The following is a 142,263-nucleotide window of genomic DNA, read 5'->3' on the forward strand; positions in this document are numbered from 1 at the left end:
TGAAGTAACTGCCAGATACCTATCAGACACACATTTAGGAAGAGAAATGTTCATCCTATAATTCATGTGTACAATTGCAAATGTACTAATAGATTTTAACCATAATAGTATTGTTCTTGATGTATTAGATTGAAGAAAAGGCTGTCCTGGAAGATATTCCAGATACCACTTTGTAGTGAGTTACATATCTTTGTTAAGTAGGATTTTTGGGGGGAGAGGGTCGGGTTAGACTGGTTTTTATTATGGGGTACACATAATTTTAAAGATTGGCTTACTTGGAATGTGTTACCACTTAGTATTTTGGCATTATACACAGACTAACTTAACATAACAGTCAAACATTAGAATGAAAATTGGTACTTAGTCAAACTGATAATTTGGAAACATTCAGATATTTGATATTATATGGGTCAGCTCCATGTAATTGAATATAAAACTTGGCTCAGGTATTTTGAAGTGCCAAATATACAATTACTGACTTAGTTTAGAGTAGTTATGAGTCAACATTATCCCCAAGATTTCATTTGACACCTTTTCCAGTTTGTGGACAAGAAAGTAAATCTATTACCAGCGGGGGAGTTATTCTCAAGGTAGTCATGCATGAGGTCACAGGGACAAATACCCTATCCCGAGCAGGGGGAAAAGTGATTATTCGGAAAACCACTCCAGATAGGAAGCTCAGTTACTTCCGTATTAAAGAAAATATGATCTGTAGAGCAAACTCTCAGTACCTATTTATCCATGGTCACTTATTCCATCTAAATTAGTAGTGGTTCATGACTTTGTGTGAATATGTAAGAAAGACCTATTCTGCTAATTTTATTTTTATAAATCATTGCGCCTTAAAGAAAAAAAAAAGATGCCACCGATATTCTCTGTATGTTCAGGAGGAAAGGATATTTGCCTAACAGTCTTGTCTCCTTATGGTATGTTCAGAATAAATTCTGATTTATCTTGAGTTTATTGGTGCTTCATTAATCCAGAAAAAAATTATATATATATATATATATATATATATATATATATGGATATATATATAAAAATCTCAAAAGCTGCTTGGTGATATGGGATGATAAAATATCTGTTGGGTGATGGTTATTTCACATATTTATGATAATGTGTATGTTTTATGTATGTGTATGTTTTATTGCCAAGTAACAGCTATAGGATACATTATAATTTTGTTTTTTTCTGATACTTGCCAAGGTTTGTTGAGTGCTTACTGCGTGCCAGGCCACGTGCTCACATCCTAAGCGAGTTGTCTCATCTCCTCCTCACACGTGGACCCTGGGCTGTGGGGGTCACTCAGCCCGGAGGTGAACAGCTGCGGGCCGACCACCAGCGAGTGAGTCCTGGTTCTCCCACTTGGTGTTCCACCTTGGACGAGTTCTTTAAAGTTTCTGTTTCTACCTGATGTTTCTGTTTAAATGCTCTCCCCTGTAAATTACTGATGATCGTCGCATTTATCTCGAAGGGTGGCTGGTGACTCAGTGAGTTATCAGAGCCCTGGTCGTAGCCCATGGAAGGTGGCCACTGCTCAGTGAATCTTGTCCTTCAACTTCTCTTGCTCCCAGTTTTACAGATGAGGAAACGGAGACTCTGGGAGTGTGAATAAAATGCCCCGAAGTCCCACTAATGCTTCTAGCAGAAAAACGTGTGCCCGTTCTTTTCTGCTTAACAAAGATGTACTGCAGTATTTCCTACTACCTCGGTGCCTTTACAAGTAGATGGTCATAACTGTAATCATAGTCACTTAAAGAGGTTTTGTTTAAAATCTAAATCAAACACAGAAATTACAAAATGAAAGATTCTCCGTCTTTGATGAGAAGATGTCATGGTGTCCAAACGGACTCCGTGGTGGGCTTGAGGGCTGAGGGATACCTGTCCCTTGTGTTGGTAGCACGGGGTCCTCACGTTGGCAAAGGGGGATGTGAACTGGGAGAGTCGAAGGTCTTTCCTTGCAGTGGCACAGAGTACAGTAATATTCGAGATGGTCTTTCTGAGGGTTGCTTCCCGTGGGAAACCCCACATTATCAGATGGCCTGTGCCTTATCACTCCACGTATGTGTAACCTTCAGCACACGACGTCCCCTGTTGGAGCCCTCCTTTAGGAATAACGTAAGGGAACTGCTTATTTGCCTCGTAGAGCCTAGAGTCAAAGGAGATAATAGCTGTAAAATCCATTTTTAAATAAAGTTGGACATAAATGTGAGAGATTATCATAATTCTTCCTAAATCGTTTCAGCTCTACTTCCTGTCTATGTCGTGTGGATAAGTAATCGTCCGTTATTCTCACCGCATTCTGGAATTCGGACGCACGATTGTTAGCAGTGTTCATTACTGAGTGTGTTCCCCGTGGTTCCGCGTCCTGTCCTCGCGTCCTGAGTTACGGTGGGTCTGGGTCCCAGGTCCGCTGAGTGATTCCTGGACGGTGCACCACGTCTCACTCGTTCCTGAGCGCCTTCTGTCTGTCCTGTCTCATGCCCCGTCTTGTGGACGGACGGAAAGATGGCAGAGGGGATATGTTCCTCCCCTCGACACCCCGTGCCACTGTTTTGTCACTGGCACGAATGGGACGTGCAGGGACCACCCTGGGAGATGATTTCTTGTTTGTCTAACGGAAAAGGGGATGAAGAAAGAACCTAGCGTAGAGGGACGAGCGCGGTAGGTGAAGGAGAATCTGGTCACCGGGCGGCGGCGGCGAGGGCGCCGTGGCAGTGAGTCCGTCTGTGGGACACCTGGTGGGGCGGTGTTTGCCCCGGCTGCCTGGGTATTATTCTGAATGGTGGCAGCTGAAGGCTGACCTTTTAGTAGGAGGTGAAGCAGAGGCACGGGCAGCACCGCTCTTGTCCCTTCTGAGGATGTCCGGGCTGCGATGCCGTCACTGTCCACGGCTGCTCCTGTGCTGTCCCTGCAGGAGCCTGGAATGCTACGCGGGCTGGCCGCCTGGGACCCTGGGGCAGGTCGCTGTGGGAGCCCAGTGGCGGTGGCGGGGAGGCCTGGGCTCTGGGCGCGGACCGACTGGGCGGCCCTGCCCCCGCCCTCCCCGCAGCGCTGACGTGATGCCGGGCTGGGTGGGCGAGAGCTGCTCCCGACGCAGGGGAGGCTCTTTCTTTGCAGGAGGCGACGCCCCTGATCCCAGACCGAGTACACACACTGGCCGCTGACTCCCGTGTGCCTGGCGGCCACACCACCATGTCGGTCACACCACCGACACCACGGATGCTCACGCACCCTGTGGGTCTTAAAATCAGGGCTTTCTGCAGTCCAGGAGTTGGGAATAGGCTTGTAGAATTCATTTTCCCTCTTACTCTTTGTGAAGGACATTCGGGGAGGAGTGAGAGCGTGGATTCCAGTGCCAGGCCACTGGGGTTCGAGTCCCTCCCCTGCCCCCTGCCAGCTGAGGGGACTTGGTTTAGTCCCCAACTGCTGATTCCTTAATTACAAAACACAGATGATAATAATTGTCTGTGAGGAAGAACCGAAATGACACGCGGATCTACCTGAGTCCGTGCCTGCCACGTGGTAGGTGCCCGGTGCCCGGGTTACCAGTGCTTGCGCTCTGGCGACCTGTGCCCCGATGAAGGCAGTGACCCCTGTTCTCAGAAATCCTAGTATTGGGGAGGACACTGGCTCAGGTTCTGCTACACTCGTGCCTTTTGCTGTAAACCCCTCGGATACTTCGTACGATGTCGACAAGCACGTGCTGCTCACGCTCGAACTAACGCTGTTTCTATTGTAGGTTTGTGATCTGTTGCTCTAGGTTGGCAGGTGACAAACACAAGCTTGACACTGTGAAATAGAGTGTATTTAAAACATCAGGCCCAAACCGTATCCCTCTGTTCTCGTGTGCTAATATCCTTATTTTATGTTGTCTCTCTATGTCCTCTCCTCTGTTTTTAGAAGTTGAGATAAAAAAGGGATTTTAGATCAGAAATAAATAGGCTACAGAGCAGCCTCCGTGTGTCTCTGTCTCCAGTAATTCCTGGCTCTGGTTGTCCTCAGCGGGCTCTTATTCCCGCGCCCACTCTGCTTTCTGGTTCTCTGAACTTCCCTAGCGTGTCGCTCTGTCCCCGGATCTGTTTTGTCACTGACGTGAGCTCTGTGAGAGCGGCAACAGGCCTAAACTGCACTTGGCGCGGAAGCAGAGCAGGGCACAGAAACGCTAGTCTGAGAGTCAGGAGACCTGCAGGTGTGGGCAGCCAGGTCCCAAATCTGTGACAATGGGTCACTTCCACGAATCGAGTCCATCTCCCGCAGACTTTCCACCTTCCCATGTGTCGTGCCCCCCTGTCCAGGAGGCCTCCCAGCCCACTGCATCTGATGCATGGCCACCTTCCACTGCTCTCCTCAGGCCAGGCTGCCTGCTGGTTTCTCCCTCCTGCCCCCAGTAGCTTCCTCTCTCTCAACCTTTCGCCCCATCACGGCCCCTTAACCCCCAAATTCCCGGCCAGGACACCGCTTCCCAGTTCCCCTCTGACGATGTGGGAGTCACACCCCGCCTCCACACCTGCTCTTTCCCATGTGACCATAGTCCCGTGTCCCCCACATGCAAGCTGTGCTATAAGGGTAGAATGCATACCAGACTGTTTTTTGGTTACTTTAAAAAATGTAGTTCATTAGTATTTTTGTTGATTACATATTGTAATAACATTGGATATATTGTGTTCAATAAAATATATTAAAATTTCACCTTTTTCTAACGTGGCTACTGGAAAATGAAAGCTTACATAGTTGTGTGGCATTATATTTCTATTGGACTTTTCTATCCTGAGACTCAACCACAATTCCCAGCTCATATCTGGCACTCAGCAGGATGTGTTTATTCAACAGATAGACATCTGAGGCTAGACATTGTATGATTAATTGCAGTATCGGATTCAATGATTAAAAGCTGAAGAGTCTCTAAAGCCATTATGTTTTGACTTTACACCCTGAAGCCAACAAATTCCTTTTAAAAGTCAATGGTATATGCAGTAAATATTTAATAAGTGATATGGAAGGTATGATTTGGAAGGATCCTCTAGAAATTATTGGTGTTCAGGACAGCAAAGTACAACCAAGAAACAAAGTCGGAAGAAATACGACCGTACCGAGTCATGTGATTTTGGATTGGGCTTGCAGTGGACTCTATGTCATACTATTCTTTGTTGTTTTTGTATCCTTAAATTTTAACAAATTAGAAAATGTTAAATTGAAGCACATACGTTATTGTTTAAGCAATATTATCTGAAGGTGATTCCATATTGTATCATGATCTCTAGTTAAATAAGTCACCACTTTCCCTTGATCATGTGTCCAAGTATGAATGCAATCAGTAAACTCTGACAATCTGCAAACAATTGGAAATTCCTCTGGTGTATCTAAATGGATGTAATCAGTTAATGGTACCTGGTACTACGATACCAAATAATTAATGGAAATATTTGAGGTAGCATCTACTTGTAATAAAGACCTAAAATTTGTTACTTCTGTCTGCTCCTTTTACTCTTCCCAAAGGAAGTTATTTGAGATGAATTGTGTTGAAAAAACAGAGTGTTTATAGTGGCCTCAGAAGACACATTAAAAATGGGGACAGCAAAAGAATGAGGGTTTTAACAAGGCAGCAGCCAATAACTCTGAGAAGTGCATAGGAAATCAGATGATTCCCCTTGTTTTGCTAAAAGAATGCTCTTTTTATCTAGTAAATGATTTTGGCATTGCAGATTAAGACTGGTAGTTACAGGGCGCCTGGGTGGCTCAGTCGTTAAGCAGCTGCCTTCGGCTCAGGTCATGATCCCAGAGTCCTGGGATCAAGGCCCACGTTGGGATCCCTGGTCGAAGGGAAGCCTGCTTCTCCCTCTCCTCCCTCTTGCTTGTGTTCCCTCTCTCTGTGTCTCTCTCTGTGAAATAAATAAATAAAATCTTAAAAAAAAAAAAAAGACTGGTAGTTACATATTAGATCAATTTATAATAGCTCAGTGCCGGGGGCGCCTGGGTGGCTCAGTGGGTTAAGCCTCTGCCTTCAGCTCAGGTCATGATCTCAGGGTCCTGGGATGGAGCCCCACATCGGGCTCTCTGCTCAGCAGGGAGCCTGCTTCCCCCTCTCTATCTGCCTGCCTCTCTGCTACTTGTGATCTCTGTCTGTCAAATAAATAAAATCTTAGAAAAAAAAAAAAAACTCAGTGCCGTGATACAGTTGGGAAACTTGAAGAGTTGGAGGAAAAGAAGTAGAGGGGCATCACGCACAGCCAGTTCACTTTCCAGATGCAGAAACAATCATCAAAAGGAAATACGGTGACTTAAGATCTTACAGGTAGAGGGAGTAAGCGGTAGAGACAGAACCTGGTCTTCTTGGTGCTCACCAGTTTGAACCCTAATCACCACGGATCAATGTGACTTTATTATCAGCAATATAATAAGAGAAGATACATGATGCATAAGTGTGCTTTCATATATATGAAATATACATGTGTGTACATACATATCCAGCGGTACAGAAAATACTTCCCATTGAGGATAAGGATTTTTCAGAGTGATGCATTACCTGTCTTCACATTTTTTTAAAAAGGATTTTATTTATTTATTTTGACAGAGATCACAAGTAGGCAGAGAGGCAGGCAGAGACAGAGAGAGGAGGAAGCAGGCTCCCTGCTGAGCAGAGAGGCCAATTCGGGGCTTGATCCCAGGACCCTGAGATCATGACCTGAGCTGAAGGCAGAGGCTTTAACCCACCAGCCACCCAGGTGCCCCCTGTCTTCACATTTTTAATGTTGAACCCAGGGTCTAGGTGACCTCTGAAGAGAGTCCCCCCTGGTTTGTAGTGGGTGACCTGCTTAAGGGAACAGTGAAGTCTTCAACCAACCTCCACCCTGAAGCCTCCATCAGTTTGGAGACAGTGACTCTGACATAAATGACTTGCCCTGTGTTCCTTAATTTCCACACCTGCGCAATTACCCTCTCTCTAAACAACTTGTAGAAATCTTTACTTAGTACAACGTATTACATTTATATGCATATTCGTGCCATGTTCATCTGCCTCTGCTGGACCACGACAGCGATGGGTCTTTATGTGGCAATATTTGATGGATAATGTACATAATGTAAGGTTTTACAGTTGACAAATTCCCAAAGTCTCTGCCATAGCTATAATTCAAATAAAAACTTCATCATAGCAGAAGACCATCCTATGTTGTTTACGAACTCAGTGTGCAAAGCGCTTCACATGTTCTACTTTCTCTTGATAACCTCGTGGGGTAGGGAAGGATCCCCAAATGTCCTTCAGTGAATACGGATTTCATTTTTTAAAAATATCCCAAGCAGAGCTGAGTCCTTAGAGATGCCTGACATTGGCTCTTCTGCCCCAGAGAGGATGGAGCGTGTCTGGTGGGGCCACAGCTGGAAGGATGCCTCCCCTGCCTTGGGAGGCGTGGGAGAGGCGTGGGACTCTGAAGAGTAGGAGACGCCACCACCGAAACCATCAGCCACAAACCTTGGATGTGGCCAACATGCATCAGCTGAGGCCCGGTTAATGGACGAGATCAAACACACCTCAGGCTTTCAGGCCTGTCTCGACAGGCCACATGGGGCAGTGTGCGGTTGCCGTGAGACAAGTGTAGGAACAGGGACCGAGCTGGGGGCCCAGCGGCATCTCTTTGGGTCCAAGTCTTCGCCACAACTTTCTGCCACCCCCTGGTGGCCACGTCCGGCAGCAGAGTGCTTCGGGCAGAGGACAGACCCCTGGGGAACCTCACACGTCCTGCCACGCCCGAGGACCATGGGAGCCACAGGAAATGTTGCCGGCATCTTCTCTCCCCGGCTCCCCGCCTCAACGCCCTCATTTCAGCCTCTTCCAGTGGCGCGGGTGCCATAGACCCGCCGCACACCGGGCAGCCCGTGCCCCCCGCAGGCAAATGGCAAACCCGCAGCCAGGGCTCAGCTCCCGGCCCGCGTCCCCTCTTGGGGCTGCCCTGTCTTCGAGGCCACCCGAGGCCCAGGGGCACAGTCCAGCTGCACACTCCGCCCCCGGGCGCGCCGTTCCCGGCGCCCTAACTGGCTGGGACGGAGGGTGAACCTGCAAGAACGCCTCCGGCTCGGTGCCTCGGTCCGACGCGCCTTCAGTGCCCCACTGAGGAGGCAGCCGTCTCCCGAGGCCAGCCTGGCTCCCAGTCCCGACGAAGCTTCTGGACGTGCCTGTTCCCTCGCCGCCACCGCGCCACCCCAGCACCCCGCCGCACCTCCGAGACAGGCTGGCCCTGCGGGAGGCAGGAGCCCCGCATCCTGGAGCTGGACAGCGACGTTCAGACAAGGAGGCCGAGGCCTCAGTGGAGCCGAGCCGGGCCGGGGGTCCCTTCCTCCAAGGGGACTGGGACCAGGGTACCCTCACAGTGGCAGGGGCGGCATGATGAGCGTGCTGCTGCCCCAGCACGTTGCCCACCATGGGCGAGGCCCAGAGACGCAGCATGCCATAGGTCAGGCCGGCAGGAGGGGCACGTGGCCCTGAGAGCAGAGCCCAAGCCCTTTCCGCCACACACGTGCCTCTGCCTCCCGCCCCTTCACTCTCATTGTCCCCCCAGGAGCAAGAGAACCCTATCTGGCTCTGAGCCGCCAAGAGGCAGGACTGTTCTGGGAGGCGGTCCACAGAGGGCACTGGTGGGTCTAGGCCAGGGGTCTCGGAGGCCACAGCTACAGCTCCCCTCCCCACCTCCCCTCTCCACCTCCACACCTCTGGGCTGTCCTCCTCCAGGATGTCCCCCGGTTGGTTTCCCCCAAGTCTTACATGGATATTTGTGTTAAACCTGAGGAGAGAGCACAGGGACATCATCATGTCATGCTTAACCCTTTACATTCGAAGCTTTCGACTTTGCCTATGTCTTCCCTGAAGGACAACCTCAGCCAGACTCTTGTCAACCTGAAGGTCAGTGTCTGGCGTCTTCCTGAATAATAGGAGGAACAACACCCATGACCCTCAGCAGATCTGAACCCACCTAAAAGGATGGTGATGCTTCCAGCAATGCTCTTGGAAGAATGCATGGTTGGGATGTCGCATGGGGCCAACTGGGACAGCCCAGCTGCTGAGGCTGACAGTTAATCTTGCTTGTCATGATCCAGAGTAGCAACGTCCTCCCATTTCCACGGCCACCATCTCCGCACACAGCGCACGGCCCGGCAGGCGACACGCAGCCAGATGAGCTCATGACTGAGACTAGGTAAGTGTCAAACCGCATCTAACGGCTTCTGATTTCCAGGAAGAATCAGGCTTCGCAGAGCACGTGGACCTTGAGCTGGACCTGAGTAGTCCCACCAGCAGCGGACGGCCATCATGTCTTCAGTGCCCACCGCCTGGCAGGTGCTGGCTGTGTTTACTTCATGCGCACAGATTTATAAAGCAGGCATGATGGTTCTCGCTGTGTCGCCAAGAGGACCAGGCCTGGAACCAGCCAAAGACACCCCCGCCGCCACTGAACCAGCCGCCACAGACCTGCCGTCCGTGATTACACGTGTGCTTCTCTGCAAAGTCGTAGGAGGCAGAGAGCAGAGCAGGAAGGCAGTTTCAGTCCCGAGCATATGGGAGGAAAGTTGGGGGGTCTCCAGGTGGAGGGAGCCTGCCCGTGACAGCGACAGCAGGCAGGGCTGTGGGCAGAGAGCTGCTGGGAGAATGGGGCAGAGGAACTAGAAGGAAATGACCCCGCATTCGTTCAGTCATACCTGGCCTACACCGGCCCCGGAAAAGCTTGATGTGCGCTCTCCTGCTCATTCCCCACCAGACCCCAAGGGGACAGGCGTGCATCGAGCCTTCCCTGCACAGTTTAGTAACGCAGAAATGTCACTGCAAAGTCCCCGCAGGGGCCGGCCCCCCTCTGTTGGCCCGACCCCACAACCAGGACTTTCCCCCCATTCCCCAGGGCCTCTGATGGGACCTCAGGAAGCACCAGCCCCTGGACGTGAGGAGAGGCCGATCTGCTCCCTTGGCTCAGCTTGTAAGGCACCCGGCAAGGGGTCCGTTCCCGCATCTGTGCAAAATAAGTAGCTCGGGTAGCCTGCAAGCTCTCCGGCAACTGGAAAAGCGCACGCATGGGCTTGGTGACCTGTGTTAGCGCCCACACAGCTGGTGTAGAAACCCAGGCTCGCCGCCTCCTTTCTGCAGAGCGGACCTGCTGGGCAGGACCGAGCTCGGCCCCAAAGAACAGTGGATACTTCCTGGTGCCTGTTCATCCTGCTTTCTACGTGTTCTTCCTGTTTACGACGTGTCTGCCTTCGGGGGAGCTGTGGCGGGGACAAGCATGACCGCATTGTCCCAGCTCAACCAGAAACTCAGAGAGGAGAGGTTGTGCAGCTCACATGCTCCTCCAGGGCTTGTCGGCTCTCCGCTGCTGCGGCTTCTTCAGGCGGGTGCCTGCGCCCGGGGGCTTGCATGTGTGACGAAGAAAGCAAGTGTGGAGCAGTCAGCTCTGCCTTTATTTGCTGCAGGTGACACCAGGGGCAAAGGGTGACTTGGGGTGGACAGTGAGTCCCTCGGTATCTACGCCAGTTGGGGCCTCTGTCCGCTTGGGCGGTCTTATTCTGTGTGCTCGGTCAAGGTGAAACCCAGGGGATGAACAGCAGGTGGGACACGAGGCAGGCTTTTCTCTGGGCAGGAGCTCTTTGCAGAGGAGCTCCTGACTGCCTCCTCCTGTGGTACTCCGACCTCCCCAGCCTAATTCATAGATCCTCCTGCTCTCAAAATGTCTGTTAATGTGTAGCCTCTGTAAATACACCGTTGACAAGGTAGCCCATTTTTTAGAGCCGTAGCAGAGTCCAGTGGAAGTGAAAAGATGTTAAGATTGAGTGAATCAGTACATGTCAGCCCTCCCTCCATCAACGTGCCGGGTGCTTGTGCTTGGTTCTGGGCTCATGGGGATTGTTATGGGCTGAACTGTGTCCTCCCAAATTCATAGATTGAACTCTTAACCCCAGGACCTCAGAACATGACTATATTTGGTGATAGGGTCTTAAAAGAGGTGACGGAAGTAAAATGAGGTCATCAGGGTTGGGCTTTAATCCTGTCTGACTGATGTCCTTGTAAGAACTGGAAGGAAGCCCAGGGATGCATGTGCACGGGGGCTGGGTGGGGGACGGGCTGCAGGGGGACACACAGCAAGGACACAGCAAACAGGTGGCATCTACATGTCAAGGAGAGTGGCCTCCGGAGATCCAACATCTTGACCTCAGACCTCCAGCCTCCAGCACTAGGAGCAAACAAACTCCTGCCATTGAAGCCGCCCGTATGTGGTATTTTGTTAGGGCAGACTGACGGATCAATGAGAAGCATCCCCGGGCTCAGAGGACTCACTGTCCGGCAGGTGGGACTCGCGCCTAAATGTCTGTGTGCCAGCAACGTGCTTTCCCCGTGACTGCCCCCGTCATCTCTGAACGCTGGTGGAGCCCCTGCGGGACTGTCCTGCCTCTCTCCGCCTCTCGCCCACCCTTCTCCCTTCACACCTGTATTTAATTCCCATTTCAGGACACCGCAGCAGGCAGAGCACATGCACACTGACGCTGTCCCAGACGGAGGTGACTTGAGATGGCCATAAGGCTTCTAGACCTCCCTGCCATCCTGAACTCGCTGAGACCTACATCCCCCACAATGCTGACATTCTAAAAACAACTCAACACTTCTCCCTCCATCCAGAGATCTCTGAAGATCCGTTAGAGCAGAACGGTCGCTCTGGAGAGTCTACAGGGACTCAATTCTCAGTGCTGTTCACTGAGGGACTCCCATCTGAGTGCCTTAAATGCTTCGTGGAGGAGAGATATATTGGATGGATTGGCTTATTGTTTTGCTCTTTGAACAATTAAGAATAACTGCGACTACCTAAACCCTTGTGTAGTATCCCCTTTCCCTCGGTCTGTCATGTATTTCATTCTTAACAAACTCCTACACATGTCTCAAAACCCATCTCAGGGGTTTGTTTTCCCCAAGCTGAGCTGACTGGCCCCTCCTTAACAGGATCAGTCTTTGTTAAACAAACTCACGACCAGGGTGCCGTGGACTGAATGGGTCCCCCTCAAATTAATGTTCAAGTCCCAATTCCTGATGTGATTGTATTTGGAGGTGGGACCCCTTGGAAGGTAATTAGGTTTGACGCTGTCCTGACTGCAGGGCTCAAGTGATGGGATCAGCACCCTGATAAGAAAAGAAGAGGAAGAGACCAGAGCTGGCTTTCCCCCCCATGTGAGGACACACAGCCGGATGACACAGTGTATGAACCAGGACACAGGCCTTCTCCAGACATGGGACCTGCGGGCACCTTGACCTCGAACCCCAACCTCCAGAGCTGGAGAAACACCCGTGGGCTGCTCAGGCCTCTGGGCCATAGCATTTTCTTATAATGGCTGCAGACTGAGACGCAGGCTGCTTGCTCTGCGCTGAGGGGGGCCCCGTGGAGGGGGGCCGGGTTTTGGCTCTGCCGGCAGCACAGGGCAGAGCTCGGCACCCAGCAGGAAGAACCCAGCTGCCAGGATGCCCGGGGCCCGCCGCCCCACAGGCCGGAAGCAACCTGGGAACTTATGCTGTTTAAACTTCGGGTGCTACTGTGTCAGCCTGTCTTACTTCAGAGGCAGGCGAGAACAAGCTGGTGATATTTTTGGGGTGAGGAAAGGCCTCCTTTATTTGACAAGAAGACCATTACCAAAGGGGACCAAAATAAAGTGCAGGGAAGCTGAAGGCTGTTTCTTTCTTCCTCTCCCCAGGCCTTCCTGTTTTTCCGGAGCCTGCAGACCCCCTGCAGGAAGGAGGCAGTCAGGAGCTCCTCTGCAAACAGCTCCTGCCCAGAGAAACGCCTGCCTGGTGTCCCACCTGCTCTTCACCCCCTGGGTTTTGCCTGGACCGAGCACACAGAATAAGACCGTCCAAGTGGACAGATGACCCAACCGACGCAGATATGGAGGTACTCACTGTCCACCCCAAGTTACTCTTTGCCCCTGGGGTGGGGGACATGTGGGAGTCCCAGCCTCTGGGCCAGCTCGCTTCAGCTTCTCCTGCCTCCGCGGCGCTGGCCCCGGTGGAAAGTCACAGCAGAGTGCCCGGGGGCCTGGGTGCGCGGGGCTCATGAGGACGGTGGCAGGCGTCTGCCCCGGGAGGGTCTAGGCCACTGGCTCTGAAGGATTTACAACCAGCCTCGTAAACACAGCGCCTGAGCGGGTCTGGTGGGGAAAAGGCCCTCCCGTGGACCCAGAGGCGTAAACAGCTCGGGGTTTCCTGCGGGGGGGGGGGGGGGGGGGGGGCGGGATGCAGAGCCCCAGAGGCTAGACCCGCAGAAAAATAAAAACCAGTACCACGACTTTTGATGTGGCCCTTGGACGGAAAGCAGCCTGTTCCCAGGGCACCCGCTGGGGGCGCCCCGTTTCTCCTGCACTTTGCGGGGTGGGGAGGAGGGGCGGTTAGGCCTGCTCCAATCTTCACAGACGCGTTCCTGCTTCTGAGACCCACTCGTCATTTTGGCTGCATCCTGTTTCCCAGACTGGCCTCCAGATTCAGGGCCTTTGCGTTTGGCGCTTTCCCGGGACCCTGTTCCTGCGGAGAACTGCTTCTAGACTTGACGTCCCTTCTCCTTCTGGTTTCTCCCCCGCAGCCTTCTCCAGGCGGGGGTCACGCTGGGTGGCATGTGAGAGGGGCCCCTTTCACTTTGGGCTTTCAGCCGCTGGGGGCAGAAGCCGAGCTGGGGGTAGTGAAGTAGGCGTTGATCCCCATCTGGTCACTGACTGTCCCGGGTGCATCCCACAGAGCCTGCGTCAGTAGGTCTGAGAGAATCCCAGAAACTCGCTGTCTCAGACGCCTGCCGGTGACCGCGACCCAGGGGGTGCGGAGAAGGGAGATGGCCCCCAACGGTGGACAGCAGCGGCCAAGGGGTGTTGGCTCGTGTTGTCCACCCCACACTTTCTGCCCAGCCTTCCATGGCCACTGTCTCACACCCCAGTGACCCGCACTGGCTCTTCCACTGACAGGAGGCACAGGGCTTTCCTCTTTCGGCGGGAGCCTGGTGGTGGTCAGTGTCCTCTGACATGTGGGGCACGGGCAGGCTTACACTCTGTGCAGAACACCCAGAAATAGATAGTTCTACTTTCTCTCTGGACGCCAGGGGAAGGATATTGGCTGGAAATCTAAAGCAAAGGGTCAGTTTCCAAGAGCTGCAAAGAGGGGACTCGCAGAGAGCCTGGCCTTGCAGGCCTGGGGTGGACGAGGGTCTCGGAGGCCAGAGGCTTGGCCTCCGCTGTCCAGTCACCCCTTTGTTTTCACAAAACAGTGGAGCATCTTGACCCCAAAAGCACATGGCGAGGTCTGAAGAAGGTCTTGGGAAGGAAAACGTTATGGAATGTTATGAAAACGTTATAAAGTGTTATGAAAATAGGGTTCAGGCCCATGCATAACCTGCCACAATTCAAAATGCTTAGGGTTCCTGCTATAACGTGCTTGTTTCCAACTTGAGTGAAGCTGGCGTGGACGGGAAGGTTATGAAGTGTAGAAAGTGTGGACTTTCTCTCCCATGTCCTGTGGGCACATGAATGTGGGCTTCCGGCCGCTACTGGTCGGCTCTGGGTACAAGTCTCTCTGAGTTCGGGTTCCCTCATCTGCAGCACAGGAAAGGGTAACCGTTCCTTCCCCACTGGATTGTTGGAGGAATCTGGTGAAGCTGGACATCACAGCCGACACGTAACAAGGGCTTGATGAGTATCTGCTATTATCACCTGAAGATGAGAACGCATTACAAGAAGTCCAAGGACATCAATGCAAATTTTTTAAAAGATTTATTTATTTATTTATTTGACAAACAGAGATCACAAGCAGGCAGAGAGGCAGGCAGAGAGAGAGGGGGAAGCAGGCTCCCTGCTGAGCAGAGAGCCGGATGTAGGGCTGGATCCCAGGACCCTGGGATCATGACCTGAGCCGAAGGCAGAGGCTTTAACCCACCGAACCACCCAGGCGCCCCATCATCAACCAAATTTTAAGCTAGTATGTTTTTCTAAAATGGGAAACTACCATCTTCAGGCTAAAAAGAAAAAAAAATTCCGTTTTGGCTTGGTTTTCCGTTAAAAAAAAAATGACCAAAAAACTTCCCAAACGTAAACAAGCAATTGAACTAAAGGAAACTTACAGTTGTGGGGAGTCATTACATCGCAAGGCCTCCCCTGGGACAGGCTGGAAGCCCATTGCTCCATCGCTCCCGACTGCCCAGTCATTCACGAGTACCCTTCCTGGGACGGGACAAAATGATGTAGGCTCATTTTCCACGTATGACGTCTGCCATGATGTGGGGATGGTTCCTACTGGCCGAGGACCAGTCTGAGGCTGCTGGCTAGGTGACTGCTTTCTTTCCATATGGAAAAACCACACCTAATGGGAGAGATCACCTCCCTGGAGTCCTCTGCCCGTCATGATGTCAGAAGCATTTCCTACTTCATTTCCCCGGAGTCTGACCACAGAAGCCGTGACCTTGTTGGAAACATGAAAGTCCATCTGGTATAAGTCGAATTTTTCCCCAACCACAGCCACGTGACTCAGTCGGAAACCACTGGGAACGTGATGTCTTTTGAGACCATCTGAGGATGAACAGGGATTAGCCTCCATGTGGGCAGCGTGCTGTCGTAACGGTCACACACAAACTGTGGGATCCGGATGCATTCTTCCTTTTGAGCGTCTATATATCAATCTGCAAATTGAGGTGATAGAGACTAACAGGGTTAGCCTGTGAAAAAGAAAATCCAGGAATGTGAAGCTTTGTGATATAGTGGGGGAGGGGAAGGGCTGTCATGCTGGTCGGGTTCAGATTCGCAAAAGGATTATGGGAACCATGAGAACAAACTTGCCACACCTTTGTGAATGTATGTCAAATGATCCTGCTTATCTGATAAGGTAGGTCAGCACCCTGGAACACTGTCAGCAGGAGTGCAAGAGGGGTTACCGTGTTTCCTAAAGACTTCTGGAAAAGTCTCTGAAGCTTTAGATGCCTGTTGCATTTTAAGAATGCTGATAGCAACAGGTTTTCCCCAACAAAGCTATTATGGACTATGCTGTGTGCATGGGAAGAAACACAGAAGACCTCCTGAGTAATAGAGCACAGACCGGGAAGAAGTCCAGCTGAGTCCCAATGGACTTGGTGGGAGTTTCCATCTGATACTGGTCCACCATATTGGATGGTGGCAAACCACCCCATTGAATCCCCTTTCTGGAGCCCTGTAAAGTGAGGGTGAACCCTGAGAAGCAGGTGCACGTGAATGAGGCTGTATTCTGGATTGTGGGGAACCCCTGCCCTACTTCTACCTACATCTGGCTGTGTTCCCTGGTCTACGAAACTTAGAGACCCTGCGTGTCCCGTAGCTGACCTTCCAAGGGCCCCTTCTGGATGGTGACATCAGCCTGTCTGTTCCTTGCAGCCTTTAAGACTCAGATCAATACATTCTTGTCCTAACTACTCCAAGTCCCAGCCAATACCAAACAGTTCTTATTTTAAAGCAATCAGATGTTGGGGAGGTCAATTAAAGAATAGAAATTCAATATCTTGCATAGAAAGGAAGTGGAGTTTTGAGGAATGGGAGAGCAGGATGGCAGGAAAGCCAGCATCTCACTTATTAGAATGAGGCTGGTATAACTACCAGGACACTTCTGGGCCACCAGTCCGTTTGTCTTGTGTTCTACCTTGTGGCTGGGCAAGTTGCAAAGCAGAAAGCTTCCAGCAGAGCAGGATTTTGAGGAATCTGACATCTGTGAGCATCAAAGGCCATAGGATAACTGCTTATAAAGACTTTTGGTGAAAAACCCATAGAGGAGTCAGAAAAAGTCTCACTTTTGCAGTTTGAGAGTGCATTTGGAACTGTGTTCTAGTTGAGTTTGAAGGTGGAAACCAGTTGGATGTCAGCAATGGCTGAGAGGAGATAGTGACTGGAGATTGTTAAGAAGGTTTCTAATTACACTGAAGAATTCGCACACACGCGCGAGGGAGGGAGGAAGAGCGCACGAGAACAAGGAGGACTGGAGATTTCATCCACAAGCCTAGGACCACCAGAGCTTGCCAGCCAACCACCAGGAGCTGGGAAGAGGTGAGAAAAGGCTGCCTGAAGGGTTTCAGGGGTTTCAGACAGGGCATGGCCTTGCTGACAACTTGAGCTTGGATTTCCAGTCTCCAGACCTGGGAGATGATGCTCTGGCCACACACTTCGGTATGGCTGTCCTAGGAAACCCATGTAGGCTCAGTAAGGAGATTTAACTGATTTAATTGAGGATTCTGACTCCTTAGAGAATAAAATTAAGTGGAGAACTCGAGGTTCTCTTAGGTTCAATGAACAAGTGTTATGGGTAGTGAAATTGTTGGACCAGAGAAAGACCTACTGCCAAATGCAGTTAACCCCATTTTCAGGAGAAGTTTCTAAAAAGAGATAAGCACCTGCAAGTAGGCTGTGCAGACCAAAACCTATAAATTGACAGGATTTACACATACATCGTTTCCTAGATTATTGAAAACAGAGAAATTAGAAAATCATCGTCTCCTTTCAAAATATCAGTTGTTTGCTCTACAAATGTGTGGAATGCCTTTAGATAGTAAGTTTACTAAAGAATTCAAGATTACTTTGTTACAAATAGTATTTTGTTTATATAAATATTCTAGTTGCATATCTATGACATAAAGATGGATGAGTTCCATGAACATAGTATATGAATTACATGAATATCAGTAGTTCAGCTGATATTAGCATGGATTTGTCACAGACGTTATCTGATGAGTGTTCTGCCCGCCCTCATAGAAAAAGAAAAAACAGTTCATTCAACATGTTCACTCTAAATTTTCCTGTATCCATTAAGACCATCTCCCTAAGTGTTCATCTCAGGAAAAATTTAATTGCTCTGGTTCCAGTTATAATGGGAACAATCATCATAAAACTTCATCTGTAAGAGCATTTGATACAGACCGAAAAGAAATTACATGAGGACAGGCACTAGCACGCCGTGAACTTCAGCTTGCGTGTTGAATTGTTCCTAGAATATGGAAGGCTCTATCGCAGACTCTTCCCGTGAAAATAAAATCTTTGCCCTAGATCAGAATTTACCAACGTGCAGCAGGAAAATCCTCAGAGATGCTGCACCACGGATCACAGATGGGTTCTACACAGATACGTCGCTTCTACTTCACCCTCCAAAGCGAACTGCGGAGATCCAACCTTGTCTGTTCTTTTCTTATCTGTGTCTGCCCCGAGGGCAACGCTGAGATCAGAGATTGCAAAGCCAGTCCTCTGTTCATTTATCCCTGTCGTGTGCTGGTAACCACGATCCCTCGGAGGGGTCCCTGCGTGGACACACATACTCTGTCTGCTTTGGGGAGTTGATGGGGCTATGACTCTAGGGACCTGGTACCTGACATTCACCCACTTGTCCACTCACCTCTTCATTCATTCAACTGACATTTCCTAAAGGAGTTCTCTGCCGTGCCCGCTACTATGTTACCATCAGACTGTTTCTTTCTCTTCCTCAGAGCAGCACTGCACCCTGGAAAGCCTTGCTGGGCGCCTGCTGCAAGAGGGGGCTGTGCTTTGGGCATTCAGTGGCCTCTCCTGGGCCAGCCAGCTTCAGCAAACATGGCTTTTCCTCAACTTCTCTGCTCGCTGCCTTGAAGAATTCTGTCTGGACTGAGAGATATGGGACTTTTGTTGGGTCCCAAAGGTGCTTGACAAGGTCGTCTAATCTACGTGTTGGACGGGACTTAACGTGCTGCTTTCAGACTCTGCGTCCCCAGTGAGGGCAACAAAGACCACAGCTCTGCTCTGAAGCGGCCCAGGAGGAGGCAGAGCTGTTCCAGAAGAGAGGGTCCAGACTCACATCAGAGACGGGATTCTCTCTGAGCGGCAGTGGGAACCCTGCTCCAGGGCAGAGAACTTCCCAGAGAGAAGCTGATGGAAGCTGAGAGGGGGCGTGGTAAAGGGAGGAGAAGGGTGTATGCGTCCAGACCCTTGGCATCCTCCTAAGAGCTTGCTTCCCACAGTCTTACAAGGCGGGGGCAGGGGGACGCTTGCCTGGAAGCTGGGGTCTCCTGGTGTCTTGAGCACCACGGGACACTGCCATGCTGCTGCCATGAGCAAATGACCTGCCTGTGGATGCTGCTGTTTTGACACAGTGGAGGCACTATTTTAAGACGATGTAACCCAATGTGCACAGGATAGACTAGACATGATGCAACAGACCTTCTTAAATGGCTAGTTTATTCCGTGTTACCAAAACAAGGGGTAGAGTTTATCTCGCTCAGTTATTTAATAATTGCTACTGCTTTCCCCATTGTTTTATTTTATTTTACTCTAACCACTTTACTGAGATATCTTTGATGGTCTCATGGTAAGACGTCTCCTGTGATGTTCTGCATCGTGAAATGACCACCACAGTTAAACTAAATAACTTGGGTGTCATCTCTGCCCAGTAGCACGGGGCGCGTGAGTTGAGAAGACTGAACTGAAGATCTGTCTCCTTACTGACTTTCTGGTACACTGCCCAGTGCTGCTGACCATCACCGGCATGCTATGACTTCTCCAGAACTCTCTCCTCTCGCATCACTGAAACTTTGTGCCCTTTGACCAATGTCTCCCAATCCCAGCTCACCCTGTTTTTTCAATAAATGATATCAGAGAAGCTACAAGATGTTCAAGACCTGGTACAGTTACAAGGTTACTAAGTCTTGAGGCTGCAGAAGTCCTTCTGGTTTTAACACCGTGTAAGGGGAGGGAATAGGAAAATAACCTTCCAGTTTGTATCCCAACTTCTACCCTATCCAGCCATACATGTAAAAGCATTTATGTGTTTGAAAAATAAAATTAAAAAAAGCATTTGTTAGTAGGAAAGACCAGGAAAAACCACAGTTCTCAGTCAGGGTTGGACTGGAGCTGGCTAGCTTCCTCTGTGGAGAGCCACAAGACCCCGGGCACGTTTCTCCACAGTGCCTTGGTCGGTGACGCCATGTTGGAAGCTGGCAATCCGCCATGGGGGGTATTAATGCCACGCTAACAGGGAGAAGCTCCAAGTCAAGGCTCCCCACACCCGTGCCTGAGAGCCACCCGCACACCACCGGACCAGATTCGAATTCCTGCCCTGCTCCCTGCCAGCTACATAACTCTTCGTCCATCACTTAGCCATGGCCAGCCTGGACTTTCTCATCTGTATTTGTTGGCTGGGGCGGGCGTAACAAAATACCACGGACCGGGGCTTAAATCGCGGTTCTGGAGTCTGGAGGTGTGAAAGCAAGTTGTCTGCGTTGTTGGTTCCTTCTGAGGCCTGAGAGGAAGGATCTGTCGCAGGCCCCTCTGCTTGGCTCATAGAGGGCTGTCTCCTCTCCGTAGCTCTTCACAACGTCTTCCCGCTGTGGGTCAGTCTCTGTGCTCCAATCCCCCTTTTCATCAGGACAGCAGTGTTAGAGACTAAAGGTCTGTGTCCCTGCAAGTTTCATGTGTTGAAGCCCCAATGCCCGGTGTGACTGTATGTGAAGATGGGTCCTCTAGGAGAGTGATTAGAGTTCAGCGAGGTCAGAGGGGTGGGGCCCTGATCCAACAGGATGTGTGTCCTGATGACAAGGGACACCAGAAAGCCCACTTTCTCGGTGTGTGTTTCGCTGCGCACACATGCGTGCATGCACACAGAGGAAAGCCGTGTGAGCACACGGCGAGGAGACAGCCATCTGCAGACCAGGAAGACAGCCTGGTGAGAAACCAGCTGGGCCAGAACCTTCCTCTTAGGCTCGCAGCTCCCGCTGGGAGCTGGCACTGCGAGAAAGGCACTTCTGGCTTTTAGCACAGTAACTGCTGGTCAACGTCGAGCCGATCCTCTTCATAAAGCTTCTGGGGCCTCACCTTTGCTCCATTACCTGGAGGGAGGATGGGCACAGAGGATGGGAGGGTCGGCACAGCCCGGAGAAGGCTTGGCATCAGACAACCCAGGGTGTGGTGGGTGTCGGACCGGGCATAGGGCACTATGTTGGTTCTGCCCGTGATAGACGATGCGAGAACGTTGGCCTCCCCCAAAGACCAGCATACCCCTCCTTCTTTTCTTACTTTTTAAAATTATGGTAAAAAAATACCTAACCTAAATTTACCATTTTCACAGTTTTTAGTTCAGTGGCACTCGGCGCATTCTCATTGCTGGTCAGCCATCACCGTCGTCCACTGCCTGAACTTGTCCATTTTCTCAAACTGAAACTGTTCCCACTACCCACGAACGCTGCATTCCCCCTCTGCCAGCCCCTGGAGAGCTCTGCTCTGTTTTCTGTCCCTAAAATTAGGCTACGCCAAGGACCTCATGTAAGTGCAATCACACAGCACTTCTCCTGACCCCACGGGCATCTTTCACTGGGCATGGCGTCCTCGAGGCCCATCCATGCTGGGCCAGGTGTCGGGATCCCATTCCTTTCCAAGGCTCATTCACACTCTGCTGTAGGGCGACCCCACATCCTGTTTATCCTTCCAACCTGGACGCACGCGTGGGCTGTTTCTACCTCTTGGCTGTCGCTACCTTTTTGAGACCTCACACCCCTGGCCCATGCGCCCGGGGCATTTCCTCCTCATTAATCTTCACATCCGATCACTAGAGTTGTCCTGTGTAATCAATGTCTTTCCCCTAAAAATTGCTTCAGCTCATGGGACTGGAAAAAGACCAAAAAAAAAAAAAAAAAGGAAGGATAAGCCATGCCATTGGGAAGCAGAGTTTTCTGGTGGGGGCGGAAGGATGGGTGCAGGTGGGAGGTAAGGACCAGCTCTCTGGCAACACAGCCTCCCTGGGGTCCCTGTGACCTGTTCTATAGACCAAATACGAATGCTACGAGAGGGGAAAGTTTCCTCCAGCCTAGTAGTTTTCCACATTGGCACCGAGGCAGGCTGCAAGTGGGAGGAATTACTGACCGGCTTGGCTGAGGCCTCCTGGTTGTGTTTCAGGAAATGACCCTCGCTTTTTTCAAGAGGCAAAGAACCAAGCACCCCATGCCTGCTTGGCAGGTGGGAGGTGAGTGGGGCAGGCCGGGGGACTCCCCTCTCCCGCTGCTGTGATCTAGCTCGGGGTGTGGCCTTCAGGGTCATCATCTAATCCACCAGTGCTGGCGAGGTGGTCCGGGGGCTCTCCAGGGACCACCGTCCTGAGCACCTGCCCGGCCGTGGCGCTACGTAGAGCTCCCATGCAGAAGTGCCACGAACTCTCCTCCGCTTTCACATTTCACTGGCCAAGGCACGTCCACAGCCATGCCTTACCTCCGTGTGACGGGAAGGAGAGGAGAGTCAGGACCTTTGCACAAAGCCCTGATGACTATCCCAGTGAGAAGGGGTTCCGTTAAAACCACTTTGCGGGGGCGCCTGTGTGGCTCAGTGGGTTAAAGCCTCTGCCTTCGGCTCAGGTCATGATCCCAGGGTCCTGGGTCCTGGGATCCAGCCCTGCATGGGAAATCTCTGCTCAGTGGGTAGCCTGTTTCTCTCTCTGCCTGCCTCTCTGCCTACTTGTGATCTCCGTCTGTGAAATAAGTAAATAAAATCTTAAAAAAAAAAAAACCATTTTGCGTATAGACCTTTTTTTTTTCAGACGCAGATAATCAAATCTTTGTCTAAAATCTCAATTCTCCAATTTCCCCAATATTTAAACACCTAATACAAACTTTGTTGAAAATGCTGCCTAGTAACATGCTTCCCGGGGGGAGGAGCCACGGCGACAGCCTCAGCTCGTGGTGAGCAGGTGCCTACGCGGCCGCCACGTGGCTTCATCCCGGGCTGGGAGGATCCCTCAGAGGGTTTTCGAGAATCAGTAGAGCATGATAAGTAAAGCCGAGAGGAGGTGCAGGTCACTTTGGGCAGAAGACGTGTACGTGCACACCCTCGGTGTTGTGGAGGATGGCGAGTGTGTCCGGGAAAATGGGGTGACAGTCGGGGGGCCATGAGGAGCCGCTGGGGGTTGGCAAGGAGAAGGGCAGATGGTCAGACGGACCTAGGCTCTGTTTCTGATTCTGCCAACTGCCTCCTTGGGACATTGGATGAATCCCTTGGTTTTCCTAAACAGGTTTTGGTATCTACAAAATGAGGAGAGTATGACCAGTTTGAGGAATAAATTGGGACGGTGCGTGTCTGCCCTAAACTACAGCCACGATTATGACTGAATGTGACGGACAGTCATGGCCTGATCCTAGGTGGTTCCAGTCACCTGTGTACGTTAACACGGCCTCCCACCCCCGTCGCTGCCGCCAAAAACCCCCCATTGCTGAGAGAGAAGGTTTGGTTGTTCCGATCTCCTCTTCTCCTCCCCCAGGGTGCCTCATGGACCCTCCCCGTGAATTCAAGCCCAGAGCTGCCCCCATATCGATCTTGCGAGGTTTTTCCTTGCACGTTAGCCCCATGCACGAATAGGGCCCCTTGGTGGGGTTTGACTACTCCAGTGTTGCATTTCTGGGGCCAAGACGATTTGCCAGAACTCCCAAGACACTGAGCAAGAAGAGGGGCCCCACAAGGCTACCCCTAAGAGCTTGGGTGCACAGAGGCCAGGACGCCCGTGGAGGGGCTGAGAAGGGCCCAGAAATTCTGTGCACCTGCATGGACACCTGCTTGAGGTGCCGCCCGTGTTCACGTGGTTCCGAGGAAGCGTTTCCTGGCCGCTCCTGCCAACCGTCTCGGGCAGGCACCAGAACAGCCCTTCGTTGGGGTGTCCCCGTGGCTGCTCCTCCAGCGGTCGGCCCTCATCCCAGCTCCTGCATTCCAGCCGACACCCGGACTTCAGCCAGGGGGACGTTTTGGTTAGATTTTGTGAGAAGAGTTCTGGCCCCATTTGTGTGGTTCTCTGTCAAAGGGCCCAGGCCCCATGGATACTTTGAAATTGGGGGCCCGGTGGAAAACGAAGCCCTACATGCACGGAGCAAGACCAACTGACTGGAGAACCAGATACGCAAATCCATCGGGGGACGGAGGAAGCACATACGGAATTTTCTGGTTTGTGACAAAGTGGCCACCGGGCACAGCCGTGGAATTTGTATTTTGTGACAGGAATTCCAGCTGAGGGGACGGGGAGCGGAACCCAACCCAGACGGGGCAGCCTTTTCTTGACCTGTATGGGGGGCGTGGGAGCTGGTCGTGGCTGGAACCCCCCGCCAATGAGTGAAGTGCAGATAACCCACAGAAGGAAGAAAGTAGTGTTTATCACTCAAGTATTTCAGCCAAGTTTTTTTCTTTTGCTTTTCGGGTTTTTCCGTCATAAATATTTATTATGGATGTGATATGCCAAAACCATAGAAGGTGCTTCACTTACACGATCTCAAAATTGCCAACAACCTTACTGCTGGGCAGGTGTTAGAGGAGGCCCAGTTTGTGGATGAGGAGACTGAGGCCCAAGGTAGGTGCCCTGGCCATGGCCATCAGCAGGCCTGCTCGACTCAACAGCTGAGAACCTTTCTTCAAATTTGCCTGCTCCTCGCCACCCCCCACGCTCCATGGAGGTCTCTGCTGCCCACTGATGGTTTTGGTTTTTTAAAAAGATTTTATTTATTTATTTGTTGTTAGAGAGAGAGGGAGCACAGGCAGGGGGCAGTGGGAGAGAGAGGAGCAGGCTCCCCGCTGAGCAGGGAGCCCGATGTGGGGCTGGATCGCAGGACCCGGGGATCAAGACCTGAGCTGAAGTCAGACGCCATACTGACTGAGCCACCCAGGCGTCCCTCATCAATGTACTTTATTTTCTGCTCTGCTTTTACAAATACTGTGTAAACTTTCAAATACGAATGTATCTTTCCGTGAGATGGCAAAAGTAGAAGAAGGTATCTTGGAACTTTCGAAGTGTTCGAAGATGAGATGGCAAAGGACATCATTGCACATTTTCACACAAAGGCTTGTGGTTTCTGTGATTACGACGCTGAAAACATGTCCTAGAATTGTTTTTTTCTTCTTCTTCTTCTGCATGAAAGCTGACTTGGAGATAGGAGGGCAGGGAAAGGAAGAAAGGACTTCTCTGACCCGTGGTCCAGACAGAGGCTACCCAAGGTGTGTGCACCGGGCACTTGCGGTCCATCCAGACAAACTTCAGCCTCACCGAGAAAGAATTTGCTAAACACATCAGTGAAAAATGAATGACTGAAAACGTGCTGCTGAGGATTCTCCTATAAAAATCCTGACCCTAATCGTCAATTAGATGCTATTACATCCGTTATCTCTTCCAGGGCACAGCCCTAGAGAGCTCCTTTAACTCAAGCCTCTAGAAAGATGCTGGAAGAATTTGATGAGGATTGCTGAATCTGGCCTCCTGAAGGGGAACTGTATGCTGTTTAAAGGAAATCAGGAAAATATTCATGTGTAACAATCCCATAATTGGATATTAAATTATTCTAAGATGTATTTTGCTTCAACCCTTTACCCCACTGTTCAAGTACCACCAGGGCCATCTGTTTATATCACTGTCGTAATTCCTACAGAAATGGAACAAGATGGGAAAGACTCCCCATTTCAAGGGCAAAGCCTACAGAAGCAAAAGGAGACAATCTGTGCCATGCATCGCACTGTGGGAGAGAAGGGGTAACGGCATCACTTCCCGTGGACAGAGCATTGGGGTCAGAAGCACCAACCATGGGCAGCTTTTGGGGAGTGAGGGATTGTCTGTGTGCAGGACAGCGTCTCAGGTCAGTGCGCAAATTCAGCCCACGTAAGAGCAGTGGGAGCTGCTGGCAGAGGTCCAGCCGAGTTGTAACCAAGGGAGTGAGCACGTTGCCTCTGGGGGTCCGGGGATGGGGAAGCCGTGTGGGACTGGGAAGCTCTGAATGGGAAAGGGGGTCAGGGCTCTGATTCCGAGCCCACCTGAACTCCTGTGATTTGGGGCAGGAATGTCACCTCTGTTCATCTTGCAGCCTAAAAGGAGAGTGTTGGGTTGGTGGCCTCTGAGATTTCTTCTAGATCCAATATATTCTTGGTGTCAGCTGGAGGCCGCCCCTGTTTGGGAAGGAGCCAGAAGTGGGGGTGAGCTGGGGGTAGCGAGGCTCAGGGAGGGAGAGCAGTGGGGCCGAGGGAAATGTGTCGGGTGACGTATCCTACTGGTGGATACTCAGAGACGCTCGGGATCTTAGGGGAAGCATCTAGAGACAGACAAGTGGGTCACTCATGGAGAAAGGGAAGGACGAAGCAGGGAGGGCTGACGTGCCAGGCTGGGAGATGGGTCTTTGTATGGAGGAGGGACAGGAGAGCGAGGATGAGTGAAAATTCAAAGCCTCTATAGTGGGGAATTAAACAGGTTCTGCACACACGCTTTCCATCTTCCCAGAAAGGACCCTGCGGGGGTAAACCTCATGGGCAAGGTCTTAGGGACTGAGGGGACGTGAATCAAGCTTTTTTGAAAAAGCACGAAGATCCTTGCTTGGAATCAAGAGGCTGAATTTACAGTGAACTCGGTTTCCGGCTCTGCTGGTTTTCTCCAGGAGCCTGGAGGATGGTCACTATGGTGCGAGTATAGGGCTCATGTCGCCGTCACATGTCCTGCGTGTGTAACTCAGTCTGGCCTGCAGTGGCCCAGATGAGGCGGGGTGGGGGGGGCTGGGCAGCACAGGCTGCACCCCTAAGCTTGAGCCCCGGGGCTGGGCTGCCAGCACACGTGGCCCTTCAGTGAGTGGCGGGCAGCCTCTGTCCTCAGGCTCTGTGGGCTTTCCTCACTTCAGGCTCTTCATCAAAGACAGGAAGAGCTTAGGTCTCTTTACGACTTCACTGCAGAGTCACGGGCACTAAAAAATCACTTTAGGGACCCCTGGGTGGCTCAGTTGGTTAAGAATCTGCCTTCAGCTCAGGTCGTGGTCCTGGAGTCCCAGGATCGAGCTCCGCATCAGGCTCCCTGCTCAGCAGGGATTCTGCTTCTCCCTCTCCCTCTGCCTGCACCCACCCCCTCTCTCAAATAAATAAATAAAATCTTTTTTTTTTAAATCACTTTCTTCAATAAACTTGTATTGGTACCCAGGGTATTCTGGGCATGGCTGTAAGCCCTGGGGATGCAGGGGAGCAGGGCAGATGAGGTCCATGGCTGCCAGAAGTTTCTGGGGAGAGGGTGTCCCCTGATGGCCTTCTGTGGAAAACAGCTGGTGGAAAGCAGAACCTTTGTGGATGCTTCTTAAACCCAGTGCACTAAGTGCTCAACACGGGCTCTTGTGGGGCTGGAACATATTACAAAAGTTAGCTTAATCTCCAGCGGGCACGCTCCATCCCCTGGGGGCTCTGGCCAGTGTTTCTGCTCTACCTCGGTGAGGAAACTGCTTCTCTTTGATGGGAATCAGGTGCAATGGCTTTGACCCTGTCCTGCTTTCAGATCAACCTTCTGGATGAAGATATCACTGTTTGGGAGAAACCAGCAAGCCAAGGGGGAGTCAGCACCTTTTCTAGAAGACACTGCTAGACTGCTGCTCAACCCCCATATCTCTGGCCTCTTGTTGAGTCAGAGCCTTTTCAAATGTTCCAGAACTCTCTCTAGGCAGAGAGAAGGCACCTGTAGCCCTTGCCATTCTGGCCCCCAACAAGACAATGGGTTGAAAGCAGGAGACAGTGGAAAGTGGGTCACCTTCCTGGCCCAGGTTGTGATAGGGGCCTTGGGGACCGTCTGCAGTGCGGGTGCCCATGGGGAGCCTGCTTGGATCTCAAATGTGAAGTGTGTGTCCTTTGCTCCTCCCCCAGCTGGGCGTGAGGATGTGGAGCAGTCAGAGCCACGAGGACTTACCACGTTGCCCTCTGACCCTGCTGTGGCACCCCCGCCCCTGCACCGCTCTGATCTGGAGGGGGTACTCTCTGGATCTCTTTCCCTGGGGCCGGAGCTTCTCCTAGGGCTAGGGGACTTCCCTCGGTGTGTGACGCTGGAAACATCCCATGTCCCAGCGGAGAGGGAAGAAGGCCCTGCCGACACCTGGTGGTCCTTCCTGGCGGTCCTGCAGAGGCCACACCCATGGAATGCGTGGTCTGCACTCGGGACCCTCAGACCTCTGCGGAAGGACCAAGAGACCCTGATTCTGCGGCTGCTTGCTAAAGATAGATTGTTGCCTGCAACACTTTCCTGCGTATGTTCTGGGAGACTGGTTTGTATTCTGTGGGGATTTTCCTTGGTCCATCACCAAACACAGCTTGCCCAGGGTTAGAGTGAATCAACTGGTTACCAATTCCCCTAACAAGAGACCAGAGGAGGGGAGAGGTAAGAATCTGGAGGCAAAATCCCAAGGGAAAGACCCCAGGCTGAGTGAGAGGTCTGGCCCAGGCTCTGGTCCAGGGCTGGGCTTCACCTCCTTCCCTGGCCATGAGTCAAACACACCCTCCAGCCTTTCCAGACCTCCCCCAACAGGCAGTCTCCCCGCTGTCCTCCCTTCTTACCAGCACTCGTTGATATGGTCTCCACATCAATGAGCCAGATTTGTCATTTTGATTTGTTTTTATGTTTCTTGACATGTACAGCCCTGTTTCAAAGTGCCCTGCTCCCGAACCACTGGAGTGAATGTTTCCTAAAGTCAAGGACATTCTTATTTCCTTGTTTTGTTTTTTAGAGTGTTAATTTTTTTAGAACCATTAGAGGCTCATAGCAAAATTGAATGGAAAGTGTGGAGATTTCCAGCGGTCCCCAATCCCCCTTCCACAGCCTACCCCAATCTCCGCATCCTGAGCCACACGGCACCTTTGTTAGAATCATGAACGTCCGTGGACACGTCGTCATCACCCGGAGTCCGTGGTTTGCACCAGAGGTCACTCTTGTTGTTGGATGTTCTGTGGGTTTGCCCAGATGTACAATGATGTGTTTCCACCGTGATGATGCCATACGGGGCATTTTCACCACCTGAAAACCCCTCTGAGCTCTAGTCCTTCCTTCCTCCTCCCAGTCCTGGGCAGCCTCCGATCTCTGTATGGCTCCCACGGTTCTGCGTTTTCTGGAACGTCAGAGAGTTGGAGTCACACACCACAGGGCCTTCCCAGATTGGGTTCTTTCACTTAGTGACATGCATTTAAGGCTCCTCCCATCTTCCCGTGGCCCGACAGCTCATCTCTTTACGGCCGTGATTCTCTTCCACCGTCTGGGTGGACCACTGTTTACGTATCCATCACCTCCTGAAGGACCTTTCGGTTGTATCCAAGTTTGGGCAATTATGAATAAAACCCCTATAAATATCCAGGTGCAGATTTTTGTCTAGACATGAGTTTTCAACTCCTTTGGGTAAGTTCCAAGGAGCACAACTCCTGGATTGTACGGTTAGAACATGTTCAATCTGTAAGAAATTGCCAACTTGTCTCCGAAGCAGCTGCACACTCTGCATGCCCCCAGTGGTGGGTGACAGTCCCCATTGCTCCACAGCCTCTCCAGGACTTGGTGTCGTCGGTGCTCCCACAGTTGGGCCACTCTCATGGTGCGCCGCGGCATCTCCCTGTTTGCCTCTGCGCTTCCCCGAGGACATACAACATGGAGCCTCTTTCCTTGGGCTTATTTGCCATCCAGGCTTCTTTCCACCCTACACACAGACACAACGACGGTCACCCCGGGCCATCACGGACCTGAGCACTGGCTACCCTCTCAAGTCCTCTGCCCCTGAAACCAGAACGAGAGCTTCCTGAAGGCAGAGCTTGTGTGAATGGTCTGTCCCCCCAACACCTAGGTAGCAGCTTGCCCCCGAATATTCTGGGCCCCGTGTCTGCTTGTGTGATCCCGGAGAGACTGCTTCCCCAACCTGAGTCTCAAGCTCTTCATCTGGGAAATGGGAGAGGAAAAGGATCCACTTTAGAGAGCTTCCAGGGGTAAACGTGCTGATAGATACACGTAGCTCAGAGCCTGGCTCAGAGCTGAGTGCCTCAGAGCACTCAGAAAGACGAGCTAGTGGCAACAATGGTTATTCGCTTTTTGGAAGAACAACTAAGTTCTGTTGGTTCAAAGAGGAGCTGAACCGGGACGGGGCAGCTGCTATCATTCTCTGATACCAAGAAACTTGAGGCCAGCAAGCAGGTGACTTCTTGATTGTTTTCTTACAAATATTGTTTCTAAAATTAGCAACTTTGGGGTCATGGCTGGGTAGAAAAGGTTAAAACAAAGTAACCATACCACTGTGGCATCTCCGTAAATTCTAACTCCCTGGGGCACCTGGGTGGCTCAGTGGGTTAAGCCCCTGCCTTCGGCTCAGGTCATGATCCCAGGGTCCTGGGATCGAGCCTACATCGGGCTCTCTGTTCAGTGGGGAGCCTGCTTCCCCCTCTTTCTGCCTGCCTCTCTGCCTACTTGTGATCTCTGTCAAATAAATAAATAAAATCTTTAAAAAAAAATAGGTCTTGGGGCGCCTGGGTGGCTCAGTGGGTTAAGCCGCTGCCTTCGGCTCAGGTCATGATCCCAGGTCCTGGGTTCAAGCCCCACATCGGGCTTTCTGCTCAGCAGGGAGCCTGCTTCCTCCTCTCTCTCGGCCTGCCTCTCTGCCTACTTGTGATTTCTCTCTGTCAAATAAATAAATAAAATCTTTAAAAAAAAAAATAGGTCTTGGGGCACCTGGGTGGCTCAGTGGGTTAAGTCTCTGCCTTCAGCGCAGGTCATGACCCCAGGGTCCTGGGATCGAGTCCTGCATGGAGCTCCCCTGCTCAGTGGGGAGGCTGCTTCTCCCTCTCCCTCTTCCTATTGCTCCCCCTGCTACCGCTCTCTCTCTCTGACAGATAAGTAAATAAAATCTTTTTTTAAAAAAAAAGAATTAAATTTAGAGATTAAGAGAAATTAGCTAATTTGGGGACTTTACCCCAAGAGTCAAGCTCAAATGTGGGCAAAGGGGTCATCTGGTTAATGGAAGCCCAGTTCCTGTGTTACCACTCACTTTCTAGCCTCTGCTCAAGGCCAGTCCCCGCCTGGCCTCCTTCCTCACACCATTAACACGACAATTAATGCAGGGCTGGAACAGGCCCAGACGAAACACTTGTTTAGAACACTTCCTCTCACTTCCCCGGCACAAACATCTATTCTGGGTTTGGGCTATTTTCCAAGTTGGGTTACATGATGATAAACAAGTTGTTTTTTTTGTTTTGTTTTGTTTTGTTTTTTTTTTGGTAAGTGAAATTTTAACTGGGTGCTACACAAAACACAATTTTAAAAAAACGTTATTTGAAGAAACTATTGAGCGGAAAAGTTAGAGACATAAAGAATTGCAAGTGGTTATAAAAATGTTTTTCCACTAAGCTCTGTTTATTCCCTGGCATTTGAAAAGACCTGCTTGGACACGTTTCTGACCAGCAATATGCATTTCCCACAGATGTGGGGGGGTTGCTTTCTTATATAGACCATCAGTAATTATCTATCTTCTTTTAAGGATAAAAATGGAAAGTGAAAAGGTCAATAAATCAATTAGCTGGCTTGAGTCTGCTGAGAAATTCAGGACAACGTTCAGGGCTGAAATTTACAAAGTAAATCAACATAATATGAAGAAGTAAATTAACCCAGAATGTCACAATGAAAGGATAGTTCCCATGTAACCTCATAAATTTCCTGCTTGATGGATTTCAAGTCTCTGATTTCTAATAAAATTCTCATGAGAACACAGTATTGCTCCATAAAATCTCCTGAACTCTCCCCATGAGAAACGGCTGGTTTTTAAGGGCGCATGGGTTCATGGCTGTGGTTTATTTATTAAAAATTTCTCAGTAAATATAACTTGGTCCAGTGCACAGCACCCCGCGATTATGGGGAGGTTGTGCATCATTTCTGCTGTCCCCAAGTATGAAGAAAAACAAGAAAAATCACGTCAGGAACTCTCTACACCAGAAAAAAAAAAAAAAACAAAAAAAACAGAAAACAAAACAAAACAAAAAAAACTGTAACCTTTTTTTCTTTCCAGGAGAAAGTTTTAGGAGAGCTACTCCTTGACTTTACCTCGGGCTCAAAAAGACCCCATAGGAGTTTCACACTGGCCTTCAGAAAGTCTGAACACGCCTGCCAGGAGGTTGACAGTGAGACCCCAAGACAGAGTGAAGGCTTGGTGTCATCTCTGTCCCCACCGTGGGCTCGCCCTCCCGGGGAGGACAGGGCAGACAAAAGCTGCCACGTGGGTATTGTGAGTTTTGAGGGAACTTCAAACATCTCAGAGAAAAGTCGTGTAATTCCGTGCAGTCACAAAGATAATGAGTTCATGGCTTACTCACCTCTCTTCACAGGCCTGCCACCTGGAAAACTAATCTTCACTAAACGCCATGTTCTTAATCTGTCCCAAACACTTGGCTAAATGCCTTTTGGGTCTTACCCTACTTGATTCGACACACAGTCCTAATATGCAGGCTGCTCCTGTCACTCTTACTTTGGAGAGAGGGACACTTCCCGCAGAAAGGTGAAGCCATTCACCTCACAAGGAAGGGAGCGGGGATTCAAACCCAGGGAGGCGGACTGAATGTGGGTGCTCTGTCCACCGGACCAGACTTCCATGGAGATGCCTCCGAGGAGGGTGGTGGGAATCCTGAGGGCCTTTCAAGGTCATATCCTACTCACAGGTTCCAAGCCAACATTGGCAGAGCCCCCGTAATGAGTGAAGGAACCGATCCGTGAGGGGCCGTATCTGATCTTCAGAGCAAGGCTACGGGGGAGATGACCCATCACCCCCCGCCCCCCGTGTCTGTCTTCTGCTGGGCTCCCACACCCAAGAGCTGGGCCTCCGTTTCCAGCGCCGGCTGCTTACAGGGGCCTGAGTAGATGTTTTGATAAGAATTAAGTTTTGGTCTATCCCTGAGAAGAGAACGTACATAAGTTTTTTGGTTTTTGGTTTTTGGTTTTTGGAAATAGACTACTTTTTAGAGTGGTTTTAGATTCACAGCAAAGTTGAGGGAACACTACAGAGACTTCCCACATCCCTCCACCCTGACACACGCTCTGCCTCCCTCCCATCCACGTCCCCACCAGACGTGCAATGTTACAAATGATGAACCCACACCCCCTGCCCCATCCTTATTGGCCAGAGGTCATTGTCGACATTAGGGTCAGTCTTGATGTTGCTCATTCTATGGCTCTAGACAAATGTATAATGACATGTATCCGCCATATGGTATCACACAGGATAGTTTCACTGCCCTAAAAATTCCTCTCTGCTCTGCCCATTACTCCCTCCACACCCACCCTCTGGCAAGCACAGATCTGGGTGTCTCCATACTTTTGCCTTTCCTAGAATGTCATGTGGTTGGAATCACACAGTGTGTAGGCTTTTCAGACTGGCTTCTTTCACTTAGGGATATGCTCTTACGGTTCCTCCGTGGCTACTCATGGCTTCATGGGTCACTTATCTTCAGTACTAACTCATATTCCATTGTCTAAGATGAGGTGATTCTCAACTTATAGACATGAAAAGCGCTCTCTAGATCCATAGAAGTTAGACGGAACGTGGAATCCAGAAAACAGAATTGCTGGCACTTCCAGAATTCCAGAATCCACTGTCCCTAAAGGGACACAGAAAAGGGCTTGTTTTCTTCCTTAACAGCAATAGTAATTGTCCCCATAATAAAAACCAGCCCGATGGACCCTGTCATCCAAAATGCAGGCTAGATATTATGCACGTCGGGTCTCAAGATGAGCTTCATGGATAAGACGCTGGGTTGCTCACAAATGCTGACTTCAAACTGAAGGGCACTTGCTACTGAAATGGGAAGTTCCTCATGTTCCTTTAATGGGAAAGGATAACCGCATCTGAACACCTAATGGTCTCAGTAAAGCCTTGAGCACATGACTTCAACCAGGAGAGGTCATGAGCTTGCTGAGGAAAGACAGCAGGCACTGTGTGTGCCGAGCGCGCACACGCCCGTGGCGTCGTCCCCGTGGGGTCCGGGGTGTGACTGCGGCTCTCACAGGAGCTTACGTTACACCTCCAGGGATGCTGGCGGGAGCACCAGGGAGGACGCGGGCTCCGCGCGCCGCTACAGAGGCAACAGCGCCACCTGCTGAGCCCGCGCGACCCTGCGTGCGCGGGAGGGCGAGCGCGCCTGCGCAGGGGGCCCGGCGGCCAGCCGCAGGCCCGGGGGGCGGGGGCGGGGAGGGGGGAGGGCGGGATACTGCGCTCTGCCCAGGGCTGGGAATTCGGCCAGATTACAAGGGCATTAAGTCTCAAAGTAAAACATGAGTGGGAAGTGTGCTTAACTCATAATATCTGCCCCCTCAGCTCGCCCCCGCGGAAGGTCCCCATCAGCCACGGCCGCCGGGTCCTAGAGCTCGCCGTGCATTAACCTCTGCGCGGCGCAGGTTCCTACCCAGACCTCGTCGTTAGGGCGAGATTCGGCCAAGTAGTAAGTGAGAGAAGATGGCATCTGGCCTGTTATTTCCAACGCAAGTGGGAACTAAGCCAGGCTGAGCTTTGAGCAGACAGGTATTTAAAACAAATGACTCCAAATCTTATAACCAGTTCAAATGACTCCCGTTCTTACAGCCATACAAAATTCACCTGGGACCCTCGTCCGCCTGACCCCGCACTCAGATTAATCACGTTGCTTCCGACCGCTGGGGACAACTACCTACTGACCTCCCAGTTCTTAGGACGTTTGAGCACGGGAAGCGGGGCCGGAGGAGGCAGGTAAACCTTCTCGTTCACTTTACCGAGGCTGACGTTTAAAGCAAACGGATACATGAGGGACAGCTAGACTCGGTCCTCTTCCCGATACCCAGAACTTCCGGAGATTCCCAGCCTGTGTGCTGGTCCTTGCATCGGCGCCATTTCATCACCCTGGAGCCGACGAGGCCTGAGAAGGGTCTCGGCCCCAGCCTTTAACCATGGATGAGGTTTCTGGCTCTCAGGCCAAACAAGGTCACAAGACCAGAGCAAGATGTTCCCCAAATATGGCTATGGTTTTGGAGCAAATTCTGTGAAACTTTTTAGGGAAAACAAGCTTAACTCTTCATCAGGATCCCGTATGCATTTGTTTTTGGACAAGCCAAGATCCAGGACAGGGGATGGAGGCCCCTCGGGTTCCGTGGCCTCGGCAAACAGCGGACCCCTAGATGCACAGGATGCCTGTCAGACTGCAACTCTTTAGAGGGTGAGCATGAGGGATGGGAAGGGAGAGAAGGCTCCTGACACCGGGGCCAGACAGTTCACCCTGTGCCTTGGTGGGCATGAGTAAGAATCCTATAACCTCGCCAGGCCAGCATATAGTACCCCCTCCTGATAGGAGAGGACTCTGAGGCTTAGGAAGGGGGACTGGTTTAGGGACAGTGAGGGAATTAGCTAGAGAAAGAGTCCAGAGAGAGCCCAGGTCTAATCTCCCCCACGGTCTCCCCATCATGCTGCTTCCCTGAAGGCACGGAGAGCCCAAAGCTCACATTTGTGGTTGACTAAACCTCAGGTATAGGAAAAATTAAAAAAAAAAAAAAAAAAAAGAAGCACATCCTTGTTCTTTTATCAAACCTTCCATACTTTAAAGTAAATTAAAGACAAAGTGTTGCCTTTGAAGGCAGAATTATCTCATCTCAGTGATGCCCTTCATTGACCTTGGTTGGTTGCTGTTTGTGTTTTCTTAGTTTCAGTTTAAAGAACTAAGAACAAAGTCCATATTGTTTATTCCGTTCCCAGCCTCAGCTTCCCCCACTTTCCCTCCTCCCCCACCCCCAGGCTTGCCAATTTGCAAACAAATCAGAAAAATCCCCAATGGGCTGAAAACCTGTCCATGCTTTACTCCAGCTGGAAGGAATTGTGCTCCACCAAGATTCAGACCCCGTTTATAATGGAAACCCTGACGGGCAATGTTGTGATTATAGTCTGGCCATAATGAATGTATCTGTGTGGTCAAAGTCACGGATTTTTCCATGGTATTTTTCCATGGGAGATTTCCTCCCTGAGAGATGTTAACTTAGAATCTGGATTATAGCTTTGACTTTCGAGCAGGATCTCCCCTGGCATCCATAGAGCTTGAAGTCAGTGACTGTATTGACTTTGGTAGGCCTGATTGGCAAGGGGGATATTAGTCAAATTGATTTTTTGCAAGATTGACGAGGGTAGGGGATAGGGATCTGCTGGTTTAGAAATTTATGTCAGGAAACTTGTCCAGTTCCCCAGATTTTTAACCAGGGAGTATGTCCTCTCCTCTCTGAGCTGATGGTTACATTAAAGGACAGAAAGTGAATAGGGCTGACAGGTATTAGGGTGACCAGCCATCCCAACTGGCCTGGGACTATTTGGTGTCAGCCCTAAAACCTTGCATCCCAGAAAACCCTCCAGCCCCAGGAAAACCAGGATAGTTGGTCATCATAAATAGTATGGAAAATTGAATTAAGTTCAGAAGGGCAGAAAAGTAATAACCTTATTTTATAGAGAACAACCAGACTGAGGTTTAAAGTAAAATCCCTTCTTGATGCTTAAAATACCTAAGCATAATCAGCATTTAACTTGAGAACATATTCAGGAAACAGCTCAAAAAGAACGTACGAGTCTCACGGTTGGCGCAGCAGAATGTGATGTGAAAAACCGAACAAACCACGAATCTGGCTAACAATATCAGAGGTTAACCTCTCCTCTGGTCTTTTGGAAGCATAAGCAGAATGAGGCATCACACGGGGGTTTAGGTCCCCCTTAGGGGGCTGCTGCCAAAGGTCCCACCACCTCGAGGCTTTCCTCAGAATCTTGGCTGCTTAGCAAATCCCTCTTCTCTCTGCCAGAAGAAGAAAAGGATGCAGAAGAAGGAAGTCAGAAGCCCATCTTGGGATCAGGGGTTCCTTACCTGAGCCCCCACATAACGCCCTATCCAAGGGTCTCCCCTTCTGGATCTTCTCTCAGGTTCCTCTGGTTGCCTTTCCCAGGGCTTTGAGAGCCGTCCTTAGGAACTGGTATGCTGCCTGGGGTCAAGAGCAAGGAAGGAATACAGAATCAAAACGAAGGCCAGTATGGCCAACGCCAGAGCCAAAAACATTGGTCCAGGAACCCCAGGACAAGGCTGTAGAGCAATGAGAGAAGTGGATATCAGACCTCCTTTTTGATGTCTAAAAAGATCCATCAGGACATGAATATCGAATCTATCTCTGGAGTCATAAACGCCGAGGCTTAGGGGTATGTCTAGCATCTCTTTCTGGAGTCGTGAATTCAGAGTCTTGTTGGACGTGCACTAACTCGGCAACAAAGTCCAGTCCCGGCGGCTGGAGAAACTCAGCCCGAGGGGCTGGACTATTCCCCTCTCTCCACAGAAGGTGGGCTTGGCCACATGAGTGGTTGAGGTCACAGAGCGTGGGCAGGACTGGCAGGGTGGCCTGCTGCCGCCCGGTCCTCAGGGAATTCCTGGCCGGTGTGTCCACTGCTCCTCTCCCCGGGACGCGGAGCGCACGGCAATGACCGGCACCCGAGGCAGAGCCCCGGGAAGGCCCCGCAGACCCCAGAGGGACAAGGAAGTGCGCGCTGCTGGAGGCCGCAGGTGCGTGTGTTTCAGTTCCAAGCTCACTCAGAACCCCTGCTTTTAAAGAGGGAACTTGACCTTGTTTCATCCAATTGGATTCTGTCGTGCTGCTCCACACCTGTCCGATAGCAGCTGTGACAAGGTGTTCAAGCGTCCTCTTTGTGCCAGGCTCCCTGCTGCTATCATGAGCACGCAGGAGACCTCACAACTTCCGTTCTCACCTTTCTGCTCTTTCAACATCGAGGTAAAACTGACATGCACTAGTTTCAGGTGTCCCTTGCGCTGATTCGCTGTTTCTGCACATTACAGAAGGGTCGCATCTGTCACCCCCTAGTTAAAAGTTGTTTTTCTGCTTCTTAATAGAAGTACTGGCAATGAATTATGTCTTTGGGGCAGCGAAGGTCACAGAAAGTGTTTCACTGTCAGCTCAGAATCTAAGTAACTCAGTCAATAGAAACCAATTGCTTTACCCTCCTCTTGCTCGCAGGAGGGGTGCAGAAGACAAGGAAAAGCGGAAGCCTCTTCCCAATGGCCACAGCCTGGGGGCCAGTGGGTAGGGAGGCAAGTGCCGGAGGGCTTGTGCAAGGCGTCAGGGGGGATGGTGGTGCTCTGCTCCCCCTCCCACCACAGGGCTGCGAAAGCCCACTTCTGCAGACTGCGTTCAGTCCCCTGCCTCCGCGGACTGGCCAAGGCAAGCAGTGGTAGGAGGGGGGTCGTCCCCAACAGCACAGAGGGAATCTGCTTGCCCCGCCGCGAGAGCTTTCCAGGGTCTGATGGCCTCCTCCTGTGGCAGCGGGGGTCCTCTGCCATCCCGTTTCTAGAACTTCATCCCCCACATCCCACAACCTTGTCAACAGCCCGTTGGTCAGACTTCTGATTACTCCATGGAAGCGGAAGAGCATCGGTCTTGTTCTTACAAGATCAAAGTCCTCTGCCAAAAAGGCAGGGGGTCTGTAATGGTCTTACAAACACCCGTCTCCAAAGCGGCTTGCTCAGTGGGGTCAGGCGGGCTCAGTCGGTGGAGCGTGCCACCCTTGATCTCGGGGTCGTGGGTTGGAGCCTCACATTGGCTGTGTGATTACTTTAAAAAGTAAAATAATAAAAAACAAAACCAAAATGGCTATTCAGAAGCATTGCTTATGGAAGTACAATCCTTGGTCATCTAGGAAAAAGCTAGAAGTTCAATTCCACTTACTGCGTGTTGACTGACTGCTGGCCATGAGCTGCCCCTCGACTTACTTACTCCCCAGGGCAAAGAGCTGAAGGAGACAACTGGCCGCTAACAGCATACAGTCACTGTAGAAACATGGGAGTCGGCCCTAATATCCCTCGGGTTCTGGAGAGACCCGGGTTTCCTGCTTTTTAGAAACGGCAGTGAAGGTAGTGTTTGTCTGGTCGGTAGTGTTTAAGGGTACTGGTAGTCCCTTTCTTGCGTCCCCTGTGGCTTCACGGGATAAGAAGGAAGTGAAGTAGCCTTAAAGAAATCAAGAAAGCCATGTGGGCAGGTGTGACAGCAGACGTAAGATAAATACCCTTGGAGCCAAGACCATGGGAGCGACACGTATGTTTTGAGGCTCTGGGTGATGGCCACTTACGGGGGCGGTGATGGCCGCTGGATAGATCAGTAGAGAATGCTGAGCTTAGCAAGCAGCTGTTCGGCTCCTCCTAATATTCTAGGGAGGAAAGGAGTAGTTTCAGATGTCTGGGAGCTGGTCTGGTGCCCACCCTGAGCCCTTTCTCCCACCTCTCTCTAAGCCGCCTCCATGTGGTACAGCCCCCTGGCTGCGAGGGGTCATGAACCCAGCTGGTTCAAGTCCAGGTGGCCCCTGGTGCTCTTGACTTGAAGGGTTTTGGTCTTTCCCTCTAAAAATGTCTTACTTGTGTCCCACACATCCAGAGCACAAAGATGAAGACAGGTCATGCAGGGAAGTGGAACCCTCTGTCCAGTAACTCTTTCTTCAAGGGCTCAAGGGCGTTTGGTCCCTGGTGAGCCTTTGGCAGGGGAGGGGAAAGGCCAGACATCCTGGCCCTGAGAAGTGCCTTCTATTATCCGGGGCTGAGTCACCAATGCCACAACCCACACTTTCCGAATTAAGAGTGTCCCCTTGACCAAACCCTGCTCAGGCTCCCCTGAACTTTTCAACTAGGTCTATACTTGCACGTTTCTCTCTGCTTTGTCCAGTATTAGCAGGAATCCTGCTGAGTCAGTATTAGTGGAAACCTCCACGTTCAAGATCTCATCACCCTCTGTATCTGGTCAAGATCCCCAGCCCCACCGGCCCCAGGTGGAGTCTGACCCCCCGGCCTGCCTTCAGCAGGAAGGCTGTTAGGTTAGTTTAGCTGGAGTCTTTCCCTTGCCCCCCACGCCTCCTCTCAGTACATTTCCATCCACTGACCCGCGCTACTCCTCCCCCATCAGTCCCCACTCATCCATGCTCTATCCAGAATGGCGTCCAGGTGTAGACCTCTTAACCGCTACTGCAGTGGTCCTGCAGTTTTTACTGCTTTCCTGATGTCCAGCTCTGGTTCATCGCAGACACTCCTTCCACCAGCCAGCAGTCTGGGCGCTCCTACTTCTGGTGCCAGAAGTTTGGAGCCTCGGTCTGCTCTCTGCCCTTGCCGTCTATGGCCAGCAACAGGGACAATGACAGCTGACAGCTCCCTGCAAAGTCACACTGCAGTTCCTCTCTGGGACTTGACCATTGTTCCTAACCCAGAGGTGTCTGGCACAGGTAGAAAGGACCAGCCACAAACAGTACCCAGCCCTCTGGGTGGGCACTGCCTTCTGCTTCCGTGGCTTCTGACCACACTTCTCCAGCCAGCTCTGAAGGAATTGATGGAAACACCTGTCCACAAAGAACCCACATCAGGGGAAAACTGAGACCATAGGTAGCATCTCAGACGGAGTGGAGGAGGGAGCACAGCAGTGCCGTGTGATGTTGGGGTGGAGAGGAGCCACCTGACTCATCGCTGCTGGCAGCCAGGCCTGGGGAAGGAGGGCTGCATGTTTAGGATCTTCCCACAAGGTATCATAAAATGATGCAGGAAAAACACATTTTCCGGAGATTAATAACCCCTCAGTGTCAGCAGAAGTGAACGGTACCAAGAACGCAGAATAAAACAGAACTCTGGGTTTTACCTTTGCATCTCCTAGAAGCCAGAGTCACAAAAATAAAGTAAAATAAAATAAAAGAAGGATCATATCGTTCATAAAAGGAAGCAGGCGATTTTATGGAAGCCCCTCCCCTCCCCCACACCGTGATGGGAAGTGTGTCCTACGCATATGCGTTGTTTGCAGGGACACCTAGAAATAGTCCACTCCAGTTTCCCCAGGCTTCGGTTGTGCCAACTGAGGCCCAGACAGGGGGGTGCACTGGGGGTACAGGTGTCGGAAATGGGATTCTCCTGTCCCCAAACCCAGTGACCCACTTGCATGACCAGTCTGTGGTCGGATGGAGAAAGTCAGCAGTCCCGGTGGGCAGCCTCACACTTGGGAGTGGACGTGAGGCAAGGATTGTCTGCAGGCTGCAGACTCACCTTTGGCCATGAGATCCGTGTCCCAGCAGTGGCAGGAAGGTTCCGGCCCCGTGTGGGCTCCTGCTGCTCCCCATGCTCTGAGCTGCTCAGGGCTCTGCCAACGCAGCCCACGATGGGGCGGAAGCTTCTGGAAGGTCCCAGGCCTAGGATCGGGCTCATGTCAGCCATGGTAGCAGGGAAGGGCCACGTGGCCAGCCAAGGGGAGCGGGATGTCGGCAGAATTGCCTGCCTGCCCGGCCCCCCTCTACCATGGCACTGAAGTCCAATGTGTAGCCCTCTGGTCCTTCCCCTCCTCTCCACCCACCCGCATTCCTGCTCCACCCTGGAGAAAGAGCCCCGGCCCCTTCCTCCAGGTTGCGCTCCCTCTGTCCTATGGACTGCTTCTGGGCAGGAGCTGGGTCCCGACCATCGCTGGCAAAGGAGACGAAACTGGAGGTTTCCAACATGTCTGCTTCTGAGGTCAGGACACCCTGAAACTCAGAGCCTTTCTCTGAGGACGGGGGTCCTGGGGTAACAGTGGGAGCTCTGGCTAGGAAAACAGGGGTGTCCTTTACTGGGGTTAGGGCTGGTTCACCCCCGATGCCAGGAGATGAAAGTGGCCAGGACTGTCTTCTCCAAAGGCTGCGTCGATCTTAGACACATTTCCTGTGTTTTTAGGGCAAGTCACACCAACAGCCGTGATGGTGACTGAGGAAAGAATCATCTAGAGCAGTCCGGCTTTCTAGCCCAGCGTCGGGGGTCCCCACAGTGGGCTAGGGGCCTTCCCCTGGCAGGTGAACTCGTGACGTTCCCCCTGGCGAGTGCCTAGGCTCCCCAGCTTCTCCCCAGCTGGAGCCGAGGCCCGGGGAGGGGCTTCCGTGCCTGCGTTACCTCCCCTTGGGATGGCACACGACTCCCAGACAGACGTGGCCCTGCCACACCAGCCCTGCCGCCTGTCTGTGGAGCTGGGGGGCTGCAGGCTGTAGTAAATGACCAGCGAGATGCTGCTTGAGACAGAAGAAAAGGAAGAGCATGAGGTTATTATGTTCTTCGAAATTCTGCAACCACCTCTCCTCCCTCCCGCCCCGCCCCCTGGGGCCTGAAAACTCCAGACTCCAGATTCCTGAGTACAGGAATATAACTGGATCCCGAACGGGGCTGTCGCTGGAGTACCAGAGCTCGATATTTGCCCGGAATTAAGGGGGCTCCAGCAGCTGCAAATGGTTCAAAACTGAAAAACGTAGTAACAAAGTTTAATCCTACTGATACTATGACTTCTTTCTCTTGGGCAGCTCTAACTGAGCTCTCTGGGTGTGCGCGTGTTTGCATGTGTTTGCATGTGTTTGCGTGTGTTTGCGTGTGTCCTGCAGAAATGCTGATTTTGCTTTCAAATGACTGGATCAAATGCTCAGAACAGAGCCATCCACACGCCAGCCGATGGGCTCCAAAACTGGGGGTGGGGGGAGGCAAGGAATCACCTCAAAAACAAGACCCAAGTAAAGGTTAAACATATCCATCAAAAACCCCATATCAAGGAATTTCCATGAGCAGCAACAACACTTCCTTTGTGCATAAACATCTTAATCACATTGTTGTCAGTTTAATTTATTTTGATCAGAAGTGTTGACTACGGCAATAATTTCTTTAACAGAGCATTCCAGTAACCTCCCACGTTATTTCCAGTTTCCTGTTGTACTAGATCAAGTGCCTGGTTTCAAGGCGCTCGTTATAAACAGCAAGAAACCTGCAGTAGGCACGGGAGGGCGCACCCGAGGGGCTGGCAGCCTGCGGTGTGCGGGGGCTGGGGGGCGCCTGACGAATGACCCGTCAGATCCTCTCTATTTTCAGGGGACAAGGCGTGGGGGGTCACAAAGTGGGCCCAGTCCACAGAATTTAGAGTTTTTCTCTCTCCTTAAATTAACCGCATCTCATCAGCTCTCTGGTCCTGCTGAGTCAAGTTCTTAAGTTTGTTTCAAAGCCATTGCCTTTTTTCTGTCCTTATTGCCATTTTCATGGCAGTTCTGATCTTACTGCTTCCTGTCTGGGTCTTATGGTTTCCTCTGTCCTCATTCCCTGTCCACAGTCTGTCCTCCCCACCATCTGGTGACCTGTTCCCCCTGCAGATCAGACCTTGTCATCCCTCCCTAACACACCTGGGGAGTAACCCCCTCTCACCTGAGGGGCACCAAGACCCCACTTCTTGACAACACGGGCAAACCTGTTTACAAGGCGTCCCCAGTCTTCCTTTCCAGAGTCATCTTTCAACCTGCTGCTCCCACGGTGACTGTGCTGGCTAACAGGACGGGCCAACCTGCCTGGGCTAAGGGATGCCCGGGTGCCGGTAAAACATCATTTTGAGCTGTGTCTGTGAGGGTTTCCAGAAGAGGTTAGCAGTTGAATCAGTAGACTGAGTAAAGATCACGACCCTTCCCCCCTCACCAGGGCAGGTGGGCCTCTTCCAATCTGTGCAGGGTCCGAATAGAACAAAAACATGGAGAAAGGGCGAATTCTCTCTGTTATCGAGCTGAGAGATCCATCTTCTCCTGTCCTTGGACATCCGAGCTCCTAGTTCTCAGTCTTTTGGACGCCGACTGAATTACACCACATTTTCCTCATTCTCCAGCTTGCAGAAGGCACACCATGGCCTACCTCAGCCTCCAAAATTGTGTGCACCTGTTCCCATAATAAATTTCCTCTCACATATCTCTATATGTCCTATCGGCTCTGTTTCTCAGGAGAACCTTGACCGACACACCACCACCACCAAAAAAGGCTCTCTCCTTGACCAAACCTGACACAGACAGGCATCTCGAAGCCCTCTTCCTGACTCGGCCTCAAGCCCGGCCTGTAAAAACTTGGCACAAATGAGATTGTGGTCAGCTCTTCACTGTCACGATGGACTGAGTAAGTTCTCTTTCATCACCTTTCACTGCTCATCTCAGGCTGCCCACGCTGCTTTCCTGCGGGCAGCCTGACGCTCTGTTTTGCTTCTGCACCTTTGCCTGCCGTGCCCCCACCCTCTCACCCCCTTTTCTTCCTGCCGGGCTCCTCCCCCCGAGACCCACTCGAATGCCACCTTGTGTAAAGCCTTCTCTGACGCCCCTCTCTCTGCCTCTTGCGTTCCTGCGGGGTTTTTCCCATATAGAGCTCACATCCATGGCTCGGGGTCTTTGAGGCCACTTTGAGGTTCGACCTTCCCACACTCCGGCCTCTGAGTCTGTTTCCAGCACACGGAGGACGCGGTGTGTGCACGCTTAAGTGGGCGAGCCGGTAACAAACGGAAGAGGTCCAGCCTGGCTCTCCGGGGCATTTGACAGTCATCCAGAGGCCGGCTGCCTCCTCTGGAAGGGAAGGTGAGGCAAGGCGTTCTCAGTCAGGCTGGCCGTCAGCACCACCTGAGCCCCCTCAGACCTGTGGGCCCGAAACCCTGGCAAGGCACCTGGGAATCAACTTTCAAAAGCTCCCCAAGTGCCTCCAACAACCAGCCAGGCAGAGAAGTGGGGGCCTCGAAGCCCCGAGGCCCTCCCAGCTCAAAGGCTCGCAGCCCTACCACTGGGCGGTGTGGCTTGTTGGTTATGGCTGGACTCGTAGCATCAGACCAGCCAAATCTGAATGCTGCCTCTGTCTCACCAGATGCCTGACTTGTTGTGCCTCAGTTTCTGCATCTGTAAAATGGGTTTCATTCTGAGGAGTGCTGTGAGAAATAGGACAGTTAATGAGCTTAGAACAGTGTCTGGTGCATGATGATCCTGACCAAAATGTCCGCTATTACTACGAATTCTGTTAGTACTCCCAGGACCTGAAGACGAGAACAAGAGGTCATAGGAGGGTAGGAAAAAGTCCTAGCACAGAACCTACAAAAACACAAATGCTTCATACTTCTGTTAAGTGAATCAATGAAAGAGGAAGTCCAGAAGTTCCTGCTTTGACCTTGGGGCCACACTGTCTGCTTTTTAAGCAAAACCATTAACCATTAAAAACCAGAGCTACTCTAAACCCCCAGGCCCATCCTTCTTAGAAAGTGGAGAAGACCTTCTGGCTTTTGGAACAACAACTATAACTTTCTCTTTGCCAGCACAATATAATGTACCCCAAAGGAGTCACTTTCGTTCGGGGTCAAGGCTCATGTGTCTTCTAGAGAAGGTGTCCATTGGGAAGGGTGGAGGTCCATGAAAGGACAGAGGGACAGGCCTGACATTTACGGGGTGTTGGCAGGAAGCTTGGACCAGCCAGCCAGGGATCAGGGCCTGGTCTGGGCAACATCGCTGGCCGGTGATGGACAGCGTCACCAGCTGGTGACCCTGGACATGCAGGTCCCCTCTGTGAGTGGAGTCCAGGGCTCCATGAGCTGGCTGAGCCGAGCCTGAAGGCATCTGTGAATCACCTGGGGGAGGGCCGCTCGGCACCCCTGCTCTCCTCCAGGTTCCGCTCTCTCCCCTTCTCGCTTACCTGCTCTGACCTCGGGGGTCTCATGACTGAGCAAGCCGCTGGGAAGGACAAAGTTCTCGTTTTCCTTCCTCACCTCAGGGCCTCCTAGACTTCTGGGGAGAGGACAGTGACAGACGGCAAATGGAGACCCTTCCTTTTTGTCCCTCCAGCTCGTCAGCACACCGGCAGGGAGACACTGCTCTGCAAACGATCCCTCCTGTTTGTTCGCGCATGCGGAGCGGGCTCGAAGCTGCCGCACCATCTCTGGGGGGCCAGGCCCACGTCGCTGCTTCAGGCACTACAACACCCCACGTCCGACGGGAAGAGCTCTGGGAGGTCTGGAGCCAACGCTGACCTGCCTCTGCAACCCCAAAACTTCTTGGAACGGAAATTCATTGGTTCAACAAATGTGTTCTGCCAAACATCGAGCTGTCCTTGCTTTAGAGCCCAAGAAGAAGAGGCAACTCTCATCCTTATGGTCACAGAACGTGGAACTGTGTGCGTCTCTGAAACTGGGACAGGCACGGGGCTGAACAAGGAAAGGAAGGGGGGTTCCCTGAGGACATGAGTGGGGGCTGGAGGATGATGGAGAGGTGAGGCGGAGGTAGGCCTGCGAGGTGGTTCAGGCCCTGAATTTCACGTCAGAGGGCCTGGAGTTCGCCCTGGGAGAATGAGTTGGGCCGAGCTCTGCATGGTGTGTTTGGGGTACGGGATGGCTGCGTATGTGTGTACATGTGACAGACTGAATGCGTCCTTCCAAAATTCCTATGTCAAAGCTCTAGTCCCCAGTGTGATGGTTTTAGGAGGTGGGGCCTCTGGGAGGTAATTAGGATCAGAAGAAGTCATAGGTGGCCCCTGATCAATCAGTGCCCTCATAAGAAGAGGAAGAGTAGCCAGAACTCCCTTTCACTCTTCGATCCTCTGCTCACTTGCAGGGAAAGGCCACGTGAGCACACGGCAAGCTGATGGTCCGCAGGCCAGGAAGCTGGCCCTCACCAAGAGCCAAACCTACCGGCACCTTGGACTTGGACGTCAGCCTCCAGACCATGAGAAAGTAAATGTCTGTTGGAAGCCACCCAGCCTGTTGGGTTTGTTAGCTGTGTGTGTGCGTGTGTGTGAGTGTGTTTGTGTGCACGCCCACATATGTACATGTGCATGTGTTGTGTGTGCACATGTGCCCACGTGCTGGGGGAAGGAAGAGCGGAAGAAAGCGCACGTACCACTGCAAGCAGTGAGGGATGCAGGCCCGCGTGAGAAAGGGACAAAGGGGATGGCAAGGAAGGAGCAGACGCAGGAAATCTGGGGACGGTGGGACCTGGGGACTGGGGAGGGGAGCTGGGCTTCCAGCCTACATGAGGGACATACACGGTGCTCGGCCCTGGCAGAAACAAGCCAGAGTTCAGAAACAAACACGCCTGGGAGCTGGACGGCCAGGGAGGACATGCGCTCCTCAGAGGCCGGGCATGTGAGCACATGGACAGGGCAGAGAGAGGCCCAGGCTATTGCCGAGGCACTGAGATGCAGAAGCGAGGAGGCGACCTTGGTGGGCCCCGTCAGGCCCCAAATCGGGGGGACGCATGCGCAGCTGATAGGAGTCTGTGGGTTTGAGGCCAAAACCCCCGGCCTTGTTGCAGGAGGTAGGCCAGCATGGAGGGCAGCAGGACCTGGCTGGCGGTCATGGGCCCCGGGGACACACTAGCTCCTCCAGGCTGGGCGACCTTCCTAAGGTCGAGGAAAAGGAATCAGCACAAGAGAAAAGGAATTCAGACATGTTCCCGTGTCACTGTGTTTCCCATAAACCCACCCTAGAAACCTCTGCCCATGCTCCCGGCCTAGAAAGCTTTCTGGAAGGTGACCCTTTATCACCTGAAGAGTTGTGTAGCAAACGGGAAAATGAAGCCACTCTCCAGGCACACACCCTCGGGCACCACGGACTTTGGGTTTCACCCACAGGTTCTTGTGCACCCAGGTCCCCCCTGGGCATCCTCACGAGCAGGAACAAGGGTGATTACTACACCAGCTCGCAGCAGGGACAGCCGTGCCCACCAAGGCTATCTGGTACTGTGAACGTCTGTCTTGTCCAAGTTAAGAAAAGGAGGGGGTTCACCTTAATTTATCAGCTCCTGAATCAGAGCAAGATGTACCTTTAAAGTCACCTGAAAACCTCCCTCCCTCGGGGCCTCCCCAGGACTCTGGCTATGCCTGTGCCGATGCTGATGACACGCCTGGCTCTGATCTGTGGCCAGCAGGTCTATGGCCAGAGCAGGAGGGGGTCCTCTCTGAAACGGGTTTATTCATGGTTCCCAGGGGCCCAGGAAAGATACTGAAGGAAACGTGTTCCTTTTTCATGACTTGGAATCCTGGCGTGAACCGATTTCTTACTGAGTCTTTGAAGCTGTGATCTCTGACACAAAGATAATGTTGAGAAAAAACCCGACAACAACAACAGAGAAGGTCAGGACTGTGAATAGCAGGGGGTGTAGCTTTCCTCTCAGTCCCGAATCGTCTGTTCTCCTGACATGAAGATCCCTCTTCCTACCCTCCCTGAAGCCTTCACTAGTCCAATGAGCAATTTCACTGGGTTTTTACCACCTGCTGGAGACAGAAGGCAAGAAGGAAAGGAAAGATGTTCTCCAGAAGCCCAGGCTCAGCTGGGGAGAGAAACCATATGCCCATGAAAAGTTGAAGCAGAAAGAAAATTGTGTCAAATTGAGCTGTGGGTCGTGGTGGAAGGAGTCTGGGGCCTGACGACAGCGTGGTCAGGGAGGGCTCCCAGCAAGAAGGGGCACCCGCGCCTTGGACGGGCAGATGGGAGCAAGGCCGAAGGGAACACATGTAGGGCAGCGGGGCAGGAAGAGGCCACGGAAATGGTGGGTCCATGCTGGGGACAGTGAGGTAGGGTTGGAGAGCTGAGCCTCTTCTGGTCTAGCTGGGGCCTTGGGTCTCACTTCTAAGAAATAAAGAGCCAGGGGGAAAGCAATCTACCTGGTTTTGTGAACGGGGTGTCTGGGTCTCATGCCAGAGGGAGGAACTCAGCCAATGACATCACTGGAAACTGTTGGGGGCACCAGGGTCACAGCTGAGGTAAGACACAGGAGGGAGAGGACTGGTCAGGAACTCCTGTCAGTTTCTGTCCTTGGGGTTAATGCCTCATTCTGGGTCCCCATTGGCTCCCACCTGGATTTCTGGCTGCTTGCCTGGTCCCCCCGTCTCTCCCCACTGTGTCCCATCGCCTCTACTGTCCTCACTGCCATCTCCCTAAGGGCCTCATTTGACTGTGTATTTCTTTGCTTAATCCTCGTAAGAAATAGCACGGAAGACCACAGGGGAAGGGAGGGGGAACTCAAAGGGGGAGTCACAGAGCGAGACAAACCATGAGAGACTCTGGCCTCCAGGAAACAAACTGAAGGTTTCAGAGGGAGAGGGTGGGCCGATGGGGTAGCCGGGTGACAGGTTTTCAGGAGGGCACGTGGTATTATATGCAGCTAATGAATCACTGAACACGACATCAAAAACTAACAATGTACTATATGTTGGTGGCTAACTGAACATAAACCAAAACCAAACAAAAAACTCCGTAAAAGGTAAAAGGAGGGTAAAAGCCAAACTCCTCCGCCTGTTGCACACAAGTCCCCGGGTCACCCAGCCTCATCTGTCTCTGGCTGCACTGCTCCCATCTAGAAAATTCTCGGCCTGAGCGCACTGCTCACTGAGCAGAACACCATGGGGCCTTCTGCCTCTGCAGGGGAGCAGCTGTTTGCCGGGTGCCCCTGCCCCGCCGGGTTGGGCCTGCCGCCTCCCCAGCGTGGACCCTAGGGCTCCCGCGCCAGTGCCAGCGTTCCCAAACGTGAGCTTTGGAACTCATGCCCTGGACGTCTGTTTAAGTACACTTGCCCAGAATTTCTGGTTAAATAGATGCATTTGGAGAATCATGGGAAGGCTGCTGTGATGCCACGTGGGTCCGGGTGCATCTCGAGGTCTTGCATTTTTAAGAAGTTCCCGGTGGTGATGACCGCTGGCTGGTCCCCAAGCACCCAGGCTGTCCCCTAGCGCGGCCGACACCTTCTCTCTGTTCTTCTGAGCTGCCTGCTTGCGGCTGTGCCCCGGTCAGGCCCCAGAGCCCACATCTCCATCATGTGTGTCCAGGCCTTCCTGCCACACGCATCTGCACCTGTGAGCAAATGCACACCCAGCATATCCCACTGCGTGGACGCAGGTGTAAGCTTTCTAGTTGGTTCAGGAACAAACACTCTGAGCGGAGCCTTGGAAACACAGTCATTAACCTAACTTCGGAATGAAGTTTCCCGGCCAGCTCTGATCTGTCCCCACTAACAGCTTGAGTAAAAAGCCGTACGTACCCGCTTCATCGAGGACAGCCATCACGGCCCACAGCTTGAAGATGCCGCCAGCCGCCCTCCATCTTCACGCTTTTTGGTGATGTTGAATCTGAGATTGTGAATAGCTCAAGGTTTTGGCTATGGCTGTTCCTTTTTTTTAATCTTTTTTTTTTTAATTGCAGTAAAATACAGATAACCTAAAACTGGCCATCTTAACCATTTTAAGTGTACAGTTCAGTGGTATTGATGATTTATTTAATGAACATAATTTAAACTAACATTACAATTCAATAGATTATTAATAATTTGTAGTAATTCACAATAGTGTGCCTCGACCCCACCATCCAGCTCCAGAACTCTTCTTATATTGTAAAACTGACACTCTGCTCCCATTAAACATTAGCTCCCCACTTCCCCCCAGTTCCCCATCATGGTTCCACTTTCTGTCTCTGGGAGGCTGACTGCTCTAAGAACCCGGTGTAAGTGAATTATCCCCCCTTGTGGGACTGGCTGATTTTACTTAGCCTCAAGTCCTCAATATTCACCCGTGCTGTAGAATTTCCTTCTCCTTAAAGACTAAATAATATCCCGTTGTGGGTAGAGACCACAGTTCATCCGTTCATCACCTGTTGATTTGCCTTGCTGCACATGTAGCCGCAGTGGGCACCAGGGTACAAATGTCTTTTCCAGACCTTGCTCTGGATTCCTCAGGTACATACGCAGACGGGAAAATTGCTGGATCACATGGTAATTCTAAGTGTTGGAGGAACCTCCATGCTGTTTCCAGAGTGGCTGCCCTAGCTTGCATTCCCATCAACAGAGCAGAAGGGCTCCCCTTTCTCCACATCCTCGCCAGCACCTGTCGTTTCTTGTGTTGTTGATTTTAGCCCTTCTGACAGGTGCGAGGTGGTACCTCACTGTGGTTTTGATTTGCATTTCCTTGATGCTGAGTGACGTTGAGCACAGCAAAAGTGTTTTTACATACTTTGAAATATTAAATTTTTACTCGTCTATGCAGAGCCTGCCTTCCTTACATAGCCTTAAAGTTCACCTCGACTTTCTTTTTAAGAACTTTAAGTTTCCACCAAAGAAAAAATTTCTAAACCCGGACAGGTCCTAAGGTTGGGATGAGGCAGCCATATCTCCAACACTCCATGCTGAGGCTCCGAATGAATTTAGAGGCTGCGACGTTTTTTAAAAAAGGATGTGGGCAACATGTAGCATTATCGTGGAAATACAACAACCGAATGGAGAAAAGTGGCTGACTGTGTTTAAACAAGTGATCACTATGTCAGGGTTACCCGCATAGTTTCAGACTTCACATCAACAACTAAAGGCATTTGGAATAAAACATACATTTATGTTATAAGCGCTTGTATTCTCGTAAACTGCTTTGCCTCAAGAGGCTCGTGTATTGTCAGTTTCTCTGTTATTAGCAGATGCTTCTGCATTGGGTTCCAAAGTCACTTAAAACGCTCTGTTCCTAAGCATTAGGCAGGACTGTGCAAAATGCAATTGTTTTGGCTCCTCCTACAGGTGCTTTCGCAAAACTGCACTTCTCTGAAACTGCTTTGCAGACCCCATGAGAGACAGTCTTGCAGCGTTCGGGGTGGATTGGCGTAAGGGCAGCTCATTACCCAGTTTTCTCTGGGGGAACCCTACTGGCCCGTTGTGGGTGGAGGATCAGATCGGCTGCTTTCTATTTCAACTTTCAAGGCTTTCTTCTAAGGAAGTGGATTTCTGTTTGTGTGTTTGCTTTACTTCAAAAATTTCAGAAACACTGCAAACCACCTAGTTTCTTATGCCTGCTGGGCTGTTTATAAAACTTAGAGCCATATTTTATTTTTCCCTTCCTTGTCCTATGATCCTCTGCCTTGTTTCTCAAATTCCTCACATCAGAGAGGTCATATGATAATTGTCTTTCTCTGACTGACTTATTTTACTCAGCATAATAGTTCTATCCACGTCTAGTTCCATCCACATCGTTGCAAATGGCAGGATTTCATTTCTTTTGATGGCTGCATAGTATTCCATTGCAAGTATATACCACATCTTCTTTATCCATTCATCTGTTGATGGACATCTGCGCTCTTTCCATAGTTTGGCTATTGTGGACATTGCTGCTATAAACATTCGGGTGCACGTGCCCCTTCGGATCCCTACGTTTGTATCTTTGGGGTAAATATCCAGTAGTGCGATTGCTGGGTCATAGAGTAGCTCTATTTTCAACTTTTGGAGGATCCTCCATGCTGTTTTCCAGAGTGGCTGCACCAGCTTGCATTCCTACCAACAGTGTAGGAGGGGTCCCCTTTCTCCACATCCTCGCCAACATCTGTTGTCTCTCGTGTTGTTGATTTTAGCCATTCTGAGTGGTGTGAGGTCATTTCTCATTGTGGTTTTGATTTGTATTTTCCTGTTGATGAGTGATGTGAAGCATTTTTTCATGTGTCTGTTGGCCATTTGGATGTTGTCTTTGGAGAAATGTTTGTTCGTGTCTTCTGCCCATTTTTTTTTAAGATTTTATTTATTTATTTATTTATTTGACAGAGATCACAAGTAGGCAGAGAGGCAGGCAGAGAGAGAGGAGGAAGCAGGCCCCCTGCTGAGCAGAGAACCCAATGTGGGGCTCGATCCCAGAACCCTGGGATCATGACCCGAGCTGAAGGCAGGGGCTTTAACCCACTGAGCCACCCAGGTGCCCCTTCTGCCCATTTTTTGACTGTATTATTTGTTCTTTGGTTGTTGAATCGCTTCTCGGCCTTTTGGCTAAGATCAAGTGTTCTTTGGTTGTTGAGTTGGAGAAGTTCTTTATAGATCTTGGATACTGATCCTTTATCTGATTAGACATTTGCAAACATCTCCCATTCTGTATGTTGTCTTTTGGTGTTGTTAACTGTTTCTTCTGCTGTGCTTTGGGGGTGGGGTAACTGGGTGATGGGCATTAGGAGGGCACATGATGGGATGAGCCACTGGGTGTTAAATACAACTGACGAATCACTAATTCTACCTCTGAATCTAATAATACACTATATGAGAATTAATTGAATTAAAAAAAAAAACTCTTAGAGCCAAATTTGTGGCTCCCAGTGAACAAATGTACGTTTTCACTTTATCCTGTTTTCTAACCTATCGTTCCTCTTCCTGACCTTTCTCGTATCTTTTTTCCTTTTAAATTACGTGTTTTTCATAAATTCCCCTTACTTTTAAAATAAAAAGAGATACAGCTGACGAGTTGTTCTTCCTGAGACCTAGTTTTCATGACTCTCTTCCCTCATCCATCTCAGGGTTGATACATACCAGAAACTCAGAGCTCCATTTATGAAACTTTGAGGGAGCACGAAGAAGCAGAGAACATGGAGTCACAGGCGGACACCAGCAGCATGAATACAGACATGACATGGGCCTGACACAGCCCCATCCCTGCACACAACCCCAGAAGGCAGACTTATCAGGCAGTTATTCCGGAAGCTTCTCTCAAGTGACTGACATTCACTGAACTCACCTTTTGGGTTACCAGATGTTTGGCTAGCGGTCCTCAAGGTCATATACAGGGCCTCCCAGCCCTTAATAAGTGTCCTACTGGGTTGGTCTGAGGGAAGGGGCTGATCCCTACGATAGTAGATGGTGCCCAGGAAGGCCGTAAATCCTTGGTGAGTCTGAGCAAAAAACCATCTTTGCTCTCTTCCCACAAGTACAAGTTCCATCTTCTCAGAGGAACCACACTCCCTGAACACAAAAGCCCAGCTTTAAGCAAAGTTGTTGCGGTTGCAAATGTGCTCTGGGTGACTTCAGAGATGGAGGGGGCTCCAGTTCTGTGGGGTCCCGTGAATTTGGGGGAGGTTACTTGATGTCTTTATTAGAAACACCCTACCTCCTGTTTGAGTTCTGCACTGGGTGGAAAGGACTCCTTCCTTTCTGAAGCTGATTCTGCATGAGGAATCATTCCTTCTTCAGATTCGGCTAAGAAACCAGAAAACTTATGTCAGCTGCTCCAGACAAGGCCTTGGGGACAGGCTGAAGGCATAAACCTTGACCAAGCACAGCCAGCAGCACGCCCAAGATCTCAAACTTGCACCTTCTGAACACCCTTCCAGTCCTCGCATCTAGGGCTTAGCAAACACCTTAGCTGCAGGGTTCGCTGATATGATTCCCAAACTTCCCAAACCCACCACCCCTTTTTTAAAATTCCTGGCAACTATGGGATGATGAGGTGGCTAAGAGCTGAACTTGGCCACTTACATAAACTCACGGATAGGTCTCTCCTGACTCTCCCTGCTTCCAGCTGCTCCCAGGGATACCTGCAGAGGTGAACCCCAGGTAAGGCTTCTGGGCACCAGGCCCGCCCAGGCTGCTTTGTTTATGGAAAGAAACTGGGCTTGGCTCTCAGATAGCTTCGCCCTGAAATAAAGCCTTGATGCAAATGTCACCAGGCCAGCTCTGTGGCCTCATCTGTGGCTAAATCTACATCACCTTCTGCCACTAAGGTCGTAGGGGTTTAAATGCAACTGTCTTCAGTGAGGCACTTTCTATGGCTCCAAAGCCATGACTAACAAATTAAAACAAGAACAAGACAGAATTCAGCCGAAGATAAAAACAAAACAAAACGAAAGCTTTGGAAGGGTCACAGCTGCCTCTGGAAGAAGCTTCCTGATGATAGACATGCTCAGGGAAGTATAGGCTGGAAAAGGGGATGCCTGTCAGAGCAGGGGTTCAAAGTGGTGGCTGAGCTTTTTTCCAACCTTGAACTTTTATGTCCCAAGAGCAGAATACATGGGCTCCTACTGCATAGATGAAATCACCCTCCAGAGGTGAAAGGAGGCTGCTTGTTCCACACGCCCAGCTGGGGGGGTGGGTGTAGCATGAGCAACAAGCAATGACCTTGGTGCCCGTCTGCCTGGAACCACAGATAGCTCAGGCCCTGGACCCGGAAGCTAGGTAGGAGCACAGAAAGGGCCAGCCACCCCCAGAGGTGCTGTCCTCTGGTGAAGCAGTACACCGAGGAGCCGAGGCCTGCAGGATGAGAGAGGACAGACAAGCAGGTGCATGGAGGGCGGAAGGGGAGAGTTAGTGACCTGCCAACACCGCATCCCCAGCACGGGCAGGCTCCCTGTTGGACCCAGCCCAGACGCAGGCATAGCCAGCTGGCATTCTAGACAGGCCTGTGGAGGGATGAAGGTGCCAGGGCTTTCTGGGGACCCCGGACATCAGACACTGTGGTCACAGACAGGGGCTGTTGGATTGCATAGAACAGCATGTGTGAAAAATACCTGGCACTGGTACGTGCATTGAAACAGTGCTAATCCTCTCTTGGGATTTATTTTTTAATTTTTGCGGATGCTAGGGTAGAGTAACACAGAGGAAAGAGACAAATCTCCGTGAGGATCTGCCCTGGCAATCAGTGGCCATGGGGGGAGGGGTGCTGGCGTCCATCCAACACAGGTAGGTGCTGGAATCGTTTTATAGGATCATTGCTTGGGTTTCCCACTATTAAAGTTTAAAATGGATTTATGGGCACATAAAGCTGCCAGTTGTAGTGGGAATACAGCATTGCCCGGGGCCCACAAAGGAACCCTGCAGGTCTGGATCAAGGGACCAGGGAATGGCTGGCTCTGTTCGGAGTTCTAACCACCCCGGGCTTCCTGCTCCCCCAGCTTCCACCGGCCAAGCTAAACCAGGGTCTCCAGACAAAAAGTCTTTGGAGGAATCCGAGCAATGCCCGGGCCCAAGTTGGTTCCCTGGTGAGAGGGAAAGTGGGGACAACGTTTCCTGGAGCACCTGGGGTGGGTACTGACACGGGGTCCTGTGCTGAGGCCTGCTTGTCTGGGTGCTGGCCCAGGCACAGCCGGGCAGGCCGGATGCCACGGTGTGCGCACTGGTGCGCAGAGCTGAGCGCAGGCTGGGGCAGGTGGCCCGCCTTGGCAGGAGTGGCCAGGGCGATGGGTTGGGGGGCGGAGGGGTGAGCTGAGCTGAGGCTCAGCCTGGGGCTGCGGAGCACTCATGCGCGCTCTGCTCCACCTCCCGCGTGTGTCGTCCGCACCACCCCTTCCCCTGCCTGCCACTGGGTGCTGCGGAGGCTGCCGCTCCAGAACCCACTTCAGGAGCAGTGGGGGCGCGGAGTCCCCTGCTGGTTTACCCCACGGGACTAGCCAGCGCAGAGGCAGGGTAGCCAGCGCAGAGGCAGAGTCTTCTAGTCCCTAGGTGAGCAAGTACAAATCAGATCAGGCCTCTTGATGTGGGCAGAAGTTTCCTCCGCTGTTCCCCAACCTCACAAGGGGCCCGGAGAGATACTGCGTGGTGGCGTGCAGGCAGGTGGACGGGTCACCTCCTCTGGCTGGCTTGTGGTTTGCTTTGACCAAAAGAATGTGGGAGAGGTTAGGTTGTAGGAGTTCCAAGTGTAGGCCCCAGAGGTTCTGAAGCTCCTTCTCTCTTTGTCTGTCCCTGTGTCTGTGTCTCTGTCTTGTTCTGTCTCTGTTACCCTGAGCCCGTCCTCTGAGGAAGCCTGGGCCAGTCTGTGACCAAGACAGACTTGCCCTCTATTCCTCGAGAACCTTTGTCACTGTAATTTTTTTTCTCTGTCTCTTTGAGATGTATATAAATATATTTTTTTTGAAATTTTATTTTTTATTTTTTTATAAACATATAATATATTTTTATCCCCAGGGGTACAGGTCTGTGTATAAACATATTTTTTTAAAAAGATTTATTTATCTTGGAGAGAGAGAGAGAGAGAGCACAAGTGTGGGAGGGACAGAGACGGGGGAGACAAGAAGACTCCCCGCTGAGAGGGGGTTCCTCCCCCAACAGTGCTCCATTCCAGATCTGGAGATAGTGACCTGAGCTGAAACCGAGTCTGACACTTAACTGACTGAGCCAGCCGGGTGCCCCAGGTGTATGTAAATCTTTCTTAAAAAGCCCTTGCCAGTTTTGGGGCACCTCGGTGGCTCAGTCGGCTAAGTGTCTGCCTTCAGCTCAGGTCATGATCTCAGGGTCTGGGATCGAGTTCTGCATCAGACTCCCTGCTCAGCAGAACCTGCTTCTCCCTCTGCCTGCTGCTCCCTTTGCTTGTACTAGCGCCCGCTGTCTCTCTCAAATAAATAAAATCTTAAAAATAAAAGGCTTTGCCAGTTTTACAATCCAGGACTTTCCCAAGGATAACCATTGAGGGAGATAACATCCCCATGTCCCTGTCTCTGTGGGAAAGCAGGAGCCTAACTTCGGAGATCTCTTGGAGAACAAGCCCACCCCCCAGACATGAGCAAGGCCATCTGAGACCGCACAGTGCAGACCCAGGGCCATCCGAGGGGTATGGCCTGTCCCAGGAGAACTCAACCCAAACCTCAGGACCACAGAACGAGGAGCGAATAAAATCGTTGCTGGGAGCCCCCGCTGGCGTGGTGGGTGGTGTGGCCGTGGATACAGACGCACTTCTGCTGGGGCGTGATGGGGCTGCCTGGATGCGGGCTCACCTTGACTCCATTGACAAAACCCCTGGGAAAAGGAGCTCTTGTCTCTGAGCTCCAGATTCTTCCAAACCCGAGTTGGAGGCCAGGATTGAGACTCTGCAAAGCGTGCTTCTCCTTGCCAGTTAGTCACCTTCCTTAGCTTCTGCTGGCAAGACCCATGGAAAGACCTTGGGCAAGAAGGAAAGAGCCACTGTTCTGCTTGCCACCCACTCCTGCTCCACCCAGGAGCTGGGTGGTCCCCGCCTGCAGCCTCCCGCCCCTCCAGAATCAGCACATGGCACCAGAGGAGCCCCCAGAGCAGGCAGTCTCAGCTTGGGGGGTCCCCATAGTCTCTGAGAAGCCCAGAGTCCTCGTTCTGTTCTCCCAGGCGTTGGGTGGGAGCTGCTGTCCCTTTTTTGCTTTGACGTTTCTCCCACCTCATTTAACCAGTTCCCCGCATTAAATTCTCTTTATCAAGATACTTGTGTGGATTCTATAGATTCTGTGGTCAAACTGGAGGGGCACCAAGACTGCTCCTAGGTTGGATGTGGCACTGAACTTGATAAATACTTACAGGAAAGTAATCCTGTCTCCCTTGCTCCTAAGGGATCTCTTCCTAGGATGCATGGACAGGAGAGTCTGGACTGCAGATTCTTAGAAACTCTGATTGTATGATCATACTGGGAGAGACCATGAAACACCTCAGACCTAAGGGAGGGAGTAAATCCTGAGAAATTTGCATAGTTTACGTCTTTCTCCACATCACCCCGTTCTGCCTATGGTCTCTTCTCCTGCACCTAGAACAACCCGCATCCCATAAGAGGGCTGCATGTGATGGGTGGACCGAGGTGAGCCTGGAAGAAAGCCACCTTTGTCCTAAAGGAAGGAGGAGGCGGGCTGGGGATGGGCTTTCTCTTCTGTGATCCTATCTTCTTGTATTTGGGGCAATTTGTGACCTCAGATGCCACTAGGAGCAGAGAAGAATGACTCGGATGGATCATGGTGCACCTGTCATCCTGGTTGCCATGGGGGGCACCCGTTCAAAGAAAAGGAAGGGGAATTGCAGCCCGGGGCGATTGTGCCCTGTGCCCTGATTTCAGACCTTGGTGCTCTCCAGCTGTGTGTCTCCCTTTTAAAGACTTGTTCAGACGGCCCATCCCTTTCTACTGACCCTCATCTGAAGTTAGCTGGAGCAGGAGATCATAGCGGGGAGGGGGAGGCACTGCCAACATGAAGGGCATGTGTTGCCAAAGGAGCATATTATCTGCCACAGAGGAGCAAGAGGTCAGGGAGGCCAGGCCCAAACTCATAGGCGCGCTTTGCTGCGGATGAATTTGGAAACACCCACCTCATGGAGCTGCCCGGCCAAGGGTATGTTGGAGGCCACGGCCGTCCCCCCCCTCCCTCCTCATGGCCCAGGGCTGCAGTCACCGGGGGAAGCAGGTATATTCTTCGACACAATGTAGCAAGCTTTACAGGACCTTGGGAGCAGGGAGGGAAGTGTGCAGAGCTCACTCCCTGCCCCCAGTGAGTCCCTAAATGGGCAGTTCCGTACTGGTTTCTGTTTCAGGAGCCTGAACGAGTCAGTGCTGTCTCCTACTTCGTACGAGCTCATAAAGAAGCTGGTGGGGTTCGTCGCTGCAATTTCTGTTGGACGTGTTAGGAACAGGCTCGCGCTATTAACAACAGGGGAAAAAGAGCCAGGGTTTTGCTTGGCTTCTCCAGGCCTGGTGTTTGCCAAAAATCCCTTTTGGAGGTGCATGCTTCCCCTTGTGTCACCCAGGGGCGTTGAACGCTGTCTGCACCCACAGCCTGGGCCCGGAGGTCACCCTGATTCAAAGGACACGGTGGTGAGGTAGGTCACTGCTTGCTCCCAAATACAGAGACTTGGTAGAACATTAGAGATGCAATAAAGCCAACAGACCAGGAACCAACTGCCACTGAAAAGACAGTTTGTTTCTCACCGATCCCAAGAGGAGGGGCCTTCTGGGGGGCAGCCCGGGCCAGTCAGGAGGCGGAGGGAGAGGGAGACTGTGAGCAAGGGCCTTCGCTGTGGTTTCCATGGCAAGGAGTCGGGGAAGCAGGGGAATGGGTTTAGGATTAGCTGGTCAGAGTGACGTCAGCAGTTGCCTGGGACCTGCCCTGGGGGACTCCGGGGACTCCGGGCAGGGGAAGAGTGGCTGGAGTGGGAGAGCCCCACAGAGGAGGTGGGGGGCCGTGCGCTCTGGACTGGTTGGTTTGCATGTAAAAGGCTCAGGGCCACTGTTTGCTGTGCCTAGGAGCTGACCAGCCCTGGAGGGGAGTCCCTCCAGGGTGAGCGAAGCCCCAGCATCAAAGCCTCCGAAGATGGGAGGTGAAAATGGAAGGTGAAAATTGTGGCCAGCACGCTGCTCTGGGGCGCCTTCTCTCAGCCATGCTTCTTGGTGCCTCTCAAGGGATGAAGCTTAATCCCCCGCCTGCTGACCTGAGGGCCCGACCGGTCGCCAGAGCGCCGACAGGGAGGACATGGCTGCGTCCAGTCCCAGCTCAGCCCCATAGCACTCGGCCCCCGGAGCGGCCACGGCCCGGGACCCATGCATCCCAGAGGAGCGGCGAGTGGGACCAGCCCGCGTGGGACCACCCCTCGGCCAGCCACACACAGTGTTCTGGGGGAGAAACCCGTGTTTGGAGAGGTTGTAGCAGCAAACGGTGGTCAGTACAGACACTCGGCCTTGTGGGGGGCCAGGAATCTCTGAGAGCTGACCGGTCCCCATCCCTCAGGATGTCCCATCTCTTCCGGAGACATCCTGCCTGGGTTCCTCTTTCTCTGTCACCCTGAACCGGGCTTTTCCCAGTTGCTGTTTCACCTGTGAAACTTTTAGTTGTAACTCGGCTTCACCATATTAGTGTTTTACTACAGTTTCCCCCCAGTCTCTGCTTCATCTCTCATTCAGGTGCCCTCACCTGCCCCGGGTCACATGTCAGCATGTGATGTTGCCCTTACGGAAGGTCCTGCCCTCTGGTGTTGCGGGTCATGCCTGCGTCAGCTCTGCACCTGCTCCCACTTCTGTTCTTGCACTAGTGTCTGTCCTCATACCCCGTCCCCCAGTCCTGGTGCCTGACCTGTCACCCCATCCCCCATCCTAGCACCTGACCTTTCACCCCATCCCATCCTAGTGCCTGACCTTTCACCCCATCCCCCATCCTAGCACCTGACCTTTCACCCCATCCCCCATCCTAGTGCCTGACCTGTCACCCCATCCCCTATCCTAGTGCCTGACCTGTCACCCCATCCCTCACCCTGGTGCCTGATCTGTCACCCCACCCCCATCCTAGTGCCTGACCTCTCACCCCATCCCCCTAGTCCCACTCTTGCTCTCTTTGACATCTCCTGGAGAAAGGGCTCCGTTGAATTGTTTGAGACAATTTAGAGCCGTGCAACAGCACCTAATTAAGAAAAGTTTGTTCAGCCAATTGGTTTTGGAAAAGTAAATAATGGCGAAGTGGTTATTCAGAGCTTTGGCTGTGAGGTCCTGAGAAAATCCGCCCGCCAGGACCATGCTGTTGGCCGGGGGAGCCCGTGTTACCCTTGTTTGCCACTAGATGGTGTCCAAGAGGGTAAGGTTCTCCTCCGGGCTCTGGGATCCTGGGTAGAAGGACCTGAACCTGCCCTTTTATGGGTTAACGAGGGAGGTGCAGGTAGGTGCTGGCTCAGAATTGCACAATGAGTTAATAGGTGGAGTTTTTAAGACCCAGGGCTTCCTCCTTTCAAAACGAGATGTGAAAACGAATTGTAAATGCAGTTTATTGTGGAGAGTCACACGGGAAGGTCCTGATGGGGGTGGGGTGGGGGAGCTACCAAAGACTGGGGGCCGCGGAGGTAGCGCAGGGGCCGCTGTGGGGCCAGCCACCCCCCCAGCTTCTGCTGCTTCTCCTCCCGCTCAGCTGGCAGGAGGGCTATTCGTTGGCAAGTAGAAAAGGAAAAGATTTTAAGAGATTCATATCGAAGCAACACAGGAACAATTTGTGCAATAGGTTTGAATTAGGGTATTTTTACTTTACAAGTTGTCATGTGGAATGAAAGCAGAAAAAGTTAATACTGCTGGGGGTAGACATGGCCTTCCTGCTCGCAGGAGCTGTGACCCCTCCCAGACCTGGAGGCAAAGCCTGGGCCCTGGGGAGCTCTGGAAGGATTCATGGCTCAGAGCTGTGTCAGGATTTTAAGGATGTTTATGACCCTGTAGATTAAGGGACTTTAAGGTCCTCTTGATTGTTTTCTTTGTTGTGGCAAATGCCCAGTGATGTTGTTTATTAAAAAAAAAAAAAAAAAAAAGAATAATCATTGTGGAAATGATAAGATTTTGGTCTAAAATTCATGTCTGTCCTTTCTTCCTCTGTCCTTTTGTTTTTTCTTTTTTTTCCCTCAAAATGACTTGATTATCTTTTCCTCATGTGTTACAACATTTTTTCTTCTTTAATAAGTTTTCATTTAAATTCCAGTTAGTTAACATACAGTGTAATATTAGTGTCAGGTGTATAATGTAGTGATTCAACACTTCCATACATCGCCCAGTGCTCATCACGGGTGCACGCCGTCATCCCCATCACCTGTGTCCCCCAGCTCCCCACCCACCTCCCCTCTGGGGACCATCAGTTTGTTCTCTGTCGTTAAGAGTCTGTTTCTCGATTTGTGTTTCTCTCTCTTTTTTTCTCCTTTGCTCATTTGTTTTGTTTCCTAAATTCCCCATCTGCGTGAAATCATATGGTATTTGTCTTTCTCTGGCAGACTTATTTTGCTTAGTATTATAATCTCCAGCTCCATCCATGTTATCAGAAATGGCAAAGTTTCATCCTTTTTTATGTCTGAATAATATTCCATTGTGTATATATACCACATCTTCTTTTTCCATTCATCAGTCAAAAAGGTGAAGAATCCATGTAAAAAATGGGCAGAAGACAGGAACAGCCTTTGCTCCAAAGAAGTCATCCGGAGTACCAACAGATACATGAAAAGATGCTCAACATCACTTACCATCAGGAAAATGCAAATCATAAAACTGGAATGAACTATCACCTCACACCTGTCAGAACAGCTAAAATCAACAAATAAGAAACAACAGGTGTTGGTGGGGATGTGGAGAAAGGGGAGCCCTTGTGCACGATTGGTGGGAATGCAAACTGGGGCATCCCCTTTGGAAAAAGGTATGGAGGTCCCGTTAAAAACTAAGAATAGGCCTACTCCATGATCTAGCAATTGCACTAGTGGGCATTTACCCAAAGAACATGAAAACACTAACTCAAAGGAATACATGCACCCCAATGTTTATAGCAGCTTTATCTACAACAGCCAAACTACGGACACAGCCCCCGTGTTACAACACCTTCCTGAAGCGCATCTAGGTTTTAATATCTTGTCAGTCCACACTGTTTCATACACAGTCACTCTTTCCCTTCAGATTCTCCTTTTCCCTTGTCGCCACTGACTACTGTGTTTTGGGGAAATTCGGCATCTTGCTATCTTCGTGGCATCCCCAGGGAGTCAGCCCTCTGCAGAGCTGCACTATGTCACCCTCTCCTCTCCTGGTGGGGAGCGCACCCTTCCCGGATATCCTGCTCCCCGCTTCTGTGGCAGCGGGTGACCTTTCCAGGCTCGACCATCATGGAGTTGTGACTAAAGAGGGCACACATTCCCCTGGGGCACAGAGCAGGCACAGGGGAAAAACAGGAGAGCTTGGGGCTGTGCTGGCTGGGTATTCCAGACACCTACTATTTGCATTCAAGGATCTGGATGGTTCTGGCAGGGACCCTGGGAATGGCTGAACTTAGGTCACCTCATTGTCTGTCGCCACTGGCCACCTACTAGGTGATAAGATATCAAAAGATAGGGCCTGAGGGCTGTTGCCTCCAGTGGGGGCTGGTGGGGAGAGTCTGAGCCTGAACCCAATGCCCCAGGCCAGGGGTGGAGGAGGAAATCTCCACAGGGCCCTCTGGAGAACCAGCAAACGCAGCCCACGAGATGGTTAGGGAAGCATCGATCAGCAGCCCAATGGAGCAGAAATCTTGCTAATCTAGCAAAGTGTGTTCTTCTGGAAGAGAGAGAACATTGTGCACCCCCCCATCCAAACGACTGAGTAAGAGGAAGAAAGGCTGCGGTGGGATCCCCTTCCCAGCCCTCACACACCCCCCAGTTCAGGGCAGCCTATGCACGGGGACAGGAATGTCCCATAGGATGTGAGACTGAAGTTTAAGAGAAGACAAACTACATCTTCATAACCAAAGGAAATTCTTCAACAACCCAAAGTTTCCAAAAAGTTACGAGGTTGGACCAAGACACCATTAGTGACCTGATGAGTCGATTCAAACCAGTGATATTTCACGGCTCACTTAACATCCTTGGCATGATTTTAAGGGAGGAAAATCAGGGTCCAGGAGGTGGTGGAGAGGGGCTGAGACCGGCTCTCCTTCTATTCCCCACCACAAATGGCTTGCAAGGTCTTGCTCACGTTCAGCTGTGTTGGTTCTAGCTCTGTGACCTTCTGAGCTTCCGACGACAGGTGACATCTCTTTCCTGCACACATATTCTGATTCAGCGCTGAGTCAGACCCTGCCTGTCATGGATGGAATCTTCAACCCACAGAGGCAGAAAAACCAGCTTGATAGTGAGCCAGGCAGACGAAGTGGTGGACGGCCGCTGAGTCAGCACGAGACTTAAGTCATCTCCCCAAATGCTCCTGTCAACCCTGGGGGTACATTTATTCAGCTAGGAAAACTCCTCAGGTATTTTTGGGGGCACAGAATGAATCATTCCTCCCCCTGTCCCTTTTTTGTTAAATGCTGAGCCACAGTCTCCAGGGACCCATGACACCCTGTGGGGTTAAGGAACTGAGAGCAACAGCAAGGAGCCATGGAGAAGAGAAAGGGTTGCGCGCGGCATCAACCTTTCTGGGGCACTGTGGTGGGCTTCTCTTGAAGGAGGACCCCTTGCTGGTTTGGGAGAACCCAAAGAAGATGGGCGTGGATAAGGACACCCGCATCCCCATTCTGCTCATCCTCCTGAGCATTTTCACAGTCACCCAGCCCTCATCTGCCCGTGGGGCACCTGACCCCCGGGGAGTTGGCTGCAGGGAGAACAGGTCTCTACCCTCCATCCAGTGGTGGCTCTGTGAGCTTGGTAGCCTTCGATGCCAGCCCTGTGGGGAAGGCTGGAGGGCCTCTCCCGCTCTGCTGGGCCCGGGGCTGGCTGCCAGTGGAACCCGAGTTCTAGGAGGAGGACATCACCGATTTCTGGTCAGAAGCCTTGGCAGCATCTGAAAGAGGCAACTCAAAGCAAAGGAGCAAACAGAACGCCAACAGCCACCGAAACTTCCCAGAAGGCAGAGCCCAACAGGGACAGCCAATCAGCCCACGGGCCAGCGAGGGGCATCTCCTAAGTCCCCTCTGGGCTGTGACTAGACATGCTGTTCTTGACACCAAGTGTTCTGTCTTCTTCCCTGAGATGGTCAGTCAGGTGCAGCTACCTGGAGATGGGGGAGAGGCTCAAGGCAACAGAATGTACCATGTACATGTACCTCGAGACAGGAGGCCCAGCACACCATGCAGGGGCACACGGAGACACCACAGTGGCCAGGAGGCACGTTGCAGGAGGGTGGGGAGACTACTGCTTTTATTGGAGTTTCTGAGGAAAGGCAAAGCAGGGCAGGATTCCCAGTTTGGACTGGCTTGTTTGAATAATTTTGGAAGGCTTGAGGCTACATGGGTAGCCTCTAGTCAGCTGGTACCTTGCCCTGGGATGACTAAGGCAGACAAATGTGGTCTCCTGGGGTGCGTGGGTGAGACAGAAGAGTGTGGCTCTGGATGAGTTACCTTACACATGGAAAGCATGCTCCTTCCCAGGGCTTTACTCTAAGAATCAGCTAGGAAGGTTTTCTGTTTGTTTGCTTGTTTTGTTTTTCATTTTTTAAGATATAAAAACATAATAAGCAGAAAATAACATATATACAATACGACATTTAAATCAGCGGACTTTGAGTATAGCAGATTGCCTTCCATAATGTGGGTGGGCCTCATCCAATCAGTTGAAGACCTTTTTTTTTAATTTTAAAGATTTTATTTATTTATTTAACAGAGATCACAAGTAGGCAGAGAGGCAGGCAGAGAGAGAGAGGAAGCAGGCTCCCCACCGAGCAGAGAGCCCGACGTGGGACTCGATCCCAGGACCCCGAGATCATGACCCAAGCTGAAGACAGCAGCCCAACCCACTAAGCCACCCAGGTGCCCAGATGAAGGCCTTCTTAGAACACACTCACCTCTCCAACAATGACTTCTCCTAGCAGACAGTCTCTGGACATGAATGGCAACTCTTTCCTCCATCTCCAGCCTGTCGGCCCACCTCCACTAGCTTTTGGACCCTCCGAGTCTCCATAATTGTGTGAGCAAATTCGTCAAGTCTTGCCTGATGTACACATGCACATCCTGTTGGGAGACCACTGACTGATACAGAAGCCTTAACTCTGAAGACTACCACATGCACGAGGAGCTTCAGTTCCCTCCTGTTCATTCCTCCTTTTTTTTTTTCTTTCTTTTCTTTTTGGAGGAAAGCCTGGAGTAGAGTATTACAGGACCCGTCAGGGAAACCTGTGACAAAATCATGAATGGCTACCACGTCTTAGCACCCATCAGAACAAGAATGCTTCTTCGGCTCCCTGCCGTTCCATTACAGATCTGTCGACCAGACTGGGGGACGTGCCCCGGGGGGCCAATGAGCCACAGGGTCAGGACGGCGCACTGTCTCCAAAGGAGGCTGTGTGATTTTACTATCAAAAGCTGAAGCAATGCTAGAGTGTATTTTTTTAAAAGATTTTATTTATTTATTTGCGAGGGAGAGAGAAGGAAAGAGAGCAGGAGAAGAGCAGAGGAAGAAGGACAAGCAGACTCTGTGCTGAGTGCAGAGTCTGATGTGGGACTCGATCCCAGGACCCTGAGATCACGACCTGAGCTGAAATCAGGAGACACCTGGGCGCCCCTCGGGTGTATTTTGTGCAGTATATGACCTCCCCGCTTCCTCTGAGGTACGTCTGTGACTGGGGTAGGCACCGGCAGGTGGATGAGGCAGCTCCCATGCAGGGCGGCTGACAGCAAGCCTGAGCAGTGATACATGGTACCCTCTCCCGGGGATGTGGATTGCGGTGTCTGTCTTCACCCACACGCTGCAGAGATGGTGAAGGTCCTCACCAATTATTTCTTGCTGACGTGCAAGTCATGCCAGAGCCCAGCGCCCACGGTATTGTCACGACAGGCTCCTGGGCAGGCGCACCGAGGATGGGCCAGTCCCCATCAGCCACAGCACCCTCACGGGCACCAGGAGTTAGAAGGCGGGAGCTACTCCTCAGAAGGGGAACCGTGCAAAACCGATGTGCTTCAGGGGACATGCCTCAGTCAGGGCGCTCAGCTCGGTGATCAGCTCCCTCCTTCCTTACGGACAGCCATGACAATTAAGCTGGACCCGGGACAGTGTGTGGCGCTCACTCAAATCAGCACTTGCTTTTCAGCTAAGCAGACGCTATCAGAGGAGCCAGATGTTGGCCCTCGCAACTGTTCTGAAGTCAGGTGGATTGTAGACAGCTGCGAGCATGCGTCTGACTCTTGGGCTGTCTTCCCTCCACAGTGGCTCAGGCAGTATCATCCACACTCTCATGCGAGCCAAGTGGGGGCTGAAGCGGTGGGAGAAGGGTGACACATGTGCATCCCGGGGAAATGGAGGAGAAGTGGGCTAGCTTGGCTTGTCCTGTTCAGGTGCAGGAGGGAGCAGCGGCAAGGGCATCATCACAGGAGGGCAAACCCCACAGGGGTTTGGGTGGTACCGGCGGGTCCGAAAGCGCAGGCAGGGCGGGGGGTGGAAAGGTTCAGAGGAGTTTGGAAATGGATGGAAAAGCTCGGAGGAACTCAGAGGCATGACACTGGTGGGGGTTGGGGGGGGTTGGCAAGAGCAGATGAGAATGTGCTCAGCTGCTTTTCCTTAAAAGGGGCAGTCAAGAGTGCCACCCCCGTGGCCTGGGGGCTCCAGGGCCAAATGTCGAGATGGCGGGCTGCAAAGATATGCTTGTCTTTCTGGTTCTGGGACTGCTGTTTCTGGTGCCGGTGCTGCCGGAGGCCGACCCCTCCCCCCTTTCCCGTGACCATTCCTGGCCTCTCTGTGGCTGGGAACCCATGAGCGCGGTCGCTTTTGGTCCAGCAAAGAGCTCCGGGCAGGGCAGGGAAGATCACCACAATCTTGGAAACCAAAGAATGTGAGATAAACACAGAATGTGGGCTTTTGCTTTTTTTTTTTTTTTTTCCCTGCCAGAGGAACTGGATCTTGGGAAACCCAAACCTTGGCTGTCCGAAGTATGAGGGCTTATCTGGGAACCTGTCTTTGATTAAACATCCAGAGGAATGCTCCCAGGGAGGACTTCCCATATCTTGAACAGGGAAGCTGACAGCATGCCTGAGGTTTCTTTTCAAAATAGAACACTCCTGGGGAGAAGTGAACACTTCCTTTCAGGGGAAGGGAGAGGCCCTGCACATGGGCCCTGCAGATGGGCTGTTTTCACGGAACAGGCTGCTCAGACCGCTGAGTGTGGGGCAAGCTGCCACGTGGACGAGGGAAGGCTTCACCTGCCTCATCCTCTCCTCGTGTGTCCTTGGTCTCACGGGTGCCCTCCACATTGCCCACACCTTGGCCTGGCAATGACCAAACACGGCTCAGCTCTGGTCAGCACCCACAGCCCTGTGCAGTGTGGGCCCTGTGGCCTGGCCCATCTCTGCTCCTGACCCCCATCCCCTCTCAACCTCTTCCAAAAGGAGACAAGATTCATTCTGGTCTGAAAGAGGTATGCTTAAAAAAAGGTCTTCCTTTATTAAAACAGTGGTTACAAATACTTTGTTGGACTTCCCCATCCTTTCTCCGTCGCACCCAGCTCAGAGTCAACGCATGCAGCACTTGGCCTTCCCGCCATAACAGGTGCCTTCCGACCTGGTGAAGAGCGGGCAGGGGGAGAAGTTACAGGTGCCTCCTTTCCTGGCACACATGTAGTGGTCAGACCTCTGGCCGAGACCACTGAGAAAGCCAGCACCTGTAAGAAGGGAAAGAAAACGCTTCAGACTCGTGGCTTGTGGCCATGGTGATTTTAGAACATTTGGTAAAGTGACTCTTTGAAAGCACTGTGAAGAATTTTCTCTTTCAAGACCTGGCAGAGTCTGAGATCTGTGCCAGCCGTGGCCCAGCGGAAGCCGACGATGGGCAGAGGGCTGGCTTCTGAATGTGGTTTCCTCTGCCCAGAGAGCTTGAAGGTGTGCAAGGATTTCAAGTTAGTCCCCAGATAAGTATTTTATCCATAGTACTGTTGCCCGAACAAGGCTGGAGTACATTCCTGACCCTGGGAGCTCTCCTCAACTCCCCGCACTCCCGTGCTGCCTCGGGATGCCAACCCCTAAGACCAGAATCCCTGCTCCCCCATCTCTCTTACCGCCATCTTCGCTGAAATCTGTTTTCCTTTTGGGGCAGGTTGAAAGTATGGCTACCCTACAATGCTTTCATGGTTTGTCCACTTGGAATTTATTCTGCCTTCTTCCTGATATCCCAGAATCTCATAATCAGAGGGTTTCTGGACTAGTCTTCTACTCTATGCAGTAGCTGTCCTACAATATTCCCAGTCAGTGGGGATCAAGCTACTGTTTTGCTTGCCTCTGTTGAGAGGTCTTATGGCCCGAATGGTGTCCCCTTCCCCAGAATGTAAGTTGATATCTTCACCAGCCAGCGCCTCACAATGTGACTGTGTTTGGAGCTAGGGCCTTTCAAGACGTGATTAGGTTTAGATGAGGTCATAAATGTCATCTCTAATCCACTAGGACATAGATCCTTATAAGAAGAGGACATTGGGATGTATAAAGGGATGTGTACACACAGAGGAAAGGCCATATGAGGACAGGAGAGTAGGCAGCTATCTGTGAGCCAAGGAGAGAGGCCTTGGAAGAACCCTAACCTGCTGACACATTGACCTTGAACTTCCAGCCTTCAGAACTGGGAAAGGATTAATTTCTCTTGTCGGGGGAGACCACCCTGTGCCCTTTTGCTATGGCTGCTCCAGCTGACAAACACAGCAGGCCATCACCAGCCTGGGGAACAGTCCTTTCTGATGTCATGTGTCTCTGCTTATTGGAGAGATGGTTCTCATACCATTGGAATTGTCTCTTATTTAATCCATATCCCTGTTACAGCTGCCTCACCTGACCTAGGACTGTGGGTGTCTGATGACTGGATATTTGGCAATGTCTGGGGACACTGTGGGTTGTCACAGCTCTGGGGTATGTGGGGTGGACATTACTGGCATCTAGTGGGTGGAGGCCAGAGGTGCTGCGGGAGACCAGTGATGCGCAGAACAGAGAGTTATCTGGCCCCAAATGTCAATAGCACCAAGGTTGAGAAACTGATGTAGATCAGTGGTTCTCGATGCTGCATACACATTTAATCACCCGGGATACTCTTAAAAATATAGACTGAATTGCTCTGCAGTGGCGGTGAGCTACTGGCATTTAAATAACACCCCATAGAAGCGTCTAATGTTCAGTAAAGAATCGAGAATTGCTAGACCACTGGTTTTCAAATTTTAGTCAGAACTAAGGGTAAAGAATGCCCTTCTCGAGGCTGGGAGCAGAGAGGAAGGAGAGCATGGACAGCACCTTCTACCAGTATAAAACATGAAAATTATTAGGAGTTTAAAAACTTGAATAGTTCATGGAAATAGAAAAAATAGAAATATTTTTCTATTCTTATATTCATATAGAAAAAATAGAACAGTCACTTGAACAAATGTAAAAATTTAGTTGAGATAAAAAAGACTCTTAGAGAAATACAATTCACTAAAATAAACAAATAAGAAACAGAAAATATAAATAGTCTCATAATGATCCAAGAAACTGGGTCCATAAGTGAGACTCTGGGCTGAGATGGCTTCATTAGCAAATCCTATCAAGCAACATATAAGAAATAGTGTCTACAGAGCACACTGGTTTTCAGAATAACAAGAGAGAGAACATTCCCTAGTTTATGGTGTGGTGCCAACTTGGTCTTAATTGCACCATCTGAAAAGATCAGCAATGCAAGGAAAGAAAAGGAAACCTATAGCTCAAACTCCCTGATCTTCAAAGAGGCTAAGATCCTATACAAAATATCAGCAAACAGAATAAAACCAAGTTCAGTGTATTTCACAAAGTTAAGCTTTCATTCAACATTTGAAGATCAGTCAATGCCTATTAACAGTTCAAGGAGATAAATCATGATCATCCCAACAGGTGCAGAAAAACATTGGAAAAATTCAACTCTGATTAATGATAAAAAGGTTTTAACAAACAAGAAACTGAAGAGAACTTCCTTGATCGCAAAAAGAAAAATCTACAGATGCCTCTTACCAGCAGTACACTTCATGCTCAAACACTGAAAACTTTTCATCTGAGATGGCCAATAAGACCAGCATAATGACTGTTGCAATTGCAATGAATGTTCTACTTGAGGGTACCAGCCAGGGTAGGAACAGAAGGAAAACAGAAGGAGAAAAAAAAAATATATATATATATATAGGTTGAAAAGGAGGAAATAACATTGTCACTATTTGTAGGCATTATGATTATATGCAGACAGTCCAGAAGGAATTAATAAAAAAGTTTAACTATTTTGCTGTATATAAGATCGGTATAAAACTCAATTTTACTTCTGTGCATTAGCAACCAACAGATAAAATGAAATTAAAATATATCACCATATTGAAATATCAAATGCTTAGTTATAAATCTAAGAAAATACGATACTCCTGTATATAAGAAATACAATATTCTTTGATGAGTTCTAGAAGAACAAAATAAATGGAAATGCTATGTGTAAGCACTGGAAGATTAATTATTTTTCAAATGTTAATTTCCCCCCAAATTAACCTGTAGATTTAACTCCATAACATGAAAATATCAAGAGATTCTTGACAAGCTTATTCTAAAATTTATGTGGGAATTCAAAGGACCAAGAATAGCCAAGACACTCTTGGAGAAGAAGGTCGGAGGACTTGCTTTACTGGATTTCGAGGCTAATTATAGATCCACTGTAATTAGACTGTTTGGTAAAGACAAAAGGACAGATGTACAAATGGAACAGGAAGGATAAAGAGTGCAGAAAGGGACTTATACCTGTGTGAAGAATCAAGCTCCTTAGGAGAGCAGTGTGGGGGAGGAAGGGAAATGCTCTCCTTAGAGCTGGTTCTGGGACGATTGGAGATTCATGTTAAAAAAAAAAACAAAAACAAACAAACAAAAAAAAACTTTACCCTTAACTCACACATTAAAATCCATTGCAAAATGGATTATAAGTCTAAATGAAAAATGAAAAATAATGAGTCATCAGAAGACAAAGTTGTAGACTTTCTTCATGTTTTGGGGGTAAAAAAAGGTTTCTTAAGATACAAAAGGGATTGCCTATAAAGGGAAAGATAGGACACATTTAGCCACATTATAATCATGATGCAAACTTCTGTGTAAGGAGTTTCCATCAGGAGAGAAAAATCATAGCACAAGGGAGGAGAAGAGATTTGCAATGTTATAGCTGACAAAGGGCTTACTTGAAGAATACACAAAGATCTACTACAAATCATTGAGAAAAAAACAGATAATCTGATGAAAATAGAGACACGTAGTTTCACATATCATAAAAGCTATCCAAACGGCTGGTAGCTGTATACAAAAGTGTTCAACTTAGTGTTTCTCAGGAAAATGCAAATTAAAATTCCAACGAGATACCACTACACTCCCAGACAGCTAAAATTTAAAATGATTGACAATGACAAGTATTGGCGTGGGTACGGAGCCGTGAGAACTGTCATCCACTGGGGAATGGTGTGGCATCATCTATCAAGATTACAAATTTCTTGCGCTATTATTTATCTACCTACCTATCATAATCAAACGTGAGCATATGCTAGGGCCCACAACATCCCCTTCTTCCTGGTAACCAGCCGACTGAAAGGCACACACAAACCAAGCTGTATTATTCAGCATGTGTATTAACATGGTAAAAGTCGGGGCACCTGGGTGGCTCAGTGGGTTAAAGCCTCTGCCTTCAGCTCAGGTCATGGTCCCAGGGTCCTGGGATCGAGCCCCGCATCGGGCTCTCTACTCCGCAGGGAGCCTGCTTCCTCCCCTCTCTCTCTGCCTGCCTCTCTGCTTACTTGCGATCTCTCTCTCTCTGTCAAATAAATAAATAATATTAAAAAAAAAAAACAAAACATGGTAAAAGTCTAAGAAATATGGGAAGTTATTACCACAAGAGTCAAGCCCAGGGGTGGGGGACTGAGAAGCCTGGAGAGAGATTTCTTAGGTACCGGCTGAGTCCTGCTTCTTGACCTAAACCCTGGTCACAGGCTACTTGTTTTATAATTCATTAAGCTGCACATTCCTGGTTTCTGCACTTTTCAGGATGCGTGTAATACTTTGCAGTTAAAGAAAGAGAAAAGTAAGAGTTACTTCTGAAAAGGTCATCCGCCTATTCCCAGAGCTGTGACCACCCTGCACCGGATGGGTCCAGTTCCCTCTTCGGTCTGTTCTGTGCGCTCGCTGCCTGACAGCTCCATGGGTAACCCACACCTCTCTTCTCCCCCGCTCTCCCAAGGGCGACTAGATGTCCTTGGACTTGGTGCTTATTCCCGCCGGTGCTCACGAAGCTGGCCTGAGACCAGCGACCCCGCACATCCCCTGGGGCCGCTGGAGCGCGCACACCAGAGGAACGTGGCAGAGGAGACCCGTTTCAAGGCAGGAACTGCTTTTCCCTGTGGGAAAGCAGTTTCTGTACCAGTTTCGGTGCTTGCGGGGAAAACGGGGACTCTTTCCAACGTACATTTCTTGAGCCATACACAGCTGGATTGTCCAAAACCCCGCCTCAGTGCAGCTGCAAACCAGCTGTCGGTGGGGGCCGGGGGTGTGGGAGGAACCGTAACGGGTGTCGGTTGGATGAAGGACGGTTGGCTTCAGTGGCGGGAAACTCGGAAACTCAGTAGGAAATGGGTGCCAGGGGTTCAGTCACGGAAGCGAACAGGACGGGGAAGGACTGGTTCTGGGCAGCGAGCACAGGAAGCGCTGAACTTTTAGGGTCATCGGAAAATCTGCAGAAAGCAGGGACCACCCCGTTCCGTGTTACTGCCTTGGACTATGACCTGCCACAGGCAGATGCTGGTGGCCGGGGAAGAGGAGGGGGGACGGCGTAAAGGTCAACACAGAGGGAGATCTTAGACTTCGCATAGAGGAGCCACGGAGAGAGAATTTCTTAGCGAGCTTTTCAGAGATGCAGGGACAGAGCAGGGGGGAGAACTCGGGACTGGAAGTGCGGTGAGCAGGTTGCTGGCAGACCTCGCTCTCGGCCATTCTGCTCTAAGTGCGGGCACCGAGGTTCCCTTTGTGTCATACAATCAGAGCCCCTAGTGAGGGAGTTGGAAGATAAAACTGGAGAGCTATTGACTAAAATTACAAATTTCTTGGGCTAAAACATCACCAGGCTGAGTTGAGGTAAATTGCCAAAATGATAAGGGTTTTTGGAAAAGGATCCTTGCCAGGATCCATGCCTCCTTTCCTGCCCAGGCCCCTGCAGTGGAAGGGCAGGAGGCTGGCGGGAAGATCAGCAGCCAGAACACAACCTGCGGGGCGGGTCAGTCTGAGATGCGTGAGGCGCAAACACAGACACTCAGAGCCCAAGGAGAACGCGGTCTGGGTTTCCACAGCGCTGGCCGCCGAGCCCCAAGGCCTCCGCGAGGCGTCCAGGGACCCGGTGCTGGGAAGCCGGGGAGCCTGGTCTTACGGGCAGAAACAGCTCATCAGAGCCCTCTGGGCCCCAGCAAGTCAACTGAGGCTCCTTCCCGCTCGGGACAGGGTGGTGGCTGGCATCATGCCAGGGAAGGGCTGCCCCAGAGGCTGTGGGGCGTCGAGACAGAGGCTGCTTGTTCACTTCGGAGGCTGCTGCGCTTGAGCCATCCGCGCAGGCTAGAGAGGACCCGGCCTCATCTCCAGGTATCTTCTGCTTCTTTGTTCTTTTTTTAAGATTTTATTTATTTAATTTAGAGGGAGAGGGAGAGAGAGAAGCAGACTGCCTGCTGAGTGCGAGCCTGATGCGGGGCTCGATCTTGCGACCCTGGGCCATGACCTGAGCTGAAATCAAGAGTCAGGCCCTTAGCCCACCCGGGCGCCCCTCCCTGAGTCTTCTGAAGCTCTCTGGGGACAAATCACACATGTCCTGAGGTGGTTTTCAGAGACATGCCTCTCGGCTGGCACGCTCCACGTGTGGTGTTCTGTGGGCACAGCTCAGTTTCCCATATGAGGCTGACCACGTGCTTCTGGGAGGCCTGGTTTAGCGGCCGCAGGGCCCTTGTGTCTGAGGCAAGGGGAAACATGTTTTTCTCATGGGACCCAGAGGCCATGGCAGACACATTCCTGGTGGCTGTTGCCAGAGGTCAGACTGGAGGAAGGAATTCAGGCTAGCAGGTCAGGGTGGGGATCCCAGAGTGAGACACTCAGGTGTGGACAAGGCAGGGCAGACTCTGAGGGTCACAGGATGAATGAGCAGGCGTCATTTTGGCCAAACCTTCATTTTGAAGGTGGGGGAAACTGAGGCCCAGGCGCCCAGGAGTGCCTACAGGGTCCCAGAAAGAAAGGAAGGAGGGTACCAAGGAGTGGCCTGTGCCTCTCTCAGTGGGTTTGGTTGGTTTTGCTACAGGGAAGGGCTAACCATCAGAGAACGTTCTCCCCGCATTCCCAGGGCCACTTTGCTCTCCCCTGATCAGCCTCACGCTGCATAGCTACACCTCCCCACAGCAGCAGGCAGATAGGAAAAGTCGGTGAAGTAGACTAAGCGGAGCGATAGGGAGCGGTGGGGTCTGTAGTACCTGGTGGGGGGCACCCATGACTGCTCACTGCCTCTGGGCCTAGAGTATGGCTTCATTTTTTGTGTTCTTAAGACACAAATCTGAATTTTATGTGACACATCCTGAGTTTCTAATGTCAAGAAGGAAGTAAAAAAATTTTTTTTAAATACCGTGGACACCAAAATGACTTCCATCTTTCCTTCACTTCTCCGTCCTTTAAGAGAGCCTCCCTGCCCCTCCAGGCCTGTCAGTCCCCTTGTCACGCGATCCCTTAGCACCCTGTACTTAATGGCATTTCACAACACAATAGTAATTAGATAATTAATTACAAAATTGGGTTTCTTGCCATGCTCTGCTTCTAGAACGTCAGGTCATGCTTTCAAGGGCTGTGGTTTCCTGGCTCTTCCCCTTTTCCAGGGCATTGCCTGCACACAGTAGCTATTAACTAAATGTTTGTGGAGTCGGTGAGCGAGCAGCCCCAAACGATCCTGACTTCGAAACCCCTCGGCTGGGCTCTCATCCAGCTGATGCAGGGGACCAAGCTGCCTTGCCATTTGGACATCATTCCGTGCTCACGGAAATAAGATTTGTATGAGATAAAAGGGGCAACCCCCCCCCCTTTTTTTTTATAGAGATAAAAACTGCTAAAAGAGAGTGCCCAGTCATGGTTTCCTGCAGGGACCATGCAACCGTCATTCACCTTGGGGCGTGTGGGCCTGGTTCCCCCTGGGGTGAGCAGCCGAGTTCTAATGGCTTTCCCAGAAAAGGGAGTGAACTGATCCCCTGTGAGGGCTCAGGGTGAGTCACAGTGCGAGGCTGGGACCCGAGCAGCACCTTCTGGAAGCAGCCCTCAGCTCCCTTCTTCCAATAAATTGGTCCCATCCCCGGACTGGGAACCAGTGTTGCGCAGACAGGACTTGCGTGTTGTCAGAGGACAGTGTAGGGTAGCTTCTCCTGGGAGTTTCTGAGCGAATCCTGGGTATACTCAGCGTTCAGTCATGTTGTAGCTAATATTTCTGTATGGAAGGACCAGTAAGCTCAGTCATTCCTGTGTATCCTCGGAAACACTTCCACATTCTCTGCTTTGAATGAGATGCTCACAGTCCCATGTTGAGGGGATCAGCCGAACTCTTCAAGTTCAATAGTGGCTCTCAGGCTTTTCTGAGCTTGAGCTGAACTGCAGCCAGAAATTTCGCAGAGCCTCTGGCCCCAAATGCACACCTGCCCGTGTGGCTGGAGTCAGAGCGTGGTAAGAGCATGGACGCTCACTGTGCGGCATGCCCTCCTACTTTCGGTTCTTTGAGAAAACCGTGGTGGCGACTCTCTAAACCGATTTCTCCACCCCTCGAATGGGTCCCCGCTAGAAACTTAAAACTCTGCCTCAGAAAGCTTTTGCACCCAGTTTCCAGATGGGGGGACTGAGTTGTACTTGGAGAATATGTAGCAGATCTGTACGATGCAGAAAAGCACCGTTGGATCTTTTAGGGAACTTGGGAGCAGAATTCATGCTCTAAGTGACCCCCCCCCGACCCGCAACGGCCCCCTCGTTCTGCAGATGAGACAGCTGAGGCCCCGGATGTAGGATTTGCCCAAGGCCACGACAGAACATGTCCCCCAGTTGCTTCCACCCGCAGCGTCCCACCTGCCCTTACACGTCTGTTCTGAGCCGGGGGAGCTGGTGTCTTCCGGCCCGACGGAGACCTCCCTTCTATGCCCTGGGCAGATTTCCCACTCCGCAGACCACGTGAGGATTTCCCAGGGAGGATCGAAGACCACCCGTGCACCGCAGACTGCCCGCACATGAAGTGAGTCAAAGGTGCAGGGTGAGCTGGCTTTGTGGGAGGGGCAGGTGGCACCTGCCTACAGCAGGCCACCTGCGAGGCTCCACCCAGGGCCCAGGGTGAGCCCCGGCTGGCAGCCTACACCTCTTGCCTCTGGAGAGGAAGCCGGCCCCTCGATGCGAGGAGCCACGCTGCAGGGGGAGCCCGTAGTCCCCCTTCCACTGAGGATGATTTCTAGAAGTCTGAGACAAAGATGGAGACGGGGGATGCTGGAGCTGCCTGAGACCAGCCCCGCGTCCCTGCCCAGCACCGAGGGCATGGAGGCCCCAGGACCGTCAGGGAGGGAGGCTTGGGTCTGTCTCTCCTGCGGCTGGGCTGCCCAGTGGGCCGGAGAGAGTCAGCCTGGGGTGCTCCCAGCACGCTCATCCCTGAGGGTCGGGGGATATCCCCAGGCCCAGGCTCAGCAGGCCTGCCCGTGGAGGTGTCCCCAGGCCAGCCACTCAGCCCTGGGGATGCTTTTCTGCTGCCCACCCCCAGGCCCCAAGACGCAGCTGTCCTTAAACTCAGCCCCCCAATTCCTGGCCCCGAGGGGCTAGAGCAGGGTCTCACAGCTCACCTGGAGCCAGGTGGGAGGAGACGAGGCACAGAATCAGCAGCAGGAAGGAGAGAGCCCTCATGGCGGCTGGGAGGCCGGGCCGGGATGCCCGGGGAAGGCAGAGAGGCTCCTCGGAGGCCGAGCTGACGGAGGCTTCCAAAGCCGGGAGTGTCTCCGTATTTATAGGGCGGCACTTGCACAATAGCAGAGGTGATCTGAAGGGCGGTGTCGCAATCCAGAGTGAAATTCTAATAAACCACCCCTCACGCCGTTTGCCCTGAGTAGTCCGGGAGTCACGTGCACACACTTTTCTCTGTCCAGCTGCGGCTGGATTCAGCTCTCAGCCCGGAACACCCCCAGTTGGCTCCTCTGACCGGTTCAGTTTGGTTTTTGAGGCTGGGTAATGCAGGTGGACTTCCTGAAGGAGGCAGCCCAGGCTAGCAGGCCCGTGGTGGGGCAGCTTAGAAAGTTGGAGGAGGTGGCCTCGGGGGGGACACTGCGCAAGGGGCTGCCCAGCCCCCAGCCCAGCCGTGCGAGTCTCTGTCGCTGAGCTGTGTTCTCTGTACCATGGTCCCAGAGGACACCCTCGTCCCTGACAAAAGTCCAGATGCTTGCTTTTCACGTAAACTTCAGGGTGGAATTTTCTTTCTCAAAATTCTCTGTTCCTGGGGTACATGCTCTCCTTGACTAACCAATGCCAGCCCTTCCTCCCTCCTCCTTCTTCTTTCTTATGTGTGTGTCTCGCAAATCTTTTTAAATCTACCAGCCTCTTCTATCACTTAATGGTTTTTTTCATCAAGACTTTATTTTTTTAGAGCAGTTGCTGGTACACTGCAAAATTTAGGAGCAGGTACAGAGGTTTCCCATCTACTCCCTGACCCCCTCTCTCCTACTCCCTGACCTCCTCCTCAGGGGGCATACTTGTTACCACTGACGAACATCTACACATCGTTAGCAGCTGGAGTCCACAGTTTGCATTAAGGTTCACGCTTGGTGTTGTGCATTCTAGGGGTGTGGACAAAGGTATGATGACACACATTCACCATCACAGTGTCACGCAGAGTAGTATCTGTGCCCTAAAAATCCTCGGGGCTCCACCTCTTCATTCCTCCCTCCCCCTAACCCCCTCAACCACTCTCTCCTGTCTCCATAGCTTTGCCTCTTCCAGAACGTCCTATGGGTGGAACGAGACCTATGCAGCCTTTCCAGACCGGCTTCTCTCCCCTGGGGATGTGCATGGAAGGTCCTTCCATGTCTTCTCACGCCTTGATAGCTCATCTCTCCTTAGTGCCTCACAGCATTCCAGTGTCTGAGTGAACCACAGAGTACATCTCCGTCCACTGACTGAAGACATCCTACTTACTGCCAGGCTTTGGCAATGACGAGTGCAGTTGCATAAACACCTGTGTCAGGTTTTTGTGTGGACGTCAGTTTTCAGCTTGTGTGTGTGAATGTCAAGATGTGCTATTGCTAGATCATATGGTTGGAGGTTATTTCGTTTTGTTAGAACCTGCTGAGCCGTCTTCCAAGGAACCTGTGCCATTTTGCGTTTCCCCAGTGCTGAGTTCCCGTTGCTCCACATCCTGGTCAGCATTTGCTGTTGTCGGTGCTTCCAGATCGGGGCCACTCTCGCAGGTGGGGAGGACCAGCTCCTGTTCTAATTTGCATTTCTCTGATGACCTGTGGTGTGGAGCAGCTTTTCCTCTCCAGCCTTTCTCTTTTCCAACTGGACATCTGTTCCTAGGAAGTTGTCCACTATGGCTTCCCAGGAAGCGAGTCCCTGGTGTGGCCTCTGGGAGTCTGCAGGCCTGGTTTCCAGATGGGGCTCAGTCTTCCTGAGCTGCAAGGATTGGAGTATCCAGCCCTCAATTGTCAGACTGGGGCGTTGTGTTAGCTGCTATCTGAGGATCTCTCAAGTTCTCATCAATTCTAAAGATGTATTAAATGTTCTCTTTATTATTAATTTTTATAATTCTACAAACAACAGCTCTCCTAATGTCATGGTCAGTATTCTTATTTGTGAGCAACAGAAGCAGTTCTGGCTGACTAACAAGAGAGGAGTTTCCCGAGAGGGCAGTGGGTAGCTCTCGGGATCAATGCGGGGCCTGGAGAATCTGCTTGGAGCTCAGCTTCCAGGAAGAGTGTCCCACCTATGCCACAGATCTGGTCTGAGGCAGCCCGTGTGCTGTGGCCGCTGTTGCCGAGACGCCAGGAGCTGGCCTTCACCACCACCGGCAGAGTCCCATCTATACCAAAGCAGCACCTTCTGGCTACTTCCATGGCAGGCCTGCCAGAGAGAAGGACAGAGGGACAGAGGCACATATAGACCGAGAGATAGAGAGATAGGTGGAAGGGGGGGTTGGCATCAGGAGTCCCCTTTCCCTGCCCCTCCCACCCTGAGCCCCACCACTGGTCCCACTGTCCCACCAGCCCTGGGCCTGGTTGGCAGAGCCTCAGTCACAGGACCAGCTGCAAGGGAGTCTGGGAAAGCAAGACCCTCACATACTCAGCACCTGCGGAGGGGAGGGGCCTGTGTCTGATGGGGGAAATGATGGCTACATGAATGTTTGAGCAGAAGGAGCTTTAGGTTTCCCTAGAGGCACAAGTGAACCGAGCGACCAGGAGGTGTAAGGATTATTAGTGAGGAGAGAAGTAATGGCGGGGGAGCAGGACGGCAGATAAGACATGTGATATTAAGGCCACGGGGGACATGCAGAGCTGAATTGCGGGGGGCATTTGGGAAGGCAAGGGCCGGAGTTCCCCAGGAACTCAGTTCCCTGTGGACGCAGGGGAGTTCATACCCCACACCCTCCCTCGCTAGGAGCTGCTCCGAGCAGGAGGCATTCGGGAAGGTTGCTGGGTTGTGCTGCCTGGTGGCAGAGGGGAGGGTCTCGGAAGGCAGGGGATTTGCAGAAAAATGGTAAAGGGGGCCATGGTAGTGAGTGAAATCTGTAGGGAAGGAATGTTTTTTAGCAAATCCCAGAGAGGACGGACATTTAAGGGAGCACGAGAGAAAACCAGGAGAATGGGGATGGGAGTCAGGGAAGGGAGCATTGGGGGGCGACCAAATGCGGAAAACTTTGTATGGGAACAAAGCATTCCAGAGTGTCTACTGGGTTTGCCGGCTGGTGAGGTTGTGAGAGCAGTGACATCGGCCCTGCCTGAGTGGACACGGACATCCTGGCCTCTAGTCCCGGGGCTCCAGGTCGCCCCTGGTTTCTGGCCGCCTCCCGCGGAATCACTTCTCCTCCACCTCGGGCGGAGCTGCTCCTTCATTTCTGGGACCTGCGTGCTCAGGCTCCATTCTTCCATCCTCGACCCTGCATCGACGATGTTTCCTGTCCTCCTGCGTGTTCAAGGTGGTGTTAGGGTACAGGCTGCCTCGCCGTGTGGCTGAAAGCCCCCAGGGGCAGGGTCCCAAGCAGCCGCCGTGAGAAGCCCCAGCCCCAGAAAGCCTCAGACCAGGGAGAAGGCTTTGGCAGTGGGAGAGCAGCTGCCCAGTGGTGGCAGGGTGACGGACCCTGGGGAGGGCATGGGTTGTGGGGAGCGTTGTGCGTTGTGTAAGACGGATGAGCCACACACCTGTACCCCCGAAGCAAGTAAAACATTATGCGTTAAATAAGAATAAAAAAGAAAAGCACCAAGTAAATGTTGAGAATCTTTACAACTGACAGGGAAGGGGGCTCGAAGGGGCAGGCATATTATTTTATTTATTTATTATTATTAATTTATTTATTTATTTTTATTCTGTGTGATCATTCACTTAAGGGAGGCTGCGTTGTTTTGCCGCTACACGCGTCCTAGGAGCAGCAGGTACAGTTTCCAGCCGTTTCCCTTGTGCTTTCATGTGCACCAGACCTTGACCGTGGTCTGCTGGGGTCACGTCCTTGGCCATCTGGTCTCTAGGACGCGTCTCAGAGGCCACATTGCTTGCCACTGCCCTGAGGCAGGAGCTGTTTGTGTCAGCTGCTGGTCACACTGGGCGCATGAGACGTGCGTGCAAAGGTGAGGGCAGGCAGGTGGGGGGAAGGAGGACGGTGCTGGGTAGCACCTGCCTCGGGGCCCCCACCTTCCAGGACCAGATGAGATGCAGCCTTTCAGTGTGGGGTTGAACAGATTCTGGCCCAGTACAGCGCTGCTCACAGGCCTGGTCTCCACGGGGTGTGTGGGAGCTGCTCCTCAGTACGGGGATGGAGGAAAACGCAGGGCAAAGCCTGACCGAGCACCTCCCCAGGCCAGGTCCAGGTGGGGATGTCCACACCGGCGCACGCATCTAGTCTGCAGAGCCGCGCGAGGCCACGGAGGGGGTTGAGCTGAATTAGATCCCTGAGTTAGACTGGATGCTAACTCTGAGCCTCCACCCAGAGGCCGGGTCACCTTGGACATGGCGTTTAGCTGCTCCTCTGCTTGAAGAAGAAGCAGTCACCGCCTCCCTCCCTCAGAGGCTCCTGTGGATTTCCTGTGCGGAGGATGAGACAATCGGGCGGGGGAGGGTTCCATCGGTGCCACTTCTTACGGATCCTGCCTTTCTCCTTCGGATTAGGAGCACCCTGTGGTCGCAGGTTCCCTACATGGCGATAGACCTAGACTCACAGAGAACAGCTCATGTGGGACGGATCCAGAACTGAACCCGGGTGGAGCAGACCATGTAGAAGGTGCTGGGCTCAGCCGCCCTCCCCGCCGTTGGCCTCTTTACACAAACTATGCGCATTCTGTGAAAAGCTAAGACTATACAGACGTGTGTCAATGAGATCGTGAAGTTGCCTTGAATGCAGCCTCCCACAGATGTGGGGATTGCGGGCGATGTGGTTTCTCTCGGTCTGTGATGTTCTCCTCTGCACCGTGTAGGGGTATCTACACCTCTGGGGTCATACATACGTGTGTTTTTAAAGGCAGCATGCTGCGACACTGCGGCGAAACTTGCTCCCTTTCCAATTTCCATTTGGACATTTTCCAATATCATTGGATCATTTTTTTTAAACAGTTTTGTTTTTTTAAGATTTTATTTATTTATTTGACAGGCAGAGATCACAAGTAGGCAGAGAGGCAGGCAGAGAGAGAGGAGGAGGAAACAGGCTCCCCGCCAAGCAGAAAGCCCGATGCGGGGCTCGATCCCAGGACCCTGGGGATCATGACCTGAGCCGAAGGCAGAAGCTCTAACCCATTGAGCCGCCCAGGTGCCCCTCATTGGATCATTTTTGTAATGCATTTACAACTTATCTGTGTTCCATCTATGGTGGAATACTTTTTTATTTTTCAAGATTTATTTATGTATTTGAGAGAGAGAGAGAGAGAGAGTGGGCCCATGTGTGGAGGGGAAGAGGGAGAGGGACAGAGAATCTGAAGCGGATTCCCGGCTCAGCATGGAGCCTGATGTGGGGCTTGATCTCCCAACCTTGATAGCATGACCTGAGCCAAAATCAAGAGTCAGACGCTTAACCAACCAAGCCACCCAGTGCCCCTATGGAAGAATACTTTTGAAAAAATATTTATTTTTGAAAGACCCACAAAACACAATATTGACCAAGTTAGCCATTTTTGAATGTACGGTTCAGGGGTATTAAGTGTGTGCACACCGTTAGGCCACCATCACCGCCGTCCATCGCCAGAACAGGCCGTCTCTCTGAAGGAAAACTCTGCCTGTTAGACACCAACCGCCCCTTCTCCCTGCCCCGACCCCTGCAAACATCCGCTCTGCTTTCCGTCTCTGTGAATGGGACCACTCGGAACTTCACAGAAGTATTATCATACAGTATTTGTGAGTCTCCAAGTTTCATTCATGTGCCAGCCAGTGCCCAATTTCCCTTCTTTTTAAGGCCGAGTAGAGTTTCGGAGCACTCTGAAGAAGTACAAGATCAGTGGTAACTCTACAGTTTAGGACAGCCTCGGAGTCAGGACCTGCCTCTCTCCTCTCCACTCGCGCTCTGTCTCCCTGTCCTTAGGAGGGCAAACCTCCAAGGGAGGGCTCAGCCTGCACCCCGGCTGCCAGGCGTCCTCCGGGAGAGGCTGATACTCTGATTTCTGCACCAGGACTGAAGGTTGGGCAGGGTCCTCCCTGGAATGCAAACACACTGGACGAAGGTAACATTTATGCTCACGTCCCAACTCAGGTGTGGGACCGAAGGCAGAGCCCGGCGTGGACGCCAGCTTTCCAGTTATGCCCAGAACTGCCATGTACTGCCAGTTAGAATCATAGCCTCGTGACGTCCGAGCGGGAAGGCACTTGAGCATTTTCTCCGTGGAGTTCCTGTGCTCCATGGAGACCTGGGTTCCTACCGAGTCCCAGCGAGACCCACTCTCCAGACCTTGCCCTGCTTTCAGCCAGAACAGCCCAGAAACTTCCACTCTCTGTGTCAGGCCTGCCGAAGCAGCTTTTGTCTGCAAGGGGTTTCTGGGACTTAGCGACGAAGGGACCAAAGGAATCCAGCTCGGCACAATCGATGTCTCACGGTCACGGAAAATAAACCTGGAGTGAAGGTCTGTCTTCAGAGCCCTGACACTTCAGGGAAATGGGAACCATTGGAAGTGCCTCTGGCATGTCTGTGTCAGTCCTGACACCAGGCTCTGGCACACCCCGGCCTGGCTAGGGGGGCAATGCTGCCCAGAAGTTCCGGCCAGGCTCTTCATCCTTGCACATGGCCTTCCTTTCCAGGAGCTCGGAATCTGAGCACACCCAGGGCTCTCAGGGACTTGCACTTTGCTTCACACTAAGGCCAACCGCACCGACCTGCTGCTGGATGACAGCCGGGATGATTCTCAGTGTTTACATCGCTGGAACCAGAGGCCATTGAAAGCATATCAGAAACCCAAGGGGAGTGCATTTTGGTATGTGGAGAAAAGGGTTGTTAGACCCTAAAGGAAGTAAAACCAGTTTTGTGTGTGGAATTATCATTCCCCAACAGAAATCCCCTAGACCACTTCCTGCTGTAACTAGCTCTTCCCGTGGGTAATTTGCACAATGACTTTCCTTCTCGAAAATAGATGATGATGTCAGGAGTCGGGAACTGTCAGGGTCATCAGGATCTGGGAAAGCCTGAGCCGGAGCCAGCAGGAGGCAGGATGGTCAGGTGCAAGCCTCTGGGGAAAGCGCTGGGAGGCCCGTCCTGAGTCGGAGCTTGCGTACAGCTGGCTGTGTGGGACCTTGGACAGATTACAGGCTCGCTACCATTCTTCGTTTCCTCCCTAGAGAAGAACAGGGTGAATTTTATGGGTTTTTTTAGAGACCAGTTTCCAAACTGGACAGCCTGTTGGAATCACCTGGACCATCTTTACAAAACAGGCCCTGAACTGCCGTTGCCAACAGTAACCGTCTAGAATCTGTCTTTTTAATATGAGCCCCCGATAAACACAAATCACACAATGCCATCTGCCGTATGCTCTCACATGTCTTACTGCATTTCTTCAGTTCGCACGTGCACACGCTTTCATTTTGGCATTTTGAAATTGGGCTGAATCTTATAATTTATATTATTATTATATTATTATTATTTTTTTAATTTACTTGACAGACAGAGATCACAGGTAGGCAGAGAGGCAGGCAGAGAGTGAGGAAGGAAAGCAGGCTCCCTACTGAGCAGAGAGCCCGACTCGGGGCTCGATCCTAGAACCCGGGATCATGACCTGAACCGAAAGCAGAGGCTTTAACCCACTGAGCCACCCAGGCGCCCCTATTATTATATTATTATAATTATTATAATATAATATAATAATAATAATATATAACTATAATAATATATAATAATATAATATAATATATAATATAATAATAATATTATAATATATTATATAATAATATAAATTATTAATTTATATTAATAATTTTAATATAAAAATTCTATAAAATTATAAAGTATACTAAATAGTAATGATAATAATTAATGTGGTCTCTTCTCTCCACTGAAAAGTAGGTAAAGAAATGTGAATCTGGGGCACCTGGGTGGCTCAGTCAGTTAAGCATCTGCCTTTGGCTCAGCTCATGATCTCAGGGTCCTGGGATCGAGTCCTGAGTCAGCTTCCTGCTTGGTAGGGGGCCTGCTTCTCCTTCTCCTTCTGCTCCTCTCCTTACTTATGTGCTCTCTCTCTCTCTCCCATAAATAAATAAATAAAATGTAAAGATTTAAAAATCTTAAAAAAAAAAAAGAAAGATGAGTCTTACATCTAGTGGTATTTTAAAACTAAGGAAATACCTAATCTCATTTTCATTTTTATGGCGACCTTATGAACTAGACCTGAAGGGATGAATAATTCCCTTTTCACAGAAAAAGCAGGCTCAAGTAGGTTAGACTTTGATTTATTCTTTGATTTATTTATTTATTCAACCAATATTAATAGCATCTTCCCCAGGAGGGCTGTCAGGCTAAGTCTAAGGGATGCAAAGATGAGTAAGAACCTGGTTCCTGTCCTCACAGGCTCATGCAGACACGGTTATGGCCGTGGCTGGATGAGTCATGGTCCTAGAAGCCCTCCTGGAGCTGCAGGAACAGAGGGCTTAGCTCTGACTGGATGTTGGCAGTGGACCCTCCCCTTCTTCCCCTATTGTTCTGTTTCCCAGTTCTGTGCAGTCTGAGGGCTTTACCAGAGGCATCCCCTGCAGAGGGAAGTGTTTGGCTCTGGATCCCATCCACACAGCACTACTTCATTTATCCCACGAACACGCACGGAGAGCTTTGTCTTTAGTGCTGTGCTTGCCGCACACAAAGATGGACCAGACAGGTAGGAGCTCTTGATCGGAGCGCGGCAGACAAATATTAAATGATTTCACAAGCATGCAGTCCTCTAAAAGAGGAACATGGGCAGTAGCACTCGTAAAGACAAGGGCACTGACCTCATCGGGTGTGAAGTTAGTCCCTTCCTAGCTGGGGATCTGAGGCTAAGATGTAAAAGATGAGCAGAAGTCCAGGCAAAAGGGAGGGTGTGGGAGAGGTGGGTTAAGGGCGTTGGAGGCCGAGGAGACAGATCCCTTCTAGGTCCTGCACAGAAGGAGCTCACAGGAGAGAGCCACCGCTGGAGCTGAAAGGCAAAGAGGCAGTGGGGGAGGGGGGATAAGGCAGGGCTGGAGGCTGTGTCTCCGCACCTCAGAGCACTGAGTAGGAATTGTGGCTCTTCCTCCAGGGACAATAGGAAACTGTTGAAAAAAATTTTTTTTTAATTTTATCTATTTGTTCATGAGAGAGGGAGCACATTCAGGGGGAGGGTCAGAGTAAGAGGGAGAAGCAGACTCCCGGCTGAGCAGAAATCCCCACAGGGGCCCTGGGATCATGACCTGAGCCGAAGGTGGATGCTTAGCCACCTGAGCCACCCAGGCTCCCCGAAAAAATTTTTATAAATATATATTGTGGCAAAATATACACAACATCAAATTCACCCTTTTAACCATTTTTAAGTGTACAGTGTGGCATTAAATACAGGCACATTGTTATACAACGGTCATCGCTATCCATTTCCAGAACATTTCATCTACCCAAACTGAAATGAAACTTAACACCCATCCTCCTTCCCCCCAGGCCCTGGCAAGCTCCATTCTACCTCCTGTTTCTGTGAGTCTGACAGGAAGGAATCAGGCAGTGCTTGTCCTGATGTGACCAGCTTACTCCACTTCGTATAACATTGTCAAGGTTCACACACACTGCAGCATGTGTCAGAATGTCTTTCCCTTGTAAGGCCAAATAATCTTCCATTGTAGGTATACACCACATTTTATTTCTCTAGTCATCTGTGGCTGGACACCTGCCGAAAGGTTTCACACAGAAAGTAACGTGGTTCCATATACATTTTGCAAGGTCACCTGGTTGCTCCCCGGAAGCCGATCTGGAAGCAGGGAGTAGGTCTCCCAGTTTGGGGAAGGTTGCATGAATCCAGCCCAAGAGGAATAGATGGTGGTGAGAATGGTGAGAAATGGAAGGTTCAAGAGCTACTTGCGAGGAGGAGTCAAAACGTTTGTCTGGACATGGGGAGCCGGGGAGAGAGTCAGGCAAGTGTTACCCCAGGTGGATGGGGCCGCCATTTGCAATTACAAGATGCAGCTGAAGAGTTGAGCCCTGGTGGTTTGAGAAGTATGGGGCCGTCCGAGCAGGGATCTCTCAGTCTGGAGCTCGGGTGTAAGCTGGAGGCTCCGATGGGACAGCCATCAGCCCTGCAGTGATCATCGAGGCCAAAGGGGTGTAAGTTGTGCCCCAGAGTGAGGGTGCAGCGAGAAAGCAGGGAGGTCCAAGAAAAGATCCCTAAGCGACTTCCATGTTTTTGGTCTCGTAGAGTTGGATCAGCCAACCCGAAATAACGAGGGAGAACGTTCAGAGGGGACAGACCCGAGGAGTGTGGTGTCATGAAAGCCAAGGGAAGAAGAAGGGCTTTCAGGAAGAAGGTATTTAGTAAGGCAAAGAGCGAAATAGTGTCCGTGGATTCCCGCAAACAGGGAGTAACTAGTTACGTGACGGCGACGGATATGGAGTGTGGGACGTGCACCAGGCAAGGGGGGAATGGAAAAACGGAGATAATGGGGGGGTTACCAGCTTGGTGTCCTTGGTCAGTTATCTGTGCGTCAGGCATGGTAGGGTGAAATGCTACAGTGCCGCTGGAGCTGAGGCAAAGTCCTGCCAGCAAGGGGACTTCCTTGACCTTGACCCTGACTCCCTGCTCTCCCTGCAAGCCAACAACAATGGGAATCTTGGGGAGCTGATGCATGTCCTCAAGACCTGTACTCTTGACTTGAGGGGATGGGGGACGGGAATGAACAGGGTCAGCATCTGCTGCAGAGAAATAGCTCAGGTACCTTCTGTCACCTTCTGGAGTTTGGTTTCTGGACCCAGTGGCAGGAGGGAGGAGCCGGGGCTCTGGTCTCAGGTCTGTGGGAGACTGGCGTGCGACCTTGGCAAGCCAGTGCTTCCCACCTCTGGAGTTCCTAATCTGTCAGAGGGAGTCTTCCTCAGTGAGATAATTCAGGAATGCATTTCCTCATTGGAGGTGTGTTTGTTTTTGCAAGGAAGTCCCTACCAGAAAAGGTTGTGATGATCCCTAGGACAAAAAGACGTGTCTGCAAGCCAAGGACCACACAGCTATTGTCCCATTCATTCTCCAAACAATGATATGGTCCGGGTACTGTTAATCCCACGGAGCAGATGCTAATGCGTAGGTTTTGGAGAGCGATGACCTCCTCGAGTGGGAGGGAGCACGTTTGTACCAGGCACCGGTGAGGAATCATAAATTGAAATCGTCACTGCCTGCTCCCCCTACAAAGGGAGTCTTTTGAGCAGGCCAAGGCCTGAAAAGAGCCGCAGATACTCTCCTGTATCTGAAATCTGAAATTTCAAGAAAACCCAAATCCTTAGTGGATATTGGGAGACATCCATTCTTTGGATCTTAGCACCTTCCCTGGGTTATCTTCCATTTCTCGCCTGCGCTCCCCACCCCTCACCCCCTGTGTCTCTGCTGTAGCCTCACCACTCCCCTCCACACCCCACTTCTCCTGCGGGTCACACCTTTGCATTATTTCCTGGGCCGGGGAGACCCTTTCCTCATGATGCAGGCTGACATTCTGGGCATCCTTCAAGGCTCCTAAAACTTTCCTGACCTCCCAACAGCTGTAACGTCTCCCTCCTTGCGGATCTTTGTTGCATCTCCTACGTCTCTCGGGATGCTGCTCTTTCTCGGCCTTGAATTCAAGTTGTCTGTTTACCCCCTCCTGTTGGAATAGTTGGCCTTTGAGTTTCATGCAAACTAAGCATGACCAGAGTTGGCGCATGGCAGAATCTCAGGGTGGCTTGTTGGCTAGAAAACCCTCCATCCTCATCTGGTTTTGGTTTGCCCGCATAGGCCTCCACCGGGTCCCCATCTTCGGAGTCTGCGTGAGTCTCATGCTGGGTGTAGGGTTACCTCAGAGAATAAGGTGTTTCCCTGACTCGAGCTTGGGAAAAGCATCCCATTACGTGGCCACCTGTTTTTTCTGGAGGCCCCTATCAGCCAGGTGTCATCCTGGCCCGCTCTATCCACATGGTTTGGAGAGCTTCTAATGCGCAGCCCAGACCCACACTTGTCGTCACCTCAGCCCCGTGAGAGGAGAACGCTACGTCCATTATCCCCAGGTCCCCATTTTCCAGATGAGGAAACAGGTTCAACCACATTAAGCTGACGTACCTGGGACTTCATAGTTTCGGTTGGAGGACTTCTGGTTGCTGGTCAAATGATTCCGAAGGATAAGAAGAAACAGCCAAGACATATGCAGACCAGGACATGGCAAGTGGGGAAGAGGCGCCCAGAAATAGTGGGGAGAGAAGAAGGAATCCAAGGAGGAGAAGGAATGATCTATATATTTTTTAAGATTTTATTTATTTGACAGAGAGAGAGAGAGAGAGATCACAAGTAGGTGGAGAGGCAGGCAGAGAGAGGGAGAAGCAGGTTCCCTGCTGAGCAGAGCCTGATGTGGGGCTCGACCCCAGGACCCTGAGATCATGACCTGAGCTGAAGGCAGAGGCCTAACCCACTGAGCCACCCAGGCGCCCCAAGAAGGAATGATCTTTGTGCAGGATATGTGGCTTCTGGAGTTCCCACCACGTGGGCAGCGTGGAGGCAGCGTCGGGTCCCCGTTCTCAGGACTCACCGGCGGAGGCTGATTTGCAGGTGGGCAAGCCCCTGAGCTGGACACCCAGACCCCCAGGAGGCAGGCCGTCTTACACTCTCTGTCTCTGCACGTCCTCTCCACCTCCCTCTGTGGACTCCAAAATCCAACCTCCTTGCCAAGTGTCAGAACCAAAGCAAGTCATACATTTTACTCGTGTGGAGAGTGACGTGTTTCAGAATGGTAAAGGAGCAGCTGCCGTCTTAGCAGAAGAAAGAGGATGGAAACTGCCAGTTTCCAGAAAACCAAGCTGGATTCCCCAACCAGGGCCCCACCAGAATGACAGCGGGTACCCTTCTGGGCCTTGGTGTCTTGCTTATAGAGTGGTGAGTTTGGGCTATTTGATTTCTAAGGTCCTTTACCTCCTCTCTATTTTGAGTCTGCACTCTGGAACGAATCACCTCCTTCCCGGAGACTTTACACCTCACGGTAACCTTCGCTCCTGCCTCGCCTCCCGGACCAACCAACACAGCCCAGCGTGGTGAGCCTGCAGACTCAGGAGGTCAAACTCCTACCAGCTTCCCAAAGGAACTGGGTGGCCTCGGGCAAGTGATGCTCTATGCCTCAGTTTCCCCATTTGTAAAATGGTGATCATGACAGTACCTACTGCCTCAGATCGTTGTAAGAAATAAATGTTATGATAGAATTAGAACAGTGCCTGACCCTCAGTCGGAGCTGGGGGGTCTTACTGGTTCTATTTCTTGTGTAGGTATCTGACCTCCTCACCTTCCGGGAAGGTGGGGACCTCATCCGAACGGAGTTTGGACTCCTGTTACCTGTGCAGGATGTGGTCTCCACCGGGCTCTCCTGAGTTGCGGTTGGTTGAATTCATTCTCTTCCAGGCCATCGAGAGCCCCCATTCTGGGACTAATGGCACTGGGGACTCAGAGGGTGGGAGCCCCAGAGCTGGGGTGGTTTTCAGGAAGTTGTCTGACCCCATTCTTGGCTTCAGATAACAGGTATTTATTCTCTGGGGACAATAGATATGCTTCTACATCAAATACAAATACCATGTGTGGGTCCTTTCATTTGCATGGGATTGTGGTATTTGCATATGGGAGTATGTAGTTAAACAGAGCTGAGCCCCACCTGTAAAGCTATTTTTTTAAACCTTAAAAACTTTAGAATGATGCTCTGCTTATAGAATAATCAGACAGAATGGAAGTACAGGTAATGCGTACAGGTAAGCTTTATTTCACGACCTGCCCCTCCAAGCCCCCTTCTCTTTCCCAGAGGTAAATACTGCTCACATTGGGTGATTTGCTTTTTAGGCTCTGGGCTTTTTTCTCTGTATTTACCTATGATGTGTGTACACACACAGAGATTTTCTTATCACTCTTTTCCTCCCGCCAACGTGCTCATGCTACACCTTATTCCGTGAGTTGGCGTTTGTCACTGGACACAGATCATGGAGAGTTTCTGGTCATTCAACGATTCGGATCTACATTTTGCATGAGCCCTCAAGTTCCCCTTCTGACCCCCAAGGAAAGGGCACAGTGAACTTCCCCAGTCCCTGCCCAGACCTACCTCAGCCCTTGCACCCAAGGGCAGAGCAGGGGCGGGGGTCCCTGGAGGGAGGCTGGCTCTGGGAGGGCTTGGGAGCCATCAGAAAGTCTGGCGGGCCGCTGTGCCTTGAATAGCCCATGGCCACGTTCAGAGGGCTTTCGAATCCATTTTTGTACCTGTGCTGCAGACAGGCGGTGGGCGGGCAGGAGGGACGGGCAGCTGTGTGAGGAGTATACGCTTTTCTCCCAGATGAAGGCGGACAGAGTCTGCTGGGACTTTTCTCTGGTGACAAGTTTTCTTGTTGTCCTCAGAGTTTATGGTTCCAGAAGAAGCTGACAGACTGGCTGAACCCCACTTCCCGCAGGGATCTCCTACCCCTGACCTCCTCCCCTCCAACAGGGCCCGGCCTGGGCTCCACGGCCAGACCACGCCTACAGGGGTGCCTCCAGCCGAGGGGAGCCCTGGAAAGGAACGTGCCCAAAGGGGGTCTTGGTCTCAGGTCTCGGGCTGGAACCCTTTGCTTTAAGTCAGCATCTCGTACCCTCAGCATGATGGACATTTTCGACGGGATAATTCTCTGTTGCGGGGGAGGGGCTGTCCTGTGCGTTATAGGACGCTGGGCAACATCCCCCGCTAGGTGCCTGGGGCACTCTCTGTTGTGGCAGTCAAGAATGTCCCCAGAATTGTCAGAGGTCTTCCAGGGGCCGGATCACTCGGGCTGACAACCTCTGCCCCGAGGAGTGAAGTCATCATCCTGACCCCGCTGTGTGCCGTGACCACTTTGCCTGCCGTCTGCACCACGGCCTGCCCTGGTTCCAGGCTCGAGGATGCATTGCGCCATCAGTGGAAACAGCTGGGCATGTTGTGGGCTTGATCTTATCAAGGATGACTAGCAAAGGAGCGGGCCACACACAGATTTCTGTCCTTTTACTCACTGAGCAGTCGCAGAGCCCCTGCCTGGGGCTGGTTGTGCCGGGGCCGTGTCTCAGACTTACCTGTGTCCTAGATGTGCCCGTGTTCTAGACGTGCCCGTCAGCCCCTGTCCCCAAGCAGCCCCGCCTGCAGGTGGCCAGAGCGGGGAAACAAGGTCTGCCCACCACACAGTGAGGCAAGGGCTCCCGGAGGTGAAGGGCACGTTCTTGCTCTCGTTCCCAACTTATGAGCCACACAATCCGGCTTCACAAATAACCCCGAGGAGGAGTTACCTACCGTGAAATGCCGGGTGCTGCTGGAAAAGGGTGCGGACTCTGTGAACAGTGAGCTTTTCCCCTTAAACAAACACGCCGTACTTTCCTGTTAAGCAGCCAAACACAATGTTTATTTGTTGGAAATCATGTTCTAATTCCCTGCTGCATTTTATTTTTAAAAAGATTTTATTTGAGGAGAGAGAGCACACGTACGCACACACAAGTGGGGGGCAGGGCAGAAGGACAAGCAGGCTTCCTGCTGAGCAGGGGACCCTGAGATATGACCTGAGCCTGAGGCTAACACTTAACAGATGGAGCCACCCGGGTGTCCCCCCACCCCCGGGCGGCGCATTTTAATCAGTCCGCATGTCACTGGTTCCTCATGAGCTCATTCATTCAAAGGTATCCATGGGCCACAGACCCTCTTTGGCTGCAGGGGCTGGGCTGTCGATGGCCTTCCCCGATGGCCTGAGTCTGGCTTTGCCACTGTGGGGAACTCCTTGAGCTTTGGGGAGCATTTGTGACATGGAGGGAGACCGCAGGTTTCTCTGGCTCCCCTGAGGGTGAGTGTAGCCTTCTCGCCCTCTACAGCTCAGGCTGCAGCGCTGAGGGGCGTCCCGGGGCCCCGGGCTACAGCCTGTGGAGGCCAGTCTGCCTTCTCCTCCCTGTGTATAACTGCGAGCGAATCCCCTGCTGTCTTTCTGATTCAGCGCAGGTGGATTCAAGGACAACCAAGGTCCCTTGTCTCTTAGAAGTTTTATTTTAGTCGATGAGATTAACCTCGTTCAACAAACACAAACTACATACACACACACATACACACACACACACGGGTGAGTCTGTGTGCATACTTGCCTGCGTGTATGTGTGTATGATGTGCAAGCAAGGATATAGGTGTGTGATAAAAATTAAGCAGCATGAGAAGGTGAAGGAGATGTTAGCATAGAGGACGGGCCAGCGACAGTGTCCCCAAGGAGGAAGCGTTTTAGCAGAAACCTGGAGAGAGCTCTGCGAGGGCCTGGCAGAAGGGTTTGCTCCATGACTGGTCAACAGCATCAGACCCAGGCACACACCTATGCACACGTGTGCACACACACGGGCATACACACCTGCACCCTCACACGTCTACAGGTGCGTGCACGCAGGTCAGCTGGCAGGCATTCCCTCTCTCCCAGCTTTGCACCACCCTCTGCTCAGCCCACCCCCCGACCCCTGTCCTCTACCCACGGGGTGCCGAGTGCAAAGCCTGGCTTTGGAACTAGAAGGCAGGAGGGGACGGGGTCTGGGCCAGTTGCTACAGGCTGGTCGGGACGGGGGCGGGGATCCATCCTGAGATGAGACTCAAGCTTGGGCAGATTCACGGGGGAAGTGGAGGTCATGAGAGAGACAAAGGATGACTGGATGGAGCCCTGTGTTCTTCTGACCTAGGACCCCCCTCATTTCATCCTCTGCTGCCCCCAGCCTGTGTCTGCGCTCGGGGACCCACGGGTTGGGCATCCAAGGTGCAGCGGTGTGCGCAGGGCTAACTCCCCGGCTGCCTGCCCTCTGCGCATTCCTGGCTTCCGCTCCACACTTACCGACATTCCTAGAAATGGAAGAAAAGGAGTTTGAAGTCTATCCATTCCGTGTTTCCAGTGTTGGCAGGAAGGTAGAGCTCTCGGGGGTGCATAGAGGGCGTGGGGGAGCTGGAACAGGTGCCGTCTGGGAGCTTGTCCCCCAGGCTTCTGCTTGACCCGTGCGAGTGACAGCGAGTGGCCGGTCAGACTGTTGGTTGTGGCATTGCTGGCCATCTCCATCCCTTTGGCCAGGCTTGAGGTGCTGCATAGTCAGAACCCTGGGCTTCGGTGCTGGGGACAATGAGAGTCAGAGCCTGAGTCACTCATTACTGAATGTGGGACTGGAGTGTATGAGACTTACCTGTACCCTCTTATTGTCCTTTACTGTAAAACAGCACCTGCTCTGCCTGAGAGCAGATGGCAAAAGAGATGGGAAAATGCTTTACTAAATGCCAATTTGGGGCAATCAGCTCCCTGGCCTGAACCCAGGGCGGTGGTAATGGGGTGTGTGCATTTCATGTCTCCCTCTTGCAGGGAGTGTGGACTCAGCCAGGGAGCCTCTCTTCTGGTGGAAAAAGTAGGTGAGACCCCTTGATAGAAAGCTTTCCAGACAGACACCTGGGGATGCTTGTGGGGGTGCCTGGAAGGCAGGGACCACACTTTATTTCCTTTCTTCTTTTTTATCTTTAAGGTATACAAGGTAGTGATTTAAGATGCAGAGACATGGTGATCACCACGATCAAGTTCATTAACACATCTCCTTCACCTCACAGAGTTACCTTTTGTAGGTGTGGTGACAACAGTTAAGACCTACCGTCTCAGCAAATGTCAGCTCAGTCGTCGTGCAGCATTACATCTCCAGAACTTACTCACTTTGTAACTGAGAGTTTGTACCCTTCGGGCGTTTTTTACATGATCGGCGCCCAGTAAAGGACTGAATGTTCACGGCTGAAGGTAAGTATGTGGCTTCATTGTCAAACAAACAGGGTTCCTGATCAACAGCTGGACTGAGCCAGCTGTAGAGCTGGACCCCACTCATTCCATGGCCCATGCTCACCCCAGTCATCCATCCCCTTGTGGGTACAGGGGCCTCCCAACACCCGCTTCTTTGCAGACCTCCATTACCTACACGTGGCGTACATCCTGCACATCTTTCCAGAATTTGCCAATGGCCAAATCTCAAAGGTGCTGGGCTCGATGATAGGCTCTCCTAAGGGAGTAGTGGAGAGAGTGAAGTTACTGTGAAGGGGAGCCATGGGGAAGAGAAGAAGGGTATCAGGGTCCTCTCGTGTTCTGGTTGCTGTGAATATATTTTTGCATTTAATTTCAGAACACATGGTCCGAACAGCACCAAGTAAAAATCAATTCCAACCGTATCATTTCATGAGTGGTAGAAATAAAATTGTCAAGACTGCTATCATTTAAATAATCCTGGTAGAATTTGAAATAATGTTTTCTAAATTCCCCTGGCATACCTGAGGGTTATTTGCAGAGTACCAGTGCTCCAAGGAATAGGAGTATCTTTTCAGAAACAGCTCTTTCTTCTTCCACCTTCAGCATGGAAAGGTCTTGCCAGCCGGCTCCAAACTTCCTCATGCCTGAGAGGCCATGTCAAGGTCACAAGGTGTGGAACTGAGAGTTTCCAGTCCTGGCACTATAATTCTGCTGCAAACACACCTTATCACTTTGGTCAGATCAATTGACCCATGACTGCTTACTAAAAACTCCTAGGTACCGGGTCCTCCGAAGGCACTGTGCAGACTCATAGATCAGTAAAATCATCGGGGGGATGGACAAACATGCAGCTAATAGTAAAACAAGCTGTGCCCTTGAGTTCCTGCTTCTGCTTCTGGAAGAATATCTGGTTAGGTCAAGAAGATTTCATGTATTTGTTGAGTTAGTTAATTTCAGGGATAGAGTTCAGTGATTCGTCAGTTGCATATAACACCCAGTGCTCATTAGGTCATGTGCCCTCCTTAATATCCATCATCCGCTTAACCCATTCCCCCAGCCACCTCCCCTCCAGCAACCCTATTTGTTTCCTAGAGTTCAGTATCGCTTATGGTTTGCCTCCTTCTCAATTTTCACCTCATTTTATTTTTCCTTCCCTTCCCCATGTTCATCTGCTTTGCTTCTTAAATTCCATATATGAGGGAAACCATATGGTAGTTGTCTTTCTCCGACTGACTTATTTCACTAAGCGTAACACCCTCTAGGTCCATCCATGTCGTTGCAAATCATCAAGATTTTTCAAGGTGCTTACAAACTTTGACAGCTGAATGACCAAAAAATATTTTACTAAAAAATTAATGGGAATAGGAGGAGCAACCAACTTAAAGAAAAATATCATTATGATGCCCGTAATCTATTGACGGTATTACAATACTGTGATACGTACACATTTTACTATTATTTTTGAACTGTGGATTAACTTTTTAAAAATAGAGGAAGAATTGTGTAGAAACCTATGTTTAAATATAACCTCTGCTAAAAACTTTAACTTTAGGGACGCCTGGGTGGCACAGTCGTAGGTTAAGCATCTGCCTTCACCTCAGAGTCCTGGGATCGAGCCTGGCATTGGGTTCTCTGCTCAGCAGGGAACCTGCTTCTCCCTCTTCCCCTCCCCTTGCTTGTGTACTCTCTCTCTCTCTCTTTTTCTTTCTCAAATAAATAAGATCATAAAAACAAAACAAAACAAAAATTTTGACTTTATTTCTCCCTGCCAGAAAGACTTCTGGGAACATAGTTTTAAAAACTGCTTTCTCAGGGTGCCTGGGTGGCTCATTTGGTTAAGCGACTGCCTTCGTCTCTGGTCATGATCCTGGAATCCCAGGATCGAGTCCCACATCAGGCTCCCTGCTCAGCAGGGAGTCTGCTTCTCCCTCTGACCCTCCCCCCCTCATACTTTCTCTCTCTCTCACTCTCCCTCTCTCTCAAATAAATAAATAAAATCTTTAGAAAAACTGCTTTCTCAACCAACCCCTTAATAAAACTAATTGATTAAAAACAGAACCCGTGAACTTGATGTTTTGTTCTTGCTTGTCATACTGCTTGACCAGAGCTCTACACACTCTGACTTTGGAATGACCTCAAAATTTTTGATAAGACAAACTCTAGTTAGCCCTGTCCAACTCAGAATACATCCTGGAGACGCCTCTGACTCTCAGCTCACTTCTAAGAGTGACATGTGAGCCACTGAACGTGGACCACTGAAGCAGACCAGTGAACATGGTTACTGAGTGTGGATCACCAGACGTGGACTGCCAGCCATAGACTGCTGAACACAGACCACCAAACGTGGGGCCCTGAACATGGGACACTGAACATGGACTGTCACACGTGGGCTGCTGAACATGGGCCACCACCAGGTATGGACTGCTGACTTTCACCTACTCACCCTATGGTAAAGGCCAGAGAGAGGAAGTTTTGGAAGTGATGGTATAAACAGAACATTCTAGAAAGGAATCTCTGAACTAGGCCCTGCCACTTGCTGGTGTGTGGCATTGTGGCTGTGATACCCCTGCACAGTAGACTCTGGCTTCCTTTCTCCGGGGAAAGGTCTCAGTGTGGGTGTCATTGTTCTCCTGGTCTTTAGCAGTCTCCTAACTGGTCACCCTCCTTTCCTCCTTTCTCTCCTCAACCCCGTTTCCAACCAGCAACCAAAGTGGTTTTTCCAGGATGTAAGTCAGATCATGCAATTTCCCTGTTTATGACTCAACTATGACTTTTCCCAGTGCCTAGAAAAACAGTGATGGGACATGCTTAGGCCCTGCCCTTCATTTAGGATCTGTCTCCTCATCTGCCCTTTCTTCCTGGGGGAGGCTGAGGCTCTCCCCCTCTGCACACACTTGGCACCCATGGTGCTGGCCTGCCTGCAGCTCTCTGGGCATTGGCCCCTCGGCACTGAGACCGGTGTGCAGCTTTCCTGACCGTCGGGAACTGGTACATCGCCCCAGGGCCTACAGCCCTGCCTGTCTGGGCTCCTCACACTCTGAACTCCAAGGATCACTCATCCTCCTCTCTGTTCCCTTGACCTGCTTTGTTGTTTTTAGCAACTTGCGTCTGTACCTTATATTCAGTTTTATGTTTGTTTCTATTTGACTTTTCCTTGTCAAACTTTGAACTGGTCACGTCTCCCCTGAATGTGTGTCCCCCAGGGCAGATGTTTCTTGCTTCGCTGACTATTTCTCTTTTCCACTGAAATGTGAGCTCCTGCAGGGTAGGGAGCTTGGCCTTCCTGCTCATCAGTGTAGCGGTGCTAGCGAAGGCAGTCCTAGTACAGGACAGGCCCTGGTACGTTTCTCTTCTTTTGTCCACGAGAAGAAAAGAGTGGTTTTGATTGCAGTAGAGAAAATAAGGAAGTAAGGGTTTCAGCTCAGCACCCCAGTCCCTGACGAGACATCCCTTTTTACTCCCTCCGGGCAGGGAGCATATTTCTGACTTTGGAACCATGAGGGCTGAACTCACATACCCCGCCATCCATCCCCGCCTGCAGCCCCTCACTCTGTGTGCAAAGCGCACCCCCAACCTCACTCCACGTCCTTCAGAGTTCCCCTCAGTACCCCTTGTAGGTCAGCTAGCCCATCCTCCTTGTAAGCCCTGACCAGGCAATTTGGGAGCTGCAGATGTTCCTGTTGGCCACCCCAAGAAAGCTCTAGAAAGCTCTCCGGAGGCAGGGGTTGGCTTCTTTTCCTCAGGAGCCCGAGTTGGGCTTGTGCATGACAGGGGCTCAGCAAACACTAGGGGATTGTTGGAGAAGATATATGAATCTGTCAGTGAGAACTGGTGTCACCTTTTCTATGCCCCAGATTTAACAGAATGACACAGGATGGAAAGGTAATAAAGCTTCCTCAGCAGCGCCCACTGGAAGCATTTGAGCTGAGGACGTGTTACCACTGAGAAGCCATTGACTACATTTGCTTACTTTCTGTATACTCTTGTTGTTGTTGTTGTTAAAGATTTTATTCATTTGAGAGAAAGAGTGTACAAAAAGAGAGGGAGAAGCAGACTCCACATTGAGCGGGGAGCCCAATGCGGAACTCGATCCCAGGACTCCAGGATCATGACCTGAGCCGAAGGCAGATGCTTAGCCACTGAGCCACCCAGGCGCCCCCATTTTATGTATTCTTGATGGTCCAGCATGTGAAGCCTTGTTTCTGGAGAGACTGCCTCCCAGGGCTAGCTAATTCTTAGAGTGAGCAAACAAGGCCCCATGAGTATACCGTCCACGTACAAGCCAACCCATCCAGAGCCCACATACCTAACCATCTCTTTATCACGTACTCACTCTGCTCTTAAGGAGTGGAGGCCAGGTCTGAGACAGCCAGGGATCAGCGCTAATGCCTAGAATATGCCCAAACCATTCAACCATCCAAACTCAGGCTCACTCAGTTTACTTGTCCTACACCCCTTCTTTTTTCCCACAAGAACACCAATAGAGGTTCTGGGCCATGCTCTGCCCTCTCCCCCTCCTAAACAATCTTGTGCCTCCCCAAATGGCTCCACATAGCACCCTGTGGCTCCTGTCTCTTGGGAGCTGCGAGAAGGAGCTCACTCTTTTATGACAATCATATCCTGTCCACGAGTCTCATCACATCTGATTAAAACAAATCCCAGGTACATCTTCAGAACACAGACCTTGTTCTGACTCTTCTGGATCCTCAAAAAAATAAATCTCCTTGCTTATTAGCCCTTTAATAAAAACAGAAACATAATAAAACAAAAACAAGCTAAACTGTGTCTGATGGATTTCATACTGCGTGATGGAAAAGCAAAATAATAATTATGCTTCAAGATGTTCTTGTTACAGAAGGGAAAAACAAAGCAAAACAAAACAAGGGACCTGGAAGCTTCTAAGAAATGTTATTTAATGAAGAAAGCTGCCTTGGGCTTTGGACTCATATATATTATTTTTATGTATATGGTCCTCATATTAGACCAATCAGAGAAGAAGGTCAACTTGACATCACTTTCCAGAGTTAATAATGTCATTTTTCCTGAATTCTATCAAACTATCTTTTTTTTCTCTTATTGGTAGAGTGCCATAGTCTCCCCTTCAGATTTCTGAGATGCAACGTGTCCTCTCTGAAGCAGCGGAAATCTCCAGCTCTTCCAAGCTGACAGGAGATATAATACCCCACCCCCTTCAGGATAATTTACATTATTTCACTAGACATGCAGTCGTGTAAAGGCTTGTGTGGTAAATTTGAGATTATTGTCTTTAGAATTTGAGAATCTCATATGACTGCACACAAATTACAGTTTTCAGGAGGAAAATCTCTGTCAAAAACATTGAACCAATGGGACACCTAAATTTTCTGTAAGTTAATAAAGAAATTTAGTCACGTTATTTTTAAACTGCTGACTGATCAGTCAGAATGCTTTATTTGCATGATATAGGCATTGTTGTTGTTGTTTTGATTCAAATATAGTTAACATACAGTGTACTATTAGTTTCAGGTGTACAATGTAGTGACTCAGCAATTCTGTACAACACCTGGTGCTCATCACGACATGTGTCCTCCTTCATCCTCACCCTCCCAGCCCTCTCCCCTCTGGTAAGCATCAGTTTCTTCTCCATAGTTTAGTTAAGAGTCTGTTTCTTGGTTTCTCTCTCTCTCTCTCTCTCTCTCTCTCTCTCGTCTTTCCCTTTGCTCATTTGTTTCTTAAATTCCACATATGAGTGAAATCATACAGTATTTGTCTTTCTCTGACTGGTTTATTTCTCTTGGCTTTATAGTCTCTAGCTCCATCCACTTGGTTGCAAAGGGCAAGATTTCATTCCTTTTTTATGGCTGAGTAAAATTCCACTGTATATATACCACATCTTCTTTATTTATTCGTCTATCGAGGGACACTTGGGTGGCTTCCATAATTTTGGTGTTGTAAGTAATGCTGCTATAACCATAAGAGTGCATATATCCCTTTGAATTTATGTTTTGCATTTTTTTTTTGGCAAATAGTAATTCAATTGCTGGCTTATAGGGTAGTTCTATTTTTTTAAGATTTTATTTATTTATTTGACGGAAAGAGAGAGCACAAGTAGAGCAGTAGGCAAAGGGAGAGGGAGAAGCAGACTCCCCTGAGCAGGGGACTCCATGAGCAGGGATCATGATCTGAGCCGAAGGCAGATGCTTAACCGACTGAGCCACCCAGGCCCACCAGGGTAATTCTAACTTTTTACTTTTAACTTTTTATTCTTTTTTATTACTTTTTATAGTAATTTACTTTTTATAACTTTTATTACTTTTTATTCTAATTTTAACTTTTTGAAGACTATTTTTACTATTTTCCAGAGTGGCTGCACCAGTTTGCATTCCCAACAGTGCAAGAGGGTTCTTGTTTCTCTGCATCCTTGCCACCACCTGTTGTTTTTGTGTTTTAGTTTTAGTCATTCTGACAGGTGTGAGGTGATATCTCACTGTGGTTTTGATTTGCATCTCCCTGATGATCAATAATGCTGAGCATGTTTTCATGTGTCTGTTGGCGGTCTGGATGTCTTCCTTGAAGAAATGTCTGTTCATGTCTTTTTCCTATTTTTTAATTGGATTATTTGTTATTGGGGTGTGAGTTGTATAAGCTCTTTATAAAATTGGATACTAACCCTTCTTGTCATTTGCAAATATCTTCTCCTGTTCAGTAGGTTACCTTTTAGTTTTGTTGATTGTTTCCTTAATATTTGACAAAGCAGAAGAGAACATCCAGTGGGAAAAAGACAGTCTCTTCAATAAATGATGTTGCAAAAACTGGGCAGCTACATGCAAAAGAATGAAACTGGACCACTTTCTTACGCCATGCACAAAAATAAGCTCAAAATGAATTAAAGACCTGGGGCACCTGGGTGGCTCAGTGGGTTAAAGCCTCTGCCCTCCGCTCAGGTCATGATCTCAGGGTCCTGGGATAGAGCCCCAAATCTCTGCTCAGCAGGGAGCCTGCTTCCTCCTCTCTCTCTGCCTGCCTCTCTGCCTACTTGTGATCTCTGTCTGTCAAATAAATAAATAAAATCTTTTTTAAAAAATGAATTAAAGACCTGAATGTGAGACCTGCAACCATAAAAATCCGAGACGAGAGCTGGGCAGTGATTTTTCTGACATCAGCCATAGCAGTATTTTTCTGGATATGCCTCCTGAGGCAAGGGAAGCAAAAGCAAAAATAAACAATTGGGCCTACACCAAAATAAAAAGCTTCTGCACAGTGAAGGCAGTGTTTTTTAATGATCTTAATAATTCCAGACAATGGGGCGCCCAGGTGGCTCAGGCCATAATCTTGGGGTCCTGGGATCCCCTGCTCAGCAGGGAGTGTGCTCTCCCTCTCCCTCTGTCCCTCTCCCTGCTCATGCTCTCTCTCTCTTTCAGATAAATAAATCTTAAAAACATACTTTCAAGCAATGAGAATAAAGGACAAAAATTAAACACCTGGAAGAACGAGCTTCTACAGGTGCTTACGATGTTTGTCATAAATTAACATCCCAGTGGTAGGAAGTTTTCACCAAACAGCCTGTGGTGTAGGTGGAACATTCCAACGTTAAATTCCTTCAAATAAGACATGTGCATAGGAAATACAGGTTCAGAATCTATATATTTCTTGGAAAGATAATTCAAATTAAACCATTACTTACTGGAACTGAGGAAGGGTTGAAGACATCTTAAAATACAGAGTAACTATCTTCATTTCGCACAAACATTAAAAAAGAAAATTGTTTGTTGAAGGGTTTGCTCATTTTTAACACTTCTGCTTTCATTCCTGTAGATACCTTTGTGAGACTTTTTAAAAAATCAGTGTACTGAGACAAAGCATAGAAATAGTTTAGGGGCACCTGGGTGGCTCAGTGGGTTAAGCCGCTGCCTTCGGCTCAGGTCATGATCTCAGGGTCCTGGGATCGAGTCCCGCATCGGGCTCTCTGCTCAGCAGGGAGCCTGCTTCCCTCTCTCTCTCTCTCTTTGCCTGCCTCTCTGTCTACTTGTGATCTCTCTCTGTCAAATAAATAAAATCTTAAAAAAAAAAAAAAAAAAGAAATAGTTTAGATCGAAGTATTTCCTGCCAGGAGAACTATTGTCAGATTAATGCAAACATTAACAAACAAAAAGGAGACTTTAACCCCAGAGGAAGACTGTGTTCCAGCATTTATAGGCCTTTACTGTGGGTAATCACTGTGTCACTCATAACTTCTGTTTACTCCCAACTGAGAAAGTACAGTACATTACAAACAGAACAATGGTCGTTTATGTTCAATGCCTATTAAACACACTTCCAACAAACAATGTGTGTGTGTGTAGAGATGCTTTTCCTTTTTTTTCCTGTTATGTTCGTTCTGATTATTGAAATGATATTTATTGTAATAATAATAGTAATGCATGTAATAATTTATTGCATGTATTACAGCACATGTAAAGACATACTTATTGAAATGTAATTTTATGTTTGTTGACTCTAATAATAAAAAGACTAATTTGTATTTTTTTTAATTGATGCATTGGCACACACACTCAAAAGAAGGATTTTTCATTAGGGAACATCTGGGAAGCATTGCTCTGAAGGATGTGGTTGCCAAGAGGGGAGGTGGTGGGCAGGACCCAGTTCTGTTGGCAAGCAGGATGGTCTTGGTGTTGCCAAGAGGTATGGTAGCATTTTTTCTCCAGCTGAAGTTCCCTTCGGATTTTGGATTCTTTTGTTTTCTCTGAAATTGCTTTCAGTTTAGTGGGCGCAGTGGTAAACCACCTGGCATCCCCCGCATGGTGCATAGAAGGAACCATTTCCATAGGTAAATTATCCCAGCAGAGGAGTCTGGCCATGCGGCGTGCTGTCGCCCTCTGGTGGTGGGAGATGCGCCGACACTGCCCCCACCAAACCCCTTGGGCCAGGGGATGGCCTTCCTCTCTCTCTCCTGCAGCCATAAAAGCTCATGTCCCTTTTGATAAACAGGAAAACCCCACACTTGTATCCTCCCTTCTTCCACCCAATGATTCTTGAAAATCACTGAATTTGCTGCATATTTTCATTAGCCTGGATTTGGTCCAGACTTCCTTGAAGGTTGTAATACAAAAACAAAGGTGGTTCCCCCCCCCCATCTGTCAAATATATATAACACTACAACCTTGAGTATGCTTAGGTAAGCAATTCCCCTCACTCTCATACAAACCTTCCCGGTTGACCATCGCTATTTTAGTCCATACTGAAGATCCCTTGAAGAATCCTTCAGGTTTTCTTATGATTTTATTTCATTTATTTACTTTTTTAAAGATTTTATTTATTTATTTGAGAGAAAAGGAGAACAAGCAGGGGGAGGAGGCAGAGGCAGAGGGAGAAGTCTCCCCGCTGAGCAAGGAGCGGGATGTGGGACTCCATCCCAGGACCCTGAGGTCGTGACCTGAGTGGAAGGCAGACGTTTAACCGACTGAGCCACCCAGGCGTCCCTGTTTATTGTTCTAAGCAGGCTCCACAGCCAGTGCAGACCCCAGCGTGGGGCTTGAACTCACAACCCTGAGCTGAGACCAAGAGTTGGACGCTCAACGGACGCAGCGTCCAGGCGCCCCTCTTACTCGCTCAGTGCGGTATCACGGGCAGCGGGGTCCGCGCTGCAAGGCAGGTTTTCCTTGCTCTTGCTTCTTCCTCCCTCCGTCCTCTCCCTGCCCTCCCTCCCCTTGGCCCGTCTGGTCCCGGGACTGAGAGTGGGTGCACAGTGGTCAGGGAGCACGGAGCAGGTAGAGAACCGGGATACGGCAGTTAGCGCACAGCCTGCGTCCCCCCATGCGCTCCCGCCTTCGGTGGGGGTAGGTGCTCGGAGAAGGAGTGTGTGCAGGAAGCGAGAGGAACCCCACAGCGCCGGCAGCCGGCTTCCCAGAGACCTGATTGACCCTCTCTGTGGTCCCCTCAGAAGCGCGCGCCCGGGGCTGTATTTCCCCCAGGGGTTCGTGTTGAGAAGGAAGCGACAGGACGCACGGGAGAGTGTGGCTCCAGCGGCGGAGCGCTGTGTCCACATCACCGATCGCTGGGACCGCATCCCGCCTCGCAGCGGGCGTTCGGTGGCTGCTTACTGTCCGGGGCTCCCGCACAAACCGTCGGCGCAGAGGCGGCTCGCCGTCTGGGGGCGGGGGGCGGGGCGGCGCCGCCGCTCGGCAGGAGCCGGGACGGAGAGAACGCACCTGCGTCCGGGCAGCCGCCTCGGGGCTCAGGAGAAACGTGGGTGTCCTAAGACCCGCTTCCCTGCTGGGGCTACTGCAGCCGCTGTCGTCCACGTGACCTCCGCCCCCCACCGCGTCCGTCGGGGCTGTGGGGGTGGGGGGTCAGACTCGTGGTTGTCACCCGCAGCCAGCTGTGTCTCTGCGCGGGGAGGGGAGCGTGGACCCGACGCCACTTCTCCGATTCTCAGCGCGCACCTGTGGTCTGGGAGCTCCCCCGGGGGCCTCCCCAGACCCGGGGCTCCGCCGCTGACCCCAGGCCAGAGCCAGCCGGCGTCCCAGGCAAAGGTGCCGAGAGCTTTGAAGAGTCCTGCGGCTGAAGCACCAAGAGCCCTGGCCTCCGCAGGGCACGTCAGAAAGTCAGTCAGTTCTCCAGAGAATTCGGCCGGGAGTCAAATACAAGTGATTCTGGACCTGCCAGAATCACTTATTCATTTTTAATTTCTAGACATAATGGGATTTTGACAAAGCTTATACTTGGCGTTTGACAGCTTCTAACTGAAGCAGAATTTGTGTGACACGAAAAGCACAGATCCCGAGTGTTCAGCTGGATGAGTTTTGACGAATGTGGTCATCTGTGTAACCCACGTCGCCGTCAAGACTCAGGACGTCTCTGCGGAGCCCCTAAGTTGCCCTGCTTCCTCTCTGATCCTCTCTGATCCTCTCGGCTCATTCCCCGCCTGGAAGAACTCTGGTCATGATCTGGCCGTGAGGTCAGGGCAAGCTCCTAGCAGGGCAACGACCCCAGGCTTTGTATCCCTGTAGGCTTGTTCTGTGTTTTTGTTTTTGTTTTTTTTTTTTTTAAGATTTTATTTATTTATTTGACAGAGAGAGAGATCACAAGTAGACGGAGAGGAAGGCAGAGAGAGAGAGAGAGAGGGAAGCAGGCTCCCTGCTGAGCAGAGAGCCCGATGTGGGACTCGATCCCAGGACTCTGGGATCATGACCTGAGCCGAAGGCAGCGGCTTAACCCACTGAGCCACCCAGGCGCCCCTTGTTCTGTGTTTTTTTTTTTTTTAAAGATTTTATTTATTTATTTGACAGAAATCACAAGCAGGCAGAGAGGCAGGCAGAGAGAGAGGAGGAAGCAGGCTCCCTGCTGAGCAGAAAGCCCGATGTGGGGCTCGAACCCAGGACCTGGGATCATGACCTGAGCCGAAGGCAGCGGCTTAACCCACTGAGCCACCCAGGCGCCCCTGTTCTGTGTTTTAATACCAATCATTCTGAGCCAGGAACTCCCATCGCTTTCTGTCATGGCTCATTTTTAAGTAGTATTTCCCCACGACCTTCAGTGTCGCCATGGGCATCAGATCTCCTTGAGGCTTGAGCCTTGTGTCCTGGTACTCCCAAGGGTGAGGAGGAAGGTGCCAGTGAGCGACCTTGTGCTTGCCCCAAAGCAGGGCCTTGATACACTTCCTTGAAACTGGCTCAGAGTCAACACAGAACAAAGAAGGGCTTAATCATTTACTGGGCTCAGATCAGGTGTGGCCTCTCTGGAGGGGAGCGGGGGTGTCCGAGGCGAGGCCTGGATGGCACACAGAAGTCAGGGGTTTTTGTGCACCCGAAAGACGGGGTCTGAAAAGGGAGGGTGGCTGTGCTGGCCCACGAGGCAGGCGAGCAGCCGAAGAAGGCGGGTGATCTCCCGCTCTTACGCAGAGGAAGGACTGTGCTTTCCACATCACACTCAGGGCAGTGAAAACCATGCTTTCCAGTTCCTGTGTTCTGGGGCTCTGGCACCTGGGGCCTGGCTGACCCTGGAGGACCTGTACCTCCCCGAGTTAGCGGATTCCTGGAGATAGTTAACTACTCCAGTGCTTTCACGTGCCAACTGACACCAGCCCACACCCGGACCACCTCTTCTATGGGGCTCTCAGGCTCTGGGCTACCTTCCACCTGCCCTCATCACCCCAGGGCCAGTGCAGGCAACAAGGAGCAGCCCCCAGGCTGCCCCAATCCGAAACGCGCTTCCCTTGCCTCCCCCGTTCCCTCCTGTAGAAAGTGCCATGAAGTCTTTTGTCGTGCTCTTCCCTCGGTCCCTCTGCGTCCTGACTGACCCACGGGACCCCTCATGGCACGGTGTGGGCCCCTCCCTTTGAGAACTGTGACTAATAAATTATGTTTACAGTGGCAGTCATCTCCTGATCTGTTGGTCTTACCAGGTCTGCATAATAGGAAAACCTACATTTTAAAACACGGATATAGGGGCGCCTGGGTGGCTCAGTGGGTTAAGCCACTGCCTTCGGCTCAGGTCATGATCTCAGGGTCCTGGGATCGAGTCCCGCATCGGGCTCTCTGCTCAGCAGGGAGCCTGCTTCCCTCTCTCTCTCTCTCTCTGCCTGCCTCTCCGTCTACTTGTGATCTCTCTCTGTCAAATAAATAAATAAAATCTTTAAAAAAAAAAAACAAAACACGGATATAAAGCGACTCTTCATTTGCCAACACTTTTCTGGCTTCGGAAGGGTTGGAGCCGAGGGTAAGGCTGTGGCTTGTGGACCGTCTGCTCCAGGGAGCAGCAGGATGAGGGCTGTGGCCGTGGCCGAGATCACAGCAGAGGAAAGCCCTCTGCAGAACGAGTATGAGAGCGGGTGTCCCCTGGGGCTCCCTTTCAGTGGGCTGAGGCTTGTCTCTGAGACTTCCAGGAGGAGCAGCAGAAACGGGCTAGTCCCATTCAGCTCCTAAAGGCAGACGGAGCAGAGAAAACCACAGAAGAGTGAGTAGTCGAATTCTGGTTAAAACAGCAATGGGAGGGACGCCTGGGTGGCTCAGTTGGTTAAGCGGCTGCCTTCAGCTCAGGTCATGATCCCAGCCTCCTGGGATCGAGTCCCACATTGGGCTCCTTGCTCGGCAGGGAGCCTGCTTCTCCCTCTGCCTCTGCCTGCCTCTCTGTCTGCCTGTGCTCGATCACTCTCTCTCCCTCTGTCTCTGACAAATAAATAAATAAAATCTTTAAAAACAAACAAACAAACAAAAAACAAAAAAAAAACCAGCAATGGGATTTTGTGGGATTTACACATGCTGGGAGGAGCTCAGGGTCCGACCCACACAACCGGAGGAAGGAGCAATGATGGTATAACGTAGGGATGAGGGTGGCAGACACGCACACAGCACTCTGCCCCTCCTAGCACCTGCAGGTGTGGCTTAATTTGGCACTATTGTTAATAGTAACGAGGTACTATTTTTTATGCCCTGTTACAAGGATGGCAACAGAGGCACCGAGATGAAGCGATCTGTTCAAGCTTGCACAGGGAATGACGTGCTAGGAGCTGGGCTCTGAGCCCAGAATGGGGCTATCTGCCCTGCTGTGCTGTAGGATTGGGGCTCCTCACACAGAATGACTCATCTGTGCTTGCAATTTTATTTTATTTATTTATTTATTTATTTAAGATTTTATTGACTGATTTGAGAGAGAGTGAGAGAGCACGAGCCAGGGTAGGGGCAGAGGGAGCCGGGAGAAGCAGGCTCCCTGCTCAGCAGGGAGCCCGACGCAGTGGGGGTAGGATCCTAGGACGTTGGGATCATGATCAGAGCCGATGTGTAACCGACTGAGCCACCCAGATGGCCCTGTGCTCAGGTAGAGCAGCACAGCTAGAACCCCAGCCCCTGTCCTCAGGGAACTTGGAGCCTGTGGAAGAAAGACCGTAAGCAAGGAGCTACATAAACAGGACTGTTCCAGATGCACGCCGAGGGTCCTGAAGGAAAGAAACAGAGCGACAGGACACTGAATGCTGGGTGTGCATGCACAGGGCACTTAGAGTCCCATGAATTTAAGTCAGCACGCAGAAAACTCCTTGCGAAATGAATAGCTAGCTGGCAGGTTGGGAGAGGGAACATCTAGGGGGAAGCCACTGGGCACAGGTGGCCAAGGACAGGAGTCTTCATCCCGCAGCATGACATATGTACATTTCAGTACCCAGTGTGGTCCAGGAACTCCAGCGAAGCCCTGTCCCATCAGCAGAGTCCCAGGCCCTTCTTTCCAACACTACCAGTGTTTTATACCTTGTCCACAGGCTGCTCTCACAGCATGCCCAGACCTGAACCAGCCTCTTACCTCCAAAACCTCCTGCCTCCCTGAAGCCCCAGGCAGATGCTGGCATGACCACTGCCTAGACAGGGTCACCATCAATGCCATTCTTTCTCTCACCTCCACGTTCAAGCCATGGCTGCTTCCTGGTCATCTTCTCTCCCCATAGTTTCAGGATCTGTCCCAGCCTCCCCATCTGTAAGGGACTGACTCTACCACATGGTTTGGAAGTTTGTCTTGTGAGAACCGTGGTGCTCTGTGGCACAGCTCAGGGCTGTCTCTGGATCAAAGACTTAAATAATGTTTGTCTCTCACTATAGAACTTACAAAAAGCATTTGTGGGGTAGGAAGGATGGAGACAAGGCAGCCTTCCCTGCAAGGATTTTCAGGAGAGACTGTGGAGGTGGTGTTGACATGCTTCATGAGACCTGGAAAGGAGGCACCTTTAAACAGCACCACCCCTTCATGTCACACACACTGTCGGACTACAGACTCTTGCTGAGGAATTTGCTCTTGTCCAAAGCCAGGGCCAGGGCTCTGAGCTGAGTGCTGGGTCCCTGAGTGATGACTTTTGGATTAGCTGGCAGAACCATGTAACACAGTCCCAGAGACCGAGGGGTCTTAAAAACCAGAACTTTATTTTCTTGAAGTTCTGGTGGAAGTCTGGGATCATGGTATTGGCAGGGTTGTTTCCTTCTGAGGCCATTGAGGGAAGGATCTATCCTGGCCTCTATCCTTGGCTTGTAGACAACTGTCTTCCCCCTGAATCTTCAAATGCTCATCCTTCAGAATGGGTCAGTGTCTTAATCTCCTCCTAGAAGGACCCTAGTCATATTGGATCATCACCCACCCCAATGGCCTCATTTTAACTTAATTCCCTTTTCAAAGACTCTCAGTAGCCACATTATGAAGTACTGGGGGCTAGGAGTTTAACATAGGAATTTGGGAGGAACACGGTGTAGCCCCTAAGAGTCTCCTCCGGGAAAGCTGGGCAGCCTGGGTGTGGTGGGAACAGAGTCCTTGAGGCAGAGCAGTGGGAGGTGAAGACAGAGGTAATTATGAGCCAGTCCACAGTCCCTGCAGATCGTGATAAGTACTTGAGATTTTAAGTGGGATGGGAAACCTTTTCAGCATTTTGAGAAGGAAGTGACATACGTCTCTGTGCCTGCTGAGTGGGAAACGGGACAGCAGTGACCCCAAGACTCAGATGGGAGAGCAGTCACGGTAATTATGACACAGCTGGGTGAGAAATGACGGTGGCGACAGGAGGTCCAGTTCGGAGTTTATTTTGAAGGGAGAGGCAACAGCATTTGCCGACAGAGATCGTGGGATGAGAGGAATTAGAGAAATGTTCCTGGTTGCACCCAACTATGGGAGCCGTGGCTTCATGTTCTGAGATGCGCCCCCTAGAGGAGGGGCAGGCTGCAGGGACGCAGGGTCACGACTTTAGTTTGGACATGAAGGGTGAGATTCTGTGGACTGCATCCAGAAAAGATGTGCTTGAGTCGGGGCTGGCTGGAGCGGAAGGTGTAAATGTGGAGGTCATTCCGAAGTGGACAGTCTTTAGCACCCAACATTTGAAAGATTCTTCAGGGAATGAGACATGTTACAGAAGAGGAACATTTGATGTTATTTAATCAGTGCCTGAATGCCTTGTGTGGACTTTGGGGTTAAGAATTTCACATTCAAAGGCACTGTGGAGCCTGGGGAAGCTTTGGCAGGCGGTTAGAAGTCCTCGGTGGTTGTCATCTGTCCCTGCCCAGGGGAAACACATACTAACATCTTGCCGGAACTCTCTCATCTAGGCAGACCAAGGGCAGCACCCTAATTCCGAGAATCCTCCGAAAATTAGTCTTCTGGGTGAGACGGAGTCCGAACCCGGATTGTCCACAGACTGACTGCAAGGCGGAAGGCAGGCACTTTTCCCAGTTTTTCCCAGCCTGCTTCTTTGTGCCGTAGCCTCCTTCTGTCTCCAAGGGAAGATATAGCAGCGACTAGAGGGATTTGTCCCTGTTTGGATTGGAACAGTCTTGTTTGCATCTAAACTCCATGTAGGCGGGCAGTGGGGGGAAATTCTCCCTGACCCTTCCGGGCTTTCTGCCCCCCATCCCCAAGACCTCTGAGAGAAGTCGCCAGAGCAGAGCATGAACCTACTCATGGGGGTTTGAGAAGACCTCAGGGGTTATCCCATAACCCTACTGAGGCTCAGAGAAGGGGACTGACCTGCCAGGTGTATTATGGGAAGCAGGCAGGTGAGTGACACGGTCAGAATCCCAGCACTGGGCGTGTGAAGTCTGGCTCTGCCATGGACTAACTCTGAGACCCCAGACAAGCCACTTAGCCTTTCTGTTTCTCTGTTTCCAAATTCTCAAAAGAGGGATAGTGATGGGTCCTTCACAGGATCTTTGAGGATCAAAAGAGATAATGGCAGGGACATTCTTACCACAGTCGGGCAACCAGATGGCAGCCATGGAGCACGAGGCATCATTTTTAAGCGACTTTTGAGGTCTTCTGACTCCAGCTCCGACGCTCTTGCCAACACCATCCTGCTCACAGTCTCCCAGGTGGAAGGGCTGAGCCAGCTTCTGGGAGTCTTATTTCGATCTAAACATAAAAGCAGGGCTCACCAGACATGTATTACAGTGGCATGCTGGCTATTGACCCTGCAGGTGGCGAGGCTGGTGCAGATGTCCTACATTGTGGAAATGACACTCGTCACTTTACCTTATGACAGGACCATAAGCAACGCTTGCTAACAGAAGTCTAGCGTGGGCTCTAGATATTGACTTGGGGCTTGGGAAGTCCAGAAAAATTCACCTAACTTCAGAGACACATCTTTGCTGAAATACCAGACTCTGGGTCACACTAAGAATGGTACAATAGAAAAAAGAGCTATTGTCTCTGCTCTTGGTTGATTCACTGTTTGTGTTTGTTTGGGCTTTCCAAAAACCTTAGGGGATCCAATCATTCAGGATGTCAAGGATTTTGGGGTAGATGAAAGTCTGTCCTTAAGAATTAAGTTTCAAAGAGTTATTGGAAACATTTTAGTATGGAAAACTCCTGGGTGGGTTACAGTTCATGTCAATCTCTTCTTAAATAGACCACCCACTATGCTAATTCAACTTTTTCTCGCACAGTTAAGCAATTCATTGTGATTATGCATTATTGTTCTATTGATGCATAGGGTTCTGTGTCCCTATAAAAACAGGCTCACGAGAAAGCACTTGCCTTTCTGAGTACTTATGTCCATTCTGCATATTTTTCTGTTTCCTTCTTCATACCATGCTTATAGAAATCATTTGCTTTAGGTGCTTAAAATTTGCTTAACTGTGCTCTAAAGGAGTTTTTGAAATTGCACGTTGTCCAAATTCTCTGTTTCTGTGGTTCCTGATACTTATGATATTCTTAGAACATTCTATCTCATATCAAAATCACAATTGTATTTTAATTGATTTCATCTTTACATGTGAACCTCTGTGATAGAGTATATTTTGATATAAGGAATGCATTGGAGATCATGTTTTGTTTTTCTTTGTCTGTTTCCTTAAACTAGTGATTATCATGTCTGAAATTACCCCCTTCCTTTAAAATGCTAAATTTTCACCTACACGGTTTGATTTCTATTCCTTTTAGTTGAACTAATGTGCCTCTTTCCGCACTGTTCCTCACTGTTTAACTTCTCTACTGTAGCTGTTCTTTTAAAATATATCGGGGCAAATCTCATCACTCTCCTTTTCAGTCCTTTTCAGCTCCCAGCTTGGATCAGATGTTTATATAGTTCCCAGTGAACTAAAAGAAATGATACTTAATCTTTTTTATCAAGTTCATTAGGATTTTGATTGAACTGTATTAAATTTCTATGTTCACACAGAGAATAGACAGCTTATACTAATGTCTCTTTAACATCGAGGACATTGCACACCTGACGTGAAAGTGTTCTGTATTCTCCGAAGACAGTCGTATCCTTTTCTCCACCTAACTTATACAAACATATTTTATGATTTTTCTAGGTATTTTATGGATTTCGTTGTTGTGGTTACACGTGGTACCATAGTTTGCTTTGAGGTTTTAGTTGCTACTGTGACTGGGATCTTTTGCTGTGTATGGAAAGTGGCTACACACACACACACACACACACACACACACACACACACACAGAAATTTAAATATTTGATTTTTAGAAAAATTTTCAATCTCTGTACATTCAGACTGGCTAAGTTGGAAAAATTTGGCAAGACCTAGTTTTGGTAGTGGGGAAACATGGAGAAAGGGAAATGTTAATGGTCTCTTGGTGGGACTGTGAGTTAGTACAGATTTTCCCATGGAGCATTTGACTATATACATTTGACTAAATACATCCTTTGGATGAATTTCTAGAATTGGTATTGCCAAGTCAAAAAGTATATATACAGATTTAAAATATATATGCTTTTTGACTTAGCAATACCAATTCTAGAAATTCATCCAAAGGAGTTAACTGGACAGTTCACAACAAATATGTCCAAATATTCATCATGTTAGTACTCATAACAGTTGAAAGTTGGAGTCAATATAAATGTGTGTTATAAGAGATTTCCTAAATAAATCATGATATATTCTGAGGGTGCAATTTCTTGCAGCCACAGACACGGTAATGTATCCAAATGCATGTGCATATGTTTACCTGCTGTCGTAGAGAATTGTCCTTGCCTGGCTCTTGAATGAATAAAGCAGGTAGTGATCAGCACACATTCCGGGTACCGCTGAGGAAATGTGTGAGGACATTCCGCATCTGAAAGGATGTTGAACTTATAACTGGGATTTCACGTCACTTACGTTTTTTCCTTATTCTCTGTCCTTTTTTATTTTTTAAAAAAGCATGAATCATTTGAACCCCCTTCCTCCCCCCCACCCCCAGAATTAGGCTGAATCATTGTAAACAACAATAAAAAATGAAAGAGATGCTAACGTGTCGAAGGCAAAGTGCTGGAAAGGAAGCAGTGGGTTGAAATAGCACTTGGGTCACAATGAATAGTTCTAGAGGGCAGTTTTTGCCCTGACTCACAATAGCCATTGTTTAACCTTGGGTTCTAGGAAGTGTGCTGACGACTTTATTTTTTATTTATTTATTTTCTTTTATTTATTTATTTATTATTAAGTTTGATTAGCCAACAGAGAGTACATCATCAGTTTTTGATGTGGGGTTCACTGATCCGTTAGTTGCATATAACACCCAGTGCTCAGCACATCGTGCGCCCTCGTTGACGACTTTAGATGACTGATCTCATTCAGCCTCACCACGGGCTGTGTCAGGCTGTAATTATGCCAGCAGGAGCTGGAGGGTGTCACCAACTTGGGAAGAGCACAGTAGGCACCCAGAGCAACCTTGCTTGAGTGCGGCTTCTTTCAAAGAACTGGGAGGCCTCCCTCCTCCTTCCTGTCCCTTCCCACACCCACTTTCCCTACAGCCCAACTCTCCTGCTTCTCCTGTCCCCCGAGCAGCCTTCATGTCTAGCAGCAAGAGACTTAGGAAATCATGTTACAGAGATGGATACATTATATGTCCAGTTGACTTATAAAAAGTCCTAGGAATCGGCTACTTAAAAAATTTTTTTTTTTTTGGTTACCAATTTTTAAAATTGAAAAATCTATGCAAATACTGCCCGAATAGGCAAAGCGGACCAAGCTGGGTTTGAAATATTAAACATATCCTAGATCTAGCCCAGATCCTTTTTTTCATTTTTCCTGTTTGCTGTTTTATGGCTCCTGTTTTTTTTTTTCTTATCACAAAAGCAATTCACGTTTAACATAGGAAGAAAATCTGAAAATACAGATTCCAAGAGAATCCTGAGAATCATGTGTAACCCATCCCTTCCCAGAGGATCGGTATCGACTTATATTACTTATACTATTTCATGAATATTCTTCTGGACCCTCTTCTGTACATATTTATTATATTTCAGTAAAATGACGTCTTGCTATTTTTACTGTTTGGGGGACCAGTGATGATTTATCTGTTGCATTTTCTGTGTGGATGCTTGGTTTGTGTCCTTTCTTAAAAAATTGCTGTCATTACAGCTAGCACAGGGAAGACTGGAAGAAATGAAGAACAAAAGAAATAAAAGAGCAAAGGGCAAGAAAAAGAGGAGAACATCTTAGTACTCTGAAAAATGGACAAAAATGGTTACAACCCAGATAAGACTATAAAACTAGTCGGTAGTACACCAAGATTACCAAGTCCGGATAAACCAGGCACTGGGCATATTTGTTTCTGACAAATTATCATTTAAACCAGCTCGGTTTTGCTCACATTGTTTCTATCTGTCGGTCCGTAAAATATAGGTATCATATACAATATATGTAAATATATGCATGAATATACATGATATATATATATTTAAGTGCATTATCTTGCTCCGGAAAGTGCAGAGTCTATCTGGTGGGAAGACTTGTTTTCCAGGAGGGGTCCCCCAGCTTCCGAAAGTCAAACCCCCCTCGTGTGTAACTGATGAGACCAGGAGACTCTCCTTTCTCCTGTCGCCCATCCTCTCCCCACTCTGGCCTTCGGCATAACAGCCAGCATCTTCTGGTTTGTTTGGTTTTGTGTTTAGCATAATTCTCTGTTACGGGAAAGTGCTGCCTTCTCCAGGGCGTATGCACTGAACTCAGTCCAGTTTGGGGGCTCTGGAGAGAGCCAGCTGTACCCTCTGCAGCGTCCTGAAAGGAAGGACACCCTGCCCTCTTCCCACTCAGGCTTGGCCTCAGAGGAAGGACCCAGAAGAGAAGTAAAAGGCCGTTGCCCAGGCTTGCAAGGTGCAAGGCAGAGGCTCCCCTCCAGGGAAGGCTGGAGAAGGCAACGAGGGAGCCCGGAGGCCTGTGGGCCACACGGGAATGCAAACGTGGGCATGGCCCACATGGGGGAACCTTATAGACGTGGACACCTGTGGCACCCTGAAGGGGAAAATGGCTCATGACCAGCCCTGAGTTGTGTTGGGGGGCATCGAGGGCTCTGGTTGGGCTGTGATGATGCTCACAGAACCATTTTCAATACGTCTGCTTCACTTTCTCCCAGGGCTTGACTCCCAGCTTCCCAGGGGTGCGAGAGAAGCTGCTAATTGTCACGTGTGGCCCTGGAGCTCCCAGGCAGGAGGTCCAATCAAGCACCCTGCCTCCACTGCGTCACGATCCGAATTTGGTATCTGGCAACCACCAACAGGAGCATTGTGCAAAGTAAGGGGGTCTTCCCAGATCCTTACTGCCTTGGAGAATTCTGGAAACCCGGGAGGCAGGAAATCCAGAAAGTTGGAATCTGGTTTCTTGGACATCCAGCAGCAGGAGCCTGGCCCCTGGGAATGGGGCCAGACCTACCATTTCTGGAGATTCACGGGGGGGATGTAGAGAAAGGCTCAGGTTTCCAGACACAGCGGAAAAGATCCAAGAGTGAGCTTGAGGGCTGGTTTGGTGGCAAGCATGACGTGACTTTGAGCCCCAAAGATTGGGGTCTGAGGCTTTTAAAAATAACGTTTAGAGGATGTTTTTTATTATAAGGAAAGTAAACACAAAGGCAATAACTTACCCTTAAATCTAACCATTAGGTAGCTCTGTGGGTGAGTCAAGAAAAAAGGAATCATATATCCCTTCAACAAATGCGTACTGAGTTTCTAGTTTCTTCTATAGTCCAAACACAGTTCTAAACGCTGGGGAGAGAACAGAGAACAAAGAGGACAAAAATTCCTGTCACCACAGGGCTTACACAGTGTGGGGGGGAGAGAGAGAGATAGGAATAAATATATAGATGACAGGATTCTAAAATAATGTTATGGGATGAATGGTGTCCCCAGAAGGCATGTGTTAAAGTCCTGACCCCCAGGACCTCAGAATGTTGCTGCATTTGGAGTTGGGCCTTTAAGGAGGCGAGTCAGCTAACATGAGGCCATGAGACTGGGCCTGACGCAGTCTGACTGATGGAATGGCGGACGTGGGAGGCGATACCTTGCACAGAGGGAAGGCCAGAGGAGGACACAGAGAAAAGGCAGCCATCTGCAAGACAAAGAGAGCGGCAAGAGAACCCAGTCCTGGGACACCGACACCTTCATTTTGCATTTCTCACTTCCCAAACTGTGAGAAAGAAATTCCTACTGTTTAAGGCACCTGGTCTGTGGTATTTTGTTATGACAACTCTAGAAAACAAATGCAGAGAGTTTGTAGGCTGTTAAGTGCAATACAGCACAGTAAGACAGGGTCCGCAGCGTGGGGCCGGGCCCATCTGTGGGGGAGGGGCATTCTAGGCAGCGGGTGGTGCCAAGGCCCTGGGGTGGGAGCAGCCATGAGGCAGTTGAGAGGGTGAGCCTAGCCACGTCAGAGTTGTACGTGTGAAGATTTTGGATTTACTCAGAATGAATCCGTTTTCCTAATGAATAAAAATCTTTTGGGTTTTCTTTGTTGGGTTTGAGATAGGAAGCTAGGTAGATAGATGACAGGTTTAAGAAAATTTGACTTCAGATGATTTGGGGTTTCTCAGTCTGTGACTGTGGTATCCCTTTGAATTTGTTAACATCTTCTTTTAGTCCTCACTTTATTTTAAAAGTTTTATTCACCTATTTCTTACACATCCTTTATTAAGCTTCTAAATATTTTCTGTGCTGATATCATAAGTAGTATCTTTTCCACTATAATTTTGAAGGAATCAGTTGACCTTTCTCTCTGTTGGTTCCCTATAGTGCAGTGGCCTAATTAACAAAGTTCACTCCCCTCCCCACCGCTCCCCTTTACTACCCACTTTTAGTTGAGAATATCACTTTTCTTTTACTTCAGTATGTGTTCATTGATTTCTCATGTTTAAATGATTTCTTCTGATTTCCAGCTATGGAAGCAGAGGGGGAGAACGTCAGGTGGCATTTTCTCCCCTTTCTTGCCATCATCGGCTAGTAGAACCCCACATTTTGTCTCGGTGATGTTTGCATGGGTTCTGGGCCTGTCATCGCCGAATGCTCCTCTTAGACCCAGGCTCCCAGCTCAACATGCTCTCCCAACACCTGCAGCCTACTGCAAATCATTCTTGGCAGTCAGTACCCCACATGCTTCCCCAAGCAGACCTCCTCACTGGAGCGATACTCCTTCAGGCCTTGTGTTGAAAAACACCGTCGCATTTATAATGAAGAGACAGTTGTCGGTGTGGAAGAATTTATGGGCTCGCATTTCTTGTTCTTGAGGGCTGTGCTGGCACTGCTCATTGTCTTCTAGCATTGAAGGCTACTTCGTGCACGACGGGACCTTCCTGATCGAATCAGCAACTTGATTGTCTTGCCTGGCCTTCTGAAGATTCTTTACACTAAAAATCCAGAAATTTTATGGAGATTTTAAGATAAAATTTGTTCTTGATTGTTTTGTACCAGATTTTCTTGGGATCCACTTTAATTTTGTAGACTGGAGTCTTCTTAACACCTGAAAATCCTTTTTTTTTTTTTTTTTTTTTTCAGTTTTTATTTAAATTCCAGTTAGTCAACACAGTGTAATATTAGTTTCAGGTGTACAATTTAGTGATTCAACACTTATATCCAACAACCAGTGCTCATCACAAGTGTCCTACTTAAATATGTGATTTTAAAAGAAATTAATAATGCTAACCTTTCAGTGATTTTTCCACTTAGGCCATCCACAATCTCCAAAGAAATGTCCCCCTGAGCCCAATTCAGACTCAGGGATTTATATTCCAAGTTCGTTTGAAGTGGATATGCAGCAGGTACTAAACTAACATGAGGTCTGTTGACCAAATAAAACATTGGAAGTTTTGAAGTGAGTGCATCATCAACACGTTGCTTTATAGCAATTTCTAAACCTCTAGTATCACTGCAATTCCCATCACCAACAAGTATACTGCTGATATAAACTGGCTGTATAAAGTGACTCAGCAATGCTCCCTGTACACCAAGCACTTCCCATCTTGTCAATTTGTCACTTGAGGACATACTGCTTACTCTATTAACAACATCTGCAGGACAGTAGACAGTCAGATAAATTTTGCCTTCAACAGCCACATGGAGACTCAGTTCTTCATTGGCTTCAAACGCAGATATAGAATGTGGATTAAGACGCAATTGTGACTTAATCTGGGCTGAACCTTTAGGCAACTGGTTCATATAGAGATAAATGTTGATAATCTGTTTCAGAGGGGGTAGATTAGAAGCTGGTTCTGTACAAAATATTGATTTTTCCATCATAGCAGGATTTTTGCTGTAGAAGAGTAGAAGTTGTCTATAAAAGTACCTAAGGAGAGACCTTCTTGCTGTAACAACAGCATGAGTGTCATGCAACACTCTTCCATTTGGCTTAATGCACTGGCTGTAATTGTATTCACCTGTGCCAACAGCTACAACTTCATGCTGTCCAGCTCTTTCAATTATAAAAGCAGCCAATGAATTGCTACATTTCAGATATTCTGAATGATTGGAAATTAGTTGATTAAATGTTTCTTTAACAATTTGTGAAATCTTTGCATACTGAATATGTCTTCCTTCATAATGTACTTTTGAGACATATGCTGGTTCTGGTGAAACAACAGGTTCTGCAGGGATAGGAGGAGGACCTGCTGTTTCTAAAACTCTTGGTTCAGGTTCATCCAATTGTAGAAGCTCATCAAGAGCTAATTTCGCTGCATTGGATCTAGACTCCTTTTTATTTTGTCCCAGTCCAGTCTTATATTGAACACCATCCACCACAGCACAAAAAGCAAAATATGGTCCCATAATGTTACCTGTTGTTACAGTTTCCTTAAGATCAAGGTGAACCCGCTGCATTTGTGCAAACTGGTGCAAAGCTGACACAGGATTTATCTCTCCACGTCTGTATTTCATTACGAATTCTTTAGGTATTTTTTTTGGAGGAAGGACAGGATTTGAAATAGATGAAAGGCCTTTGGAAAGCAATGGTTCTGGAAAATTACCCGTCACTTGCGTAACCTTGGAAGCCATATTCGACAGGCTGTATCTTTCTGAAGAATATCCTGTGGGTGTAGTTACCGTCTGGGTTGATGGCTGAGCTGGCAAGTTCTTTTTCAGCATTTGAGCAAAGCTAGGGACCCGGGAACTCTGAAACCAGTCATTGTTGCCAGACATTTTCTCACCGTTTACGCGCCGGGCTTCTGGCCCTGTGCTCGCGCCCACGCAGTTCCCCTCGGGCTATCCTGAAAATCCTTTTTAAAATTTTATCTTTGGGGCGCCTGGGTGGCTCAGTGGGTTAAGCCTCTGCCTTCCGCTCAGGTCATGATCTCAGGGTCCTGGGATCGAGCCCCGCATCAGGCTCTCTGCTCAGCAGGGAGCCTGCTTCCCCCCTCTCTCTCTGCCTCTCTGCCTACTTGTGGTCTCTGCCTGTCAAATAAATAAATAAAATCTTTAAAAAAAATTTTTATCGTTAAAGCTTTCCCGATGACATTTTAGAGACCCAATTCTGTGAATGGTGACTCTCTTTTGTCTAACATGACTGTCATTCCTTCTGCTCACCCACAGGAATTCTGATATATTGCCATTACATTTTACCCACTCTTTTCCATCCTATCCTCGTCCTCTGCTCTGTCTCCAAACCCGTTCGTTCAGTCTCTCCTGTGTGTCTCCATTCTGTTGTGGTTGTATTTCCTTCTTTCACTTCCTACCTGGCTCTTTAAGCTCAGCTATCTTATCTCTTCTTATCTCTAAATATCTTTTCTGAGTTGAGGTGTCCCTGACTGGTGTTTGAGCTCTGTTTCAAAACAAGCTCTTGCTTCGTCATCTTCATGAACTTAGGCACTCCGTTGGGTCAGAATTTTTGCCCATTTCACAGCAATATTTTCAGCTGGGGGTTTCTAGTCTACCAACTGTTTCTCCTGTTCCTCCACCACTTAGAAACATGTTTCTGGGTAATACCTTTGGAGAGATTCTATTTGGTTTCTGTTTGGTGATGACTCTTCTTTGTCCAGGTGAAATATCCCTGGATGATCTATTTTTAAGAAGTTTTAGTAGGGAGTGAGTAGACAGAAGTGGGTTTCAGGCTGCTAGGAATCCTCCCGATGACCCAGGATTTTAGTATCAATACAGTCTTTTAATGGCTAATCAACAGGGTGACATATCATGTGCCATCTTCCTTCTCATAACCAGACTCAATACTGTTGCCTTGTGACCAGACTGCTTCCTATGATTACGGATTCTTGTGTGGTTGCTTTTTCCGTATGTCCTTCCAACTCCTAGAAATGCAGTGCCATCTGGGCTCAGAGACTCTCCTGCTACCCACTCACTCACCTGATCCCACTGTCTCAGATAAGGCACTGTTGGTTTGTCCTTTAGGGTGAAGGCATGATTTTGCACAACTCTGCTCTGGCAGCGTTGCCTGGGACCCTCTCACACAGGTAGCCCTTCTTGTCTCCCTCCCACCCGGCCATGCCATGAATGTGATGACACTTCCTTCTTATTTATCCTATTCTGGAGTAGTAGATATCTACTACTTGTACAGATAATGAAGTTTACACCTTTCCCATCTTTATTTCTTCTTTCTATCTTTCTCTCTTTCTTCACTTTTAGGGAGTTCCTGAGAGACGAGGGGGAGAATCCCCATCTTCACTTTCCCACTTTATTTTTTTTAATTTTTTTTTTATTTAAAGATTTTTGTTTATTTGACAGACACAGATCACAAGTAGGCAGAGAGGCAGGCAGAGAGAGAGAGAGAGAGAGAGGAGGAAGCAGGCTCCCTGCTGAGCAGAGAGCCCAATGCGGGACTTGATCCCAGAGTCCTGGGATCATGACCTGAGCCAAAGGCAGAGGCTTTAACCCACTGAGCCATCCAGGCGCCCCCACTTTCCCACTTTAAAAAGAAGTTTCTGGTGGTCACAGTCCTTTACCTGGGCTTCCCAAATCCATCTTATGTACTACCACCAAGTTATTTCTAAATTGCTCATCTGACAATGTCATCTTCTGGTTTGAAATCCTTCAACATCTTCTCTTTGCTTACAGGACAAACTCAACCATCCAAGATCTGATTCTATATATCCTGTAATATTTCCTTTTTCCTGTGCCTTAGCCAAAGGACATACTTGTGATTTCCCAAATTCACACTGATCTTTGCCCATGGTCTTCCTCTCTCCTGGTCTAGCTTCACCACGGAGCCTGCCTCATAAATGTCAACTCATCTCTCAGGACATAGATCAAGCGTTAACTCCCAGCAAACATTTCCCAGTTTCTCCGCCTCTGACCCCCACTCCCACCACACAGAAAGAGCAATGACTGTTCCTTCCTGTAAGATCCCTTGGGCTTATGGGACTTTATAACCATGAACTATTACAGAATTAATTTATTTAATCAAGCCCAAAGCCCCTCACGTTCTGAGATCATATGTTGTTCATTTTGTGCCCTGGTTCTGGATAAGTAACTAGCAAACTGCAGGAGCAGAGCGGCTGGTTTTCCCGACGAGTGGTGCTGAGCTGAGCATACCGTGTCCTTGGAAATGGGGCGAGGAGAGAGGTGGAAATGGAGAATCAGGTGAGGGCTGGTCGTGCCCACCTGACTGACTTCTGTTTCTGTAATTCCTCTCACTTGACTGCTGGGCTACTTCTGTGGATAGACCCAGAAATTCTAACCTTGTCTTCTCATTTTCCAGATGAGACATTAAGACCCACAGCCAAGAAGCTACCTGCTCCAGCGGGGTCCCTGCAGCACAGCCCAGGTATCCTGACTCTACTGTTTTTCTTGGTGAATCAAAACTGACTTAATAATGATTTATTTTCTTTAATAAGCATTTTTTTAAGATTTTATTTTATTTATTTGAGAGAGCAAGAGAGAGGAGGGTGAGCAAGAACATGAGTGGGGGGAAGGTGCAGAGGGAGAGGGAGAAGCAGACTCCCTGCTGAGCAGGGAGCCCCATGCAGGGCTCAATCCCAGGACCCCAACGTCATAACCTGAGCCAAAGGCAGACACTTGACTGACTGAGCCACCCAGGACCCCTTATGAGCACTTTTTCATAATACTCCCAAATGATTTCTGTGGTTTTCAACCCAAACCGCTTTTGTCCGTTTATTTCAAGTGTGCTTCTCGGGAGCGCCCCCTGTGCACTGACCAAGGCATGGAGGGTAACAACACTCTCCACAGCTCTCAGGGGGCTGACTTCACTGCCCTCCAGCTTCACCCCTCTCTCCGTGGCTGTAGCTTTGGTCTAGCCATAGTGTTATGCTTTGTTTCAATATCTGTCTCCCAAGGCTTGATTTTATTTCTTTTTGCTCCTGGTGTGTTTCACTATTTGCCTTCAATTTACTCCCTTCTGCACAGAGATCTTACATTTCCCACTTGTTGACAGTCTTAGCCCTAATGAAGTCCCATGACGTCACAGAAGTTTATTTTCCCCATCTTCTCATCTGTTCCGTGTCTCCTAGTTCTCTTGGTCTCCGTTTCCCTTCTTGCAACATGCTCTCTGAGGCAGCACTCCGGCCCCTGAGCCCTTCATGCCTCCTACATGAGGGTGCCTGCTCAGCTCTGGGTGCGGGCGCAGAGCTCTCCCAGGGCCTTCCTGAGAAGCGGGGACATGCTGAGTCTTCTGGCACCTTCGTGGGCTCCTGTCTCCTAAAACTTCTGCTGCTTAGCCGAGGCCTCCCCTGGGAAAACCACATTCACTAATGCTGAAAGGAGCACCTGTTGCTAGCCCTTGGCTCCCCGCCAGGAGCGTGCCACTCTTCTGGAAATGACCCCCTCAGTGGTTTCTCTGGTTCACTAGCGCAGTGTGATCAGAACAAAATCAGGCCATTAGGGGCACCTCCAGGAACAAGCCCTGGAGAATGAAGAAGAGCTTGAGGAAGGCACCCAGCTACCCACAGGAGGGAGAGGAGGTGAGTGAGTGCTCGGCAGGGAGCGGACTGGGGAGGACCTGGGACAGGGCTGTGTGTTCAAGGCCAAGTTCCTTTGTTCTCAGGCAGAAGGTCCCATCCACAGGGCAAGAGCTTCCCTCTCACACTTCACTCCCTTCCCCTGGGTCCACACATACCTCTCAGAAGTGCCTGGGACCGCTGGTCTCAGACGTGAGGATGGCGTTTCGGGATGTCACCCGCCCCGGTTCTGTGATTTCATAGATGAGGGATTGGGGCAATAGGACTCAGAAGTCAGAGGCAAAGGCAGAGCCAGAACTAGAGCCTCCCATCCCCAATCTGAATGTCCCGTTTATTTCTGCGACGCTCTTGGGACACCTGAGCTACTTCTGCAGAGGAGTCGAGTCTGCATGGAGTGAATTCGCACGATGGCTCTGAGCATAGGTTTGACTCAAAGCTGAGTTCAGTTCCTGCTTGGCCACTGTGGGGCCCTGTTGCCTCATCTCTAGAAAGAGTCGCTGTGAGAACCTATTTGAAAGGGTTGCCTCGAGGGGGAAATGCAAGGGTCACGTAGAGCATCTGGCATAACACTTTGCTCGCAGGACGGCTAGATGCCTGTTACTCATCACTCGGCACATCGGGTGCTCATTCCCAGATTTACGGCTCTGTGGTAGAAGACCAAAAGCCACCCATCTGCAGGTATAAGATGATGGAGTTCATTTAAACGGACCTAAAGTAAAATATTAGGAGCTTGGGAGGCCACCTGCTTGGATTCTCACTGGAAGCTGGACATTAGAAAAAATGTGCAGTAATTCCCCTGCCAGAGGAGCAAAGGTCAGAGGCTCCTCAGAGCAGAGAAGAGAAGGCTCAGGAGATCCTGGGGAACATTGGCAGACAGGTGATAGGTTAGCCCAGGAAAAAGAGGTGAATTCCAGGTTTCTGTAGCTTCATGAAAAGTGTTTCCTGTTGAAGCTGAAGTTGTTCTCTGTCTGGTTTGTACTGAAGAGCTCAACACCAGGGAGACAAAGAGTAGACAGACCCAGTCATGAGTTTTTAAGATCTCATGGGCTCCTAGGGGACATATGGGTCAACAGCTACTAGGACATCCAGCTGGTTCATGATTAGGGAGATGGTTCTATTTTTCTAGTAAGAGACAGAGAAGGGTCATTCAGTGAGACTGGTCTGCTCAGGGTGGTGCTTGTCAGCTCAGACCTCCATAGGCCAGGGAGTGGACTGAGAACAGAGCAGCCAGTATTTTGTTTTCTCTTTGTAGAGCAGAGATCAGAAGTGCTGACCCGGGGCCATCTATTCTGTGGCCTGCCCTTCTGGAAGCCACCTACCCAGAGGAGCAGACTCAGAGGCCTTATTGCGCCAATACTCGGGGAGAATTTAATGAGATTCACATGATCTCTTTGTCTCTCTCTCTTCTTGTCTTTTCCTGTCCTCCTCCCTCCCTTCATTTCTACTTCCTTTCCTTAAAAATATCAGTTCCCCTTCTTTTTGACAATTTTTTCTTCCCTTCCCTACATCCTCCAGAGACTTCTCTCAGAGCTTATAAATAGTAATAGCCCAAATTCCTAGACCCGAAGTAGAATTTCCTCTGGATCTCACTTGTCAAATGGAAATCTTGACATAAACTAACTCATGTCAACTCTGGGCCTTGAGATAGTGCTGGACTCAGTCTGGGGGTCACAGAAGCCTTGAATGACAGTGTTGTCCTTAAAACCCTCTCACTCCCTTCACTGGTCATAGCCTGGTTTCTGATTCCCCAGGGACATCTGGGCTGAAACCACAGCCTGTGCTTAATGCATGAGTTGAAATTCATAGTTACGTCCTGGAAGAAAAATCAAAGGGTTTCATGGAAGAAATCACATGTGACAAGAAACTCCTGGGGCATTTATTTTTTTTTATTTTTTATTTTTAAAGATTTTATTTATTTGACAGACAGAGATCACAAGTAGGCAGAGAAGCAGGCAGAGAGAGAGGAGGAAGCAGGCTCCCTGTTGAGCAGAGAGCCTGATGCGGGGCTCAATCCCAGGACCCTGGGATCATGACCTGAACCGAAGGCAGAGGCTTTAACCCACTGAGCCACCCCGGCGCCCCGAGCATTTATTTAAAAAAAAAAAAAAAAAAAAACTTTTTAAATCTATTCTTGAAAAATCTTGTTTGGTTTTGACCCAAGAAGGGAGGAATCAGAGAACAAGAAAGAAGAAAATGGGGGAAATAAGGCAAAATTTGCATTGTGGTGACTAGGAAGGAGTCCTGTCAGATGAGGGACATCTCTTGCAGGCTTGGCAGTAACATTATCTTGACCATAGTTGAGCAATAAGGGAGCATATCTTGGTCCCTCTGTTAAGCAAGCACGTCTGGGAAGGTGATCTGAGGGCTCCACTGATTGTGAGTCTATGTAAGTTAATGAGAGGAGGAAAATGTCAGGTCTATACCTCAGAATCAAGGGAACTAAATCATAATTATTGCAGGTTTATGATTTTATACTTGAAAAACCATTGAGAAGGCACCACAAGAAGACCAATCAAAATCCAACCAGTTTGGCAAAGGACAAAATCATTGCATGCCATCAGTAGCGTATTCTGTGCAAATGGGAGCCAATTATAAAATACCAAGTGAGAAGGAGTGGCAATTATAAAATACCAAGAAGAGTCTTTGTTTTTGACTCAAATACAAAGAGAAAGTATAAACTATCAGAAATGAAGTCCCAAGAAGTGTTCTGGATCTAGATGAAGAAATGTTTGGAAGACCACAAAAAAGGATATCTTCAAAAAAAGGCATAAACATGGAAGCTGGAACCTTGTTCTTGGAGAGACTCAATCATCCACCATCAGCTTTTCTTAAACAAAACCTGTCATTTCAATGCAGTGTCAATGAACAAAGCAATAAACTTGTTTTAAACTTGATTAAGTAGTTAAAAAGTTAGTTTGTAAGACTGACTCATTCAGACTGGCCATGCATCCCTACAAGAACTAGAGAGGATTAAATAAAATCTTTAAAAAAAAAAAAAGAACTAGAGAGGAGGCTTGACTTTTTTTTTAATGCCACATTAAAACATTTTATTAAGAAGATTATACAGTTGATCCTTGATCCCTGCACAGCTAAAAATCAGCATATAACTCATTTTCCTTTTCTTTTTGTTAAATTTTATCTAAATAACAGTTAACATACAGTGTAGTATTAGTTTCAGGTGTACAATATAGAGATTTAACACTTCCATATGTCACCTGGTGCTGGTGATGACAGGTGCAGCCTTCATCCCTAGCACCTGTTTCCCCCGTCCCCCACCCACTTCCCCTCTGGGAACTATCAGTGTGTTCTCTAGAGTTGAGTCTATTTCTTGGTTTGCTTCTCTTTCCCTTTCTCCTTTGCTCATTTGTTTTGTTTCTTAAATTCCACATATGAGTGAAATCAGACGGTATTTGTCATTCTCTGACTGACTTATTTCACTTAGCATTGTGCCCTTTAGCTCCATCCACATCATTGCAATGGCAAGATTTCACTCTTTTCATGTCTGAGTAATATTCCATGGTACTAAATGCAAGTTAACATCATGCAAGCATGGCACAAGAAGAGGCAACGGAAGGGGTGGGGCGAGAACAGAATCTACCCCACAGCCTGAGCCTTTCTGGGCATTTGATACCTGGCAAAGTTAGGATTACGTGCTTTCACTCATATGCAACATGGCCCATCTGCTCTCTCCAGGGTGTCCCTCCGGGTGTCACATCAGGATAAGGCCTGGTTATCATCCATCCCTGCCCATCATGTGTGATTTTGTTTCTTTTCTGTGCAAGACTGTGTTTTAAGAAAACAAAGACATAAACTCAGACATGTGCCTTTCTCCTGAGGTAGCACAGGGTTAGTGTGGGGGTGTCGTGGTGGGCTTAGAAAATTTCTAAGTGGGGCATGAACCAGTCTTCATGTCACTCCTGGGAACCCACATCTGTCACAGCTTTTCAGAACAATTTCCATTTCTGAGCCAAAGAACTGAGGGTGAAACTGACCGGGAATACAGACATAATTAGGTAAACACACGGAAAAAATCTATCTTTAAGAAAAACCAAAGGTGAACAAATTAAAAAATAATCATTGAGAGTAGCCACAAATTCTGGCTACTAGATGAGTGGGGGCAAAGCAAACAGGAAGCCAGGAACAGTTTTTGCAAGCCATGTGATAAAGGATTAATGACTTTAAATAAACAGAGAGTTCTCAGAAATCAGTAAGAACAGATGAATGGGAAAATAGAGAAACAAGTGAACTATATGAACAGGTACTGAGAGAAAAAATGAACATTTTTAGCAAATGCTAAACCTCAGAAATAATGTTAAAAAGATATGTTAAAGCAAACAGGCAATGTTATTATTCACTCATGTGATCTGCAAAGATTGAAGCAGTTGATAATGACCAGTACTGATAAGATTATCAACAGTTAAAAGGTATTTCTACACATTGTCAGTAAGCAGATAAAGTGGTAGAGTAGTTTCTTGAGTGGACCGGTGGGCAATGCCCATAAAACTTGAAATACTTGGGTATGTTGATGTTCTGTGTCTAGGAATTTACACAAATGTTAAGGGTTCTGTGAATTTCTAAAGATATATGTCTAGTCACACAAATATGTGAAGCCAATATATTTCAATAGACATTAAAGAGTGTCCAAGATAATATTGAAGTGGGGAAAAAAACTGCAGTGGATCTTGTTATGAAGTATGATCCTATATTTTAAAGTTAAAAATTAATATTTACATGATTTAGTTCACAAGGGAAAAGAATAGAAGTACTCTGAGGTGTAAATGGTGGTTAAAATTGAAAGTAGTTGGAAGGCAGGGCTATGGGTTGTTTTACCTTCCAGTTTTTACATTTCTCTATTATTTGCAGTTTTCCCATGTATATTATTTTTTATAACCAGGAAAGTAATTAATTGAAGTGAAATTAAATGATAATACTCAAATAGTAGGAATAATGGAGCCTATTTTCCCCCTAATTTTTAATCAGTATGAACTCTTTCTTCCCTCAATATGGATTCTCCAGGAGGGTTAGAGCCAAGCCACCGCCATTTTGGATCTTCTGTAAGGAGCCCAGGGCCATCCCGTCAGCTTGCCTCAAACTCTTTTCTAATGAACTTCCTTCCCTGTGAGAAACTCTCTTGATTCTCCTTTTGGTAGCAGCTTGGCTGTCAGCCTTCCCTCTCACCTTCAGGGGCTGTAGCTTCAGCTTTGCCTGGATAGACTCCAGCCTCGCCTGGGGAGGTCAGATAGCAGTGCCTCTAAAAATAGAACTTCCTTACCATCCAGTCATCGCACTGCTGGGTACTTACCCCAAAATACCCAATACTAATTCAAAGGGATACATGTACCCCTATGTTTATAGCAGCATTATTTACAATAGCCAAGATATGGAGGCAGCCCAATCCATTGAATGGATTTTTAAGAAGATATTGCATACATATGGTAAAAAATATATATATGATATATATATCATATATATAATGATTACTCAGTCTTAAAAAGAATGAAATCCTGCCATTTGCAAAGACATAGATGGAGCTAGAGAGTAAAATGTTAAGTGAAATTAGTCAATCAGAGAAAGACAAATATCTGATTTCACTCATATGTGGGAGTTAAGAAACAAAACAATTAAGCAAACGGTAAAAGAGAGAAGAGAGAGAGGCAAACCAAGAAACAGACTCTTCACTCTAGAGAACGCACTGATGGTCCCCAGAGGGGAGGTGGGTGGAGAGATGGGGGACACAGGTGCCGGGGGTTAAGGCGTACACCTGCTGTGAGGAGTCCCAGGTGACGTATGGAAGTGTTGAATCTCTATATTGTACACCTGACACTAATACCCCATTGTATGTTAACTAAACTGGAATTACAATTTTTAAAACTTAGTTAAGAAAACCATCGCAGTGCCTCAACCCACAGGCTGAGAGAAAAACAGGGCCAGCAGCTGGGGCTCGGGGAGCTGCTGTGGTCCCAACTGCTGACAACAGAGGAGGGGGGCCTCGGGCAGGGCAAGTTCATCACAACCCCAGCCTGGGCTGCTGTGACTTTCCCTGACCCTGACCCTTGGGCTTCTGACTCTGTCCTCTTGCTTCTCACCATCAGGCCTTGGGAAAGCTCAGCTCCGCAGCAATGAGACTCCTCCATGTGGTCCTTATCACTGCCATTATCATCTTCCAGGTACTGCACGGTAAATACCAGCCATGATGCCCTCCTTTCCCCAAGCCCACCATAGCCCAAGAGTCAATCAGCAGGGGCTGCTCAGAGGCCATTTCGACACCACAAAATAACTTCTTGACAAGGTTAAACATTCCTTGAAGGGGATTTACAACGTCCTGTGGAAAGGGCTTGCTAGGTAGTTGTCTTCTGCTCCCCCCGCCTCCCTGTGGATGAACTGGATGATTAGAGACAATCCGTTGAATCTCCTGTTGGAGACAATGATCCTGAACACGGGCCCCGTGGGGAGAGCCCTTCTGCTCATGTCCCAGTGGTGACCTTGAGTCTCGCTGGGCAAGGCTTTCTTCAGACGGTTCTGTGAGAGCGGGGATGGGTGTCAGGGCATAGGGGCTGGGGGCTTGGTGAGGAGCACCCAGCAGTGGCTCCTGTTACCCTCCAGTTAATGCCCAGGTGGGAACAACTTGTCAGGAAGGACAATTTGTCACCGACAGTGATGCCTTATGGCGGAATGAGTGGGGATGCTCTTGGAGCCAAGCTGCTGGCTGTCAGTGCTGGGCTGGGAGAGACAGGGCTTCCCTCCGCGAGGTCCCCAGCATTCCTCTCCACGCCTTCAGCTTCATTCAAACACCTTTTCATTTTGCAGACAGCACCAGGGGGTTCAATTTTGAAAGACCCTGCTACCTCCGTGGTGGGATCTGCCTGAAGCAAGGGACACCAGACTGTGAGCCCTTCCGAGGCCCCTGCCGTGCGTTCACCGTTTGCTGCAAAGTAAAGAGGAGCTGACAGGGGATGTGGAGCAGCCGAGGGGCCCTGATGCCGGGATCCAAGCACGGTTCCCTTGTCCGAATAAACCAAACGACATGTAGTCTCACTATTCAATTATTGTGTCATTAGGATCAATTAAAGGAACAGTTGTCTTCCACGGAGGGGTAGTCAGTGAGAGGGAGACTATGTAAGAATAAAATTTCTATTATGCTTTATATTTTGCAAAGCATTTTCATTCACATAACCTGTAATTCTTAGACTGTTTGGTTTATCAGCCTCCCTTGGCGGGTGCAGAAACCAGACTCCGTTTAGTTAAATAACAAGATGACACCGTCAGTAAAGGAGTGTGATCGAAGACGTTTCTTTTGGCGGTCTATAATACTCTATCCACGTAGAAGGGAAGTTATGGTTTCCTTTTACAACTGCAGGAAGGCTGGATAGGAAAGGGTCCCCTAGAGTGCGGTGAGGCGATGTGAGGACAGGGCTTGGCCCTGGGATGTGTTCGTGCAGCAGGTAAAGTGCCCAGTGGGAGGCACTGTTGAGGGAGCCCAGCGTTAGGGGTGTGGTGCTGGGCACAGGCAGGTCATCCAGAGATCATCCAGAGAGGAACCTCAATGGCAGGTCAGAAGGCTTCCACTGATAGGTGTGATTACTGTGTGTCTTCCTTGTTCACTTTTCTGGTTCAGGGCATGACATCTGCTGTCGTGTCCCGAGGAAGTCACCTTTCCACTAAGAATGTCCCTGTCCTCCCTCTGCAGAGGGAGGGAACCGAGGCATGGGTGTGGCTTTCTGCTATTTACAAAGCCAGTATGGACATGGTGGGGAGAGGATGCAGGAGGTCTCCCAAGGTGACCGGGAAGCTGAAGGACGAAGGGGACAGATAAGTTTTACCACACATCTTTCCAAAACCTAAAGAGTCACAGGAAAAAGAAAGGAGTATGAGAGGAATTGTGATGACCAGTAATAAAGAGGACCATCTCTATGACCAGGTCCCCATCAACGAACAACCAAAGAAAATTTAGTGAAAGTTTGTACATGAACAGCAGACTCATTATTACCAGCTGTAAATCAGCACTTGTAAAGATATCCAGATATGGTTACCAATGTTGGTTTCTCTGCTGCTCTTCATTGGCACTGACTTCCCAAATAGTTTGCCTACAGCGGTTACAGGACTTGAATATTCCTGGTCTGTGACATTAGTGTTTTTTTTTTTTAAGATTTTATTTATTTATTTGTCAGAGAGAGAGAGGGAGAGAGAGCGAGCACAGGCAGACAGAATGGCAGGCAGAGGCAGAGGGAGAAGCAGGTTCCCTGACGAGCAAGGAGCCCAATGTGGGACTCGATCCCAGGATGCTGGGATCTTGACCTGAGCCGAAGGCAGCTGCTTAACAACTGAGCCACCCAGGCGTCCCTGTGACATTAGTTTTAAACATTATTTATTTGAAGGAGAGAGAGAGAATGAGCAGGGGAAGGGACAGAGAGAGAGGGAGAAGCAGGCTCCCTGCTGAGCAGAGAGCCCGATGCGGGACTTGATCCCAGAACCCTGGGATTGTGATCTGAGTGGAAGGTAGGCACCCAACCGACTGAGTCCCCCAAGCACCCCTGTCTCAGCAAATTTACAATAAACGTACAATATTGTTAGCTCTAGTCATGATGCCCTGTACCAACTCCACAGGATTTATCCATCCTACATTACTGAGACTGTGTCTTATAAATGATATCTCCCTGTTTCCTCCGTTCCCTAGCACCTGGTGATCACCTTTCTTTTCTGTGTTTCTGTGAGTTACAAGGAGGTGATCACAACTGACGTCTTAAGTTCTTCTATTGGTTGGGAGTGTGGATAATGTGTTAACTTGAGACTTTTCTAAGTGTGCATGGTAGAATTCCAAGCACAACCTCCAAAACAAAAGAAACCTAGTGTGTAACTTCCAAGCCAGTAGAGGGAAAAAAAAATGGGAAGAGAAAACAAAAAAAGCAAGGACTCAACTAACAAAGGCACAAAAGGAAGCAAACAGCATGGAAAAAGGAAACGTGTAGTCAGAACAAAATGGTAGCAATGATCCCCATGTATTAGTAATTACAGTAAACATAAGCCATGAATAGATGGAAATAATCAGGCTGGGTAAAAGAACTCACTCCAGCTGGATGCTATGTACAAGAGACACAAAGTTTAAGGACTTGGAAAGGTTAAGAAAAAAGGAAGAGAATTAGAGGCATTGTAACGAAAGGGTAGCATAGCTGTTTCTCCAGGAAAATAAACACCCCATCCTGTTGGGTGAAGAGAGGATTACTGCATAATGATAAATATTTCAATTAACTAAAAAGATGTAATCATTTTAAATTTGTAAGCACTTGGGAACCTGGATGTCTCAGTCAGTTGAGTGTCTGCCTTCGACTCAGGTCATGACCCCGGGGTTCTGGGATCAAGTCTTGCATCAGGCTCTCTGCTCAGTGGAGAGCCTGCTTCTCCCTCCCCCTCTGCCCCTCCCCCCCTGCTTGTGCGCTCTCTCTCTCTCTCACTCAAAAAAATTTAAAAAATTGTAAGCACTTTCTAAAGTGCTTACAAAGTGCTTTCAAAATATGTAAGCAAAATCTAATAGAGCTAGAGGTAAATTGTTCCAGATTCATTAATATAGGTAAGATTTTCAGTGGTACTGTCCATCATACAGATATTAAATATTTTGTATATGGTGTGTGTCTTAGTTTGTTTGGGCTGCTGTAACACAATACCATAGACCAGGGAGGGGGCTATAAATAATAGTTTATGTATCTGTTTCTCACCTTTCTGGAGGCTGGAAGCCCAAGACCAGGGGCTGACAGATTTCATGGGTGAGAGATCATTTCTTGTTCATAGGCTATGGACTTCTTTTTATTTTTTATTATTCTGTTCAGTTAGCCACCATACAGTACATCATTAGTTTTTGATGAAGTATTCAATGATTCATTAGTTATATATAACACCCAATGCTCCTCACCACATGTGCCCTCCTCAATATCCATCACCCAGTTACTCCTCCCTCTACCCCCCACCCTTTCTGTGACCTTCAGTTTTTTTCCTTGAGTCCAGAGTCTCTCACGGTTCGTCTCCCTCTCCGATTTCTTCACTTTCAGTTTTCCTTCCCTTCCCCTGTGGTCCTCCGCACTATTCCTCATGTTCCACATATGAGTGAAACCATATGACAATTGTCTTTCTCTGCTTGACTACTTCACTTACCATAATATCCACCAGTTCCATCCATGTTGATGCAAATGGTGGGTATTCATCTTTTCTGAGGGCTGAGTAATATTCCACTGTATATACGGACATATCTTCTTTATCCATTCCTCTGTTGAAGGGCATCTCATTTCCTTCCACAGTTTGGCTACTGTGGACATTGCTGCTATGTATGGTGAATTTTTACACTGGCTGGGGTAATATCATAAAAACTTTTATTTTTAAGCCCTATTGTCTAAATTATCACTAGTCTATGGGAAGTGACGATTAGCTAATTTTTTATTCTTTTAAAATGTAAAATTTTTAATGGATTATTCTAAGAGCCAATCCTTATGTAAAGAGACTAGTGGACAATCTCACAGTAAGAAAGAATTCGGAATCTGGACCCAGACTTCTGATTTTGATTTTCACTTTGCCACATACAAACTCTATCACTACACTAAATATCTCTAGTCTTATTTTCCTCATGTGTACATTTAGGGCTCATATTAAGACCTGCATAAAGTGAGGCTACTTTGCTTCTGGCAGCAGGAAGGTGGAAATAATCTCCTTCAGTACACTCTTCCCTTTTAGTTCTACTTACGTGTATGAGTGTAAGGCAAGCTATCGACCATTGCCTAGTGAGAAGAGGGAAAGGTATGAAAATTCTTGAGTTAGCCATTCCTGAGGACACTTGTTGTAGACAATGGTTCATCCAGAATCAGGGGGAATCATTGTTTTTTGAGGAATGCAAGATTTTCTGGATGAGGATTTCCTGAGCTCTGTGAGATTCTGGGTCAGGGTCAGGGTCAGGTAGCCAAACCCTGGTAACTGGCAGGTGAAGAGAGAAATGGCAGGTGAAGTAAAATGTGAGAGGTAGGTTGCACTAAATCCCCTGCCTCAAGACAAGGGCCTAATTTGAGAAGAGAACAACTGGTTCTTCCTCAGGCTTTGGTTAAGACTTTAAGTCCCCCGCTTTCACCTACACCCAAACTATGTTTGCTCGACAGGATAAGAGCCGAGGACACGAGGTTGTCTCAGTCATGAGACATCACTGTGGCTGGCACAGGGACCTGAATCAGCAGGGTCATCGTTGGAATAGGAGAATATCCCTGGTCAGACGAGGCAGGGACAGACCTTATTAAGAACACATGAAATGGCTGAGCTCAGAAGAGACTTCCGACGTCTGGAGGTCAGAACAACCACCTCTTCAGGGGCAATAGGGACTTGGGAGGTGAGTCATAAGAGGTAGGAGATGGTTTCCGTTCTACGAAGCACTAGAGAGATGACTGGAAAAACACAAGTCCTGGTGTGACTGTAATTGTCCCCGAGTTGCAGGAGCAGATTATTCTCGTTCCCTGAGAATAACTGAGAAAAAAGGTCCTACCAACCATCTCAGGTTTTTCATAGAGTAAATGTTCCATGAATCCTAGTCATTATCATGTCACTACCATTACTGTTTTTCCTGGGGCCTTGATTTGTTAAATGCTAACAAAAGAAATGACCCCAGCCCTGTACCAAACGTTGCTAATCACTGTCCTTGTTTATTTTGCGGCATTCATTGTCCACTCTACATGTCAGTCAGTGCTCTGATCACAATGGACATTCTCGGCCGTGTTTAGTCACCTCGTTCAAACTTATAAAAGAGGAGGCTCGAAACGACTTTTTATTCAACCCTGTTACACTGCTGTTTGTCTTCTCTTTTCAAGGGACTTTGAGGAGTTCGCCACAGACTCGGCGCCATGAAGCTCTTTCTCCTTCTTATCTTCATCGTCTTCTGCATCTCTCAAGTAATGCCAGGTAAACCCTCCTTGGCATCTCCTTAAACCAGCACCTGTTTCCTTGTCCAATCTGGTGACATTCCTACAAATATGCCTCCTTTCTTGACGCTTCCACCTGCTGAGGTGTGTTTGAACTAACGTTCGCCATCCTCATTCTTCAGATACCCTGTGTAGTGACTGGCTGTAAGAGCAGGAAAGGGGGAACATTAGAGGGCTTCCAGAAGGAGGCAGTTCATGTATTTAGAACCAGGGCATTTTAGAAGAAACTTGAAGGTGTTCTCCACTCCACATCTTGAGCAAGGGGTGGCAAGAAGAAAGGGAGAGAGGGACACAGGGCCCTCATTGCCTGCCTGGTGTTCATTCCCTACATCACAAAAACACTGAGTATCAAGGAATAGCTCAGAGGCTTTACAGAGAACTACAGTTACTTGGATTTGGGAGGAGAAAATTGGCTTGCATGGGTGAGTACCGTGAGGGTCTGGCAGGTGACTGAGAGTTTGACCCTTGCTTCCTCCCAAAAGTCAGCCATTCTCCCTTGTCCCCATATTGGGCTTGTGCTCACCCATGATTCCTCCAACTCTACTTTTCTCCTCCTCTAATATTCTGTCTTTATATAAATAAATTCACCCAATCAAATAGTCCATTCCTGGGTCTCATTGCTTCAGGCTCCTGTGTCTTCTAGAATACCACTTCACAGAACTGACTGATGATAAGCCAAGGGGACAGCTGGGTCGAGCAGTATGTCCCCAGCTACCATCCTCCTCCTTTCTGCTTTGGGTCAAGAAGAGTCTGTTCACTGTGGATCCATAAGGCATGAGGACTGGTTTTGTTGCATCACTCAGAGTAATGGCCCAACTTCAGTTTCCTCACTGGGCTGATTTCTCATCCAAGAGCACAGTAGATTATGTTGGGCTGTGAAAGAACATGTTTGGGGAGAATCACAGGGCTTCTCACACCATGACTCTTGGTGACAGAGCTAGGACAGAGATACTGATGTTCTTAGGGACTGGCAGCCCCAGTGTCAGAGCTGCCTGCTATGGTCAGAGCTGCTATGATGAAAACAGGATGGACAGGGGCCTTTCATGATAGCTTTGACCATGTGGCATGAAGATTGGGTACAAGAGCCCACCATAAGCTGAAGTTTATGAAGATTCCCTGCTAAAAGCCCCGTTCTAACTACTTGCCCCAGTAGAAGGAGGCAGGTTGAAGAAAATGTAAACAGAGCTGAGACCCACGAATGGGGAAAAGTAAGGGAGTGAACCTACCTTCCAGCCTCAAGTTGTTCCACAAAGGGTATGTATGGCCCTCTCACTAGTCTGAGGTGTCATGACGTCTGCATCTTGCTCCAGAGTTGGTGACTTCTGCTGATGACCCACGGTGGGCAGGCTGGGTGATAGGGAGCATGGAGGCCCTTCTTTCTCTGGGCTGAGTGTAGGCTTTCTTTCTCCCACCTTCTAAGAGGCAGGAAAAGAAGCCTTCTTCAAGGCCTGGCTTTGAGTCAGGTAGGATTCCCCCCCCCCTCTTTTGGAAACCTTTCTTATCTCAGCTAGTGCCCCTGATTATTCTGACTCTTTTCTTTAGCGAATTAAATTTAGATCTTTAATCTTTTTGTTTTAAAGACATAGCTGATAAGCTCTGAAGCCTGGGATTCTAAGCCTGGGAATTAGGGGTGAACTTCAGGGAACTGGTGACATTCCTTAACTGTTTTGGGGCACACTGTGTGAGTACACTTTTGTATTTGACCAAGTATGTATGTAGATCTTCCTTCCCCAGACTGTGGGCTGCAGTATCATCTTATTCTCAGCAGAATCCTGTCCCAGAAAGATAAAAACCAGTTTTAATGTGTTGCTTCCAAAGGACATTGACAATCCCATAATCAGTCTCTGGGAGGCACACTTGCCACTCTGAGGTGTATCAACCCAAGAGAAGTATTTGAAGTCTTTGATTTCAGCCTCCAAATAACATCATAAATTTCTGTTCTTAACAAGCTTTAAAGACTGGCATTGTCTTCCTGTTTAACAAGCAAGCAGGAGCAACAATGCAGGGAGGAGGAGGAACGTAGGACTGTGTACGTTTTTGAGTAATGACGGTTGGGGGTTCCTGGCCAGACTGAATTGTTGCTTCCCCTCTATGGGGAGCTTGAGGCTTTCTTCCAAAAATAAATAGTTTTGATCTTTCTACAGGTTATAGGCATGGTGACATGTATCATTTTTGTGACTCACAGACAAGTGTGTGCCTGAGGAGGAAAAGGAACTGTGTGATTCGCATGCCAGGGACATGCCCCGGAAGGAGCTTCTGCTGCATAAGGATGAAGTGAAAGGAAGAATTCATGTTTAATGAATCTACCCTGAATTAAGTAAATTGAAGAAGTCACACTTCATGTACCTACCCTGAATTAAATTAGAAGGCTGAGGCCTCATGATACCATTTTCCTCATTCAGAGATTCATTTATTTTGCTGGTAATCTCTCAAGCACCAGCTGTGTGCTAGGAACTGAAATGGTATATGGGGAACTGGGGATATGGGTTCAAGGTATGTTCTGCTAATGAAACTCACAGATGTGGAAATCATATCCACCTTGAGGGTTCGAAGATGTCTTCCCAGTGAATGCCATGTATGAGCAGAATCGTAAAAAAATGGGTAGGAATTACTGAGGGGTAGTTAAAGGAGAGGTGGTGTGGGTTTCAGTGTGAAGAGAGCAAGGTCACTATCACACACACAGTGTCTCTCGGTAGGGGGTAGTTCTGGAAGCAGAATGTGATGAAAGGAAAGTAGGGAATGTATGGCCAATAAATGGAGGATGCTTAAGAAATTTTACTTTATTTTTGAAATTTAGGGAAACATAAAAAAATTTTAAATGGAGGTGGAGAAGGGGGATTGATTTATACCCATATGGCCCCATGGTTATTTAATTTATGTTTGAGTTGTAATTCAACACTTTATTTTTTTAATGAAGTTGTTTCTGGTTGGCCATTGAGAGCTCTTTCAGATCTCTCTTGGGTCCTCTCAACGTTCTTCATTTTTCTGAGCACTTTGTTATTTTCTGACACTATAAGATACTCCAGCCTCATTTCGCATTTTCTCAGCCCCAGTCTTAAAGTGAGTTAGTTCCTCAAGGATCCTTGGTTCCATCTACAGAAAATGGTATTTGGAAACAGAGATCTGAGGGGCATCTGGCAGGCTTAGTTGGTAGAGCATGCAACCTTAGATCTCGGGTTCATGAGTTCAAGTCCCACGTTGAGTGTGGAGGCTACTTAAAAAGGACGGTAAAAAAAAAAAAAAAAAAAAGAAGAAGAAGAAACAGAGACCTGAGTACTCAATGTGCTCCACTGATTCTCGTTTCTCTCAGTGGCTGCACTTAGGAAACATGTTTGATATTAATTCATTTATATACACACCTGTACATATTTCTGTATCTCTCTATCTCTGTATGTATTTTAAAAACCCAAGTTCAACTTCAATCCAGCACCATGGTGGTCCTTCTCATCTCTTTCCTTATTTATAATCTTTTCTTCTCCATCAGTGAAAAAATGGATCTTAGAGTGCATTTCTCCTTTGTTCAACTCTGATATATACAAGTAGTTTTAGAATTACTAATCCAAATCCCTGTGAGAAACAGATCTAACAACCAGAGTCCGATCCTTGTGTGAGGACTTTTCCTCTTTAGTCTTCGGTTATCAGGTCAAAAACAGTTTCTCAAAGTTAGTTATGTCTTTAGTGTGTATTTCAGTGTGAAGAGAGCAAGGTCACTATAACACACACAGGCCCGTCTCTCAGTAGAGGGTAGTTCCAGAACCAGAATGTGATTAAATGAAAGTAGGGAAGGTATGGTCAATAAATGGTACTGCTCCTTATTGTCATTCTCTCTTATGACCCCTAACCCATGGCCACCACTGATCTGGCTTCTATCCCTATAGTTTTGCTTTTTGTGAATGCTGCATCGATGGGCTCAAGTAACCTGTAGTCCTTATAGTCTGGTGTCTTTAACTCAGCAGAAGACCTTTGAGATCCATTCATGTTACTAGACTCAGTCATTCCTTCTTATTGTGGCATCACATTCCATTATGTGATGTGCCACAGTTAATTCACTAGTAAAACACCAGGACATCTGTGTTGTTAACTATTTTTGGCAAACATAAATTAAGCTGCTATGAACACATGCATACTTTTTTAGAATGGGAATGTAAGTTTCCATTTCCCTGAGAAAATACCCAGGAGTGGAATTAATGAGTGATATGACAAACATATGTTCAACTTTGTAAGGAACAATAAAATGGGGGGCTTGGGTGGCTCAGTTGGTTAGGCATCTACCTTTGGCTCAGGTCATGATCTTAGGGTCTTGGGATCAAGCCCCACATTGGACTCACCACTCAGCGGGGGCCTGCTTCTCCCTCTACCCATTCTCCCTGCTTGTGCCCTGTCTCTCTGAAAAATAGATAATTTTTTTAAAAATGGAAACCACCAAAATTGCTTCCAAAGCAGCCTTACAACTTCACATCTCCAGCAACAGTGTCCAAGAGTTTGATTTGTTACCAAAAGAAAGTCCTTAAGAGAAGAGATTACTTTCAAAAAGAGAGTAAGTTCCTGCTGAAGATGACATTTCCACTTCCAATCAGCTAGCTTCTGCCACACAATCCAAATCTTATCTCTGCGGAAAACCATTCCTTGGGTTATGAGGCAATGCTTCCAAAGGAATCTGCTATTTGGAAAGGCATCTTTGGAGAGAGGAAAATAATCACTACCTCGCTAAGTCTTGATTCTCTGTGAAACAGTGGTTTCTGTCATCTCTGAGATCCGATTCTATGGCTTGATGTCAGGGTACCAACTTTGAGCTTTCTGCACCTTTAGGCCCTTCTGATCAATTTATTTCCTTGGCTCTTCAATAATTAACAAGGAGCCATTGCTGGTAGCCAACAGTCATTAAGGGAGTATGATAATGAGAGCAAAATCTCAGTGACCTCTCCCACATATTGTCAACACACACACACATGCACGAGCATGCACACACACATACACACACACACATGCACACACACCCCTCAAGCTCTAATCCTCGATATGTCCGTTGACAGACATATATGAACAGGTTACAGGGGGCTTGCAGAACCATGTGAATAGTTACAGGTGCAGAAGAAGTGACATAGAAAAGGACAGGCCTTGCCCAATCAGGGAATTAGCGGTGGGTACCAAGTTCAGAACTCCAGTCCCACACACCCCTCCCCTCCCCGAGGTCAACCGTGCCCTCAGAAAGACCCGAGGCAGGATGAACGTGAGTGGTGATGTGTTTATTCCACAGAGGTCAGCAGGCGTGAGGCTGCCATGCTGCCCTGAGGAGTCACAGAGGGGCGGACGCTAGAGGCGACAGCAATGTTTGTTCCGACTTCTGCATTCCGCAGGCAGGATGGAGCATCCGTGGGTCTTTTGGTGCTTGCAGACACCGCCCATTTTCTCACATTCAAGGTATTTCCCCCTTTTCTCATGCCCTGTAAAGGAAGGAGAGGTGACAAAACCATATTAAAACCATAACGCGTGTTCAACTGAAGCTACCAGAATTCATCTTGTGTGGACAAAACTGGCCCTCTACCCGTTCTGGTGTGACCCATCAGCTTAGAATGGTTTTTACTTGTTTTTTAATTGTAGAAAAAACTTCAAAAGAAGCAAAATATTTGGTAACGTGTGAAAATTATATGAAATTCAAATTCTAGTGTCCATAAATAGTTTTCTACAAAGACATTCACCCTCATTCATTTATATATTGTCTATTGTTGCTTCTCATGAGGGTCATGACAGACCTCGTGGCCCAGAAAGCCTAAAATAGTAGCTGGTCCTTTACCAAAACAAAGTTTATTGACCTCTGTACTATAGGGTCTTTCTTTTTCAGAAGAAGGAAATTTAGATTGGAGAAAGTAAGTGAATTGGTTCTGCTACAAGATTAGGGACATACTCTACATGTTCTTTATAAAAGCTTCCCAACACTCCTTCCTCTTTTTCAAAAGGGCAAAATCTTACAAGCATGCAGCCCAAGTTAGACAACAAGCATTGGACACTAAGTGGGCATTCTCACTTCTGAATACCACCCCTCCCATCTCCCATGCCATCAGAGCTCTTTCATACACTGTGACATTTTCAGTGCCACTGCCATGGTCCATAACAAGCTCTGGTCTTCTTGGGGTCCTGT

The 142,263-nt window shown here is 49.4% G+C and overlaps 4 protein-coding genes across 4 annotated transcripts; 1 reads left to right on the forward strand and 3 right to left on the reverse strand.

Annotated features, from left to right (window-relative positions):
- The first annotated feature begins 9,932 nt into the window (after nucleotides 1–9,932).
- On the forward strand, nucleotides 9,933–19,626 carry LOC125090783 (uncharacterized). The gene is made up of 3 exons (XM_047713811.1): nucleotides 9,933–10,449; nucleotides 12,712–12,908; nucleotides 18,483–19,626. The coding sequence occupies exons 1-3, from the start codon at nucleotides 10,263–10,265 to the stop codon at nucleotides 18,744–18,746; spliced, it is 648 nt and encodes a 215-aa protein (XP_047569767.1). The 5' UTR covers nucleotides 9,933–10,262; the 3' UTR covers nucleotides 18,747–19,626.
- Nucleotides 19,627–36,420: 16,794 nt separating this feature from the next.
- Nucleotides 36,421–59,610, reverse strand: XKR5 (XK related 5). The gene is given in 7 exon segments (XM_053447828.1): nucleotides 36,421–36,757; nucleotides 40,846–41,344; nucleotides 41,347–41,494; nucleotides 41,496–41,578; nucleotides 41,581–41,831; nucleotides 54,389–54,599; nucleotides 59,496–59,610. Coding segments are annotated over 6 exon segments (1,152 nt in total). The 3' UTR covers nucleotides 36,421–36,757; nucleotides 40,846–41,000.
- Nucleotides 59,611–67,881: 8,271 nt separating this feature from the next.
- Nucleotides 67,882–77,512, reverse strand: DEFB1 (defensin beta 1). The gene is made up of 2 exons (XM_047713836.1): nucleotides 77,332–77,512; nucleotides 67,882–68,121 (listed from the first exon to the last, which is right to left on the reverse strand). The coding sequence occupies exons 1-2, from the start codon at nucleotides 77,390–77,392 to the stop codon at nucleotides 67,973–67,975; spliced, it is 210 nt and encodes a 69-aa protein (XP_047569792.1). The 5' UTR covers nucleotides 77,393–77,512; the 3' UTR covers nucleotides 67,882–67,972.
- Nucleotides 77,513–104,851: 27,339 nt separating this feature from the next.
- Nucleotides 104,852–120,519, reverse strand: LOC125093951 (adenosine deaminase domain-containing protein 1-like). The gene is made up of 3 exons (XM_047719755.1): nucleotides 118,970–120,519; nucleotides 105,545–105,662; nucleotides 104,852–105,435 (listed from the first exon to the last, which is right to left on the reverse strand). The coding sequence occupies exons 1-3, from the start codon at nucleotides 120,458–120,460 to the stop codon at nucleotides 104,852–104,854; spliced, it is 2,193 nt and encodes a 730-aa protein (XP_047575711.1). The 5' UTR covers nucleotides 120,461–120,519.
- Between the last annotated feature and the right edge of the window lie 21,744 nt (nucleotides 120,520–142,263).

This window comes from Lutra lutra, chromosome 2 (genome assembly GCF_902655055.1).
Source record: "Lutra lutra chromosome 2, mLutLut1.2, whole genome shotgun sequence".
Lineage (NCBI taxonomy): Eukaryota > Metazoa > Chordata > Mammalia > Carnivora > Mustelidae > Lutra > Lutra lutra.

Bases quoted from the DNA above. Each gene is read 5' to 3' on its own strand.
- LOC125090783 (XM_047713811.1), top strand. From the start codon at position 10,263: ATGACCGCATTGTCCCAGCTCAACCAGAAACTCAGAGAGGAGAGGTTG. The intron at 10,450-12,711 runs GTGACACCAGGG...TCCTCTCCCCAG, and splicing joins TCTGCCTTTATTTGCTGCAG to GCCTTCCTGTTTTTCCGGAG. The intron at 12,909-18,482 runs GTACTCACTGTC...TCTCTTCCTCAG, and splicing joins CAACCGACGCAGATATGGAG to AGCAGCACTGCACCCTGGAA.
- DEFB1 (XM_047713836.1), bottom strand. From the start codon at position 77,392: ATGAGGGCTCTCTCCTTCCTGCTGCTGATTCTGTGCCTCGTCTCCTCC. The intron at 68,122-77,331 runs GTGAGCTGTGAG...CCCTTCTTACAG, and splicing joins CTCCTCCCACCTGGCTCCAG to GTGCTGGCTTTCTCAGTGGT.
- LOC125093951 (XM_047719755.1), bottom strand. From the start codon at position 120,460: ATGTCTGGCAACAATGACTGGTTTCAGAGTTCCCGGGTCCCTAGCTTT. The intron at 105,663-118,969 runs GCATTATTAATT...TTGGTGCTTCAG, and splicing joins GAAAAATCACTGAAAGGTTA to CCGCAGGACTCTTCAAAGCT. The intron at 105,436-105,544 runs GTGCGCGCTGAG...CCACCCCCACAG, and splicing joins GGGGAGCTCCCAGACCACAG to CCCCGACGGACGCGGTGGGG.